Source organism: Staurois parvus, unplaced genomic scaffold, assembly GCF_062004578.1.
Source record: "Staurois parvus isolate SC_StPar_1 unplaced genomic scaffold, SC_StPar_1.0 ptg000449l, whole genome shotgun sequence".
NCBI lineage: Eukaryota > Metazoa > Chordata > Amphibia > Anura > Ranidae > Staurois > Staurois parvus.
Genome location: NW_028318245.1, coordinates 5,235,638 through 5,368,923, shown reverse-complemented (window position 1 = coordinate 5,368,923; position 133,286 = coordinate 5,235,638). Strand labels below are relative to the sequence as shown.

Below are 133,286 nucleotides of genomic sequence, written 5' to 3'. Positions count from 1 at the left end.
ACAGAGGTTACCGAGCGGCAGATGTAAACCTATACAGAACAAAACATTAATTGATGATTTAATCTCTTCTCTTCAGATGCCTGAGGCAGTTAGTGTAATAAAGGTACAAGGACACTCTACTAAACATGATCCATTAGCCAGAGGTAACAATTTAGCAGACAGAGCAGCAAAGAAAGCAGATGTGTCCTCCCCACCCACACAAAACATGACATTGTTTATGCAAGATTTCAAATCATTCAATCAATGTATACCCTTATCCTTTTTAAACCCTCAAAAAGTCAATACTTTCTCCCTAGAAAGTGCAATAATACATATACAACCTTTTTGTGAATTACAAAAATAAAATAAATAAATAAATTGATTTTAAACATATAGTATGCAACAAAGTCCCACTAATCAAAAAAGTGTCTAAAAAGAAAGTCCAAAATAGTGTCCACAAATATCCCAAAATTTATTCACTCTTTTCATCCACTGAAAGGATTGGCTCCTATTTCATCCAAAATGCACCTCAAAGTAAAAAATATAATAATATCTAGTGCATTACCTTAATAATAATAATAATAATAATAATAGCAATAATCACCCCGTGCAACCAAAATACACTTTTGTGCAAGGAAAAAAACAAAAAAAAAAAAAACAAACCCAAATTATTAAGAAAATGATTTAAAAAATAATTTGGATTTGTATATATTTTTTTTTTTCCTTGCACAAAAGGTTTTTTGAAGTGTATTTTGGTTGCACGGGGTGATTATTGCTATTATTATTAAGGTAATGCACTAGATCAGCAATGGGCAAACTACGGCCCGCGGGCCGTATACGGCCCGGCGGACCTTTTAATCCGGCCCGCGGAGCTAGGCTCCCGCTAGGCTCCTCTCACAGTCCGCCCTGAAGACTGGTGTAGCATGAAAATCTGTCTCCTATGAGGATCTGTCCCCCTCGACGTATCTGCGCATGTGCCGGAGATCGCCGATCGGCTGCTAATGCCTGAAACTGGCACATGCGCAGATACGTCAAGGGGGACAGATCCTCATAGGAGACAGATTTTCATGCTACACCTGAACGGCGCGGGAACACGGCGAGAGGAACGTGCGGAGCAAAGGTAAGTGAATTGACACAGGGGCGACTTGGGGACTTAATATGGGGGATGAATTAATATGGGGAATGAATTACTATAGGGGGGATGAATTAATATGGGGAATTAATTACTATATGGGGGATGAATTACTATATTGGGGATGAATTACTATGGGGGATGAATTACTATAGGGGGGATGAATTACTATATGGGGGATGAATTACTATGGGGGATGAATTACTATATGGGGGATGAATTACTATGGGGGATGAATTATTATAGGGGGGATGAATTACTATATGGGGGATGAATTACTATGGGGGATGAATTACTATAGGGGGGATGAATTACTATGGGGAATGAATAACTATATGGGGGATGAATTACTATATGGGGGATGAATTACTATGCTTACTATGGGGGAATATTACTATACTTACTATGGATGACACATACACATCATTCATCTACTCTTGGTCCGGCCCCCGGGTCCAATATATGAACCCATTGCGGCCCTCAAGTCAAAAAGTTTGCCCACCCCTGCACTAGATATTATTATATTTTTTACTTTGAGGTGCGTTTTGGATGAAATAGGAGCCAATCCTTTCAGTGGATGAAAAGAGTGAATACATTTTGGGATATTTGTGGACACTATTTTGGACTTTCTTTTTGGACACTTTTTTGATTAGTGGGACTTTGTTGCATATTATATGTTTAAAATCAATTTATTTAATTTATTTTATTTTTGTAATTCACAATAAGGTTGTATATGTAAGATTTCAAATCACCCAATTTTGAAACAGTGGTACGTTTAATGCAACAGCTCTCCACAGAGACAGACAGAAAACATTGGAGAGACAAAGATTTTGTAAAAATAGAGAAAGGAATATGGGTAAAGGAAGGTAGGATGGGAATCCCATCAACTTCAGCGCCCCTTCTATTCTCCTACATACATGGCCCGGGACATTTGGGACTCCCATATGTCCTAAAGCATTACAAACAACTTTTTGAAACACACGACATTACGAATATAGCTGAAATACTCATAGAGTCCTGTCTTACTTGTGCACAAAACAACATTCAAGGGAAGGCACACCGCAGACATGGCACACTTCCGCCACCTACTGGCTCATTGCAGTACATACAGATAGATTACACCCACATGCCAAAACAGAAAGGAAACTTGAAATATCTTCTAGTAATAGTAGGTAGGTTCTCAGGATGGGTTGAAGCTATACCTACTACAGGGGAAACAGCCGGAATCACTGCTAGGGCTCTAGTAAACCATTGGATTAGTCACTTTGGAATACCAAACACTGTGTTTTCGGACCAGGGACCAGCTTTCCATTCCAAACTGATACAAGAATTGACCAAGATTTTGGGTTTCCAGTGGAAGTTACACATACCTTACCACCCACAAAGTGCGGGAGTGGTAGAACGCATGAACAGGACAATAAAAGACAGACTTAAGAAAGCCACAGGAGGAACTTTAAAGAACTGGCTGCTATATCTCCCCGCAGTTCTTTACCAAATTAGGACCACCCCTAATAAAAAGACTGGACTTTCCCCATATGAAATACTGATGGGTAGACCACCTAATGACTGCCAAACCCCAGGTGACAAAACTAACTTTTCTGCTTTACAGGAGGAATACGTAAAACATCTGGTAAGTGTGTTATCTGAAAACCAAGAAAAGGTGTCTGTCACTTTTCCTCCTCTTTCCACAGATCCCACTCATCCATTCCTGCCAGTTGACAAAGTCCTGATCAAACAACTGGCTGCAAGGAAAAAGACGGGACCCATTTTTCAAGGCCCATTTGAAGTCCTTAAAGTCACCAGAACAGCTGTTCTAACTGACCAGACTCCACAATGGATCCATGCATCAAGGTTGAAGACATACCCGGAGATGAAGGACTCCCCAAGAGGTTCGCCAGAACAAGAGAACACAGTTTTTATGCCCCCGACATCCCACCCCAGAACTCTTAAAACTGGTACCCCCAGCACAACAGCACACTTTTACCCGTTGGATGAATGGATACCCCACCCCATTGCATCCCACTGACCCACAGACATTGGAGGAGTTATACATAACCGAAACTGTTAACATACATATGATCAGTATGCTAGAAGATCCATCTATTAAGACACTGAATGAACCTCATCCACTTAGTGCACATTTTCGGTTCAAAATGAGACTTACTGATGAAACATGGAAGAATCCTATAAGACATAGACAGCTTACATCCCAAAGGCCTCAAGAGAACCCAGAGGAAGATGAATCTCAGAACAAAGGGGATTCCGAGATAACAGAGGACCCCCTTCTTCTGACAACATATCAAGTAATGGAAGGTGCCAAGGTATTCGGAAGTGGTACCGGGATATTCCAAAGATTTATAAAATAATAATTGCACTTTATACACTAGCATTTCTTTTCATAATTTTTATAATGGTTATAAAAATTTTGTATGTTCCATTGGGTTCAGGTCATCCCATCCATCCAGGAGGTAGATTGAATTTTGGACGTAGCCTAGCAACCTGGGAGAAGAGAGCATTCCGTAGGGATCCCAAAATAATAGCCCGAGGATGTTGCAAAGTTACTCTGAAAAAGTTGCCTATGGACCTAGAGAAACACATGGTAGCCTACTTTGAACAACTACCACATGGACAGTGTGTTCATGCCCTTATAGTAACGGCTCAGACCACTAGGGTCAGTACCACAGGCTTATGTTTAGATCCAAACATTGACCATTCCACCAAAATGAAGATACTAGCCTTACCTACCAAAACACATAAAATACTCAAACCAAAAAAGCCTTTGGTCAGGCCACATGGCAATGTAGATCCCCAAAGTATGGCAGACAGAGATAACATACCACATCATTTCTTGCTTATGCATGAATTTGGAAAACAACAGAGTGAGGGCAAAGGGGATTGTTGGGTGTGTTCACACATGCATTCAGGTGAAAATATATTCCCAATGGCAGCCGAACCAATATCCATCACTCAACTACTCCAGGAGGATATGTTATATACTGGTAGGATATATACACAAAATAAGCCGTTCCTGATTCAGGGGTATTCAGGACCGCCTAGATTTTGTTTCCTGAATGGTTACTCCCACAGCAGAAACACAATGGGAATTCCAAATGCCGACTTCTGTTCAGAAACCAATGTCAACTTTACTTTACTAGATATAGAGAAGTACAAAGCAAATCACACAATAGATATAAAAGGGTTCAATACTGCCGATATTGCGGATGCAGATGAAAGGGCAGAAAACATGTCAATGTATAATATCTCTAGGTGTCCCACATTCAACCACATGAACAACAAGACATTGGTCCACCAATGGCTTAGGGAAACTAGCAAGACACCATGGAATGATAATATTACCTCCCCGGTTCATATAGCCCAATGGATATGTCTAATAGGTCTTCGTTCCGGGCAGGAAAAATCATCAGGACTACCCGCACCTCACATGCCAAAAGGGTGGGTGGTCTGTTGCGGCCTCTGGTGCCACACCACTATCCCATTCCCAGACGACACAGCATCCAGAGGATGGTGTACTTTTGTCAGATTATTTCCATATATGAGTAGTATTAAAGGCAGCAAGGTCTCCATGGGACCATCCCAAGGAACCCTACAGTTCAATAGACCCAAGAGGGCTTTATTTAGTTCCTGGGAAAAATTCTATATGAGTATTTTGGGGCCGTTAGGCAACGCCATGTTAATGGTACGTTTAAATGCTTTTGCTGACATCATAGAAAAATGGATCAATGTTACTAGCGGGGATATCAGACTTGTTAATGAAGAAATGAGAAAAAGTAGGATGGAACAGGAAGTCATAAGACAACGACAGGAGAGGCTTATGATGGCAGTAACTGGTATTTGTGATCAAACTAACAATAAACAAATCTGCTGTATCTATTTCAACAATTTTACTAAGGAAACTACGGATAAAGAAGTTCCAGATTGTTATGATATCATTACTGGCCATAATGAGGAGAGAGAGAGACTAACAGGGGAACTTCATAATTTGCCAAATTCCTGGAATCCTTTTGACTCGATTGGAGAGTGGTTTGGAGATTTCTTCAGCGGTATTTTTAGTTTCTTTAAGAAAGCAGGAATTGAAATCCTTATGATTATAGTGCTTCTCATATCTATATACTGTGTGATAAAATTTGCTATATGGGGGGTGGGTAAGACTATGAAGCTAGCAGTTAAGCACAAGAGCCCAGACTCCACCTCTCCAACAGACGGCTCCAGGCTTGCTTTGTTTGGACAATCCATAGAGGAGGTGTGGTATTCTGAGTGATCATGTTGAACAAAGGTTCAATATAATCAAAGAGGGGATTGTGGGGAAATATGAGCTAGGGCTATTGATTCAGGTATACCATTTTGTTTTCATTATGCTTGCATTGTTATAATAGTTAGAGTGATGTTTTAAGTAGATGAAATAATGATGTCTTAAGTAAATGAAATACGAAATGACAGCATTATTTTCAAGCTTATATGGAAAATTTTAGTATGTGTATGTAACAGGTACAACCGCAATTGTAACAGGATGAAGGGTAGACTGCAGATGTTTGCAAAATATCTTAGAAAACATAGATTGATACTCAGATAAGAGTTCTGGGGACACAGCCAAAAAGGCGGAATGTACAGACTGAGGTTTAACTGTTTAAGGAAAGTTGAACTTTGTCTGGTATCTGGGTAAAAGTGAAAGGTACGCTTTGCTATTGGATAAGTTAGGTTTACTTTACTATTGGATAATTTGGGTTTGTGGTTTTTATCTTTATAAGCTGTAATGTACGTAATAAACTTTGCAATCTTCCTGTATCCTACTTGAGTGTTGGTTACTTTGATTGCCCAATCGCGATTGAGCCCGTGCCACACCCAGACACTGCGCAGCACAAAGAAAATATAAGAATATAAGGAATCCAGGAAAGGGGGAATACCTAACAGATACTAGGAATCTTCTCCGCTAGGAAACACTGGGGGACAATAGACATCTTCTCCGCTAGGAAACACTGGGGGACACTAGGAATTTTCTCCACTAGGAAACACGGGGGGGGACACTAGGAATCTTCTCCACTTGGAAACACTGGGGGACAATAGACATCTTTTCCGCTACAAAACACTAGGTGACACTAGGGATCTTCTCCACTAAGAAACACTGGAGGACACTAGGAATCTTCTCCGTTAGGAAACACTGGGGGATAATAGACATCTTATCCACTAGGATACATTGGGGAACACTAGAAATCCTCTCCATTAGGAAAACTGGGGAACAATAGGAATCTTCTCTGATAGGAAACACTGGGGGACACTAGGAATCTTCTCCATTCGGAAACACTGGGGAACACTAGGAATCTTCACTCAGAAATACTGGGGGACACTAGGAATCTTCTCCACTCAGAAATACTGGGGGACACTAGACATCTTCTTTGCTAGGCAACACTGGGGAACATTAGGATTCCTCTCCACTAGGAAAACTGGGGAACAATAGGAATCTTCTCTGATAGGAAACACTGGGGAACAGTAGGAATCTTCTCCACGTGGAAACACTGGGGGACACTAGGAATCTTCTCCACTTGGAGACACTAGACATCTTCTTTGTTAGGCCACACTGGGGGACACTAGGAATCCTCTCCACTAGGAAACACTGGGGGACAATAGACATCTTCTCTATTAGGAAACACTGGGGGACACTAGGAATCTTCTCCACTCGGAAACACTAGGAATCTTCTTCACTCAGAAACACTGGGGGACTCTAGACATCTACTTTGCTAGGTAACATTGGGAATCTTCTCCACTAGATAGCACTGAACAACACTAGGAATATTCTCAGAAATTCAGGGTCACAGGGGGACCTGGCACTAGGAACTCTAGCTGTTGCAGAGACAATGCCTGAGGACATCAGCCCAGCTTAAATAGAAATGTAAATGACCTGGCTGGGCTGACACTGGGTGTGTTTCTATTTGAACATACCTAACTACTACTAGATATGCCATGACCTGGATAAATGAGAATTGAAGACCTTTCGTAGCTTGTCTAAGTGATTTCTTTGTCCAGGCGGTTACTTTTTGAATGGCTTGGAGAAGTTGCGAAGCGTCTTCAAAGCTACAGAACAGGTATAGTTGAACGTGACCAACTACTACTGCTGGATATATCATGACCTGAATACGTAGGAACTCAGAGGGTTAGAGTCAAAATGTGTAAAAAAAATAAAATTTTAGTGCTGAGGCAACGAACGCTCCACAGTGCAGTAAAAATGAACAGCAACTACAATGACCACCCCTTTGTTGTGATGCCCTGCAGTGTGGGGGCTTTCCAGTGCATTGCCTTAGTACGTTGGGGTGACATTTATGGCAAGGAAACGCACTGCATTGTGGTCCACACATGTTCCCTCCTGTTGTAATAACTCTGTGGGAAGAAAAGAGCAGCAGGTCCTTCTTACCTACTGTAGACTGGATCTCCACTCCTCTCTTCTGTAGTCACCAACAACAATCAGACTCATGCCTCCACCTCTATATGTGACCTGGATTAACCCTTCCCTGTCCTTCCCCTCCCATTTACTATACATTAACCCTTCAATGTCCCCTGCCCACTGTGTGTAGGTCAGGCAGCTGACCAGCCTTAATTGAACAATGGCTTCCTGTAGACACAGAGGAAGTTTGAAGACTGATCAAGGATCCTGTAGCAGCAGGCTATGGCCAGACATCTCAGCTTTGGAAACTTGGGTTCAGATCTCTGAATACTGAGCTATGCAACACCAACCTTGGAAACTCTACCCCATGGGTGGTCTGAATTACCAAATATTTCTGTATTCTTTGTATATTTTCATTTTCTTTCTTATTTGTGACTTTAATCCTGTATTCTGTTTTTTTTAAACATTGGTAAATCTTTATTAAATACTGAATATATATATATCCAGTGGGGCAAAACAGTATTTAGTCAGCTACCAATTGTGCAAGTTCTCCCACTTAAAAAGATGAGAGAGGCCTGTAATTGGCATCATAGGTAGACCTCAACTATGAGAGACAAAATGAGAAATAAAATCCAGACAATCACATTGGCTGATTTGGAAAGAATTTATTTGCAAATTATGGTGGAAAATAAGTATTTGGTCACCTACAAACAAGCATGATTTCTGGCTCTCACAGACCTGTACCTTCTTCTTTAAGAGGCTCCTCTGTCCTGCACTCATTACCTGTATCAATGGTACCTGTTTGAACTTGTTATCAGTATAAAAGACACCTGTCCACAACCTCAAACAGTCAGACTCCAAACTCCACTATGGTGAAGACCAAAGAGCTGTCAAAGGACACCAGAAACAAAATTGTAGACCTGCACCAGGCTGGGCAGACTGAATCTGCAATAGGCAAGCAGCTTGGTGTGAAAATCAACTGTGGGAGCAATAATTAGAAAATGGAAGACATACAAGACCACTGATAATCTCCCTCGATCTGGGACTCCACGCAAGATCTCACCCCGTGGGGTCAAAATGATCACAAGAACGGTGAGCAAAAATCCCAGGACCACATGGGGGGACCTAGTGAATGACCTGCAGAGAGCTGGGACCAACGTAACAAAGGCTACCATCAGTAACACACTACACCGCCAGGGACTCAGATCCTGCAGTGCCAGACGTGTCCCCCTGCTTAAGCCAGTACATATCCGGGTCCGTCTGAAGTTTGCTAGAGAGCATTTGGATGATCCAGAAGAGGATTGGGAGAATGTCATATGGTCAGATGAAACCAAAATAGAACTGTTTGGCAGAAACACAACTCGTCGTTTGGAGGAGACAGAATGCTGAGTTGCATCCAAAGAACACCATACCTACTGTGAAGCATGGGGGTGGCAACATCATGCTTTGGGGCTGTTTCTCCGCAAAGGGACCAGGACGACTGATCCATGTACAGGACAGAATGAATGGGGCCATGTATCATGCGATTTTGACTGCAAATCTCCTTCCATCAGCAAGGGCATTGAAGATGAAATGTGGCTGGGTCTTCCAACATGACAATGATCCCAAACATACCACCCGGGCAACGAAGGAGTGGCTTCGTAAGAAGCATTTCAAGGTCCTGGAGTGGCCTAGCCAGTCTCCAGATCTCAACCCCATAGAAAACCTTTGGAGGGAGTTGAAAGTCCGTGTTGCCCAGCGACAGCCCCAAAACATCACTGCTCTAGAGGCGATCTGCATGGAGGAATGGGCCAACATACCAGCAACAATGTGTGTGCCAACCTTGTGAAGACTTACAGGAAACGTTTGACCTCTGTCAATGCCAACAAAGGATATATAACAAAGTATTGAGATGAACTTTTGATATTGACCAAATACTTGTTTTACACCATAATTTGCAAATAAATTCTTTCCAAATCAGCCAATGTGATTGTCTGGATTTTTTTTTCTCAATTTGTCTCTCATAGTTGAGGTCTACCTATGATGCCAATTACAGGTCTCTCTCATCTTTTTAAGTGGGAGAACTTGCACAATTGGTGGCTGACTAAATACTTTTTTGCCCCACTGTGTATATATATACAGTTGTGACCAAAATTATTCAACCCCCAATGCTGTAAAGGGGTTTAGGGACTATAGTGTACATTTGGAATTGTATTCAGAATCAAATCCTACAAGGACGTTGTAACTACCCAAATGCAACTAAAATGACATCAATTGTTTATGTAATACAGTAGTAAATGGTTCTTATGTGGTTTCTTCATTGCCACAATTATTCAACCCCTTAAAGACTACCACTCTGAAGAACAGAGGTTCATACAGGTGCTTTCCATCAGGTATTGAAAACACCTGTGGATGTCACCGAGCAGCAATCAAGCATAATAAGCACCAATTAGGCAGCTTTAAAATGACTGTGATACTCAGCTCCTTCTAGACATTTACTGGTGTGGTTACAAACATGGTGAAGGCAAGAGAATGGTCCAGGAAGACAAGAGAAGAGGTGATTTCTCTTCACAGGAAGGGCAATGGCTATAAGAAGATTGCAAAGATGTTAAACATACCAAGAGACACCTTAGGAAGCATCATTCGCAAATTCAAGGCAAAGGGCACTGTTGAAACGCTACCTGGTCGTGGCAGAAAGAAGATGCTGACTTCGACTGCTGTGCGCTACCTGAAGCGTAGAGTGGAGAGAAGTCCCCGTGTGACTGCTGAGGAACTGAGAAAAGATTTGTCAGATGTGGGTACAGAAGTTTCAGCCCAGACAATAAGACGCACACTGCGTAATGAAGGCCTCCGTGCCAGAACTCCCAGGCGTACCCCCTTGCTGTCTCCAAAGAATAAGAAGAGTCGACTGCAGTATGCCAAAAGCCATGTGGACAAACCACAAAAGTTGTGGGATAGTGTTCTGTGGACTGATGAAACAAAATTAGAACTGTTTGGGCCCATGGATCAACGCTATGTTTGGAGGAGGAAGAACAAGGCCTATGATGAAAAGAACACCTTGCCTACTGTGAAGCATGGTGGAGGGTCAATCATGCTTTGGGGCTGTTTTGCTTCTGCAGGTACAGGGAAGCTTCAGCGTGTGCAAGGTACCATGAATTCTCTTCAGTACCAGGAGATATTGGATGGAAACGTGATGCAGTCCGTCACACACCTGAGGCTTGGGAGACGTTGGACCTTTCAACAGGACAATGATCCCAAGCATACCTCCAAGTCCACTAGAGCATGGTTGCAGAGGAAAGGCTGGAACATTTTGGAGTGGCCATCGCAGTCACCAGACTTAAATCCGATTGAGAACCTCTGGTGGGACTTAAAGAAAGCAGTTGCAGTGCGCAAGCCTAAGAATGTGACTGAACTGGAGGCCTTTGCCCATGAAGAATGGGCGAAGATACCCGTAGATCGCTGCAAGACACTTGTGTCAAGCTATGCTTCACGTTTAAAAGCTGTTATAACTGTAAAAGGATGCTGTACTAAGTACTAAGATTGAATGTCACTTGGGGGTTGAATAAAACTGATAATGCTGTGAGCACAGAAAAGACATTTGTGGTTATTTCATTATAACTGTTATGTTATATTTGTCTGACCTACAAGTGCCTCTTTAATGTAAATGTAAGCAAGATGACTGAATGATCAAAAGCAATGTCAAACTGGCCAAAACACTCAATTTCAGTGGGGGTTGAATAATTTTGGACACAACTGTATATATATATATATATATATATAAAAGCCTCGAAAAGAGTCTGTACTGAAAAGTTTTCTCCAGTGATGGGCATGGAGGAACTCATGGCTGCAGGGTCTCACTGAAACTACTCATGTACTGTTAAGGTCTGCTGGGACTAGTTCCTCCATGTTGTGTCCGGCAGAGCACTGTCAAGACTTGTAGTTCCTTATTAGCTGTGAGCTGCTGTCTGGACATTGAGACTCCCTCTCTTCTGTGACCTGAACAGACCCAAAGCTGAGGGTCCCCATAACTTTTTCTGCCCACTTTGACCCAGGAGCCTAGTCCCAGGCCACTCTGCTCTCCTCATCCTTTACTTGTTCTGTGTACTGCTTGGTGTACCTGACACTCTGGCCAGGTCACGCAGACCACAACCTGTCCCAGAACCCAGCAATAGAAGGACTCTGCAAGATCCTCACTCTGCGGAGCACCCTGCCAGTTTTGCCCTTCGCAAAGCCAACCCAACCAATGTTGGTGTCCCTGCAGTGCCCAAAACCGAAACCTGTGCCATGACCCAGCAATGCCTGTACGGAAGGACTCTGCCAAGCCAAGCAAACCCAACAAATGTTGCTGTGCCCTTGCCAACTGATGCCCCTCCAGAAGAACTCCACAAAGCCAAACCAACCAATGTTGGTTTCCCTGGCTGTGACCGAAACCTGTGCCATGACCCAGTGATGCTTGTCTGGAAGGACTCTGCCAAGCCAACCCAGCCAATGTTGTTGACCCTGGCTGTGCCCTCAGCAGTCTGCCCTTGTACCTGTGGCTCTGAACTTGCCCCTTTGATGTTTCTGCTGGTTGGCCATTGCTGTGCACAGGTTGCTGTCCCGGGACTCTGGACTGTTTGCGTGGTTCAGGATTAATTACCCTTTATTGCTTCCCTCTATCTTCATCCTGTGATTCTGCAGAGTCCTCCTAGATCAGGGGTCCTCAAACTACGGCCCGCGGGCAACATGCGGCCCGCCAAGCACATTCATCCGGCCCGCCGGCAGGAGACACTAAGTACAGGGGCGAGCAGGGGGCTGCTGTCTCTTACCTGGCTCCGGTCCCAGTCCCACGACGATCCAGTCCAGGATGTGCAGCTTCTTCACTCCGTCTCCCTCACTAGATGTCCACGCTGCCGCTCGGCTCCACCTCCTCACCGGTGATTGGGCGCCAGTACTGTAGCTCAGGAAAGGCACACAGGCAGCCAATCACCGGCGAGGAGGCGGAGCCGAGCGTTGTATGTCCGCAGTCTCTGAACAAATGTGGATACAGTACAGGAGATGACCATAGTTTTGTTTTTAAAACTATAGTCCGGCCCTCCAACGGTCTGAGGGACAGTGAACTGGCCCCCTGTTTAAAAAGTTTGAAGACCCCTGTCCTAGATGTACCATACCGTGAACTGAACCCAAAATACGGTGTCCCGAAATCCCCTCAATACAAACCCCTCAAGTCTCTATAATTCCTCTGTGTGCTCCCTCTGCATTCCAAGTTAATCATTGTTCCCCTTCCCCCCATTCACTCACTTTGCCATCACCTCCCCTGCTCCCTGCACATTAACCCTTCCCCTGCTCACTGCATACGAAAGTAGAACTAAAGGCATTTTTTTTCCTTTTTTAGTTTTGGATATTGTGGAGAGGGATTAGAACCCCTGCCAGTGTCAGGTGTTTCAATTGTGCTGTCAGTGTCTCCGTTAGGGAGATTCATCCTCTCTATTTGTCCTGTTTACCGGTTTCATCAAAAGTGAAAGTGAAAGTAAATCTCACATTTTGGGTGGTCACCAGAACAGGAACAGAGAGGGAAATCTTCCATTGGGGACACTTGTTCTGGTGATTCCCTCACTTTGGAGGTGTCTCCTCTCATTTCCCATTTTGGCATTCATTGTACATTAACCCATGACTGCCCAGGTTTATTGTGCCACCCCCATTCACCTGCAGACCTCTCGACATTTATTGTATGTTATAGGAAAAACCTTTGTTTTTATTTTGGATAGAGTAAGGGAGGGTTATAACTCCAGTCAGCTTTTATTTTGCCATCTGTGTCCCATTGGGGAGATTTACCTTCACTTCCTGTCCCATATTCTAAACAGGAAGTGGGTGGAAATCCCTGGCTGTCACCAGAACTAGTGTCCCCATTGGAAGATTTCCCCTCTTTTTTTTTCTGGTGGCAAACCAAAATTTTTTTTTCTTTAATTTCACTTTTGATGATAATTGTTAAACAGCACCAATAGAGAGGTTGCATCAGGCAGCAATAAACGTTTGACAGAGGTTATAATCCATCTCCACTCTATTCAGGGAGAGTACGGTGGGAGGAGTCATTATTCTACAGGGAGAGTACAGTTGGAGGAGTCAGCTCTGTGCAGGGAGAGGGAGGTGGGAGGAGTCATTCCTGTACAGGGAGAGTACAGTGGGAGAAGTCAGCTCTGCGCAGGGAGTGATGTGGGAGGAGTCATTCCTGTACAGGGAGAGTACGGTGGGAGGAGTCAACTCTGTGCAGGGAGAGCGGAGGTGGGAGGAGTCATTAATGCACAGGGAGAGTACAGTAGAAGGAGTCAGCTCTGTGAAGGGAGAGGGAGGTGGGAGGAGTCATTCCTGTACAGGGAGAGTAGGGTGGGAGGAGTCAGCTCTGTGCAGGGAGAGGGAGGAGTAATTCCTGTACAGGGAGAGTACGGTGGGAGGAGTCAGCTCTGTGCAGGGAGAGGGAGGTGGGAGGAGTCATTCCTGTACAGGGAGAGTATGGTGGGAGGGGTCAGCTTTATGCAGGGAGAGTGAGGTGGGAGGAGTCATTCCTGTACAATTGCACTTCCATGATATAGTGAATGCAGGGTCGGGGAGAGCGGATATAATGAATGCGGGGTCCGGGGAGAGCGGATATAGTGAATGCGGGGTTCGGGGAGAGTGGATATAATGAATGCGGGGTCCGGGGAGACTGGATATAGTGAATCCGGGGTCCGGGGAGAGCGGATATAGTGAATGCGGGATCCGGGGAGAGCGGATATAGTGAATGCGGGGTCCGGGGAGAGCGGATATAGTGAATGCGGGATCCGGGGATAGCGGATATAGTGAATGCGGGGTCCGGGGAGAGCGGATATAATGAATGCGGGGTCTGGAGAGAGCGAATATAATGAATGCGAGGTCCAGGGAGAGCGGATATAGTGAAGGCGGGGTCCGGGGAGAGCGGATATAGTGAATGCGGGGTCCGGGGAGAGCGGATATAGTGAATGCGAGGTCCAGGGAGAGCGGATATAGTGAATGCGGGGTCCGGGGAGAGCGGATATAGTGAATGCAGGGTCTGGGGAGGGCAGATATAGTGAATGCGGGGTACAGGGAGAGCGGATATAGTGAAGGCGGGGTCCGGGGAGAGCGGATATAGTGAATGCAGGGTCTGGGGAGGGCGGATATAGTGAATGCGGGGTCTGGTGTCAAGGTCCTACCTTTCCTCAGGGTTTGTGCTGCTCCATGTGCTGGCATCCATCTTAGGTGTCTGCAAAGCATTGTGGGATCCTTTATGCTTTCAGGCCTCTGTGGCTCCTCCTCCAGGAGGTGGTGGCTTATCACATTTAAGCCTGCTGTCTGCAGCTGCTCATTGCATTTGTGTCCTGTCTCTTGCACAGCAGCAAGACGGTGCAGGTACGCTCTTGCTCCCTATGTTGGTTGCCAGACTTGATCAGCAGGATCACTTGTTGGATCAGTTCGCTCAGGCATTGCAAACCCTGCTTGCACGCACATCGCACCTTGTCCCTGGTGCTATTAGGCCGGTTGTCACTCCTGTGGTCGCTTCTGATGTTGCTCCGGTTGTTGCGCCTTCCTCCGCATCTGCGGTGCCCAGAGGCATGACTGGTTCAGCCCCCCTTCCACAGCGCTTTGGGGGTGAGCCGAGTCAGTGTCGGGGTTTCCATAACCAAGTGGGCATATATTTTGAATTGATACCCCACGCTTTTCCTACGGAGAGGTCAAAGGTGGGCTTCCTAATCTCGCTGCTCTCGGACAAGGCCTTGGCATGGGCAAATCCCTTTTGGGAGAACGATAACCCTGTGATTCACGAGTTTGCCGGTTTTGTTGCCTCCTTCGGTAGGGTATTCGATGTGCCTGCTCGCTCTGCCTCTGCTGCTAAGCTGCTCATGTCCATGCATCAGGGTTCACGGTCCGTTGCCGATTACGCCATAGAATTTCGTACCCTGGAGGCAGAGGTGGGTTGGAACAATGATGCTCTGGTGGTGGTTTTCTCTCATGGGCTCTCAGATGCATTGAAGGACGAGATTGCAGCCAAAGCACTGCCTGTGGAGTTAAAGGCACTCATTTCCTTCCTAATCCTGATTGACACCAGGCTCAGAGAGAGGCCTTCATTTAAGGAGTGTCTGTGGAGGCCTCCTAACCGATTGGCACCTACGTTTTCTGTCCCACCCGTGCCTCCCTCTCCTCTTACGCCTCCTGAGGATGGCTTGTCTGGTGGTGAGCCCATGCAGCTGGGGTTTGTTCGCCTTTCCAAGGGGGAGCGGTGTGGCAGGCGCAGCACCCTTTGGTGCCTAGTGCGCTGTGGCATTAGAAAAATTATGCAATTGCTGTTTCTTTGTTTGATTAGACTGACTTTACTCTGTAATTCCTCCAATGCCGCTCTATGGATGCAGTAGGTTTAAAGAGCACACCGAATACTTTAGTTAACTTCTTTAATAACTTCAATCTTCTTCATATAACTGCTTACAATGGCTTGTTTCATTTATCATACAGTAGCTTATTTCTTTATATTACAGTGGTTTGATTTGATAGCTTGATAAATTTGTTAGATTCGGTAAATTCGTAAGTTCGATTCGATTCGTTATATTCGATAAATTCGTTTGTAAGTTTGTTCGGTGGAACTACAAGTAAAACACACACAACAGTTTCAACATACAGATCTACCTGCATTACTAAACAATAGAGGAACACACAAGTGCATTAAATACCTATTTGGCCTTCTCTGCTCCATAAAGCTTTTCTGATTGGAACTGTCTGTTTCCTCTTCTGTCTGCTGAGCATGTGTCTCTAGAAAATCCTAGCAGGGAGTTTTACACAGGCATAAATGTGAAACTGGCTGGGATTGGTCAAGGCTCTGTACAGTGTGAGGCTGTCTGTGATTGGCTCATCTTTAACTAACTCTTAAAGGCATATTTTCCTTTTCTGCTTCTGCTAACACAATGAATATATAAATGTCATATAACAATCAAAGACATAAATTACAGCAATGATTTTGCTTTTGGCTTTAACATATGCACATATACACTGTACTGAGGTTATTGGCAGGTTTGGTATACACATATATGTGAACCATATTAACAACCTAGGACTGGTCTTAGCTGGCCAGCTACACTCCCACCAAAATTGCCTATAATTCTATGTTCTCAGTAATAGGATTCGAACATGAATTTGAGGAATTTTCCATCAGTTTCTCAACTCTCCAGTGTTACTCTCAAGCAGAACAACTAACTTTTGTATTGGACGTTCCAACTTGAGTGGAGTTGTGAGACGTTTTCCCTTTTTGTCCAGTTTTGAGTCTCCCATTTGTAACAAAACTCTTCTTACTAGTCCTTCTTCGTCCTTTCGAGCTTCTAGGACTTTGGCCAATTTCCATTGACTTCTAGGTAAGTCGTCTTCCTTTACTAACACTATGTCATCAACATGAACATTTCTTCTAGGCGTTTGCCATTTACTTCTTAGTATGAGATGAGCTAAGTACTCCTTGCTCCATCTATTCCAAAACTGCTCTAATAGATATTGAACTCTTCGCCATCTTTTCCTTGCATATAAATCCTCTTTGGTGAAGTTGCCAGGTGGTGGCTGTATGTAATCAGACTTAAGGTGAAGTAGATGGTTGGGAGTTAGAGGTTCCAAACTTGTTGGGTCGTTGATGTTGACTGTAAGTGGACGACTGTTAACAATAGACATTACTTCATAGAATAGTGTCCTAAGTGAAGCAGCATCTAATCTTCCGGCGTTTTTCTTCAACACTGAACTTAGTACGTTTCTTACAGTTCTGATTTGCCTCTCCCAGACTCCGCCTGTATGGCTTGCATGTGGAGCATTCATGTGAAAATCACACTGTTTCTCTAACAAGTACTCAGTTACTTTCTCTTTATCAATATCTTTTAGAGCCTTGTTCAATTCATTCTTTGCTCCAACAAAATTAGATCCTTGGTCAGATCTAAGTTCTCTGACAGTACCTCTAATGGCTATGAAACATCTTAAGGCGTTGATAAAGGCGTCGGTTGACATATCTTCCAACATTTCCAGGTGAATTGCTCTGGAGCTTAGACATGTAAATATCAGTCCATATCTCTTGTACTCCTTGCGGTTTTGTTTGGTGATAAATGGGCCAAAGCAATCCATTCCGCTATAAAGAAATGGTGGTGATGGGTTTACACGATCAGCTGGTAGATCAGCCATTCTTTGTTCTTCTGTAGGTCTACGTGTCTTTCTACAGATTACACATTTACTTATGTATTTCGCTATAACTTTGCTTCCTTTCACTATCCAGTAACCACCTTCTCTCAAACAGCTTTGAGTAAAGCTTTTTCCTTGATGCAAGGATTTGTTGTGGTAGTGATTGATAATCAGTCTTGTGAAGGTAGAATTTTTGGGTAGAATTGCTGGATGCTTAACTCTGTTAGGTAGCGACGCATTTTCCAGCCTCCCTCCCACCTTCAGTATACCATCCTGCAGAATAAGATTAAGCTTGTACAATGTTTGGTTGTTTGGAAGTCTCTTAGGTTCTTGACTAAGTCTCTTCAATTCTTCACTGTAGAATCTTTCTTCAGCTTTCACTCTTTCCTCTACATTCAAAGATTCTTTCCTTTTTATTCCTTTTGCTAAGCGTTGAATTCGAGCTACAATGTTTATGACTGTATTCCACTTTGAACATCTGGCTAGTCGTTCAAGTATGTCATCTTGACACTTGGCGGCAGTGCTCAATGTTTGAACTACCTTTACTTCTGGATCACCCATAGACAGTTCTGTATAACCTTCATTGGGTATGATTTTCCTTTCCCAAAGGAACTCTGGACCAGTGAACCAGTTTGAATTCTTCAATTCTGTTACATTTAGGCCTCTTGAAGCATGATCTGCCGGGTTTTGCTTCGTGTCAACATAGTGCCAATGTTCTGGATTCGTTGTTTTCCGAATTTTTTGGACTCTGTTAGCGACAAAAGTGTGGAATCTTCGAGCTTCATTGTTTATGTAACCTAGGACAACTTGTGAGTCTGTCCAAAAATGCTCTTCATCTATTTTCAATTCCAATTCTTCTTTCAGAAACTGACTTACTGATGCTGAAACGACGGCTGCCGTTAGTTCGAGTCTTGGTATTGTCTGAATATTGTTGGGTGCTACTCTGGCCTTTCCCATAACTAGGGCACAGTGTATCTTTTCTTCTCCTATTGCTCTGATGTAGGAGCATTGACCATAACCATGACTACTGGCATCTGAAAAGTGATGAAGTTCTATTTTCTTGTACTTTCCGAAATCAGGAGGTACAAAACATCTGGGTATCCGAATTTCTTTCAAATTTTGCAAGTCTCTTATCCAACTCTCCCACCTTGGCCTCAAGCCTGCAGGTATGGGTTCGACCCATCCCAACTTCTGTCTGCATAATTCTTGCAGTATTTCTTTTGCTCTGAGTATTATTGGTGATAGGAATCCCAACAGATCATATATTGAGGCTACTGTGGAAAGAATGGTACGTCTAGTTGGAACTTTCTCTTCCATGGATATTTCAAAGAAAAAATTGTCGTTTTCTACATTCCATCCCAATCCGAGTACATTCTGAACTGGAAGAGGATCATAGTTAAAATCCACATTCTTTATTGTTGATGCACGTTCGGAGTCACTGATGGATTCTAGTACCTCTCTGTCGTTTGAGATGAATTTGTGAAGACGCAGGTTTGCCTTTGCGCATAACTCTTGGCTCTCTCTCACCAATTTAATTGCCGATTTTGAGGATTCTAGGCTTATAAGACCATCATCTACATAAAGGTTTTTCTTCAAAAAATTTGCTGCTGATGGACAATCCTTTTCATTCTGATTGGCCAGATACTTCATACCATAATTGGCACAACCTGGGGATGATGCTGCTCCAATCAAGTGTACTTTCATTCTGTATTCTGCTGGCTCTGTATCTGTATCTCCATCTTCCCACCATAGGAACCTCAGGAAGTCTCTATCTTCTTCCTTCACATGAAATTGGTGGAACATCTTTTCAATGTTGCACATGACTGCTATGGGATACTTTCTGAATCTACAGAGTACTCCAGGTACAGTGTTTGTAAGATCTGGTCCCTTAAGTAGATGATCGTTCAATGCAACATCATTGTACCTTGCTGAGCAATCAAAAACTACTCTGATCTTATCCGGTTTCTTTGGGTGATAGACACCTTGATGTGGGATGTACCACACTTCTCCATTTTTAGGCTGACCATCAACTTTCTCTGTGTGCCCTTCTTTGAGGATTTCTTTCATGAATTTCAAATAATCGTCTTTCAGTTTGGGATCTCTTCCCATCCTTTTCTTTAAGCTTTTCAATCTTGCCAGGGCAAGATCTCTGTTATTTGGCAGATGAGGTCGTTCTCTAAAAGGTAGGGGCATTTCAAGATGACCTTGTTGATTTTGCTGAATATTATCTTCTAGAACTTGTACAAACTTTATGTCCTCTTGGGAGACACTCTTTTCATTACAACTTACGTCTGCAAAGTCGGATTCTAGGATTTTGAGTACTTTTGCTGGACTTACAGTTGGTAACTCTTGGACAGATATTCTATGACACAATCCTGTCACCTGTCCTGAATCTGCAATCTGTCGTTTTCCTCCAACAACACCCCATCCTAGATCAGTTTGGACTGCATAGGGTTGACCCTTTCCTCCTGCGATTATCTTTCGTGGTACCAACGCCTCGGGACAGTCATAGCCTATCAACAGTCCAACACCAAATTCCTTCAGCGGGGACATTTCATGAGATATGACAGATAGGTGTTCCCATTTGTTGGCTGTTTCACAGGTAGGTATACGATCTCGATCTAGAGGTATGTCGTCTTTTGTATAAGCTGGAGGTAGATCTAATATGCAGTTTGAGTGGAGTCCTCTCTCAGTCCTCTGACTCTTTGACTGTTCACCAATGTGTCTCTTCCTGTCATTGTGGTGAGTTTGAGTTTCACTGGTTCTGTGACCACTTGTAATTTCTTGCAGATTTCTTGATCAATGAAGGTGATGTCACTCTGGGCATCCAGTAGCGCATAGGTGTAGACCTTCTTGTTCTTCCTTTTAGGATTTGAAATACACACTGGTACAACCATTGACGTGCCATTGATTTCTCTTTCTCTCACTCTGCAAGAGAATACTGTCGCTTTATTTTCTTCCTCAGTGTCCTTGGGCATTAAGGATTTCTCTTTCTTTGGCCGTTCTTCATGTAGTGGGGTAGGATGACGTCCTTTACAAACACTGCAAGTGGCCTTTTTCTTGCATTCTTTAGTAATATGGCCTTTTCTTAAACATCCAAAACACAGCTGATTATCAAACACAAACTTCTTCTTTTCGTCTGGAGACCTTTCCTTCAATCTTTGGCACTTATGTATGGAGTGATTCTCTTCACAGAACATACACTTGAAGGTAGTCTGAAGACTTGTCAGTTCTGACTCTTTACTGATCCCAGTAATGACATTGAACTTGTTCTCATGGGCATCTGCACCTTTAGTAGCTGTGTTGGTTGCAAAGCTAGTTGCTCTTGAGCGGCTTATCTCTCTTGTAGGCCTTTCTTCTAAGGGTTTTAAGACATGAGATGCTGTTATTGGATTACACGCTATTCGCGCTTCCTTATTGACAAATTCAGAGAACTCTTTGAAACTTGGGAAGTTTTTGCCATGATCTAACTGTTCAGTCACATAGCGATTCCATCCAGAAGCCACTTGTTCTGGTAGCTTGGCTAGCATCCTGTGGTTTTCTAGATAGTCGTTCAATACTTCTAGTCCTTGAACATGTGGGATAGCATTGCTGCATGCTTGCAGGAAGTCGCCATACTCTTGGAGCTTGAAGTGTTCTTTAGGACCTATTTTAGGTCAGTTTATCAACTTCTCTCTGAAAGCTCTTTGTACTAAGAAGGGATGACCATATCTTGCATTTAATTTTTCCCAAGCTTGCTTGTAGGCTTCTTCATCTTTCCTATAGAAGTTACCTTCAAGAACCCTTTTTGCTTCTCCGCCAGTATACCGCTGGAGGTAGAATAACTTGTCCACTGGACGGGAGCAATTATGTTCAATGATCATTTCAAAACTTGCCTTCCATTCTATAAACTTCAGTACGTCTCCGGAGAATATAGTAGGTTCCGGAACAGGAAGTCTAGTGGGAAAGCTTCTCTGAGGTTTCGCCAGGTCAACAGTTGCAACATTCTCGTGACCACTGCCATGACATATGGGAGTTGAATTATCTGGTTCTCTTTTTCCACTTTGTTCTGAATCAGGTGAGTCTCTCTTATTTTCTCTCTGAGCAGGGATGGAAGGACTATGACTTATTTCTTTACTACATGCTGGAGATTTCCTTCCATTTTCCTGGACGTAAGGAAGAACGTAGGAGTCGGCTTCTCCACTTAGTACTGATTTGGATCTATGACTACCATGATTCGTATCCTCTTCGTGCACTCTGAGTCTGGCTTCTATAATCTTAACTTCCTTCTGCCTTTCCAGACTTTCCATTTTATGGCACTGAGCTTCCAGTTCGGCTTCCATTTTATGGCGCTGAGCTTCCAGTTCGGCTTCCATTTTATGGCTCTGAGCTTCCATTTTATGTCGCTGAGCTTCCATTTCAGCTTCCATTTTATGGCGCTGAGCCTCTATTTCGGCTATCTGTAGACGCTGAGCCTCAATGGCAGATTCCATCTCAACTTCTGCTCTTTTGGCAGCGAGTTGTTCAGCTAATTCCTTTCTTTTGGCTGATGTACTTGAGGACTCTGTTATGTGGCTGGCACTTCTGCTAGTGATGGAAGTCATACTTGAGATTGTGGTTCCTCCTAAGGACCTAGCATAGTCTTTCATGAAGAGCTCATTCATTCCCTTTCGGGCCTTGACTTCATCATAATTTGCTGCAGATGATAGTTCTCTCATAAGCTTCACTAAATCCCTAGTGACTGTGGTACATGTATCCATGTTTCTTACAATATCCTGGGAGGGTGTCAAGGACGACCGCAAGTTGACATATGCTGTCATAAGCTCTGACTCAGAATCTTCTACCGTCTCTATTATTTCACTCAAATTCTCCTTTATGCTTTCTTGTTTTAGCTTTCTGCGAATGTCTTTGATGTATGCTTTCCACCTCTCATATATTCGGACAAACTTTTTTCCTTTCAGTCCTGCTTCTTGCTTCAAATTTTCTAGCACCTTTTGGGTCGGTTTTCTGTCCCGTGATGAACGTCTTAGTTCACCTGTTTTAGCTATATTTGTTTGGGGCGAGACTACCGTTACATTGCACCTTTCAGATTCAGACAGGTTCTCTTGCTCTTCACCTTCTACCATATCTATCATTGCATCCGCTAACAGTGGGGTGGCAATGCTAGGCTCAGCCATTTCTGAATGCTATAACAATTAATATGAATAATAAGGACCTGTCACTTTAAATGCAATACTAACAAATGCAAGAATAAATGACTTTCACTTTACATGTAATAGCATCAAACACAGGCAATAAATGACTTTCACTTTAAATACTTCAGAATCATATACTATAAATGTCTCTCTTTTATTAAAAGTCTGTATTCTCTTGAGCACAAAAATGTCTCTTGCAGAAACCTATGTGCATAAGTGAGTAATAAAGGAAAGCTCTGACCTTTACTGAAGAACAGGATACCGTGATCTGAAGGTTGCAGAAACAAATGTCAGTCTTAAAGGAGACTTTTCTTGATGCGGTGACTTTGCGATGCTCTGCGGTAACTTGCAATGCTCTGCGGTGACTTGCGATTAGTATCGTGAACTCTCTGGATGCAACACGTGGTCTCTTGATGGATAGCGGTGCGGGCACTCTAGCTCTGGACTCTGGCCCTCCCACCATGCATCTCTTTCTCTCTCTAGGGGTGCAGGAGGTTTGGCGCTCTTTCTCTGACTGTCTTGCCTTTGCCGTTATGCCACTTTAAGAGTCGGTTGCAGTCTGACTAATGCGCACGTGCTATGGCCTGTACTGTTCCGCTGAGGTGTCTCCGCGTGGCGGTATATGCTGGCGCTCTATTTCTCTAGTGTACTCTTTACTGTGCAAGTTGAGGAGCGCTGTTGCTTGACCTCTGAGGGTAATAGTTCCACTGTGGCAGGCGCAGCACCCTTTGGTGCCTTGTGCGCTGTGGCATTAGAAAAATTATGCAATTGCTGTTTCTTTGTTTAATTAGACTGACTTTACTCTGTAATTCCTCCAAAGCCGCTCAATGGATGCAGTAGGTTTAAAGAGCACACCGAATACTTTAGTTAACTTCTTTAATAACTTCAATCTTCTTCATATAACTGCTTACAATGGCTTGTTTCATTTATCATACAGTAGCTTATTTCTTTATATTACAGTGGTTTGATTTGATAGCTTGATAAATTTGTTAGATTCGGTAAATTCGTAAGTTCGATTCGATTCGTTATATTCGATAAATTCGTTTGTAAGTTTGTTCGGTGGAACTACAAGTAAAACACACACAACAGTTTCAACATACAGATCTACCTGCATTACTAAACAATGGAGGAACATACAAGTGCATTAAATACCTATTTGGCCTTCTCTGCTCCATAAAGCTTCTCTGATTGGAACTGTCTGTTTCCTCTTCTGTCTGCTGAGCATGTGTCTCTAGAAAATCCTAGCAGGGAGTTTTACACAGGCATAAATGTGAAACTGGCTGGGATTGGTCAAGGCTCTGTACAGTGTGAGGCTGTCTGTGATTGGCTCATCTTTAACTAACTCTTAAAGGCATATTTTCCTTTTCTGCTTCTGCTAACACAATGAATATATAAATGTCATATAACAATCAAAGACATAAATTACAGCAATGATTTTGCTTTTGGCTTTAACATATGCACATATATACTGTACTGAGGTTATTGGCAGGTTTGGTATACACATATATGTGAACCATATTAACAACCTAGGACTGGTCTTAGCTGGCCAGCTACAAGCGGGCCTCCCGGCGTCGGGAGTGTCGCTGCCTGTACTGTGGTCTCGGTGGGCATTTTCGGCAGTCCTGTCTGGTCCTTCCGGGAAACGCTCGCACCTGAGATCCTGTCGGGGGCAGATCATGGGTGGAGTTTCCTCGTCCCCGGTTTCCCGTAAGGATAAACCGCTAATCACCGTTGTTCTTTCTTGGGCGGAAGGCTCGGTGAAGGCCCAGGCGTTAGTAGACTCTGGGGCTGGCGGGTTGTTTATGGACAGTTCGTTTGCTGCCCAGTACTCCATTCCTCTGCAGGCTCAAGTTACTCCATTGGTCCTCGAGGAGATAGATGGCAGGCCCCTGCAACCGTCAGAGGTTACCCACGAGACCCTGCCGGTTGAAATAGCTATTGGGGCTGTTCACAGGGAGTTGGCCTGTTTCCAGGTAATTTCTTCCCCACACTACTCCGTGGTTTTGGGCTATCCCTGGCTTCAGAAGCACAATCCGACCTTTGATTGGCGGTCGGCCGAGATTCTCTCGTGGTCTCCACAGTGTGGGGCCGGTTGCATCCGTGGACCTGTTAAGGTGTTGTGTGCCTCCTCGGACTCTGTGTTACCCACTGAATATGGGGGGTACCTGGACGTGTTTGACAAGGTGCGCGCCGGTGCTCTGCCTCCTCATCGTCCATACGATTGTGCCATAACCTTACAACCCGCTGCCACTCCTCCGCGTGGCAGGGTGTATCCTCTTTCGGTTGCAGAGAATCAGGCCATGGAGGAGTACGTTGCGGATGCACTTTCCCAGGGGCAAATTTGCAAGTCTATTTCTCCAGCAGGAGCTGGCTTTTTCTTCGTGAAAAAGAAGGGCGGTGAGTTGAGGCCTTGCATTGATTTTAGGAGCCTCAATCGAATCACGATTAAGAATGCTTACCCAATTCCGTTGATTACTGAGTTGTTTGACCACCTCAAGGAAGCAACGGTCTTTACTAAACTCAACCTTAGGGCTGCGTACAACCTCGTACAGATCAAGGAGGGCGACGAGTGGAAGACCACGTTCAACACCAGAACCGGCCACTATGAATCCCTGATTATGCCCTTCGGGTTGTGTAACGCGCCCGCGGTCTTTCAGGAGTTCATTAATGATGTCTTTCGTGACTTCTTGCAGCAGTGCGTGGTGGTTTACTTGGACGACATCCTGGTTTACTCTGCGTCAATGGAGTCTCATATCCAGGATGTTATGCGGGTGCTGCAACGGTTACGGGAGAACGAGCTTTTCTGTAAGCTCGAGAAGTGTGAATTTCACTGATCCCAGGTTGCCTTTTTGGGCTACATCATTTCCGCTGTGGGTTTTTCCATGGACCCTCACAAGGTTTCGGTGGTTCTGCAGTGGCCTTGTCCCAGTGGTCTTTGGTCCATTCAGCACTTTTTGGGATTTGCCAACTATTATCGGAAGTTTATCAGGAACTTCTCCACGCTGGTCAAGCCTCTCTCAGATCTGACCAAGAAGGGCAGTAATCCTCACGAGTGGTCACCCGAGGCCATTTTAGCTTTCGAAGCTCTGAAATCCACCTTCGCTTCGGCTCCGATACTGTCTCACCCCAATCCTGGGTTGCCTTTTGTCCTCAAGGTTGATGCATCTGAGACGGGAGTAGGCGCCCTCTTGTCTCAGCGTCGGTCACCCAATGGACCCTACTTCCCTGTAGGCTCTACTCCAGGAAGCTTTCTTCCACAGAATGCAACTACCAGATTGGAGACAGGGAGTTGTTAGCCATTATTCAGGCTCTCAAGGAATAGAGGCACCTGCTCGAGGGTTCTGCGGTTCCGGTTCTCATTCTCACTGACCACAAGAACCTGACGTATCTCTCGGAGACTAAGAGGTTGACGCCCCGTAAGGCCAGATGGGCTCTGTTCTTGTCGCGCTTTAATTATGTGGTCTCCTATTTGCCTGGCTCCAAGAATGTCAGGGCTGATGCCTTGTCGCGGCAATACTCTGAGCTGTCCAGGGAGGAATCTGAGCCAACCTCGGTCATACCTCCGGACCAGATCCTGGCTGCCATTCATACCAACCTGACTTCGCCCCTTAGGGAGCAGATTTTGGCGGCTCAAACTGATGCTCCTCCTGAGAGACCGGCTGGCAGATGTTTCGTACCTGAGGAACTGCGTACCCGCTTGCTGCGTACCTACCATAATTCCAAGACTGCCGGTCATCCAGGGAGGAACCAGTTGTCCTGGGTCATTTCTCAGTTATTCTGGTGGCCATCTCTCCGTTCCGACATCGCCTCATATGTAGCGCCATGTTTGGTCTGTGCCCAGAACAAATCTCCTCGGCATCTTCCATTGGGCCTTCTGCAACCCATTCCCAATGGGGAGCGTCCTTGGTCACACCTGGGCATGGATTTTATTGTAGACCTCCCTGTGTCTCGAGGCCATACGGTCATTCTTATGGTCATTGATCGTTTTTCCAAGATGTGCCATTATGTTCAGTTCAAAAAATTGCCAACTGCACAAGAACTGGCTACGGTTTTCGCCAGGGAGATCTTTCGCTTGCATGGGTTGCCCAAGGTGATTGTCTCGGACCGTGGGAGTCAGTTTGTGTCCAGGTTCTGGCTTGCCTTCTGCTCCCAGTTGGGTATCAAGCTCTCCTTCTCTTCGGCCTACCACCCGCAGTCCAATGGGGCTGCGGAGCGTTCCAACCAAGCCCTGGAACAATTCCTTCGCTGCTATATATCAGACCATCAAGACAATTGGGTCGATCTCCTGCCATGGGCAGAGTTTGCAAGGAACTCGGCTGTCAACTCCTCCTCCAGGATGTCTCCCTACGCGGCCAACTATGGGTTCCAACCCGCTGAATTGCCTGAGTTGTTCTCGCCACAGGACATTCCGGCTGTGGATAACCATCTTGCTGCCCTGCGTTCCTCATGGAGGCAGATCCAGAGGTCCTTGAAGGACTCAGCACAGCGCCAGAAGCTCCAGGCTGATCGTAGACGGTTGCCCGCTTCTTCATACCAGGTCGGAGATCGGGTGTGGTTGTCCACTCGTAAACTCAATCTTCGGGTGCCCGCACCGAAACTGGCTCCTTGTTTTGTTGGTCCTTTCCGCATCCTCCGCAGGGTGAACCCGGTTGCCTATGCCCTTGCTCTTCCTCCTGGGATTCATATCTCCAATGTCTTCCATGTATCCCTGTTGAAGCCTCTGGTCTGTAATCGCTTTACTGCCTCCCCACCTCTGGCTCGTCCCATCTGGGTTGACTGTCATGAGGAGTATGAGGTGAGCCGCATCTTAGATTCTCAGTTGGTCCGCGGTTGGGTGCAGTTCCTGGTCCATTGGCGTGGTTATGGTCCCGAGGAGCGTTCCTGGGTTCCTTCCGCGGATGTTCATGCTCCTGCCCTCCTCCGCGCTTTTCACGCTCGCTTTCCCCAGAAGCCTTATGTTGAGTCGCGGAGGGGGAGGGGCCCTTGAGGAGGTACTGTCAAGGTCCTACCTTTCCTCAGACCTTGTGCTGTTCCATGTGCTGGCATCCATCTTAGGTGTCTGCAAAGCATTGTGGGATCCTTTATGCTTTCAGGTCTCTGTGGCTCCTCCTCCAGGAGGTGGTGGCTTATCACATTTAAGCCTGCTGTCTGCAGCTGCTCATTGCATTTGTGTCCTGTCTCTTGTACAACAGCAAGCTCCTGTTTAGCTACTCATTGCTTTCCTGGACACCGACTCGGCTTTGGCTAAGACTCCTCCTGGCTTCTGATCCCAGCTCTGGTGACGATTCTTCCTGGCTCCTGATCCCGGCTCTGGCGACAATTCTTCCTGGCTCTTGATCCCGGCTTTGGCTACGATTTCCGCTGTTGGACTTGCATAGACTCTTGTCCTATTTTGATATTAATAAACCTACCTTTAATTGCACCTCCTTGTGTGTCTGGCTCCTCGCTCCCTGACATCCGGGGAGAGCGGATATAGTGAATGCGGGGTCCGGGGAGAGCGGATATAGTGAATGCGGTTCCGGAGAGAGTGGATATAATGAATGCGGGGTCCGGGGAGAGCAGATACAGTGAATGCGGGGTCCGGGAAGAGCGGATGTAGTGAATGCGGGGTTTGGGGAGAGCGGATATAGTGAATGCGGGTTCCGGGGAGAGCGGATATAGTGAATGCGGGGTCCGGGGAGAGAGCGAATGTAGTGAATGCGGGATCCGGGGAGAGCGGATGTAGTGAATGCGGGATCCGGGGAGAGCGGATGTAGTGAATGCGGGGTCCGGGGAGAACAGATATAGTGAATGCGGGGTCCGGGGAGAACGGATGTAGTAAATGCGGGGTCCGGGGAGAGCGGATGTAGTGAATGCGGGGTCTGGGGAGAGCGGATGTAGTGAATGCGGGGTCCGGGGAGAGCGGATGTAGTGAATGCGGGGTCCGGGAAGAGCGGATGTAGTGAGTGCGGGGTCCGGGGAGAGCGGATGTAGTGAATGCGGGGTCTGGGGAGGGCGGATAAAGTGAATGCGGGATCCGGGGAGAGCGGATAGAGTGAATGTGGGGTCTGGGGAGAGCAGATATAGTGAATGCGGGATCCGGGGAGAGCGGATATAGTGAATGCGGGGTCTGGGGTTTAGTAACACTTTCATCTGCAGACACATACTCCCCTCCAGCCACCTCCTGCTGTGTTTATTTCCATCCAGCATTGTAAGTCTCAGTTTCCTTGCCATACCTCCATATAACAGCCGAGTATACTTTTATAGGGACATCTCCCTTTAGCCCCACAGACTTCTATGGGTTGGTGGGTCAGTCTAGGTCAGGGGAAAGGGGCAAAGAGGATAACGTTTTAAAGGGCACTTATCTTTTAAGGGTCTTTGTATTGACTCCAAAGAAAGCAAGAAAAAAGTAATACAATATCTTTATTCGCTAAAAAATATATACACAAATATATTTCGCAAAACCAAATCCCAACAAGCCTTCACCCGCTACAAATCTGCCTTCCACACCTACACCTCCTCCCTCCACGCAGCCAAACAAGCCTACTTCCTGACCCTCATCAAGGCCCTCTCCTCCAATCCTCGCTGACTCTTCTCCACCTTCAACTCTCTACTCTCTCCACCCCCACCTCCACCCAGCACCTCACTCACCGCTCTTGAGATTGCCAATCATTTCAAAAACAAGATTGACACAATTCGCAAGGACATCGCCGCAACTCACACTCCCTCTCAACCCGTCCCCTCTCACACAGCTACCCCCTCATCCCCCCTCTCCCTCGACATAATCCGCAGGGACTTCGTAATTGCTCAAACTACCTCCAATCCAATCCAATCAAATCCCCCTGATAAAGCCACGTGACCAGTGGCGTAACGCGTAGGGGTGGGACTGTAACGTCACTCGGAGGGAGTCAGTTTGTTTGCCGGACCACGAGTACACAGCTCCGATAATCAGCGGCGGTTTAGGATTGCATTTGTGCTACCACTATCCGCACACTTTATATGTGAGTGCCATATCATCAGCAAATAAAAGGCATACTTATATAAAAGATAAAGCACCATGTCGAGATTTTTTTTGTATGTGGAGAATCGCATGGAGATGAAAGTATAGAGGAGTTGCACCCTCTGGAGAGGAGATTCATCCTATAGCATATGTCGCATACCATGGATATCTTAAAGCAGGAGTTCTAAACAAGTAGGTTCCAAAGGAGGTGAACCGCAAGCTTATATAGCCTAATTGCAGGCTTCTTATGAGGTGAGCGCACATCTTCACTGGAGGGAGGATTCACAAGCAGTCACCGATTTATAATTATTTTAGATTGAAGATTTTCCAGCACAAAGTCACTTTTTGGGACATTATTTTTATTTTTATTTTTATATTTTATTTTTTATATTTATTTATAAAAAAATTTTTTTTAGTGATTTATTGTTATTGTTCACTTTTCATGCACATTATTTATTTGTATCAATTTAAAGTATTAGAATATTAGTATTTATGTTTATTCACACACATCATTCTGATTTATAGAGATCTAATTTAAATAACAATATATTGATTTGAGGTTTGGGAGCGCAACACTATATATTTATTTTTTACCTCCAACCCCGTTCCCCCTCACTCAGCTACCCCCTCATCACCCCTCTCCCACGGCCCCACCACTGCTCTGACCTCCACTTCCACCCCACCCTACATTCCTCATACTGAAGCCCCCTCAACACTCCACACCTTTGACCTTACTACCATCGAGGAAGTCTCCAGGGTCCTCTCTGATGCCGGCCTCACCACCTGCCCCCTCGACCCTATCTCCTCACAACTCCTACAACCTCCTTCCCCCTCCATCCTACGCTCCCTCACCCGCATCTATAATCTCTCCCTCTCCTCTGGCACTTTCCCCTCCCCTCTGAAGCATGCACACATCACCCCCATACTTAAAAAGCCCTCCCTGGACCCCAATGACCTGAACAACCTCAGATCCATCTCCCTGCTCCCATTCACATCCAAACTCCTCGAGCACCTAAGCTCTCACCTCAACGACAACAACCTCCTCGATCCCCTACAGTCCGGCTTCCGTCCCCTACACTCCACCGAAACTGCCTTACTCAAACTCTCCAACGACCTGCTAACCGCCAAAGCTAATGGCCACTATTCAGTGCTCCTACTCCTTGACACAGTTGACCACCCCCTCCTTCTCAAAATACTACACTCCCTCGGCCTCAGAGATTCTGCTCTCTCCTGGCTCTCATCCTACCTGTCACAACGCTCTTTCAGCATTACCTATAATGCTACCACCTCCCCCTCACTCCCCCTCTCTGTTGGGGTCCCTCAAGGCTCCGTCCTCGGGCCCCTTCTCTTCTCCATCTACACCTCCTCCCTTGGCCAACTCATACACTCTCACGGCTTCAACTACCACCTATATGCCGATGACACAGAAATCTATCTCTCAACCCCCCACCTAACCCCCTCAGTCTCCGCCCGAATCACACACCTACTGAGCGACATATCAGACTGGATGTCGCTCCACTTCCTTAAACTGAACCTCTCCAAAACCGAGTTTTTTGTCTTCCCCCCAGCCCAGACCCCACCCCCCATTGACTTCTCCATCATGTCCAACAACGCCACCATCAAACCCGCCCCGCAGGCCAGAGTACTTGGTGTCATTCTGGACTCAACCTATCCTTCCAGCCCCAAGTCCAATCTTTAACAAACTCATGCAGACTCCATCTCTGCAACATCGCCAAAATCCGCACGTTTCTAACCCCAGAAACCACTAAACAGCTCATCCACTCCCTCATCATATCACGACTCGATTACTGCAACTCCCTCCTTACTGGCCTGCCTCGCCGCTGGCTATCCCCGCTTCAATCGATCCTGAATACGGCTGCCAGACTCATTCACCTTTCCAACCGCTCCGTTTACGCCACCCCCCTCTGCCAATCCCTCCACTGGCTTCCGATTGTGCAACGGATCAAATTCAAAATCCTAACACTGACGTACAAAGTCGTCCACCATATTGCCCCGAACTACATCACCGACCTAATATCCAAGTACCACCCAGCACGCATACTCCGCTCCTCACAAGACCTCCTTCTCTCTAGTTCCCTGGTCTCCTCCTCCCATGACCGCCTCCAGGACTTCTCCAGGGTGTCACCCATCCTCTGGAACTCCCTGCCCCAACCCATCAGATTATCACCTACTCTCCTCTACTTTAGGCACACCCTGAAAACCCACCTCTTCAGGGAAGCCTACCCCACCCCCTGCTAACTTGCCGACCTCCTCCACTCTTCCTACCACTCCATCCCCTACAGCTTTCTCCTCCTGTGCCACCATCCCCTCCCTCCTAGATTGTAAGCTCAAAAGAGCAGGGCCCTCGATCCCCTCATGTTTTGCATTGTATTCTTATTGTTCTGTCACATGTTCTGTCCCCCTTTGTAATGTACAGCGCTGAGCGAACTATTGGCACTTTATAAATACTGTATAATAATAATACACCCAATATAATACAGATATAAAATTATTACATAATATAGCATTTATACAATAGTAAAGCATCTCTGATCTCTATCAGTGAAGATTTGCTTTGTTATAGGGAACAACCAAAAAAGATAATTATGCCTAAGAAGCACCCTAAAAATCTACCATTGGTCTTTAATTGCTCCTGAAAATAGCACGTCCTCTGACTAGGCACCCCTGTTCTATAGTCCTACGGCTGTATATCTGCGGTGTGAGATCATCTAAGGCACTGCAGCCTCTGACTATTAGTGTAGGCAATATGAAGTGAGGTTTGGTGAAGTCACTGCAAGGCTGCTCACAGTTCTTCCTACACGAGGAAGCAAAGCCCTGCCTCTACTAACATGGCCACATCCATACACAGATGATGCAGAGCAATGCATGGTAAGTCCAAGATCAGCTGAAGCGGGCAAACTGTTCCTGTAGTCATCACCTTAATATGGAGTTTTTTTGTTTTTTTTTACATGAACCCTGGCATTGCATCTGCCTCTCTACTAGCCACCACACGAGGAGTATTATAATGTGGCTTCACACATTCAGAGACGTCCGAAGAAAAATGTATAATATTTTATATACATTGTTTATACACTACTTTTTGGGGGGCCGTGGTTCAATATGGTGGCTCACTTTTAAAAAAAAACCTCATCTTTTTCATAGAAATGTAGAAAGAAAAAAAAAATGTATGCACTCCATGGAAGGTCCAGGTATTCACTGAGGGCCCACTCTCCTGTATTAAACTGCTGCAGACAAAATGAAAATAAATAAATAAATCTGTGGTTGGATAATGTACTTACCTTTCCCCAAGTTTCCGTATTGAGGGTGATGATGTTATACTCCTTCCAATACGGTCCCAGGGAATGCCGAGTACCCCAAATCTCATGGGATATCGCTCTAGAGCGTAGTGCATTCATGTGTGCTCAATAGATTCAGGCTACTCAACCTTCCCCGGGATCTTGTCTGGAAGGATGGTAACATTCCCCCCACCCAGGCACTTCAGGTGGAATCTGAGAGGTAAAAACAAGTAACTCCCATACCCAAGTTTTTATTTTTCTCATTTTTGTGCAGTATTTTGAGATGTTAAATGTGGAATTGAACACATTCCTTCATGAAACACTTCCAGCATTCTGGACAGGAAAAGGCTTTTTACAATTTATGGAGGGCCAAATGATTAGGAAGATCCCTATTGTGTGTGAAACATCTGCTCAGTACAGAATTTTAAATGGGCTTCTCACTGGTGTGAAGTCTCTGGTGGGTAATGAATTCTGATTTCTCTAGTGAATGATTTGTCACACTAGGAGCATCAATAGAGCTTTTCTCCAAAGTGAAGTCTCTGGTGGACCTCAAGTTCTGATTTCGTGGTGAATGATTTTTCAGACTAGGAACATGAATAGGGCTTTTCTCTGGTGTGAAGTCTCTGGTGGACCTCAAGTTCTGATTTTGTAATCAACTATTTGTGAAGTCTCTGGTGGACCTTACATTCTTATTCCTTAGTGAATAATTAGTCACACTAGGAATATGAATAAGGCTCCTCTCCGGTGTGAAGTCTCTGGTGGACCACAAGTTCTGAGATAAGGCTCCTCTCGGGTGTGAAGTATCTAGTGGACCTCCAAGTTCTGATTGCGTGGTAAATGATTTGTCAGACTAGGAACATGAATAGGGCTCTTCTCTGGTGTAAAATATCTGGTTGACCTTAAGTTCTGATTTTGTAATCAACTATCTGTGGTGGACCTTAAGTGAATATTCCTTAGTGAATGATTTGTGAAAATAAAAACATGAATAAGGCTCTTCTCCGATGTAAAGTCTCCGGTGGGCCTCAAGTTTTGATTGCGTAGTGAATGATCTATCACACTAGGAACACAAATAGGGTTTTTTTTTTTCCTCTGGAGTGAAGTCTCTGGTGGACCTCAAGTTCTGATTTCGTGGTGAATGATTTATCAGACTAGGAATATGAGTAGGGCTCTTCTCTGGTGTAAAATATCTGGTTGACCTTCAGTTCTGATTTTGTAATCAACTATTTGTGAAGTCTGTGGTGGACCTTAAGTGAATATTCATTAGTGAATGATTTGTCATACTGGGAACACAAAATAAGGCTTTTTGCCAGTGTGAAGTCTCTGGTGGACCTTTAGTTCTTATTCCTTAGTGAATGATTTGTGAAAATAAAAACATGAATAGGGCTCTTCTCCGATGTGAAGTCTCCGATGGGCCTCAAGTTTTGATTGCGTAGTGAATGATCTGTCACCCTAGAAACATAAATAGGGTTTCTTTTCTCTGGTGTGAAGTATCTGGTGGACCTCAAGTTTTGATTTTTTTAGTGAATGATTTGTCACACTTGGAACAAAAGTAGTGATTTTCTCCAGTGTAAAGACTCTGGTGGACCTCAAGTTCTGATTGCGTAGTCAACGATTTGTCACACAAGGACCATGAATAGGGCATTTCTCTGGTGTGAAGTATCTAGTGGACCTCAAGTTCTGATTTCATGGTGAATGATTTGTCAGACTAGGAACATGAATAGGGCTCTTCTCTGGTGTAAAATATCTGGTAGACCTTCAGTCCTGATTTTGTAATTCATTTTTGTTACTCTAGGAATAGGAGTGGGGTCTTGTTGTGTGTAAAGTCTCTGGTAGACCTCAAGTTGTCTTTTCCTTTTGAATGAATTCCTGCACTCTCCACCTGCTGTGCTTTACCTGCTGTGAACACTTTTGTGCTTAATGAGCTGTGATTGCGTAGTGAATGATTCCTTACACTTGGAACAGTCATAGGGTTTTTCACCCGTGTGAATTCTCTGGTGCTTAGAGAGAAGTGACATTTTTCTGAAGAATTTCTCACACTCGGAGCATGCAAAGGTCTCACCGGTGTGAAGTTTCTGGTGTTTAAAGAGGTAACTTTTGCAACTGAATGTTTTCTCACACTCTGAGCACTTATAAGGACACTCACCTGTGTGAATTCTCTGGTGTATAACTAGATAACCTTTAGAGGTGAACTTTTTTCCGCATTCTGAACAACAAAACTTCTCCCTGGTGTGACGTTTCAAATGAATACTAAGCACCCCTTTTTCTGCAAAGCATTTCTCACATTCAGGACATGAATAGGGCTTCTCTCCAGTGTGAACCCTTAGGTGGTTCACAAGCTTCGCTTTACTTGGAAAAAATTTCTCGCACTCTGAACATGAAAAGACCTTTTTGCTACTATATTTTCCACAGTGTTGAACTTTCCAATGTTGGTCAAGGCTGAACTTCTGCTTGAAGCGTTTTCCACACTCTGTACAGCAAAATGGTTGTTCGTCTGTGTGGGTACGCTGGTGTTTAATGAGTATACCCCTCCTCGTGAAGCCTTTCCCGCATTCTGTACAAGTATGTTTGTATGTAGCCACTGTACCCGTGTGGTTACGCAGGTGTACAGTTAGGGAGTCTCTCCTTTTAAAACACTTCCCGCACTCTGAACAAGAAAAACGCTTCTCACCTGAGTGAACAGTAAGATGACTCTTGAGATGGCTTCTCTGCTTGAAACCCTGTCCACATTCTGAGCAAGAAAATGGTCTCTCGTCAGTGTGAACTCTAAAGTGTTGGATGAGTACTGCCTTTTCGCCAAAAGATTTATCACATTCTGAACATGTATAGGGCAGCAACCCAGTGTGCACAACTTGATGTCTAATGAGATGTACCTTTCTTGTATAACATTTATCACATTCAGAACATCTAAACATCTTCTTGCCTCTGTGCTTTACAGTAGGTGATGGATCAGAAGATGATTCTTCAGAGTCAGAAGGATTTCTGGATCCACCTCGAAAACTTGGGTGGTCATCTGAGATAACACCATGTGATTTTTCAGAAATGAGGGCAGGATCAGATGAATTCACTGATCTAGGACGAAGTCTGGAGCGTATATGTGGAGAACATTGTTTGAGGTCTTCTGAGCTACGATCTGGAGAAAAATTAACTTGTCCTTCTGAAGTATTTTGAACTTTATATGCAACTATTGGAAAGAAATAGTTATTATTATTAGAAACATGTTCATTCTTTATATTTGAAAGTCAAATGTCATATACTATATGTTGAAAACATGGCCTTATATTGAGGAATGGAGATGGACCTTTCATATGGTGTACAGTATCTCCTCCTCATTTGTTGGGAACGTGACATTATATTAAGGAATGGAGATGGACCTTTCATATGGTGTACAGCATCTCCTCCTCATTTGTTGGGAATGTGACGTTATATTGAGGAAAGGCGATGTACCTTTCATATGCTGTACAGTATATCCTCCTCATTTGCTGAGCACATTTGTGTGTTTGGTCCAGTACCTTAATGACACTCTTATGGACAGAAAAGCAATTATAGATTTGCCAAGGATTGTTTTACATATGTAAAACATAACAAACTGCTGAAAAAAGGTTTTAAAATAAAATAACAATACCAATGGAATGATTTAAAACTAATGAAAACGACCATAGGCAAAGTGGTTATGATTTCAGTAAAACTGGTGTTCCTAATTTTCTGCCCACCATAAGCTATCCAGTCTCCTCTTACCTAGTAATGTTGACATCTGCTGATCCTCCATCACAACGTCCTTGTAGAGATCCTTGTGTCCTTCTAAATACTCCCACTCCTCCATGGAGAAATAGACAGTGACATCCTGACACCTTATAGGAACCTGACACACACAATGATACAGTCACCATCCAGACACATCCCTTGTCTGTTACTGGAGAATGTCCCAGAATTCCTAGAACCACTTACTTCTCCTGTTAGCAGCTCATTGATCTTCTTGGTGACCTCTTGAATTTTCTTAGCATTAGTTATCATGCAGTTGGGTGGAGGCACTGTAATGGTGGATGACTCATGGAGAAGGCTGTGGGGTCTCCACTGCTGGTTGTCATATGTGTCAGATGTCACAAAGGGAGATGACCCATTGGGACAGCTGATTGCTGTTAGCTGTTCACCAGATACTTTCTTTACCACTTCATAACTCTGCAAAAAAAGGAGATGGTAAAATAATTACTGTCTGTGTTCCCAGAATCCTCCTCACCTATCTGGTCAGGTCTGTTTTATTAATAGGGAGAAGAGTGATGTCATGTGACCTCCCAGAATCCTTCTCACCTCTTCAGTCAGCAGGCAGATGACCTCCAGGGCGAGATTCAGAATTACATCATTGAGGAGAATTTTTCTCTTTTTCAGTTGCAGATAATTCAGGATTTGGTGGTTCTCCATCATGACGTCCTTGTAGAGGTCCTTGTGTCCTTCTAAATACTCCCACTCCTCCATGGAGAAATAGACAGTGACATCCTGACACCTTATAGGAACCTGACACACACAATGATACAGTCACCATCCAGACACATCCCTTGTCTGTTACTGGAGAATGTCCCAGAATTCCCAGCACCGCTCACCTCTCCTGTCAGCAGATCAATGATCTTCTGAGTGACTTCTAGAATCTTCTCAATTTGCTCAGGTCTCAGAATGTCCAGTGAAGACACGGTGATGGGTCTCTGGGTCCGTCTCCAATATCCCAGCAAATGGGAAGAGGTTTTTGATGTGTCCTGCTCACCAGATGTTTTCTTCACTATTGCACAATCCTGTTGGGGAAATTTTTCATAAATATCAATATTGACTCAGATACTCCCAGAATCCCTCATGTGTCCATTATGTGATTTTTCTGTTTTGGTTATAGAATGAAAGCTGACCTTTCTCAACATCCTGCACTTCTATAGTCTGATAGTGTGGACCTCCTAGATTCCTCGGCAAGTCTGTGTTTTATTACTAGAGATAAGAGGGATGTCATGTGACCTCCCAGAATCCTCCTCAGCTCTCAGGTCAGGTCTGTGTTTTATTAATAGAGATAAGAGTGATGTCATATGACCTCCCAGAATCCTCCTCACCTCTCCGGTCAGGTCTGTTTTATTATTAGGGAAAAGAGTGATGTCATGTGACCTCCCAGAATCCTCCTCACCTCTCTGGTCAGCAGGCAGATGATCTCCAGTGTCAGCTCTAATATCTTCTTGGTTGCGGGACTCTTGTCCATCCTCTGAATTGTCTACACAGAAGTCCTTCCACAAATGGCCTTGTTTTTCTCCTCTTTGTTCCTGATGACAACCAATCAAAACAATAGTGAGATTTACACACTACAAGAACATCTTTATAAAACATAGAAGTCACATTGATGCCATTAACTTTCAGTTCCCAGTAGACCGTAGGGTAGAGCGGTTGGAGGAGGAGCACCAGATCAATGCTGACCTCAAAACGTGAATATATTCTCAGATTTATTTATTTTTTTTTATTTCAATCGACTTTCCATCACCAAAACAGTTTCTAGCGACATGGTTAAATGATCTCAGAAACAGTTTTGAAAGGCTGTCTTATTTTGCGATGGAAAGTTGGAGAGTGGCCTGAAAAAGATCGAAATGTAGACAACTGAAGTCAGAGTACCATAATACTCTGTACTATAATGTGTCCCTCTTTCCCATCTCAGAAAGTTGTGAAGTATGAGTATCTGCTGACAGGTCCATTGTCAACATACAGTTCCTATAGCATACCTAGAAATAGCTCATAGGTTCTGTGAGTTCTGGAAATTAAACGCAAGGTGTCCTTGACCGATAACTAAACACACCCTTTCATGTAGGTGACTATCATAAATTATTGGGGATCGTGAGCCCAATATGCAACCTGAATGCTGGATGGTAGTGTGCTCGGAGAGTAGACCCATGCAAGCTATAACTGACCTGGTACAGAGACGCACTAAAGACAAAGATTTGGAAAAGCGCGGAATAAAGTTGATCCAGGGAATATCTGATTGCTTCTCAGGAGATCAGGAAGGATTTTTTTTCCCCAGCAGGAGCTTTCCTCTGGATCAACTGGGGGTATAGGATTATAACTTTTTTTCTTATTGTTGAACTGGGTGGACTTTTGTCTTTTTTTCAGCCAGACTAACTATGTAACTATGAAATACTTGTTTCACAGGAATGGCAGGAGTACAGAACTGGGGTTTAACGCTCACGGGACTAGGAGTCTTGGGATTACTTGGATTCCTCTTGAATAGAAAGCATTGGGTACACTAAGAATCTGCTTTGCTGGGAAAAACTGGAGGAAACTAGAAATCTTCCCAACAAGTATGATTCTTCTTCATTAGGTATCTTCTCTACTGGCAAACACTAGGAATCTTCTCCACTGAAAAACATTGGGGGGGGGGGTACTTCTCCACTAGGAGACACTGGGGGACACAAGAAATCTTCTCCATTAGAAAACACCGGGGGACACTAGGAATAATCTCCACTGGGGGACACTAGGAATCTTCTCCGCTAGGAAACACTGGGGGACACTAAGAAGTTTCTCTGCTGGGAAAAACTGGAGGAAACTAGTCATCTTCCCCACAAGTAAAAACTGAGGAACACTATGAATCTTCTTCACTAGGCATCTTTACCACTGGCAAAGACCAGGAATCTTCTCCATTAGAAAACTTTGGGGCACTAGAAATCTTCACCACTCAAGAGCACTGGGGGGACACTATGAATCTTCTTAACTAGGAAACACTGGGGTACAAGAGGAATCTTCCCCATTAGGAAGCACTGAAGAACACTAGGAATCTCCTCCACTAGGAAACACTGGAGGACACTAGGAATCACCTCCACTAGGAAACACTGGAGGACACTAGGTATCACCTCCACTAGGAAACACTGGAGGACACTAGGAATCACCTCCACTAGGAAACACTGGAGGACACTAGGAATCACCTCCACTAGGAAACACTGAAGGACACTAGGATTCTCCTCCACTAGGAAACACTGAAGGACACTAGGACTCTCCTCCACTAGGAAACACTGAAGGACACTAGGACTCTCCTCCACTAGGAAACACTGAAGGACACTAGGACTCTCCTCCACTAGGAAACACTGGAGGACACTAGGAATCCCCTCCACTAGGAAACACTGGAGGACACTAGGAATCTCCTCCACTAGGAAACACTGGAGGACACTAGGAATCTCTTACACTAGGAAACACTGGAGGACACTAGGAATCACCTCCACTAGGAAACACTGGAGGACACTAGGAATCATCTCCACTAGGAAACACTGGAGGACACTAGGAATCATCTCCACTAGGAAACACTGGAGGACACTAGGAATCATCTCCACTAGGAAACACTGGAGGACACTAGGAATCTACTCCACTAGGAAACACTGGAGGACACTAGGACTCTCCTCCACTAGGAAACACTGGAGGACACTAGGAATCTCTTCCACTAGGAAACACTGGAGGACACTAGGAATCTCTTCCACTAGGAAACACTGAACAACACTAGGAATCTCCTCAGAAATTCAGGGTCACAGGGGATCTGGCACTAGGAACACTAGCTGTTGAAGAGACAATGCCTGAGGGCATCAGCCCAGCTTCAATGGAAATGCAGATGACCTTGCTGCTCTGGGCTGGGTGTGTAGCTACCTGAATCAGCATCAGGTGAATAACCAGTCTTAAACACAAATCTTGTATACCAAGGTGCCTGGTGATCTTGGGGAATAGAGAGAACAGACTAGCTGGAAAGCTGCAGATCTGCAAATTACTCACCCTACTTGATGCACATGAAAATGTTCCTGCAGTTCCAACCAACTTTCCATTACAAAGCCAATTTCTATATACATGCCCTGAAAAGATCTAAGGTGTTATTGGGGGGGTTCTCTTGTTCTGTGCTTGGAAATTACGTTAAAACAGAGGACATTGTCTGCAACTTATGTGATCGCAGCTCAGTCCATGACATATAAAGCCTAGTGGAGTCAGAATGTTCCCATCTATTAGTAGATAGTTACATTCAACTTGACTTATTCTGTAATGATGAAAACATCTGTAGCTTATCCAAGGTACTTCTTCAGTTGAAGCTACGAAATGTCTTCAACATTACAGAACAAGTCCAGTTGAATGTGACTAACTACTACTAGATACACCATGACCTGGATAAGGATGAAGATGTTCTGTAGCTTGTACAAACCGTTTCTTCAAGTATGTAGTTTAAGTTGGTCACGTTCAACAGAACTTGCTCTGTAATGTTGAAGACGCTTCCAAGTTTCTTCCAACTACTGAAGAGGTGGCCTGCACAAGCTATGAAATCCCTTTAACATTACAGAACAAGTCCAGTTGAACGTGCCTAACTACTACTGGATATACCATGACCTGGATAAATTAGAATTGAATTGTAGCTTGTCCAAGCAATTTCTTCACTTTTTCAGTGGCTTGAAGAACAACGTTGCAGAACAAGTCCAGTTGAATGTGTTTCATAGCTTGTCCAAGCGTTTTCTTTCTACAAGTTTTTTCAGTGGCTTGGAGAAGTTATGAAGTATCTTCAACAAACAAGTCCAGCTGAATATGACTAACTACTACTAGGTATACCAAGACCTGGATAAATGAGAACCTCTACAAATGTAGACTGAAAATGTTCAAATCTAGTAGAGGTTGGTTACGTTCAACAGGACCTGCTATGTAATGTTGTAAGAAGCCTGGAAGCATCTCCAACTACTGAAGAAGCGGTCTGCACAAGCTATGAAACATCTTCAAATTACCAAACAAGTCCATTTGAATGTGCCCAGCTACTATTAGATATACTATGTTCTAGACAAATGAGAATTGAAATGGAAGACGTTTCATAGCTTGCCTAATATATATATATAATGCTGAGGCAACCAACGCAACACGGTGCAATAAAAACAAATAGTAACTACAATGCTCACCCCTTTGTTGTGATGCCCTGCAGTGTGGGGACTTTCCAGTCCATTACCTTAGTGCGCTGGGGTGACATTTAGAAAATACGGCACCGCAACTCACGTCATGGTGGCCCACACATGTCCTCGTTTTGTAATAACTATGTTAATAGGAAGAAGAGAACAGCAGCTCCCTCTTACCTCCAGTAGACTTGATCCCACTCCTCTCCTCTGTAGTCACCAACACTTGCTCACAGTGAGGGTTTCCTGCTTCCTCTACATGTGACCTAGATTAACCCCTCCCTGTCCTTTCCTTCTCATTTACATTACTTTAACCCTTCAATGTCCCCCTCCATGCTCACTGTGTATAAGACGGGCAGCTGATCAGCACAATTGAACAATGGGTTTCCTGTACACACAGAGGACCTTTGGAGACTGAGCAGGGATCATGTAGTAGGATATGGCCAGACACCTCGGCTCCGGGAACTTGAGCTTAGACCTCTGAATACTGAATTCTGCAAACAATATGCCAGCCCTGAAAAGAGTCCGAGTATTTGGAGTTTACTTCAATGATGGGCATGGAGGAACATGGCTGCAGGGCTTCAGTAGTAGGTGATTAGAACTGCTGGGATTTGTGGTCCCTCCTTGTGTTCTGATAAGGTCTGTTCTTCCAAGTTGTGTCCTGTAGGGGACTACAGCTTATTTGCTGTGAGCGGCTGTCTGGCCCCCCATCTTCCTCTGTCTGTAGGCCTGTGCTGGTCCAAAGCTGAGGGCCTCCAGAACCTCTCCTTCTGTCCATTTTGACCCAGGAACCTCCATCCAGGGGCACTCTGCCCTCCTCATCTCTGCTGTGTTCTGCCTTGATGTACCTAACACTATGGCCAGGTTATGCGGACCACCACCTGTACCAGGACACAGCAATCCCCTTCCAGTAGGACTCTGTCTGGATCTCCCTCCGCCAAGCCAAGCCAACCAATGTTGGTGTCACTGGCTGTGCCCTTGCTGCACCCAAAACAGGAACCTATGACTCTGGACTTGCCCCTTTGGTGCTCCATATTGCCACCCAAAGTTTCTGCTGGTTGACCCTTGCTGTTGATGTCCCAAGACTCTGGACTGTTTGGGATCACATATCCCTTTGCTGCTACCCCCTATCTTCATCCTGTGATTCTGCGGAGTCCCCCTGGATGTACTATACCGTGAGCTGACGCCCTTATTATGGTGTACCTGTAATCCCCTCAATATACACCTATCACATCCCTATGATTCCTCTCTGTCTGCACTCCAAATTCATCATTGTTCCCCCACTCACTTTACGTTAACCCTTCACTGTCCCTTCCCCCGCTCACTGCACATCAAAGTAATACTAAAGGCATAAAGGCAAAAGGTTTTCTTTTTTAGTTTTGGATATAGTGGAGAGGGATTAGACTCGTCAGGGAGATTCACCTTCTCTATTTACCCTGTTTACCATTTTTTTATCAAAAGTGAAAGTAAGGCTGGCCATACATTACACATATTTCTCTTTAGTCTTTCCAAAAACCATATAATAGGACGTCCAACCTAAACAACGCCTTCAAGTTCTATCCAATCAGGCAGGCTCTAGCACGACATAGTTGAAGGTAAATCAAATTGTATAATGTATGGCTAGCTTGAATCCCCAATTTTGGATTGTCACCAGTACAGCAATAGTGGGGGAAATCTTCCATTGGGGACACTTGTTCTGGTGATTCCCTCACTTTGGAGGTGTCTCCTCTCACTTCCTGTTTTTGGCTATGGGACAGGAAGTGATGGGAAGTCACTCCAAGGGAACACAGATGGCAAAAAAAAAACCTGATGGGTTATATCCCTCCCTTGCTTCTAAATACAATCCAAAATGGGGAAAGAAAAGCCTTTTAGTTCTACTTTAACCCCTTACCGCCCTCCCCACCCTCATTCACTGTGCATTGGGCCTCTGCAGCCCACTCAACACTTGTTGGATGTTACAGTAGAACTGAAGGCAAAGTTTTTTTTTGTACCCCTCCCCCGCCCACTGTACATTAACCCTTCACTGCCCCCTCCTCGCTCACTGCACATTAACCCTCTACTTCCTCCCTCTATCCACTGTACACTGCCCTTGTTTTTCAACATACTTTTTAAACCTTTTATACAAAATAAACATTTAATATCTAAACTGGAGTCACAGAGCATGGCCTCTAACTGAAACTCCGCCCCCAACAAAGGCATGAAGAAGTGGGAGGAGTCACTGCAGGGAGAGTGAAGTGGGAGGAGTTACTTCTGTGCAGAGCGATGTAGGTGGGAGAAGTCCCTTATGTGTAGAGAGATAGGTAGGAGGAGTCTCTTCTGTGTGGGGATAGAGGTGGGAGGAGTCACTTCTGCACAGGGTCAGAGTTGGGAGGAGTCACTTCTGTGCAGGGAGAAAGGTGGGAGGAGCCACTTCTGTGCAGGGAGAGAGGTGGGAGGAGCCACTTCTGTGCAGAGGGAGAAGACTCTTTATGCAAGGAGAGAGGTGGGAGGAGTCTCTTTTGTGCAGGGAGAGACATGGGAGGAGTCACTTCTGTGCAGGGAGAGAGGTGGGAGGAGCCACTTCTGTGCAGGGAGAGAGGTGGGAGGAGCCACTTCTATGCAGAGGAAGAAGTGGGAGGAGACTCTTCTATTCAATGAGAGAGGTGGGAGGAGTCACTTCTGTGCAGAGATAGAGGTAGGAGGAGTCACTTCTGTGCAGGGAGGAACTTAGGAGTCACTTCTGTGCAGGGAGAGAGGTGGGAAGAGTCACTTCTGTGCAGGGAGAGGATTCACTTCTGTGCAGGGAAAGAGATGGGAGGAGTGACTTCTGTACAGGGTCAGAGTTGAGAGGAGTCACTTCTGTAAAGGGAGAGAGGTGGGAGGAGCCACTTCTGTACAGGGAGAGAGGTGGGAGGAGCCACTTATGTGCAGGGAGAGGTGGGAGGAATGACTTCTGTGCAAGGTGAGAGGAGTCATTTCTGTGCAGGGAGAGTGATGCCCAGCCAGTTTTGTGTCCCCCTGGCAGACATCACAGCCAGGTCCCTGACCTCTTTCAACAGCAGTTAGGCGATACACCTTGGTCATGGCCACACCTCCAGCCTGCTGATTGGGCAGTGAAGGAATGAGGAAATATCCGGGTGAAATGTTCTCAGTGTTAGAGTGATTGCAACGTCCAGTGCAGAGGAGCCTGCTGAGCCCCTGACCCTCCCTGGTTTTCCTGGTGTTGTATAGGGAATTTCCAGGAAGCTGCTAAGATAAAGACCCATTCAGGTAATTATACTACAAGGGTTTACGATGCAATGATTGTGTGAGGAAGCTGGTCTACATGATGACTTTAATATGAATTTAGTAAGACTGATGGTCATGTCATGATCACACCCAAGAACATGGCCAGACATCAGGAGGCACCACCTAGGCCAACACCCTGCCGGCCTTATCTTGAGGAACACATTTGTGTCCATGAAATGCTGCCGAATGGTTGCCGAGACGGAAAGTAATGAGCCGATGTAAACCAATGATAATAATGAAGTGGATCCTAATATGTGGAAAGCTATAAACCGTCTTTGACCACAAAGGAAAGGGAAGGAAGGGCAGCATGATCAGGACTCTTAAGCTGACCCCACTCATGCAGATGGAATCACGTTGACTTGGCTTGAACCTTCTCACAGACGCCTCATGAAGTCCAATGTCTTGTAATGTTCTTTGGTGTAATTAATATTATTGATAATAATTGATCTTTGTATATACATTTAATGTAGATCGTGTTTTGAAGACCCTTTTTTTGTTGGGGAAACTCTTGGTTCCAACTCTTAAAATTTCTTACATTTTATATATTTTTTAACTATTATATGAAATATTTGTTTTACACAACAAACACTGAATGCATACACAGGAGTAATGCCACAGAGCAGTGCGGATGTCCCAATGATAGGAAACAGCAGATACTGCTTTCTTTCAGACTGTCTCTCTCTAAGTGAACCCCCATATAGTGTATGAACAGAGTAGGCAGGGAACGAGAGTGTGAGCTGGGAGGAGTCCCTGCTTTGTGGTGGGAGGAGACGTTGCTCTTAAAGGAGAGTGAGACGGGAGGAGTCACTTCTGTGCAGGAAGACAGAGTGAGGTGAGAGGAATCATCCCTGTGCAGGGAGTTTGGTGGTGGGAGGAGTCACTTCTGTGCAGGAAGATAGTGGGAGGAGTCATCCCTGTGCAGGAAGTTTGGTGGTGGGAGGAGTCACTTCTGTGCAGGAAGAGTGAGGTGGGAGGCGTCATCCCTGTGCACCGAGAGTTTGGTGGTGGGAGGAGTCACATCTGTGCAGGGAGAGTGAGGTGGGAGGAGCCACCGCTCTACAGGAATAAAGAGTGAGGTGGGAGGAGTCACTTCTGTGCAGAGATAGGTAGGGGTCATCTCTGTGCAAGGAGAGATAATTTGGTGGGAGGAGTCACTTCTTTGCAGGGAGAGACAGCAATAGGTGGGAGGATCCACTGCTCTTCTGGGAAAAAGAGTGAGGTGGGAGGAGTCACTTCTGTGCAGGGAGAGTGAGGTGGGAGGAGTCATCCCTGTGCAGGGAGTTTGGTAGGAGGCGTCACATCAATGCAGGGAGAGTGAGGTGGGAAGTCAGGGAAAGTTTGATGGTGGGAGGAGTCACTTTTGCGCAGGAAGAGTGATGTGGGAGGAGCCATTGTTCTACAGGAATAAAAAGTGAGGTAGGAGGAGTCACTTCTGTGCAGGGAGAGTGAGGTGGGAGGAGTCATCCCTATGCAGGCAGAGTTTGGTGGTGGGAGGAGTCCCTTTGCAGGGAGACGAGTGATGGGAGAGATAATTTGGTGGGAGGAGTCACTTCTTTGCAGGGAGAGACAGCAATAGGTGGGAGGATCCACTGCTCTTCTGGGAAAAAGAGTGAGGTGGGAGGAGTCACTTCTGTGCAGGGAGAGTGAGGTGAGAGGAGTCATCCCTGTGCGGGGAGAGTTTAGTAGGAGGAGTCACATCTGTGCAGGGAGATGGGAGGAGTGGCTGCTCTACAGGGACAAAGAGTGAGGTGGGAGGCCGTATTGCCCTCCAGGGAAAGTGGGATTTGGGAGGAGTCACTGCTTTGCAGGGACAGAGTGAGGTGGGAGGAGTCATCCCTGTGCAGGAAGCGTGTGGTGGGAGGAGTCACTTCTGTGAATGGAGATATGATGAGGTGGGAGAAGTCACTTCTGTATGGGGAGAAACAGTGAGGAGGGAGTAGTCATCCCTATGCAGGGAGAGATTTGTAGGAGAGTGAGGCGGAAGGTGTGACTGCTCTTCAGGGACAAAAAGTGAGATGGAAGCAGGCTTTACCTTCCAGGAAAAGTGTGAGGTGGGAGGAGTCACTTCTGTGCAAGGAAAGAGAATTTGGTGGGAGAAGTCACTTCTGTGCAGGGAAATGTAGGATGATCTTAGCTGAATCACCTGGTCCCTCATCCTCTTGTAACAATGTCAGCCATCTCAGGGATGGCTCCATTATACATTTACTGTAGGTATATATCTGACACTTGGTAACCATGTCTTTGATGGAAATATTGCAGAATCACCACCTCAGGGTGACAACACTTTCTGACTGTACTGCATTTCTGAAAGAGCAGTGTTGTCACCTTAGGACAGGACTATAGAACACCTTCCTCTTCTCATAACATATGGGGGAGGTGTTCTGCAGTCCACAGAGAGCTAGGAATGGATGCTAAGAATGTAACAGGAAGTGAGCAGCGCACAGGATTTCTGGCAGGATCAATATATATATATTTTTGCTTATTATACAAAAGAACTAAGACCAAAAGGAAGGCAATGTAATATCATTGTTGACGTTCACATACACTTCAAACTGAAATTGTCAAATTGCCCATTTAATGCAACAGGACAGGTTCTCTTGAAAGCTCACCCTTCCCGAATGATGCTCACCCTCGTTGTGCCCTCTTGATGCTCTATTAGTCGGAGGATCCCAGGGTTGAAGCCTTGTGAAGGATCTATGTAGATCAGTGTTGATGACCTCATTCCCCCATGAAACTGTTGAGGCTGGCAAGTGGCTTGTTCAGGTCTGAGCACTACTTTAGGGGAGGAAGGCGAGATGGTCAAATGCACCCCCCCCCCCAATCTCCAAAAGTACTGGGCATTGTCATGGACCATGAGAGGCTAATGGACGTTCAATGGGTGATGGAGGTCTTTCAAGATATTCTGTTCCGGTTAGCCAATAAATGGTATATAAAATCAAAACTTCAAAACCGCATGCTAATAAGTTGTTGCCAACTTTGTTGTTTTGTAGTTTTCAGCAGGAAAAAACTTATAGCTGAAAGTTTGACTCAAAGCACCATTACCACTTTGTCCTGGAGACTTCTTTGGTGGAACATGGCAGATGGAGCCAACAACCATGGAATGAGCTGCAGGAGGAACATACAGGCTTTTGGCGTGATGCCCCACCCCTGAGGACTTGCTATCAGAGCATTTTTTTTCTTTATTTATAATTCTGCTACTTACAAACAGATGGTAATGATACCTAGGCGAGTTCCAAATTACAGCATATACGTATTTCTGTTTTACCACAGCAAGAACAAAGGTGGACCACGACTGACCAAGGCACGTTGTGCCAAAAAATCGAATACATCTACTGTATGTCCAGGTAGTATGATGCGGATGATTACTTATTTTGGAGGAAAAGTTTATATAGGAGTGGTATGGGAGGAAAAAGTTGTGAGGAGGTCATGGACAGGAGGAGAAATAGTATTATCAAAAGGATGGCGGGTCAGGGAGCCATGGTGTCACCCATGGTAACAGACCTTCATTTAGCAAAGCAAAAGTCTCAATCACCAGCCACAAGACCCACACACAGATCCTATAAAGCGAGGAGGACAAAATAGGAACACAACTGGATAAGCCTTAAAATTTAAGGGAGTGGGGCCTTATGGGGTATGAACTGGGGTGGAATCTACCCATTATTATGTTGCCATGGAGTTAGTAAATAGGATTACCAAAAAGATATAGGGACAGGGATCCATGGTGTCAGTTTTTGGGAACAGACCTGCATTTAGCACGGCAACAATTCCAAACACCAGCCACACCACTCATGCAAGGATCCTTACTTGGGTCCACAAAGTGGGGTCTTCACTGGGAGAGCAACAGTTGAAAGTACGACAAGGTCATTGCAGCCTGGTAAGGGTTGCTGTCTTATTATGCCTTACAAGGTGAGGAGGACGAACAGAAACACATGGACTGGATCATCCTTAAAATGTAAGAGATGGGGTCCTATGAGGTAGGAGCGGGGGGTGAAGTCTACCCATTTGTATGCTGCCATGGAGTTAGTCAAGAAATAGAATTATCAAAGGGATGGATGGAGATTTGAGGGGGACAAGGTCATTGCAGCCTGGTAAGGGTTGCTGTCTTATTAGGCCCTACAAGGTGAGGGCAGGCAGTCCTTATGGTAAGGTCACGCAGCGACTGACGACAGCCACTGCCCACAGACCAGAGTCCCTCAGGGCGCGGAGTCTAAGCCTCAGGCTGCCCTTCACCAGGGCCCCTGATGGTGGGGATGGACTTGACGCAGCCCGAGACCAGGTCGCAGCCCCTGAGTAACCCCAGCTGCGGTAATGACTGCCGCCAATGACGTTCCGCTGGTGGGAGCTAGATGGGAAAACGTTAAGGCGTGGTCAGACAGGCCCGGTCTATAACAACGGAGCAGACAGTACAAGACGGTAGGCAAAGAATACTCAGGTCACGGGCCGGGTTCAGCAACAGGAGGTCAGGTAAAGGGATAAAGCAGAGAATAGTCTTGTCCAAGCTGAGTCGGTTACCAGGGGCGCAACGAGAACAGAACAAGAGCTTGCTGCAAGGGAACATACAGGACACGAATGCAAAGAGCAAGTGCAGACAACACTCTTAAATGTGATCAACCACACCCCTCTGGAGGAGGGACCGCAGAGGCCTGAAAGCATAAAAGGCTCCCAGCATGCTTTGCAGAAACCCAAGATGGATGCCAGCACATGGAGCAGCACAACTCTGAGGAAAGGTAGGACCTTGACAGTACCTCCTCAAGGGCCCCTCCCCCTCTGTGGCTCAACAAAAGGCTTCTGAGGAAAGCGGGCATGAAAAGCGTGGAGGAGGGCAGGAGCATGAACATTTGCGGAAGGAACCCAGGAACGCTCCTTGGGACCATAACTGCGCCAATGGACCAGGAACTGCACCCGACCGCGCATCAATCGAGAGTCCAGGATGCGGCTCACCTCATACTCCTCATGACCGTCAACCCGGATGGGACGGGGCCGAGGCAGAGAGGTAGTGAAGCGATTACAGACCAGAGGCTTCAACAGGGATACATGGAAGACATTAGAGATACGCATCCCAGGAGGAATGGCAAGGGCATAGGCAACCGGATTTACCTTGCGAAGGATGTGAAAAGGACCAACAAAACGGGGGGCCAGTTTGGGTGCGGGCACCCGAAGATTGAGGTTGCGAGTAGACAACCACACCCGATCTCCGACTTGGTATGAAGGAGCAGGCAGCCGTCTGCGATCAGCCTGGAACTTCTGGCGCTGTGCTGAGTCCTTCAAGGACTTCTGGATCTGCCCCCATGAAGAACGCAGGGCAGCAAGATGGTTATCCACAGCCGGTATGTCCTGTGGTGAGAACCTCTCAGGCAATACCGCAGGTTGGAACCCATAGTTGGCCATGAATGGAGACATCCCGGAAGAGGAGTTGACAGCCGAGTTCCTGGCAAACTCCGCCCATGGCAGGAGATCGGCCCAATCGTCCTGATGGTCTGAGATATAGCAGCGAAGGAATTGTTCCAGGGCCTGGTTGGAATGATCCGCAGCCCCATTGGACTGCGGGTGGTAGGCTGAAGAGAAGGAGAGCTTGATACCCAACTGGGAGCAGAAGGCGTGCCAGAACCTGGACACAAACTGACTCTCACGGTCCGAGACAATCACCCTGGGCAACCCATGCAGGTGAAAAATCTCCCTGGCAAAAACCGTGGCCAGTTCTTGCACAGTTGGTAATTTCTTGAGCGGAACACAATGGCACATTTTGGAAAAACAATCAATGACCATGAGAATGACCGTATGGCCCCGAGACACAGGGAGGTATACAATAAAATCCATGCCCAGGTGTGACCAGGGATGCACCCCATTGGGAATGGGTTGCAGAAGGCCCAATGGAAGATGCCGAGGAGATTTATTCTGGGCACAGACCGAACATGCAGCTACATAAGAGGCAATGTCAGAACGGAGAGATGGCCACCAGAATAAACGAGAGACGACCCAAGATTACTGGTTCCTCCCCGGATGACAGGCAGTCTTGGAGTTATGGTAGGTACGCAGCAGGCGGGTGTGCAATCCCTCAGGTACGAAACATCTACCATCCGGTCTTTCGGGAGGAGCATCAGTGTGAGCCGCCAAAATCTGCTCCCCAAGGGGAGAAGTCAGGCTGGTGCGAATGGCAGCCAGGATCTGATCCGGAGGTATGACCGAGATCGGCTCAGAGTCCTCCCTGGACAACAGAGAGTATTGCCGCGACAATGCATCAGCCCTGACATTCTTGGAGCCAGGCAAATAGGAAACCACATAGTTGAAACGCGACAAGAACAAGGCCCATCTGGCCTGACGGGGCATCAATCTTTTGGCCTTCGAGAGATACGTCAGGTTCTTGTGGTCGGTAAGAATGAGGACCGGAACCGCAGAACCCTCGAGCAGGTGCCTCCATTCCTTGAGAGCCTGAAAGATGGCCAACAACTCCCTGTCTCCAATCTGATAGTTGCATTCTGCAGAGGACAGCTTCCTGGAGTAGAACCCACAGGGAAGTAGGGGTCCATCGGGCGACCGACGCTGAGACAGGAGAGCGCCTACTCCCGTCTCAGATGCATCAACCTCGAGGACAAAGGGCAACCCAGGATTGGGATGAGACAGTATCGGAGCCAAAGCGAAGGCGGATTTCAGAGCCTTGAAAGCTACGATGGCCTCGGATGGCCACTCGTAAGGATTACTGCCCTTCTTGGTTAGATCTGAGAGAGGCTTGGCCAGCGTGGAGAAGTTCCTGATGAACTTCCGATAATAGTTGGCGAAACCCAAAAAGCGCTGAATGGGCTGAAAACCATTGGGACGAGGCCACTGCAGAACCGCCGCAACCTTCTGAGGGTCCATGGAAAATCCCACCGCGGAAATGATGTAGCCCAAAAAGGCAACCTGGGATCGGTGGAATTCACACTTCTCGAGCTTATAAAAAAGTTTGTTCTCACATAACCGTTGCGGCACCCGCTTGAAATCCTGGATATGAGATTCCATGGAGACAGAGTAAACCAGGATGTCATCCAAGTAAACCACCAGTCACGAAAGACATCATTTATGAATTCCTGAAAGACCGCGGGCGCGTTACACAACCCGAAGGGCATCACCAGGGATTCATAGTGACCGGTTCTGGTGTTAAATGCGGTCTTCCACTCGTCCCCCTCCTTGATCCGTATGAGGTTGTACGCCGCCCTAAGGTCGAGTTTAGTAAAGACCGTTGCTCCCTTGAGGCGGTCGAACAACTCGGTAATCAAAGGGATTGGGTAGGCATTCTTAATGGTGATCCGATTGAGACCCCTATAATCGATGCAAGGCCTCAATTCACTACCCTTCTTCTTTACGAAGAAAAACCAGCTTCTGCTGGGGAAGTAGACTTGCGAATTTGCCCCCGGGAAAGCGCATCTGCAACATACTCCTCCATGGCCTGATTCTCCGCAACCGAAAGACGATACACCCTGCCACGCGGAGGAGTGGCACCGGGTTGCAAGGGTATGGCGCAGTCGTAAGGACGATGGGGAGGTAAGGCACCGGCGCGCACCTTGTCAAACACGTCCAGGTACTCCCCATAGTCAGTGGGCAACACAGAGTCCGAGGAGGCACACAACACCTTAACCGGCCCACGGATGCACCCGGCCGCACACTGTGGAGACTACGAGAGGATCTCGGCCGTTCGCCAATTAAAGGTCGGATTGTGCCTCTGGAGCCAGGGATACCCAGAACCACAGAATAGTGCGGGGAAGAAATTACCTGGAAACAGGCCAACTCCCTGTGAACAGCCCCAATAGCTACTTCAACCGGCAGGGTATCGTGGGTAACCTGCGGCGGTTGCAGGGGCCTGCCATCTATCGCCTTGAGAACCAATGGGGTAACTCGAGCCTGCAGGGGAATGGAGTACTGGGCAGCAAACAAGCAGTCCATAAACAACCCGCCGGCCCCAGAGTCTACTAATGCCTGGGCCGTCACCGAGCCCTCCCCCCAAGAGAGGACAACAGTGATCAGTGGTTTATTTTTGCGGGACGCCGGGGACGAGGAAACTCCACCCAAGATCTGTCGCTGACAGGATCTCAGGTGCGAGCATTTCCCGGACGGACCGGACAGGACTGCCGAAAATGCCCACCGAGACCACAGTACAGGCAGCGACCCTCCCGACGCCAAGCTGCCCGCTCCCCCTCGGAAAGGTGAGCAAACCCCAGCTGCATGGGCTCACCGCCAGACAAGCCATCCCCAGGAGGCGTGGGAGGAACGTGTGGGACAGAAAACGCAGGCGCCAGTCGGTTGGGAGGCCTCCACAGGCGCTCCTTGAGTGAAGGCCTCTCCCTGAGCCTGGTGAATATCAGGATTAGGAAGGAAATGAGTGCTTTGAGCTCCACAGGCAGTTCCTTGGCTGCAATCTCGTCCTTCAATGCATCTGAAAGACCATGAGAAAAAGCAGCCACCAGAGCCTCATTGTTCCAGCCCACCTCTGCCGCCAGGGTACGAAACTCTATGGCGTACTCGGCAACGGCGTACTCGGTCTGTGAACCCTGATGCATGGACATGAGCAGCTTGGCAGCCGAGGCGGAGCGAGCTGGCACGTCGAATACCCTACGGAAGGCGTCGACAAAACCGGCAAACTCGTGAATCTCCGGGTTATTGTTCTCCCATAAGGGATTTGCCCAGGCCAAGGCCTTGTCCGAGAGCAGCGAGATTAGGAAGCCCACCTTTGGCCTCTCAGTAGGAAAAGGGTGGGGTATTAACTCAAAATAAATGCCCACCTGGTTGAGGAACCAATGACACTGACTCGGCTCACCCCCAAAGCGCTGTGGAAAAGGGGCTGAACCAGTCATACCTCTGGGCACCGCAGGTGCAGCTGTGGCGGTAGGCGCAACAACCAGAGCAGCAGCGGGAGCGACCACCGGAGTGACAACCGGCCTAATAGCACCAGGAGCAAGGTGCGCGGTGCGTGCAAGCAGAGTCTGCAATGCCTGAGCGAACTGATCCAACAAGAGATCCTCTTGATCTCTTGACCTGGCGACTAACATGGGGAGCGAAGGCGTACCTGCAACGTCAGGATTCATGGCATTCGTGTAATGTCAGGGCAGGAGCGATTGAATGGGCAGGCAGGCCTTATGGTAAGGTCACGCAGCGACTGATGACAGCCACTACCCACAGACCAGAGTCCCTCAGGGCGCGGAGTCCAAGCCCCAGGCTGCCCTTCACCAGGGCCCCTGATGGTGGGGATGGACTTGACGCAGCCCAAGACCAGGTCGCGGCCCCCGAGTAACCCCAGCTGCGGTAATGACAACCACCAATGGCGTACCGCTGGTGGGAGCTAGATGGGAAAACGTATAGCGTGGTCAGACAGGCCGGGTCTATAACAACGGAGCGGACAGTACAAGACGGTAGGCAAAGAATACTCAGGTCACGGGCTGGGTTCAGCAATGGGAGGGTCAGGTACAGGGATAAAGCAGAGAATAGTCTTATCCAAGCCGAGTCGGTTACCAGGAGCGCAACGAGAACAGAACAAGAGCTTGCTGCAAGGGAACATACAGGGCACGAATGCAAAAATGCACGAGCAGCACAACTCTGAGGAAAGGTAGGAGCTTGACACACATGGACTGGATCATCCTTAAAATGTAAGAGATGGGGTCCTATGAGGTAGGAGCGGGGGTGAAGTCTACCCATTTGTATGCTGCCATGAAGTTTGTCAAGAAATAGAATTATCAAAGGGATGGAGGGAGATTTGAGGGGATGAAGGGAGGGAGGAGCAATGGGAAAGTAGGGAGAGGAGAGTTAGGATAGAGAAGTGAGAGGCTTCACCGCTATCCCAGGGGTCGGGAGTATGCAGAAACAGATTTTTCTTGGGCTCAAGCGGCGTGAACTCCAAGGTTCCACCATGTGATTGCATTGATTAAGGCACCCCAAGAAGGGGGTCCGAGGCATTGCTCAGGAGAATCGAGATGCATTCAAGTTGAGGATTTGTATTTAGTCCAGTAGACTAGTAGTATAATGTATTTCATGATTGGATAGTGGCCCAAGGCAGCATAACTCCTATTCGGCGTACCTGGGATTAATGGGGCACCTCAGCCTAATTCAACACTTTTTGAATCCTGGCATGGTTAATACTAGGGTGACATTGTAGCTGCTGGTGGGGCCATAGAGAAGAAGGAGAAAATTGCAGGCTACAGAGCTCCAATGGAGAAGGGAATGCAGGAGTGAAGGCATTGGAGTGTAAGGCATGGGACTTTATGGAGTTCCAGTGATTAAGGAAAGAAAGACTCAAAGCGTCAAACTGAAAAGTTAAGGCCTTATATTTATTCATAAAAACTGATACATCTGAAGAGCACATAGTCCAACCAAGAACGAATCTGAATCAAAGCTTTCAAATGGATCACACTGTAGTACTGGGGTTCATTTTAACCCTAGCAGCAGAAAGAAACCAGAGAATCTGCTTTGTAGTAACCTGATGCCCAAGTGACTCAGATCCCCAGTCACTGACCGACCGTGTGATGTCCAGTTTACAGAAAATGTCCAAATCTGGTCTGAGCCTTCTACAGACTACTGAATATTAGTGAAATGAGAGGTAGGAAACTACAACCAACTAAGGAATTTACTGTTCCTTGAGGAAGAAGAGAAGCATAGAGAACAGGCTTCCCAAAAATGGTGGCCAGATGAAGCCAATGGCAAGGGTTCCATAGGAGGACATAACATTATTCTACCTGGTGGGCTACAGACTGAAAAAATTCCAACTTTAGAGGCTGACACTTGGCATGTAGAACAAGCTTCCCACAAATGGTGGTCAGAGTTGGCCACCATTGGCCAACGAATGGCATGGGTTCCGTAAGAGGACATGCCATTATTCTACGTGGTGGGCTACAGACTGAAAAAATTCTGACTTTAGAGGCTGACACAAGGCATGTAGAAAAAGCATCCCACAAATGGTGGCCAGATGAAAACCAATGGCAAGGGTTGTGTAGGAGGACATGGCATTATGGCACCTGGTGGGCCACAGACTGAAAAAATTCTAAATTTAGAGGCTGACACTTTTCGGACAAGGTATATAGAACAAGCTTCCCACAAATGGTGGCCAGCATGGGTTCCATAGGAGGACAAGGCATTATTCTACCTGATGGGCTACAGAGTCATAAATTCTAACTTTAGTGGCTGACGCTTTTTGAACAAAGCATGTAGAAAAAGCATCCCACAAAATGGTGGCCAGATGAAGACCGATGGCAAGGGTTGTGTAGGAGGACATGACATTATTTTACCTGGTGGGCTACAGACTCAAAAGTTCTAACTTTAGAGGCTGACACTTTTTGAACAAGGCATGTAGAACAAACTTCCTACAAATGGTGGCCAGATGTAGACTGATGGCAAGGGTTGTGTAGGGGGACATGACATTATTTTACCAGGTGGGCTACAGACTCAAAACGTTCTTACTTTAGAGGTTGACACTTTTCGAACAGGGAATGTAGAACAAGCTTCCCACAAATGGTGGCCAGAAGAAGACAAATTGCATGGGTTCAGTAGGAGGACATGGCAATATTCTACCTGATGGGTTGCAGACTCATAAATTCTAACTTTAGAGGCTGACACTTTTCGAACAAGGCATGTAGAACAAGCTTCTTACAAATGGTGGCCAGCATGGGTTCCGTAGGAGGACATGGCATTATTCTACCTGATGGGCTACAGAGTCATAAATTCTAACTTTAGAGGCTGACACTTTTCGAACAAGGCATGTAGAACACGAGCGGTGTGCTCGAAACATGTTAGGGGATCCACCCTATTGACGCCTATACCACCAGGGAACCACTAACCACCAGGGATTCTTTGATTGGATCTGGATGGTCATCTTAACCCTGGGATCTGTGGGATATATATTTATATATGGTCCCTTTCTGTCACTAGCCACCAGGGTCTTTTAATTAAACCTGGATGCAAGCCTTTTATGTTGGTGGAACTACTAGCCACCAGGGAACCTAAGAATGACACCTGGATGTACCTTTCTATGCTGATGTGAGTTCCTTCCTTTTGTTTGGTTTTTTACTCTGAATAAACGTACTTCACCATTGATACCTTCTTGCCTCCTGGCTCGTTTTTAATGAGCTTTGTAAGGTGGTGATCTGGAATAAGGAGCCACTGGATGCCTGGACAACGTTGGACCCACTGGCCTTGATGTCCTTACATGACCAGATGCTGCTCATGCTGTTGACCAGACCGTGATTTCCTGTTGCTGATTTACATACAATGCCCATATTGTATGTAATTGTGGTAAGCGCATAACCGCACTATATACATTTTTCGTTCTGTCAGATTGGATTGGGGACACCATAGGATCTTATCCGTCTGCCCTCCGGATACACTTTATGGACAATATGTACTTCTGTGATGATATATGATGACATTTTATTTGTAATTTTGTAGCGCTACATACCCCCTTTTTATATTCATGTAGAACAAGCTTCCTACAAATGGTGGCCAGATGAAGAGCAATGGCAAGGGTTGTGTAGGACATGACATTATTTTACCTGGTGGGTTATAGACTCAAAAGTTCTAATTTTAGAAGTTGACACTTTTCAAACAAGGCATGTAGAACAAGCTTCCCACAAATGGTGGTCAGAAGAAGACGAATGGCATGGGTTTCGTAAAAGGACATGGCATTATTTTACCTGGTGGGCTACAGAGTCAAAAGTTCTAAGTTTAGAGGTTGACACTTTTTGAACAAGGCATGTAGAACAAGCTTCCCACAAATGGTGGCCACATGAAGAGCAAAGGCAAGGGTTCCGTAGGAGGACATGGCATTTTTTCTACCTGGTAACACGTACTGGGAATTGGAATTGTCCCGTTAGTTTGGAAAAGTTTTTCCAGTGTAGGCTGCAACCTGGAGGTCCCACGGTGATGCAGAGGGCTTAAAATGGTTGTAAACCTCAGACATGAAACACGAACAAAGAAAATCCCTCTACTTACCATGACTCCTTCGTTGGTCCATGACCAGTGTTGGATATTTCTGTGCTTACTCATGGGCACGTTACAGGGATTTGTATTTTTTTGTAACAACCAGACAAAGGGGTCCTAATGATATATATCCTCATTTATTTTCTAGAGATCTTTATGATCCACTATATCTGAAAGGAAATGCATAGTTGTTAAATATTTTTTTTTTATCTACCATAGTCAGTAGGTTGCGTTCTTCAAGTGATACCAACCATTTTCTCGAACCCGTTCTTCAGCTTGATCGTAGAACAGGACTAAAGGGTATGAAGATCAGATTACAAACACTGGAGAACGAGTCACGGAGAAGGGACTGTATAACATTTTGGGAGGCATGGGATCGTGTGGGACATCTTTAATACCCAACTTCTCCAGTGATAGAACGATACACCCTACAAAACACCACCATACTATTGTCGTTTGTCTCCAGCAGGCTTGGGGTCTTTCAAGTTGAATTAGATTCACTTCAAGTGATACCAACCATTTTCTCGAACCCGTTCTTCAGCTTGATCGTAGAACAGGACTAAAGGGTATGAAGATCAGATTACAAACACTTGAGAACGAGTCACGGAGAAGGGACTGTATAACATTTTGGGAGGCATGGGATCATGTGGGACATCTTTAATACCCGACTTCTCCAGTGATAGAACGATACACCCTACAAAATACCACCATACTTTTGTCATTTGTCTCCAGCAGGCTCGGGGTCTTTCACGTTGAATTAGATTCACTTTCTAGGTTAGCCGTCCCCTCCGGGCAGGAAAGCGACTTCTCCTCAGTGTGGACTTTCATGTGATTATTCAGGTGACCTTTTTGCGCAAAACTTTTCCTGCAGTGGGAACAGGAAAAGGGTCTCTCGCCAGTGTGACCCCTCTCGTGTACAATAAGTTGTGACTTCTTTATGAAGCATTTCCCGCAGCGCATGCAGGAGAAGATCTTCTCCCCGGTGTGGAACCTCTGGTGTTGGAGGAGTTCGTATTTTACTTTGAACGCCTTGTCGCACTCTGAGCAGGCATAAGGACGCTCTGCCGTGTGCCTCCTCTGGTGCGTAAGGAGCTGTCCCTTCTGTATGAAACATTTCCCGCATTCTGAACAGGTGAAGGGCTTCTCGCCGGTGTGGCATTTCAGATGGGTGTTGAGACTTCCTTTCTGTGAGAAGCATTTGCCGCACTCGGAGCAGGAAAAGGGCTTCTCTCCGGTGTGAACCCTCCGATGTATAAGGAGTTGCGCCTTCGTTATAAATACATAGTCGCACTCCGAGCACAAGAAGAGTTTCTCGCTGTTGGGAACGTTCCGCTGTAGCTCAAATTCTGTGGTCAATGATCGGTCGCTCTGTAAGCAGGAGAAGGCATTCTTGTCTATGTGAATTTTCCGATGTTGGTCAAGGCAGAATTTCTGGGTGAAGCATTTGCCGCACTCTGGACAGGTATACGGACGCTCCCCTGTGTGAGTTCGATGGTGTTTGAGGAGCGTTTGTTTCCGCGTGAACCCTTTCCCACACTCTGTACACGTATACGGCATTTCACCCGTGTGGGTGCGCTGGTGTGTGATCAGAGTATCTTTCCGGGTATAACTCTTCCCGCACATCGTACACGAATACGGCATTTCCCCCGTGTGGACTCGCTGGTGTATTATAAGGGCTCTCTTTTCTTTGAAACACTTCCCGCACTCGGAACACGAAAAAGGAGTCTCGCCTCTGTGTGCTTTGAGATGCGTCATGAGATAAGATTTCCATTTAAAGCTCTGGCCGCACTCCGAGCATGGGAAAGGTCTCTCGTCCTTGTGGACCCTCTCGTGTAGGACAAGGCTTGATTTGTCCCTGAAAGATTTCCCGCACTCTGGACATGGAAAGGGCCGCACTCCGGAGTGATTATTCTGATGTCTGATGAGGTGTGCCTTCCTCGTGAAGTATTTATCACACTCGGAACATGAAAATATCTTATCGCTGTGTTGAACAGTACGTGGTTTATTAGAAGGTTTTCCCAATTGGGTAACAGAATGGAATTTTCCAGAAGACTTCTCAGAATTTGAGGGATCTTTTGATCTGTTAATATGATAAGACTTGTCCTGTGAATTTAGAGGAGCAGGCATCGCTTCTCGAGATATGAAACTAGCCTCAGATTTATAATCCGAAGATAGACCATGACGGCCCTCTGAAGTATCCCAGACATAGCGTCCATCTGTTGGGAATAATTTTTTGAAGTTAGTATCAAAGCAATGTACTTTTTCATATTTCGTAATCGGGACCTCCTTCCTCCTGCCGGTGACTCCTCTAGTGATATAAAGATCTATATAGAGGAATCAGGACCTCCTTCTTCTGCTGGTGACCTCTCTAGTGATATAAAGATCTATATAGAGGAATCAGGACCTCCTTCCTCCTGCTGGTGACTCCTCTAGTGATATAAAGATCTATATAGAGGAATCAGGACCTCCTTCCTCCTGCTGGTGACCCCTCTAGTGATATAAAGATCTATATAGAAGAATCAGGACCTCCTTTCTCCTGACGGTGACCCCTCTAGTGATATAAAGATCTATATAGAGGAATCAGGACCTCCTTCCTCCTGCTGGTGACTCCTCTAGTGATATAGAGATCTATATAGAGGAATCAGGACCTCCTTCCTCCTGCTGGTGACCCCTCTAGTGATATAAAGATCTATATAGAAGAATCAGGACCTCCTTTCTCCTGACGGTGACCCCTCTAGTGATATAAAGATCTATATAGAGGAATCGAAACCTGCTTCCTTCTGCCGGTGACCCCTCTAGTGACATAAAGATCTATATAGAGGAATCAGGACCTCCTTCCTTCTGCCGGTGACCCCTCTAGTGATATAAAGATCTATATAGAGGAATTAGGACCTCCTTTCTCCTGACGGTGACCCCTCTAGTGATATAAAGATCTATATAGAGGAATCGGGACCTCCTTCCTTCTGCTGGTGACCCCTCTAGTGACATAAAGATCTATATAGAGGAATCAGGACCTCCTTCTGCTGGTGACCCCTCTAGTGAGATAAAGATCTATATAGAGGAATCAGGACCTCCTTCCTCCTGCCGGTGACCCCTCTAGTGATATAGAGATCTACATAAAGGGATCAGGACCTCCTTCCTCCTGCCGGTGACCCCTCTAGTGATATAAATATCTATATAGAGGAATCAGGACCTCCTTCCTCCTGCTGGCGATCCGTCTAGTGATATAAAGATCTATACAGAAGAATCAGGACCTCCTTCTACTTGCTGGTGACCCCTCTAGTGACATAAAAATCTATATAGAGGAATCAGGACCTCCTTCTTCTGCTAGTGATCTCTCTAGTGATATAAAGATCTATATAGAGGAATCAAGACCTCCTTTCTCCTGCCGGTGACCCCTCTAGTGGCAAAGATCTATATAGAGGGATCAGGACCTCCTTCCTCCTGCTGGTGACCTCCTTTCATGATAGAAACTTTTATATAAATAGAGTGTGAATAAGGTTCAGGAGGTCATTATTTTCAATATGAAACTAAGAACCAAGAACAAGGGGACATGACCTCAAACTAGGAAAATTAAAAAAAATATTCTCATAAAGAATTATTTTGATAAAAGTGTAGTTGATACTTCAGATAACCAAAGATCTACACTCAGACATGAAGCCTAAAAATCATAAAACAATAAAGGGGTAGACCTCGATGGACCACTTGGTCTTCTGCAGTCACCCATGGTGAAGAACAACATTATGGACATTTCCAGTCTAGAAATCACCATTCCACGAGGATAGATGATCGAAAAATTTCAACGACTACAAAGATTGAGTGCACACAAATTCAGACAAAGGGTGTTTAGTGACAGTTAAAAACCAAACCATGCTCCTATTAATGGAAGGTAAATGGTCCAGAACTGATGAGGGTTAAAACGAGAAGACCTCCTCAGCTCCATCATACGATCTGTACGGTGATCACTTCAATAGAAAATTGGTATCTCTTCCTTGCTGGACCAACATTTATCATCCACATCATCCAGGACTCACCAGTGCTGATATTTAGAGAGGGATCCTCATCTTTAATGATCACCTTCAACACCTCCTCCTCCTCTTCCTCCTCTTCTGTAGGCGGCTGATCGCCACCGATAGATGTCTCTTCTTCTTCCTCTTTGACTTCAACTTTTATGTCCATCAGGTCCTCGGCCTAGACCGATAGAGACTACTTAGCAACCAGCATGGACAGTAAACGCTATGGTCATTATTACGCAATAGCATAGCATATAGAGTGACTGTGTCAGGAGTATGTGACATACAGCACAAGGTATAAAGTACAGAGCTCAGGAGTATGCAAGTAGCCCGTAGTGTATTCAGTGCAGGGGTCGGGAGTATGTAATGTACAAAATAGCACATTTACTGCTGGGGTGAGGACTATGTAATGTACCAAACAGGCCTGGTGTCAGTAGTCTGTAACATACAGCACAAGGTATAAAGTACAGAGCTCATGAATATGCAAGTACCCCTTAGTGTATTCAGTGCAGGGGTCAGGAGTATGTAATGTACAAAATAGCATACAAATTACAGGTGTCAATATTCAGCACCATACAGCATAGGGTACGAAGTGCAGAGATCAGGAATATGAATGTGTAAACCAGTGTATACAGTGCAGGAATCAGGAGTTTCTGATGTACAACACAGCATATGGAGTACAGGTGTCCATATTATGTAACATACAGCACAAAGTACCAAAGAGAGATCTCGAAAGTATGTAATGTACTGCCTAGTGTATACTGTGCAGGGATAAGAAGTATGTCATGTACAATCTAATGTATATAGTGAGATCAGAGATTCTGCTCTCTCCTGGCTCTCATCCTACCTGTCACAACGCTCTTTCAGCGTTACCTATAATGCTACCACCTCCCCCTCACTCCCCCTCTCTGTTGGGGTCCCTCAAGGCTCCGTCCTCGGGCCCCTTCTCTTCTCCATCTACACCTCCTCCCTTGGCCAACTCATACACTCTCACGGCTTCAACTACCACCTATATGCCGACGACACACAAATCTATCTCTCAACCCCCCACCTCACCCCCTCATTCTCCGCCCGAATCACACACCTACTGAGTGACATATCTGATTGGATGTTGCTCCACTTCCTTAAACTGAACCTCTCCAAAACAGAGTTTCTTGTTTTCCCCCCAGCCCGGACACCACCCCCCATTGACTTCTCCATCATGTCCAACAACGCCACCATCGAACCCGCCCCGCAGGCCAGAGTACTTGGTGTCATTCTGGACTCCAACCTATCCTTCCAGCCCCAAGTCCAATCTTTAACAAACTCGTGCAGACTCCACCTCTGCAACATCGCCAAAATACACACGTTCCTAACCCCAGAAACCACTAAACAGCTCATCCAATCCCTCATCATATCACGACTCGACTACTGCAACTCCCTCCTTACTGGCCTGCCTCGCCGTTGGCTATCCCCGCTTCAGTCCATCCTGAATACGGCTGCCAGACTCATTCACCTTTCCAACCGCTCTGTTTCCGCCACCCCCCTCTGCCAATCCCTCCACTGGCTTCCGATTGCGCAACGGATCAAATTCAAAATCCTAACACTGACGTACAAAGCCGTCCACCATACTGCCCCGAACTACATCACCGACCTAATATCCAAGTACCGCCCAGCACGCACACTCCGCTCCTCACAAGACCTCCTTCTCTCTAGTTCCCTGGTCTCCTCCTCCCATGCCCACCTCCAGGACTTCTCCAGGGTGTCACCCATCCTCTGGAACTCCCTGCCCCAACCCATCAGATTATCACCTACTCTCCTTTAGGTGCACCCTGAAAACCCACCTCTTCAGGGAAGCCTACCCCACCCCCTGCTAACTTGCCGACCTCCTCCACTCTTCCTACCACCCCATCCCCCACAGCTATCTCCTCCTGTGCCACTATCCCCTCCCTCCTAGATTGTAAGCTCGAAAGAGCAGGGCCCTCAATCCCCTCATGTTTTGCATTGTATTGTTATTGTTCTGTCACATGTTCTGTCCCCCTTTGTAATGTACAGCGCTGAGCAAACTATCGGCGCTTTATAAATACTGTATAATAATAATAATAGTGCAGGGATCAGGAGTATGTAGTGTACAATCTAATGTATATAGTGCATGAATCAGGAGTATGTAATGTACAGCCTAGTGTATACAGTGCAGGGATCAGGAGTATGTAATGTACAGCCTAGTGTATACAGTGCAGGGATCAGGAGTATGTAATGTACAGCCTAGTGTATACAGTGCAGGGATCAGGAGCATGTAATGTACAGCCTAGTGTATACAGTGCAGGAATCAGGAGTATGTAATGTACAATCTAATGTAGATAGTGCATGAATCAGGAGTATGTAATGTACAGCCTAGTGTATACAGTGCAGGGATCAGGAGTATGTAATGTACAGCCTAGTGTATACAGTGCAGGGATCAGGAGTATGTAATGTACAGCCTAGTGTATACAGTGCAGGGATCAGAAGCATGTAAGGTACAGCCTAGTGTACACAGTGCAGGGATCAGGAGCATGTAAGGTACAGCCTAGTGTACACAGTGCAGGGATCAGGAGCATGTAATGTACAGACTAGTGTACACAGTGCAGGGATCAGGAGCATGTAATGTACAGCCTAGTGTACACAGTGCAGGGATCAGGAGTATGTAATGTACAGCCTAGTGTATACAGTGCAGGGATCAGGAGTATGTAATGTACAGCCTAGTGTATACAGTGCAGGGATCAGGAGCATGTAAGGTACAGCCTAGTGTACACAGTGCAGGGATCAGGAGCATGTAAGGTACAGCCTAGTGTACACAGTGCAGGGATCAGGAGCATGTAATGTACAGCCTAGTGTACACAGTGCAGGGATCAGGAGCATGTAATGTACAGCCTAGTGTACACAGTGCAGGGATCAGGAGCATGTAATGTACAGCCTAGTGTACACAGTGCAGGGATCAGGAGTATGTAATGTACAGCCTAGTGTACACAGTGCAGGGATCAGGAGTATGTAATGTATAGCCTAGTGTATACAGTGCAGGAATCAGGAGTATATAATGTATAGCCTAGTGCAGCAATGGGCAAACTACGGCCCGCGGGCCGTATACGGCCCGGCGGACCTTTTAATCCGGCCCGCGGAGCTAGGCTCCCGCAAGGCCAGTGGTCGGCAAGCCGCGGCTCTTTACAATAGATGCGGCTCTCCTGTGTGCCGGGCGCCCGCTCCCCTCCCTCCTCTCGGGCGGGCGGGCGGGCGACCTCCTCTCCTCCTCTCCCCTCCCCTCCTCTCGGATGGCCGCCCCCCCTCTAGGATGGCCGCCCCCTCCCTCCTCTCGGGCGTCAGGACTCTGCAGCTGTCAGGATGTAGGCGGGGCAGCCAGGATGTAGGCGGGGCAGCGTGACGAACTCTTCTCTCACAGTCCTCCCTGAAGACCAGAACGGCGCGGGAATACGAGAGGAACGCGCGGAGGAGCAAAGGTAAGTGAATTGACACAGGGGGGACTTACTATATGGGGGACTTACTATATGGGGAATGAATTACTATATGGGGGACTTACTATATGGGGAATGAATTACTATATGGAGGACTTACTATATGGGGAATGAATTACTATATGGGGGACTTACTATATGGGGGATGAATTACTATATGGGGGTCTTACTATATGGGGAATGAATTACTATATGGGGGACTTACTATATGGGGAATGAATTACTATATGGAGGACTTACTATATGGGGAATGAATTACTATATGGGGGACTTACTATATGGGGAATGAATTACTATATGGGGGACTTACTATATGGGGAATGAATTACTATATGGGGGACTTACTATATGGGGAATGAATTACTATATGGGGGACTTACTTTATGGGGAATGAATTACTATATGGGGGACTTACTTTATGGGGAATGAATTACTATATGGGGGACTTACTTTATGGGGAATGAATTACTATATGGGGGACTTACTATATGGGGAATGAATTACTATATGGGGGACTTACTATATGGGGAATGAATTACTATATGGGGGACTTACTATATGGGGGACTTACTATATGGGGGATGAATTACTATATGGGGGATGAATTAATATGGGGGATGAATTACTATGTGGGGGATGAATTACTATGTGGGGGATGAATTACTATGGGGGATGAATTACTATATGGGGGATGAATTACTATGTGGGGGATGAATTACTATGTGGGGGATGAATTACTATGGGGGATGAATTACTATATGGGGGATGAATTGCTATATGGGGGACGAATTGCTATATGGGGGACGAATTACTATATGGGGGATGAATTACTATGGGGGATGAATTACTATATGGGGGATTAATTACTATGCTTACTATGGGGGAATATTACTATACTTACTATGGATGACACATACACATCATTCATCTACTCTTGGTCCGGCCCCCGGGTCCAATATATGAACCCATTGCGGCCCTCAAGTCAAAAAGTTTGCCCACCCCTGGCCTAGTGTATACAGTGCAGGAATCAGGAGTATTACGTGGGTGGCGGTGTATTATCATATTATTACATTAGGTGTGTGTAGCAGCCTCTCCTGGAAATAAAAAGACGGAATGTGGAATATACAGAGACATGATGGAGATAAGCCGGCCATAGATCAGCTGGGACTGGCCGAATTTTGATCCATGGGCAGGCTGGTTTTACAGGATTACATCTACCGATCGACTTCTGTACAACCACCCTGTGGGGTTTATCACAGTCAGTCAGTGCCACCGGCTATGGCAGGGGGTGTCTCCCCTCTCTCAGAATACAATCACTCAGCGGGAGGATTCCCCCATCCACAGCGATTGTACGGATGGGGGAATCAAGTAATTTTGTTTTTTTTATGCAACCCTGCTGGTTGAACAAAAAAAAATTAAAAAAGCATAGAGTGCCTTGCAGAGTGTAAATATGAAATAATATCTTATTACCTCCTCTGCTGCCATGTTCAGCAATGACTCCATTCTACTTCCCTCCACTGCTCCTCTCACCTGGAACTTCCCCTCTGTGCCTGACATCACTTCCTGTCTGTGCGTTCCACCAGGCACAAGAGAGATTGCCACCTTTTGGAGGATAGAGGAGCTGCATCCTTCTATGTTTATTGTAGGAAGATTACTTTACATATATATTATATATATACATATATATAGTGCCTTGAAGAAGTCCCCCTCTCCCTGAAATGTCCCCCATGTTGTCATGTTACAATGTATTCCCCCCTCCCCCCCTGAAAGGTCCCCCATGTTGTCATGTTACAACGTATTCCCCTCCCCCCTGAAATGTCCCCCATATTGTCATGTTACAATGTATTCCCCCTCCCCCCTGAAATGTCCCCCATGTTGTCATGTTACAATGTATTCCCCCTCCCCCCTGAAATGTCCCCCATGTTGTCATGTTACAATGTATCCCCCCTGAAATGTCCCCCATGTTGTCATGTTACAATGTATTCCCCTCCCCTGAAATGCCCCCATGTTGTCATGTTACAATGTATTCCCCTCCCCCCTGAAACGTCCCCCATGTTGTCATGTTACAATGTATTCCCCCTCCCCCCCTGAAATGTCCCCCATGTTGTCATGTTACAATGTATTTCCCCCCCCCATGTTGTCATGTTACAATGTATTCCCCCCTCCCCCCCTGAAATGTCCCCCATGTTGTCATGTTACAATGTATTCCCCCTCCCCCTGAAATGTCCCCCATGTTGTCATTTTACAATGTATTCCCCCTCCCCACGAAATGTCCCCCATGTTGTCATTTTACAATGTATTCTCCCTCCCCCCTGAAATGTCCCCCATGTTGTCATGTTACAATGTATTCCCCCTCCCCCCTGAAATGTCCCCCATGTTGTCATTTTACAATGTATTCCCTCTCCCCCTGAAATGTCCCCCATGTTGTCATTTTACAATGTATTCCCCCTCCCCCCTGAAATGTCCCCCATGTTGTCATGTTACAATGTATTCCCCCTCCCCCCTGAAATGTCCCCCATGTTGTCATGTTACAATGTATTCCCCCTCCCCCCTGAAATGTCCCCCATGTTGTCATGTTACAATGTATTCCCCCCCCCCCCCGAAATGTCCCCCATGTTGTCATGTTACAATGTATCCCCCCCCCCGAAATGTCCCCCATGTTGTCATGTTACAATGTATTCCCCCTCCCCCCCTGAAATGTCCCCCATGTTGTCATGTTACAATGTATTCCTTCCCCCCTCCCCCCCTGAAATGTCCCCCATGTTGTCATGTTACAATGTATTCCCCCTCCCCCCCTGAAATGTCCCCCATGTTGTCATGTTACAATGTATTTCCCCCCCATGTTGTCATGTTACAATGTATTCCCCCCCCCCCCCCTGAAATGTCCCCCATGTTGTCATGTTACAATGTATTCCCCCCTCCCCCCCTGAAATGTCCCCCATGTTGTCATGTTACAATGTATTCCCCCTCCCCCTGAAATGTCCCCCATGTTGTCATTTTACAATGTATTCCCCCTCCCCCCTGAAATGTCCCCCATGTTGTCATGTTACAATGTATTTCCCCCCCCCCCCCGAAATGTCCCCCATGTTGTCATATTACAATGTATCCCCCCCCCCCCCGAAATGTCCCCCATGTTGTCATCTTATAATGTATCCCCCCCTCCCCCCCTGAAATGTCCCCCATGTTGTCATGTTACAATGTATTCCCCCTCCCCCCCTGAAATGTCCCCCATGTTGTCATGTTACAATGTATTTCCCCCCTCCCCCCCCAAAATGTCCCCCATGTTGTCATGTTACAATGTATTCCCCCCTCCCCCCTGAAATGTCCCCCATGTTGTCATGTTACAATGTATTCCCCCTCCCCCCTGAAATGTCCCCCATGTTGTCATGTTACAATGTATTCCCCTCCCTCCCTGAAATGTCCCCCATGTTGTCATGTTACAATGTATTCCCCCCCCCCCCCGAAATGTCCCCCATGTTGTCATGTTACAATGTACTCCCCCTCCCCCCCTGAAATGCCCCCCATGTTGTCACGTTACAATGTATTCCCCCTCCCCCCCTGAAATGTCCATGTTGTCATGTTACAATGTATCCCCCTCCCCCCTGAAATGTCCCCCATGTTGTCATGTTACAATGTATTCCCCCCCCTCCCCTGAAATGTCCCCCATGTTGTCATGTTACAATGTATTCCCCCTCTCCCCTGATATGTTCCCCATGTTGTCATTTTACAATGTATTCCCCCTCCCCCCCTGAAATGTCCCCCATGTTGTCATTTTACAATGTATTCCCCCTCCCCCCCTGAAATGTCCCCCATGTTGTCATGTTACAATGTATCCCCCCCCCTCCCCTGAAATGTCCCCCATGTTGTCATGTTACAATGTATTCCCCTCCCCCCCTGAAATGTCCCCCATGTTGTCATGTTACAATGTATTCCCCTCCCCCCTGAAATGTCCCCCATGTTGTCATGTTACAATGTATTCCCCCTCCCCCCTGAAATGTCCCCCATGTTGTCATATTACAATGTATTCCCCTCCCCCCGAAATGTCCCCCATGTTGTCATGTTACAATGTATTCCCCCCTCCCCCCCTGAAATGTTTCCCATGTTGTCATGTTACAATGTATTCCCCCCCCGAAATGTCCCCCATGTTGTCATGTTACAATGTATTCCCCCTCCCCCTGAAATGTCCCCCATGTTGTTATTTTACAATGTATTCCCCCTCCCCCCTGAAATGTCCCCCATGTTGTCATGTTACAATGTATTCCCCCCCCCCCCCGAAAAGTCCCCCATGTTGTCATGTTACAATGTATCCCCCCCCCGAAATGTCCCCCATGTTGTCATGTTACAATGTATTCCCCCCTCCCCCCCTGAAATGTCCCCCATGTTGTCATGTTACAATGTATTTCCCCCCCATGTTGTCATGTTACAATGTATTCCCCCCTCCCCCCCAAAATGTCCCCCATGTTGTCATGTTACAATGTATTCCCCCCTCCCCCCTGAAATGTCCCCCATGTTGTCATGTTACAATGTATTCCCCTCCCTCCCTGAAATGTCCCCCATGTTGTCATGTTACAATGTATTCCCCCTCCCCCCTGAAATGTCCCCCATGTTGTCATGTTACAATGTATTCCCCTCCCTCCCTGAAATGTCCCCCATGTTGTCATGTTACAATGTATTCCCCCACCCCCCCCGAAATGTCCATGTTGTCATGTTACAATGTACTCGCCCCTCCCCCCCTGAAATGCCCCCCATGTTGTCACGTTACAATGTATTCCCCCTCCCCCCCTGAAATGTCCATGTTGTCATGTTACAATGTATCCCCCTCCCCCCTGAAATGTCCCCCATGTTGTCATGTTACAATGTATTCCCCCCCCTCCCCTGAAATGTCCCCCATGTTGTCATGTTACAATGTATTCCCCCTCCCCCCTGATATGTCCCCCATGTTGTCATTTTACAATGTATTCCCCCTCCCCCCCTGAAATGTCCCCCATGTTGTCATGTTACAATGTATCCCCCCCTCCCCTGAAATGTCCCCCATGCTGTCATGTTACAATGTATTCCCCCCCCCCTGATATGTCCCCCATGTTGTCATGTTACAATGTATTCCCCTCCCCCCCTGAAATGTCCCCCATGTTGTCATGTTACAATGTATTCCCCTCCCCCCTGAAATGTCCCCCATGTTGTCATGTTACAATGTATTCCCCCTCCCCCTGAAATGTCCCCCATGTTGTCATATTACAATGTATTCCCCCCCCCCCTGAAATGTCCCCCATGTTGTCATGTTACAATGTATTCCCCTCCCCCCTGAAATGTCTTCTGCAGACTAACAGGTTTTCTTCTAAGGTTGTCTAAGATTGTCCTGTATTTGGCTCCATCCATCTTCCCATCAACTCTGACCAGCTTCCCTGTCCCTGCTAAAGAAAAGCATCCTCACCACATGATGCTGCCACCACCATGTTTCACAGTGGGGGTGGTGTGTTTAAGGTGATGTACAGTGTTAGTTTTCCCCTACACATAGAGTTTTGCTTTTAGGCCAAAAAGTTCCATTTTGGTCTCCTCTGACCAGAGCCCCTTCTTCCACGTTTGCTGTGTCCCCCACATTACTTCCTGGAAACGGGACTTCTTAGGGCTTTCTTCTTGCCACTCTTCCATAAAGGCCAGATTTGTGGAGTGCACGACTAATAGTTGCCCTGTGGACAGATTCTCCCACCTGAGCTGTGGATCTCTGCAGCTCCTCCAGAGTTCCCATGGGCCTCTTGGCTGCTTCTCTGAATGCTCTCCTTGCCCGGCCTGTCAGTTTAGGTGGACGGCCATGTCTTGGTAGGTTGGCAGTTGTGCCGTACTCTTTCCATTTCTGGATGATGGATTGAGCAGTGCTTGGTAGGATGAGGTGAGGTCAAAGCTTGGGAGATTTATTTATAACCTAACCCTGCTTTACACTTCTCCACAACTTTATCCCTGACCTGTCTGGTGTGTTCCTTGGCTGTTTGTTCACTAATGTTCTCCAACAATTCTCTGAGGACCTCACAGAACAGCTGGATTTATACTGAGATGACATGACACACAGGGGGACTCTATTTACTAATTATGAGATTTCTGAAGGCAATTGGTTCCACTAGATTTTAGTTAGGGGTATCAGAGTAAAGGAGGCTGAATACAAATGCACTCCACACTTTTCAGATATTTACTTGTAAAAAATTTTGAAAATCATTTATCAATTTCCTTCCGCTTCACAATTATGTGCCATTTTGTGTATTGCATCAAATCCCATGTTTGTGGTTGTAACATGACAAAGTGTGGGAAATTTCAAGGGGGAGGAAGACTTTTTCAAAGCACTCACTCTCTCTCTCTCTCTCTATATATATATATATATATATATATATATATACAGTGAAGGAAATGTGTATTTGATCCTCTGCTGATTTTAAAAAATCGAATGTTCGGTGTATTGTAACACTGAGAGACAGAATAGCAACAAATTCAGCAGAAATGCATGTCTAACAAATGATGACTGATCTGCATGTTCATGAGGGAAATAAGGATTTGATCCCCTTCACAAAACATGACTTAGTACTTGGTGGCAAATCCCTTGTTGGCAATCACAGACGTCAGACGTTTCCTGGAGTTGGCCCCCAGGTTTGCACACATCTCAGGAGGGATTTTGGTCCACTCCTCTTGGCAGATCCTCTCCAAGTCATTAAGGTTTGGTGGCTGACGTTTGACAACTCGAACTTTCAGCTCCCTCCACAGATTTTCAATCGGTTTAAGTCTGGAGACTAGCTAGGCCACTGCAGGACCTTAATGTGCTTCTTCTTGAGCCACTCCTTTGTTGCCTTGGCTGTGTGTTTTGGGTCATTGTCATGCTGGAACACCCATCCATGATCCATTTTCAATGCCCTGGAAGAAGGTTCTCACCCAAGATTTGAGGGTACATTGCCCCGTCCATCGTCCCTTTGATGCGGTGCAGTTGTCCTGTCCCCTTAGCAGAAAAACACCCCCAAAGCTGAATGTTTCCACCACCATGTTTCACAGTCGGGATGGTGTTCTTGGGGTCATAGGCAGCATTCCACCTCCAAACACGGCGAGTTGAGTTGATGCCAAAGAGCTGGATTTTGGTCTCATCTGACCACAACAAATTCAACCAGTCCTCCTCTGCATCATTCAGATGTTCAGTGGCAAACTTCAGAAGGGCCTGGATATGTGCTTTCTTGAGCAGAGGGACCTTGTGGGCACTGCAGGATTTCAATCCTTGTCAGCGTAGTGTGTTACCAATTGTTTTCTTGGTGACTGTGGTCCCAGCTGCCTGGAGATCATTGACAAGATCCTCATGTGTAGTTCTGGGATGATTCCTCACTGTTCTCATGATCATTGACACTCCATGAGGTGAGATCTTGTATGGTTCACTAGACCTAGGGAGACTGACACTTGTTTTGTGTTTCTTCCATTTGTGAATGATTGCACCAACTGTTGTCACCTTCTCACCAAGCTGCTTGGCCATAGTTTGGTAGCCCAGTCCAGCCTTGTGTAGGTCTACAATCTTGTCCCTGACATCCTTGCACAGCTCTTTGGTCTTTGCCATGGTGGAGAGTTTGGAATCTGATTATTTGATTGCTCCTGTGGACAGGTGTCTTTTATACAGGTAACAAAATGAGATTAGCAGCACTCCCTTTAAGAGATTGCTTCTAATCTCAGCTTGTTACCTGTATGAAAGACACCTGGTAGCCAGAAATCCTGGTGAATGATAGGGGATCAAATACTTATTTCCCTCATGAACATGCAGATCAGTCATCATTTATTAGACATGCATTTCTGCTGAATTTTTTGTTGCTATTCTGTCTCTCAGTGTTACAATACACCGAACATTCGATATTTAGACCGATCATTTCTTTGTGAGTGGGCAAACATTCAAAATCAACAGGGGAGCAAACACGCATTTCCTTCACTGTATATACCTACACACACACACACACAGTTAGGTCCATATATATTTTGACACGGCACAATTTATATACTTTTGGCTCTGTAAGCCACCAGAGTAAATTAAAACGAAACAATCCAAATGAACCTGAAGTGCAGACTTTCAGCTTTAATTCAAGAGGTTGAACATAAATATCAAGTATAAAAATTGTAGGAACTGCAACCATTTTTTTACACAGTCCCTCCATTTTCAAGAGCTCAAGTGTAATTGGACAACATGAATATAATCATAAATAAAATGTTCATTTGTAATATTTTGTTGAGAATCCTTTACTGGCAATAACTGTCTGAAGTCTGTAACCCATGGGCATGACCAAAGACTGGGTTTCCTCCTTTCTGATGCTTTGCCTGAAGTCTGCAACCCATGGATGTGACCAAAGACTGGGTTTCTTCCTTTCTGATGCTTTGTCTGAAGTCTGGAACCAATAGGCGTGACCAAAGACTGGGTTTCCTCCTTTCTGATGCTTTGCCTGAAGTCTGGAACCCATGGACGTGACCAAAGACTGTGTTTCCTCCTTTCTGAAGCTTTGCCTGAAGTCTGGAACCCATGGACGTGACCAAAGACTGTGTTTCCTCCTTTCTGATGCTTTGCCTGAAGTCTGGAACCCATGGACGTGACCAAAGACTGTGTTTCCTCCTTTCTGATGCTTTGCCTGAAGTCTGGAACCCATGGACGTGACCAAAGACTGTGTTTCCTCCTTTCTGATGCTTTGCCTGAAGTCTGGAACCCATGGAAGTGACCAAAGACTGTGTTTCCTCCTTTCTGATGCTTTGCCTGAAGTCTGGAACCCATGGACGTGACCAAAGACTGTGTTTCCTCCTTTCTGATGCTTTGCCTGAAGTCTGGAACCAATGGACGTGAACAAAGACTGTGTTTCCTCCTTTCTGATGCTTTGCCTGAAGTCTGGAACCAATGGACGTGACCAAAGACTGTGTTTCCTCCTTTCTGATGCTTTGCCTGAAGTCTGGAACCCATGGACGTAACCAAAGACTGTGTTTCCTCCTTTCTGATGCTTTGCCTGAAGTCTGGAACCCATGGACGTAACCAAAGACTGTGTTTCCTCCTTTCTGATGCTTTGCCTGAAGTCTGGAACCCATGGACGTAACCAAAGACTGTGTTTCCTCCTTTCTGATGCTTTGCCTGAAGTCTGGAACCCATGGACGTAACCAAAGACTGTGTTTCCTCCTTTCTGATGCTTTTCCTGAAGTCTGGAACCCATGGGCATGACAAAAGACTGGGTTTCCTCCTTTCTGATGCTTTGCCTGAAGTCTGGAACCATGGACATGACCAAAGACTGGGTTTCCTCCTTTCTGTTGCTTTGTCAGGCTCTAACTGCAGCTGTCTTCAGTTGTTCTTTGTGGGTCTTTCTGCCTTTAGTTTTGCCTTCAGCAAGTGAAATGCATGCTCAGTTGGGTTGAGATCAGGTGATGGACTCAGCCATTGCAGAATATTCCACTTCTTTTCCTTCAAACGCTCCTGGGTTGCTTTTGCAGTGTGTTTTGGATAATTGTCCATGTGTACTGTGAAGCACCGTCCAATCACCTTTGCTGCGTTTGGCTGACAGTAGATCTGTAAACACGGCAGAATTAATCTGCTTCTGTCACATGATCAATAACCACCAATGACCCGGTGCCATGCATGCCCATGCCATCACTCTGCTTCCACCATGTTTTACAGATGACGTTGTGTGCTTTGGATCATGAGCTGTTCCAAGCCTTCTCCACACTTTTTTCTTCCCGTCATTCTGGTACAGATTCATCTTAGCTTCATCTGTCCAAAGAATGCTTTTCCAGAACTGGTCTGGATTTTTTAGATATTTTTTTTTAGCAAAGTCTAATCTGGATTTTCTATTCTTCAGGCTTGTGAATGGTTTGCACCTGGGGGTGAACCCTCTGTATTTACTCTTGTGAAGTCTCCTCTTGATTGTAGACTTTGACAATGATACGCCCACCTCCTGAAGAGTGTCCTTCACGTGTCTGGATGTTGTTTTATGTTGCTGAGCTCACCAGTGCGTTCTTCTTTCCTCTGAATGGACCAATCTGCTGATTTGGCCACTCCTAATGTTGCTGCTAACTCTCTGATGGATTTGTTTTGTTTTTGAAGCCTTACAATGGTCTGTCATAATGGGCACAGCGAGCGTACAGACCCGGGAACTCAGCACAGGGGTGGTGGGAACCCCCTCATAAGGGGCACAGTGGGTGTACAGACCCCGGAACTCAGCACAGGGATGGTGGGAACCCCCTCATAATGGGCACAGCGGGTGTACAGACCCGGGAACTCAGCACAGGGATGGTGTGAACCCCCTCATAATGGGCACCACGGGTGTACAGACCCGGGAACTCAGCACAGGGACGCTCATAATAGGCACAGCGGGTATGCAGACCTGGGAACTCAGTACAGGGATGGTGGAAACCTCTCATAATGGGCACAGCGAGTGTACAGATCTGGGAACTCAGCACAGGGATGGTGGGAACCTCTCATAATGGGCACAGTGGGTGTATAGACAGGAATTAATCACAGGGATGGTGGGAACCCCTCATAACGGGCACAGCAGGTGTACAGACCCGGGAACTCAGCACAGGGATGATGGGAACCTCTCATAATGGGCACAGTGGGCGCAGAGACCCGGGAACTCGGCACAGGTATGGTGGGAACCCCTCATAATGGGCACAGTGGGTGTATAGACAGGAATTAATCACAGGGATGGTGGGAACCCCTCATAACGGGCACAGCAGGTGTACAGACCCGGGAACTCAGCACAGGGATGGTGGGAACCTCTCATAATGGGCACAGTGGGCGCAGAGACCCGGGAACTTGGCAAAGGGATGGTGGGAACCCCTCATAATGGGCACAGTGGGTGTATAGACAGGAATTAATCACAGGGATGGTGGGAACCCCTCATAACGGGCACAGCAGGTGTACAGACCCGGGAACTCAGCACAGGGATGGTGGGAACCTCTCATAATGGGCACAGTGGGCGCAGAGACCCGGGAACTCGGCACAGGTATGGTGGGAACCCCTCATAATGGGCACAGTGGGTGTATAGACAGGAATTAATCACAGGGATGGTGGGAACCCCTCATAACGGGCACAGCAGGTGTACAGACCCGGGAACTCAGCACAGGGATGGTGGGAACCCCTCATAACGGGCACAGCAGGTGTATAGACCCGGGAACTCAGCACAGGGACGCTCATAATAGGCACAGCGGGTATGCAGACCCAGGAACTCAGCACAGGGATGGTGGGAACCCCTCAAAGGGCACAGCGGGTGTACAGACCCAGGAACTTAGCACCGGGATGGTGGGAACCCCTCATAATGGGCACAGCGGGGGTACAGACCCAGGAACTCAGCAAAGGGATGGTGGGAACCCCTCATAATGGGCAAAGAACGTATACAGACCCGGGAACTCAGCACAGGAACGGTGGGACCCCCTCATAATGGGCACAGAAGGCGTACAGACCCGGGAACTTGGCACAGGGACGGATGAGATTCTCATCTTCATCATACAGATGTTCATGGCTGAGCCAAGGGGTAGGCAGAGGAGATGGTCACCACAGGAGCTTCAGCAGGAGGGGGGTGCATCAAGAACAGGACCTGCAACCTGTGCTGCTGAAACCATTACGGGGTGCATTTTTGCCTTCGGTGGGTGTGGTGGCAGAACCTGGTCTTGATACTGCAGCCATTACACGGATACAACAAATCACAAGACTCAAGTCCCTGTTGTCAGTGGGCGTGCCTTTGCTGGTGTTGCATAAGATTGGCTGCCTGTGTTAAACATTTTCCGCTCTTCAGGCAGGAAAATGACTTCATATGAGCATCGAGGTGTCTCTTATGCGAGAAAGATCTGCCGCACTGCGAACAGGAAAAGGGTTTCTCACCGGTGTGGCTCCTCTGGTGTCCCGTAAGCTGGGACTTCTTTAGAAAGGATTTCCCGCACTCTGAACATGAAAAGATAGTCTCGCCGGTGTGTAACCTCTGGTAACATCTGGATTTGAATGCTTTCCCACACTCCAAACAGGCGACGGGGCTCTCCGCCATGTGACTTTTCTGGTGAATAAGCAGCTGTCCCTTCTGGGTGAAACCTTTCCCGCACTCTGGGCAGGTAAAAGACTTCTCCCCGGTGTGGCATTTAAAATGGGTGCTGAGATTTCCTTTATAGGCAAAACATTTCCCGCACTCAGAACAGGAGAAGGGCTTCTCGCCGGTGTGGGCCCTCCTGTGTATAAGGAGCTGCGACTTGGTTAGGCATATGTAACCGCACTCTGAGCAGGAGAAAACCCGCTCGCCGCTGTGAACTCTCCGATGAACCCGCAGCTCGAAATTTGTTTTGAAGGACTGCGTGCACTCCAAGCACGACAGGGAATTCTCGTCTATGTGAAACTGCAGGTGCTGCTTGAGGCGAAATTTATGCGCAAAACCTTTCCCGCACTCCGGACAAGAAAACGGGTGCTCACCCGTGTGGATCCGCTGGTGACCAGTAAGCGTTCCTTTCCGTGTGAAACCCTTCCCGCACACTGTACATGTGTATGGCTTTTCGCTTGAGTGAGTTCTCTGGTGCGCCTGGAGAGTGTCCTTCCGAGTGTAACACTTCCCGCATGCCGCACACGTGTACAGCGCTCCGCCCGCGTGGGTTCGCTGGTGCACAACAAGGGCGTCCTTCCGCTTAAAGCATTTCCCGCACTCCGCGCAAGTGTACGGCTTATCGTCCGTGTGGGTCTTCTGGTGTGTCAGGAGGACAATTTTCTCCTTAAAACACTTCCCGCACACCGAGCATAAAAAGGGCCGCGCGCCAGTGTGGTGACGCAGGTGCCTAAGGAGGTGCGTCTTCCTTCGAAAATTCTTGTTGCATTTAGAACAGGGAAATCTCTCGTGGTTTTGTGGAACGGTGCGGGGATTATCGGAAGGTCCTTCAGAACTAGATGGAGCTGAAGACCACGTTGACCTGTGAAGGTCCACCAATGTTGGGTAGAGATTTGGGGTAATGGTTTCCAATTGGGTAGGAGTTGAGAGACTAGTTGACCTGTCTGGATGGCCAAGTTTGCTATGCATATTTGACACGATGGGGTCTGCTCCTGGAGAGAATGCCGCAATGATGTCATCAGGAGAACATCTCCACAACGTCTCCTCAACCTCGTGTCCACCTGGTGGGAACAGAAAGATTCAGACTTTACCCTCATGGGTTATATACAATTTTTCTGATGTTTCTCAGACGCGTTGTGTCCCAGCAACACTTGCTTGCAATCCAGAGTACTAAGTGTGATTTCTGTCTGCTGCCTCGTTCCTCTGCTCTTAGCATACTGCCAGAAACTATGGGGCCCCATACAGCCAACCTGACAGCCCCCTGCTAGAAACTATGGGGCCCCATACAGCCAACCTGACAGGCCCCCCTTCCCCAAAAACACAGTTTACTATGCACTCTGAACATGAAAAGATTATGAATGAACACAGTGAGTGATAGGCACTGATCTCTCTTTGTGTTTATTCAGGAAAGGAAGAGGCTGGTAAATGTGACATATTTAGAAACCACAGGGCTCCATACAGCCAACCTGACAGCCCCCACCCAAAAATAAAACAACTGTTTACTATGCTTCAGTTATGAATGAACACAATGATCGGTACTGATCACTCATTGTGCTCATTCAGAAAAGGAAGGGGCTGATAAATGTGACATATTTAGAACCCCCGGGACCCCATACAGCCAACCTGACAGGCCCCACCCAAAAAAGAAAAAACAGTTTACTATGCTTCAGTTATGAATGAACACAGTAAGTGATCGGTACTGATCACTCATTGTGCTTATTCAGAAAAGGAAGGGGCTGGTAAATGTGACATATTTAGAAACCTCGGAGCCCCATATAGCCAACCTGACAGCCCCCTGCTAGAAGCTATGGACAGCATGCTGCTAGAAACTTTGGGGCCCCATGCAGCCAACCTGAAAGGCCCCTGCTCCCCTAAAAACACAGTTTACTATGCACTCTGAACATGAAAAGATTATGAATGAACACTATGAGTGATAGGCACTGATCTCTCTTTGTGTTCATTCAGGAAAGGAAGAGGCTGGTAAATGTGACATATTTAACAACCACAGGGCCTCATATAGCCAACCTGACAGCCCCCACCCAAAAAAAAGAAAGGAAAAAACCCCCTGTTTACTATGCTTTAGTTATGAATGAACACAGTGAGTGATCAACACTGATTTGTGCTCATTCAGGAAAGGAAGGGGCTGGTAAATGTGACATATTCACCGCACCCTTCCCCCACACTCCATCCTGAAGGACCTTATTGTGTGCTTGCAGCTGCCAGTGGGAAGGAAAGGGGGTGGGGCCACACAAGGGGGACACTTGTGGTGCACAGAGAGGGTGATGGGAGTGGCGGAGGTGCAACTACTGGAACCGATCCCCTGTACGTCTCTCTCTGCAGCAGCTGAAAGCCAGAGGGAGGGAGAGGGGAAGAGGCCAGTTTTCAGCTGCTGTAGAGAACCATACAGGGGATTGGTTCCAGTAATTGCCCCTCCCCCCGCCATTCCGATCACCCTCCCTGCCCACATCCTATTCACGCAGCTGACAGAGCCCCCTTGCTGGCCCGAGCCCCATACAGGAGGACTGGTGGTAATAACCCTTACCATACTTATTGCTTATTACTTACCTGTGCTGATATCTCCAGAAGGTTCCTCTTTCTTAGCTTCCATCACCATCCCAACCTTCTCTGTAGACCTCTGATCACCAATCACATCCTGCTGTTCCTTTTTAACCTCAGCTTTTACATTGATTGTTGCCTTCCCCTACGCTCACAAAATGACATAAAATATCATCTTTAATCTGTCTAATAACAGAAAGTCACATAAACAAGTATAATCCTATACAGTTTAGAGTTTTAAGACCTAGGCAATCAGTCCCACCTACCTGAGAATGGTGGGGGATGGTGTGATCTTCCTGTGTGGAATCCCAGGAATACAGAGGACGGGGACATCTCTCTGGTGGGTTCCCATTACTGGATCCATCTACCTGATGATGGTGAGGAATGGTGTGATCTTCCTGTGTGGAATCCCGGGAATACAGAGGACGGGGACATCTCTCTGGTGGGTTCCCATTACTGGATTTATCTGTAGGAAACACACACACTGACTGAATCCATTGTTTCTATGTGTTTATCAGATGATGGGGGATCTAGGTGGACCCTCCGTACTGCTCTCTCCTTTACAATAAAGTCTCCTCTTACCCGGTGATGTGAGGGGCGGCTGATTGTCCATCATGACGTCCTTGTAGAGGTCCTTGTGTCCTTCTAAATACTCCCACTCCTCCATGGAGAAATAGACAGTGACATCCTGACACCTTATAGGAACCTGACACACACAATGATACAGTCACCATCCAGACACATCCCTTGTCTGTTACTGGAGAATGTCCCAGAATTCACGGCACCGCTCACCTCTCCTGTAAGCAGATCAATGATCTTCTGGGTGACCACTAGAATCTTCTTGAAGTTGTTTGTCACAGGAGTCAGGGAATGAAGTAGAGGCACTGTGATGGGAGATGATCCAAGGAGTTGGCTGCTGGGTGTCAATCGCTCTCCAGATGCCTTCATCTGCTCCTCATACACCTGCGTAAAAAGACACTGATAGTTATTAGCTACAAAACTTCCAGAATCCTCCTCACCTCTCTGGTCAGGTCTGTGTTTTATTAATAGAGATATGAGTGATGTCATGTGACCTCCCAGAATCCTCCTCACCTCTCCGGTCAGCAGGTAGATGATCTCCAGGGTGAGGTTCAATATATACTCAGTTATTTGACTTTGGTCTTTGTCCAGTCTCATTGTGCTGGTCATGTGATCTATACAGACAATAGATGGACTAAAAAAAAACTGATAATTATCTGCACTGTACTTGGATGAATAATGTCCCACAGTGATGTCCATTGTTATCATATCATGTTGTGATTTTTGCCTATTTTAGGATGTATCCAGTCTATAAACCAGAGGCTCTGGATGGACGGTTGGATAAATGGTTCTATATTTAGGACGTATCCGGTCTATAAACCAGAGGCTCTGGATGGACGGTTGGATAAATGGTTCTATATTTAGGACGTATCCGGTCTATAAACCAGAGGCTCTGGATGGACGGTTGGATAAATGGTTCTATATTTAGGATGTATCCGGTCTATAAACCAGAGGCTCCGGATGGACGGTTGGATAAATGGTTCTATATTTAGGACGTATCCGGTCTATAAACCAGAGGCTCCGGATGGACGGTTGGATAAATGGTTCTATTTTTAGGATGTATCCGGTCTTTAAACCAGAGGCTCTGGAATAAAACTTGGAGAAATTGTTCTATATTTATGATCTCATCTGTAAATGTACATTTGTATAAATGGCTGTACATATTCATTAGAAATACATATAGAGAAAAAGAAATCATCTGCTGGAGATGAAAGCCCTCACGGTGACTATGGAGGAAGAGGACGGACATGATGGGGGGGGGTTACTGGGTGTAAATCAATAAGACCTTATTACCTCCTCTGCTGCCAGTTCCAGCAATGTCTCCTCTCTACTTCCTCCCAACTCACCTCTCACCCGGAACTTTCCATCTCTACCTTACATCCCTTCCTGATTCTCTGTTACATAATTTCCTGCTTGTATGACATCACTTCCTGTCTGTGCATTTCAATGGGCAGAAGTGAGACTTCTGCTTTGTGTAGAGTAGTGAATCTACAGCCTTCAATGTTTCCCAGTTGTTGGACTTCTTCTTAATGGCCCACAAAGCTGTATTAAAGCCAAAAGCAAACATTTATGGCAGCTTACCAATCCTTGGATGGCATGGATGTATAATATTTTTTTAGACTTTCTTTTTATTTCATGGGCAGCACAGTGGCTACGTGGTTAGCACTTCTGGCTTGCAGTATTCGGGTCGTTGGTTCAAATCCCAACCATGGCACTACCTGCCTGGAGTTTGCATGTTCTCCCTGTGCCTGTGTGGGTTTCCTTCAGGTACTCCAGTTTCCTCCCACACTCCAAAGACATGCTGGTAGGTGAATTGGCTCCTGTCTAAATTGTCCTGTGTATGTATGAATGTGAGTTAGGGACCTTAGATTGTATGGCCCTTGAGGGTTAGGGATTGTTGATGTTAATGTACAACATATATGTAAAGTGCTGCGTAAATTGACATTGCTATATAAGTACCTTAAATAAATAATAGATTTTCACCTAGTGATCTGGCCAGAACATCTTTTGCTTTTCAACAGTACAAGCTCTCCTGTTAATGTAGAAGCCTGAAGGGTTGAGACAAACCATTTACTGCTGATAAGGGTGCTTAAGCTCATCAGCCCTTTTTTTTATTATTTATGTAAAACCTTTATTCCAAAATTTTGCTGTAACTGATTATAAGGTGTTTGGTGGAGTTTGGATTCAATATGTTAGTGTTATTAAATCTGCTAGTACATCTAACACTCCGCCCCCCCCCCAGACCTACAATGCTGCAGTCCAAAGGTGTCTCTGTTGCTCCTTCATCCAGAGTGGGGAGCGCTCTAATACAGGAGGTGTGTTACTGGGCCAGATCACCAGGTGAAAAAGAAAACTAATGCAGCCACCACATCTAATGATTGGTAAGCTGCAACATATATCATTTTTGCTTTTGGGTTTATTGCTGCCTTCATTTTCTATACTACACAACTATGACTATACTAAAAAAAGAAGAAGATACATTTAAAATTGTTTTAAAAAACATTATTTTATTTAAAATGACAGATATGAAATAGTAAGACAATTATAGTTGGCAAAAATACGATGAAGAAAAAAAACTTTCTCTAGTAGTGGTCAGTCACATTCTGATGGATTTATGGATTTGTTCTGGAATGTCGTAGATTCTCCAAGCCGCTTCTTTAGCAAGTGCCTTGGAGAGGCTACGAAATGTCTTTCATGTTACAAAACAGTTCCAGTTGAATGTGACTACTACAACTAGCTACACCATGACCATCACAAACTTGGATGTGGACCCAGCTCCTTGGCACAACTACCCTAGGCAGCGGCTGGTGTCCTGCCAGGGAACCCCCTATGGGAGTTTTGACCTAACTGCTGATCTCTCAAAAGATACTTTAAGCGGAGTTCCACTCACTCTGTAAAAAAATAAATGTCAGCAGCTACAAAAACTGTACCACGATCCCGCGTTGCCCCCACCGCAGCCCGTTTCACCGGCCATCCTGGATTCCAGGAGGCCGGCATCTTCAGTGTGGGCACCCGGCTGTGACAGCTTTACAGCCCGGTGTACACTGCTTATGCGCGAGTAGCGCTGTGCTTCCAGAATGGCCCCGTCATCTTCTGGGACCTGTCACGCGTCCCACAAGACTTCGGAGAGGGAGGGTAGGAGGACAACTTCCGATTCCGATCGCCTAGGCGATCGCAGCGGAAGTGGGAGCGGGTACCTGTCAAATTCGGGTACCCGTTCCCCCCCCCCTGCTCTCCAAAGGTGCCAATCCTTAATGGGGAGCGGGGGAACCAATCTTTAAAGCGGAACTTTCCTTTTTAGGTGGAACTCCACTTTAAGGTGGCTCTTCGGAGGGTGATTTAGTGGGGACTGCGGGGGCTGAGATGATGCAGCTGGAACTCTGGGCATTGTGAGGCCTGAGGTTTCAGCTTTGCAAGCTGTAAAAGGTGCCACTGACAACGTCACCATATGACAAAACGTGTAGGGAGGAGTTACGGGATGTGTGACATCATCACGCTAGGGCGCCTGGGCCATGGCCATTTGTTGGTGATTTGTTTGGACTTCATTGAATTCAGTATATTTTATTCATATGCCAGTGCTGTTATGTTTGCCTTCTATGTGAGCAATGTGTTTGGAAACTGGACACTTTGGAATTGCTGATGTGGAGTGCGTGCCAGGAAGTGAAGTGAGCAGCCCTGCTGACTATGTGGGGATTATATCCCATGGAAGCTGTATAATCTTGGATGTATTCATAAGCGCTAGTTGACCACTCTATGGGTTGAGGGTCAATATGCTCCGGTAAGAACCTCTGTATACTCCCGAGTGATGATGTGGACAGCTAACACTCACGTCTGTCTTTTTGGGTACATTTGAGATGTTCATTATCTCTCTTTGGACTTTATGTCGGGACTTTTTGCACTTAAAGTGTTCAATTAATAATTTTTTTTAAGCGCTATGCTTTTTTTTATGCAAGGGAAGCAGAGACTGCGGATGCTGTGAAGGCTGTGGGTGCAGCCGAGGAGGAACAGAGGCTATGGGTGCAGCAGAGGTGAGGTAAAGACTGCGGATGAAGCTGAAGAGCCGCAGAGGCTGTGAGTGCAGAGGATAGAAGATCTTGCAGAGAAAGACGTTTTATAGCTGCTCCAAGTCACTTACTAAAGAAGTGGCTCAAGCCATGGGTTCGAAGGTTGGTAGCGGAGACAGTAGCAGCTCAGTTCCGCCTGAGGACATTGTGATGGATGAAACGCGTTGTAGTATGTTTTAACCATCAGTGATGTCACATCTGGCACTAGGCTTCCAGCTTTCGAATGGAACACATGCGTCTCCCTAAAGATCAAGGTGCAGCAGTGGCACTTACCCTAGAAGGGAAAACGATAACACTTGTGCCGGTTTATTTAAGGCACTTTTCAATGTGAGTGCACCATTTTTTTTTTTACATAAATACTGATGGTGTGAAGAACAAAAGGGCAAAGCAGAATTAAGTGTTGTTGTAGACATCCCCGGTAAAGGGTGGTCCAAGAATCCGATTCAGCTGCAGCTTTAGTGGCTAATTGTCAAGTGGCGATCTTGGACCTGAGAATGGAGCCAGACACTGCCTATTAACCAAGGACTCCTGAGGATGTTGTGATGGACGAAACGCATTGGAGCGTGGTTCAATCATTGGTGATGACACTTCGGAGCTTCCAGCTTTGTACTGGAATACACGCCGTCTCCCTGAAGATTGAAGTGGAGCAGTGGCACTCCCTTAGGACGGGAAATCAATACTAGTGCCGGTTTATGTAAGGCACTTTTAAATGTGAGTGCACCATGTTTGTTTTTTAAAGCAGAACCCCGGGCAAAAACTTCTTTACATATCCTTGTTGCTGATTTCCTACCTTCACTGAATATGTCATCCATCTTCTGCTTCACTCAGTAGTTACTCATTCATTTTCATATCAAAGCTTTCATTCTCTTTGGTTTCCTGTTTGTAAGACCGGTGGCTGCTATGCCTCCTATTCCTCCAGCCACCGGTCTTGGCACATCCCTTCTGTAGTTCTTCCTCAATCAGCCCAACTTGCAGTGGTGGGCGGACTGAGACTCTCAGACACATTCAGCATGTACAGGCCTAGTGTACCCACCCACATTCACTACGATGATGGGAACTGTAGTTTCCTTTTACTGCAGAGAGACAAGAGAGGATATGATGCCATCCTTGCTGTTACACCTTCTCCTTGGCAGAGCAGATGAAGTACAGGGATGAGGTCATGAAAATTCAATTAGACTTTTCTCCTAAATGTTAAGGATTTTCAAAATTTAATTGTTTTGTGTAGGGCGTGTACTAATGGGTGATTTATTTATTTATTTTTTTGCCTATCCCGGAGTTCTTCTTTAACCACTTCCCGTCTGGCCCATGTATATAAATGGCCTCCGCATTCCCTGCCTGTGCACGCTCCCTGGGAGTGCGCAGCACCGCGATCCAGTGCCTGCTGTGTCCGGAGGAACATCGATCGCTGTATGGGACCTCCTGTGTGGCCAATCAGTGATCATATGAATAGTAATAAGCAAGATGTCACTTCTGACATCATTGCTTACTACATGTGAAATCTGTGAATGATCACAGAGATCACATGGTACAGAGCCATTCGCAGCAGCCTTGTACCATGTGACAAACTATGACCAATCACAGCTCTCACATTATTTCTCAATGGCTGCAGGAATGCAGCCAGAGAGAAGGAGAAATTATTGCTTTTAAAGCCTTTATTGGTGTAAAAGCAATCAGTGTAAAAAAAAAAAAAAAAAAAAGAAAACAAAAATCTTCATCACCCCCCACAAGTAGTACGGTGTCACTATGTATAAATAATAAATCCTCTTTAGTGTCAGTGAATCTTCCTATGGTGACACTGTACTGCTAGGGTGACAACATGTAAAAAAAAAACATAAATAATAATATTAAAAAAGAAAATGTAAAAAACATTTTTGAAAAATTATAATTTTTGTTTATAAACTAATTTGGTTTTTTTTTTTACTAAAAAGATAGCTGAATACATTTTGACCAAGATTCATGAATAAATATTATTTATTTGCAACATTTTATAAAAAAAATCACTTTTTTTTTTTTTTTTTTTAAATGTTTGGACTTTTTCATTTATATGGGAAAAAAAGTAAAATCCCAGTGGTAAATGAATACCACCAAAATAAAGTTTTATTTGTCTCAAAAAAAGCTAAAAAAATTGATATGGGTAGTGTTGCATGACCACGCAATTGTCATTCAAAGTGTGATAGCGCTGAAATCTGAAAATTGGCCTGGACTGGAAGGGGGAGAAAGTGTCCAGACTGGAAGTGATTAAATAAATATTGATGGTTTTATGCAATTAGTCCTTTCTTTGTTATTTGATCCTGTACATGGTCTGATCCTATCTGGCGGTGCTGAGTGGAGAGTGGGTGTTATTTGGAAGCTTTATATTGTACCCAGAGACTGCTTCGTTTTGCAAGTTGCACTTTATTTATGAATTTTCTGAAGAAATTTCCGTGAAGTGATGTCAATTTTATTGTTTTATTTTATGGTAATATTCGGTTTGTATCACAACATAAGTAGCGCTGCTGATCTTCAATATTTATATTTATTCTATATTATTTATATTTCATATTATTTATTTATTCCATATTTATTTGTTATTATCCAGTGTTGTGAATGGCCATCTCATTGAATAAGCTGATTTGCTTCACTGAGGCTACGCCTGTTTACCAGCACCAGCATGGTAGAGGGGGTCCAAATATGCGAGAAGTAGTATAGGCACCACATCAATGGTCATAGATTCCAAAAACGTTTTCCATTGCATAGTTAGGGAAATAACAGAGTCAATACGTTTCAGGGGATTGAACACTCCCTTCCATCAGGGCTTATATATTATGTATCCTCAAAAGTGCCTGGAGTTGGTGGAATTTGAGTAATGGGTAGTAACACCAGAAGGTTTTGCACCATGGCCACTAGCAAGTCTGAGGCGTGGCCACCAGCAAGTCTCAGGCGTGGCCACCGGCAAGTCTGCAGCGTATTTGAACCTCTGAAAGGTGCTTGTTTGCTTGATTCCCTAATTATTCAATAAAAGTCATTTTTGGACTGTGACCATCAGTGTGGCGCCCTTACTCTCACATATTACGTCTCTGTGTCCCCGTTAGGGAGATTTTTCCTAGTGACCACTGTCTATCCAAAATGTTAAGCTACCACCAGGGGTGGACTGACAACTTATGGGGCCCCTGTATCCTTGCCCACAGTCAAACCACACCCAAAAAAGCCTATGAAAGGTAACAGGGGCATCTCATGGGGCCCCGTACTGATCCTGGGCCCTCAGGCAGTGCCGGAGTTCCCAAATGGTCAGTCCGCCCCTGGCTACCACTAGAACAAGGGAAATCTTCCAGTGGGGATACTTTTTCCGGTGACAGGTGTCTACAATTTTCCTCACTTTGTAGAGATTTCCTTTCACTTCCTGTAGCATCTAGATCCTTGAAAACTTACCCACTTAGATCCTTGGAAATCCACTTATCTAGATCCTATGGAATCCACTTATCTAGATTCTATGGAATCCACTTATCTAGACCTTTGGGAATCCACTTATCTAGACCCTTGGGAATCCACTTATATAGATCATTAGAAATCCACTTTCCTAGATCCTTGGGAACCTACTCACCTAGATCCTCAGGAATCCACCTATCTAAATCTTCAGCAAACCACTTATCTAGACCCTTGGGAATCCATGTAACTAGATACTTGAGAACCTACCCACTTATATCCTTGGAAATCCACTTATCTAGATCCTATGGAATCCACTTATCTAGACCCTTGGGAATCCACTTATATAGATTGTTGGAAATCCACTTTTCTAGATCCTTGAGAACCTCCCCACCTAGATCCTCAGGAATCCACTTATCTAAATCTTCAGCAATCCACTTATCTAGACCCTTGGGAATCCACTTATCTAGATCCTTGGGAATCCATGTAACTAGATACTTGAGAACCTACCCACTTAGATCCTTGGAAATCCACTTATCTAGATCCTATGGAATCCACTTATCTAGACCCTTGGGAATCCACTTATCTAGACCCTTGGGAATCCACTTATATAGGTTGTTGGAAATCCACTTTTCTAGATCCTTGAGAACCTACCTGTCAGGGATCGCGGCGTCCCGTCGGCCGGCGCATGCGCGCTGGCGACGGCTCACGCCGGGACACAGGCACCAGGCACCGGGGATGACAGGACGCCGCGCATGCACAGTGGAAGCCGCGGGCGCGCCTCGGGCGGCCAATGACAGCCCGGGGGCGCGTCCTGGGCGGCCAATGACAGTGCAGGGCGCACTATTTAAAGATGCCCTGCACTGTCAGTAATTGCCGCAAGGTCTTTCTGTGATTCAGAATTCCTGCACCCGTCTAGTGACCCTGTTTGACCCTGACTACGCTGCCTGCCCCTGTGATTGACCCGGATTGCCCTGACTACGCTGCCTGCTCCTGTGATTGACCCGGATTGCCCTGACTACTCTGCCTGCTCCTGTGATTGACCCGGATTGCCCTGACCATTCTACGGACTGACTTACCCTGCTGACCCTGCGTGTGACCCGACTACTCTTTGCCCGCCGATTCTGTACCTAGCTTACCCCCACGGGACCACGATCCGTTACTAACCTGCTGGGGCCGCCATCCGCTTCACATCTGGCTCTCTGGTACCTGCATACGTCCCCGGAGGTCTCCTCAGCCACTGGTGGGCCTGCTCAGAGGTCGTGACCTGGTCCGGGACTGTTTCAAGTCCATCCCCACCATCAGGGGCCCTGGTGAAAGCACAGCCCGGGCTTAGACCCCATGCTCTGGGTAGGTCTGTCAGTTGGCAGCCTGAGGCACCACCTGGCGGATCATAACAGTACCTTGCAGCCATGACAGAGCCAGGAAGTGGACCGGCGTCCCTAGAGGATATTTGCCAGCACCTGGCAACTTTGACCCAGGCTTTCCAGAATTTCCACAGTCGCTGCGCCCGACTGGAGGACCGCATGGAGTCGTTAGCCCCCCTGACTCCCCCTGCTCAGAGTCCTCCATCTGCAGAACCTCCCGCTGCCCCGGCATCTGGAGCGGTTGCCACATCCCTAGCTCCTGAACCCCGTGTTCCCCTGCCGGAGCGATTCCGTGGTGACCGGAGCCGCTTCCGAGCCTTCCGGAATGCTTGCACCCTGTATTTCGACTTGCAGCCCCGCACGTTCACCACCGAGACCGTAAAGGTGGGGTTTATAGTCTCTCTCCTTCAGGATGAGCCCCAGGATTGGGCTCACCGCCTGATGGAGAAGCACGACCCCCATCTTGACTCCGTGACCGAGTTCTTTCAGGCCATGGCTGTTTTGATATGACGACCCTCAGCGGGCTGCTTCCGCAGAGGCTACCCTATACTCTCTACGGCAAGGGCGCCGGACAGCCGAAGAATACGCGTCCGATTTTAGGTGTTGCATGGGAGACACCAGATGGAACGATGCGGCCTTATGTCACCAGTTCCGCATCGGGCTATCTGAGTCTCTCAAAGACGAACTGGCACGAGTAGGCCTACCTGACTCCCTGGAAAAACTGATTGAGTTAGCCATTCAAATTGACCGAAGACTAAGGGAACGTTGGCTGGAAAGGAGCAGCCAGGGTCAAAGGGTGGCATGGATTCCACCAAGGGACACAGCTCCAGCCCCAGGGAGCCATCTGCGAAGCACGGAATCAGGGGACAACCCGGAACCAATGCAACTGGGACTGGCCCGTTCCCACTTATCGGTCGAGGAACGTCAGAGGAGACGATCACAGAACCTATGTCTGTACTGCGGGGAAGCTGGTCACCAGGTGCGCTCCTGTCCTGCAAAAATGAGTAAGTCCACGTCCTTTTCTTTTACTTTACCTGCAGGAAGGGATGATCAGTCAAGTTACCTGGCCATACCTGTGTCTTTACAGCTCCCCGGAGGAACATTGTCGGTGACCGCAATCGTTGACTCAGGAGCCTGTAGTTGTTTTATCGATCTGACTTTTGCCCACCGGCAAAAAATCCCTCTCCAGACCAAAGAAAGGGGGTTCAACATCTTCTTGGCAGATGGGTCCAGTATAAAATCAGGGGTGGTGGACCAGGAGACACCACCCATTTTCACCACAATGGCAGACCATCACCAGGAGTTCCTCCGTTTGGATGCCATCGCATCTCCCCTTTTTCCAGTCATTCTGGGGCTCCCTTGGCTGCGGGCCCATAACCCCCAGATTGACTGGGAAAAGGGAACCATTCAATTTCGGTCGCCTTACTGTTTGAGTCACTGCCACGTCACAGGATCCGTGGTTCCCCGGTTCCTCCTGTGCTTGGATGGCGACACCAATCTATCCCAGGTTATTCCTCCGGCCTACCATGACTTCTTAGACGTGTTCAGTAAGTGAGGAGCTGACATTCTTCCTCCGCACCGTTCCTACGATTGCCCCATAGACCTCCTACCCGGGTCTGAGATCTTGTTCGGCCGTATCTTTCCTTTGTCTGAAACGGAATCGGGAGTACTAAGGGAATATATTGACGAAAACCTTCGGAAGGGATTTATTCGTCCATCCTCATCCCCAGCCGGCGCCGGGCTGTTCTTCGTAGAGAAGAAGGACAAGTCATTACGGCCCTGCATAGACTACCGTGATCTGAACAAAATAATGGTAAAGAATCGTTATCCCTTACCCCTAGTCCCCGAGCTCCTCCAGAGATTGAGTTCAGCAATGATATTTACTAAATTAGACCTGCGGGGGACCTATAACCTTGTTCGTATCAGGGAGGGGGATGAGTGGAAGACGGCTTTCCGCACGAGATTCGGCCACTATGAGTATTTGGTGATGCCATTTGGGCTCTGTAACGCACCGGCAACCTTCCAGCACTTTATCAACGATGTTTTTCGTGATTTCCTCGATGTTTTCGTTGTGGTTTATTTGGATGACATCCTAATTTTTTCCCCCTCACTGGAGGTTCATCGAGGTCACGTGTCACGGGTATTAGAACGGCTGCGTCAACACGGGCTATACGCTAAGGCAGAAAAGTGCTGTTTTGAACAGCGTGAAATCACGTTCTTGGGACTGGTTCTCTCTTCCGCGGGGGTCGCGATGGATCCCCAGAAAGTCACGGCGATCTTAGATTGGCCAATTCCCGCCGACAAAAAGGGGGTACAGCGTTTCATCGGCTTTTCTAACTTTTATAGAAAGTTTGTTAGGAACTTCTCCGGTCTGGTCTCCCCCATCACGCAACTGACGAAACAAGGGGTCCGCTTTAAGTGGACTCCCGAAGTTCAAACGGCATTCGAAAAGCTCAAGAAATTGTTCACCTCACCTCCCATTCTCTGCCATCTGGATTCTTCTCTCCCGTATGTTTTGGAAGTGGACGCCTCCGAAAACGCGGTAGGAGCGGTGCTGTCCCAAAGGAATGGTACCAAGGAACTACTGCACCCTGTGGCGTTCTTCTCCAGGAAGTTGACACCGGCGGAACGTAACTATGACATTGGAGATCGGGAGCTCCTGGCCATTAAATCTGCTCTAGAAGAATTGAGGTATTTACTGGAAGGAGCCACACACCCAATCCTAATATTCACAGATCACAAAAACCTTGAATATTTAAGAACGGCAAAACGACTGAGACCTCGCCAGGCAAGATGGGCTCTTTTCTTTTCGCGATTTACATTCCATATAACGTACCGACCCGGTACTAAGAATACAAAACCAGACGCTCTGTCCCGCATGTTTGAGGACCCTGACGACGCAGTGGTACCTGACGCCATCTTACCTTCTGGAAGCTTCCTCGCTCTACAAACGGAGCTTCGCTCCCGACTTCTCGACGCTTCTGTAGGACTACCAGTTCCGTCTGGGTCGCCCCTCCAGAACCACGGTGGGCTATTTTGGAAGGAAGACCGGATCATGGTCCCGGAAGAAGTGCGAACCTTGGTCCTAGGGCACTGCCACGACCATCCAATGGCGGGTCACTTCGGGGTTACGAAAACTCTGGAACTACTACGGCGCTCGTTCTGGTGGCCGGATATGATCCAGGATTGCGAGCGATACGTCCAGACCTGTCCCACCTGTCAAAGGAACAAGCCCTCCAGGAGTAGGGCATGGGGATTGTTACGTCCTTTACCTATACCCAAACGGGCCTGGCAGATGATTGCCATGGATTTCGTGGTCGAACTTCCACCATCCCAAGGCTACACAGCAATAATGGTGATCGTCGACCGCTTCTCAAAGATGGCACATTTTGTACCCCTGGAGAAGACCCCATCAGCACCAGAAACGGCACAGATCTTCATTAAGGAAGTAGTGAGGCTTCATGGGGTTCCCGAAGATATAGTGTCGGATCGGGGAGTCCAATTCACCTCCAGGTTCTGGAACGCCTTGTGTAAAGCGCTGGGAATCAAGCTGTCGCTTTCATCCGCCTACCATCCACAGACCAATGGCCAAACCGAGAGGACCAACCAAACGCTGGAACAGTACTTACGATGCTACACATCCTACCTTCAGGATGACTGGCTGACGTTGTTGCCGCAGAATTCTCGTACAACAACTCGAATCACTCAGCTACGGGTCAATCCCCGTTCTTTTCCAATTACGGGTATCATCCCACATTCCTCCCTGATCTGATGCCTGAAAATCCGGTACCGGCGTCTCAAGACATCTTGACCTTCTTTTCTGTCAATAACAAAACGATTCAGGAAGCCATCGCTAAAGCCCAAGAGGACAGTAAAAGGGCGTTTGACAGGAAAAGAAGAGGAGAGTTACTGCTTCAACCAGGGGATCAGGTCTGGCTGGCAACGACCAACTTGAAGATGCTGTGCCCTTCAAGGAAGCTGGGACCCAAGTACATCGGCCCATTTCCGGTAAAACGAGTAGTCAACGAGGTGGCCTACGAACTCGAGCTTCCGCGAACCTTCAAGATACATCCTGTGTTCCATGTGTCTCTCCTGAAGCCATCCAGACCGGACCCCTTCCCGGATCGTGAATCCAGACCTCCCGAGGCAGTCGCCATAGGTGACCAGGAGGAATGTGAAGTGGAGACTATCCTCAGTTGTCGAAAGAGGGGGGGCCAGACGCAGTTCCTGATAAAATGGAAGGGTTATGGCCCTGAGGAGAACTCTTGGGAACCCATCCAGAATGTTCACGCCCCCAGGCTCATCCGGGAATTTTTTCGTGGTCACCCGCGGTGGAGAGATCAGTGGGGCTCCCGGAGGGTGCCCGTAGGGGGGGGGGGCAATGTCAGGGATCGCGGCGTCCCGTCGGCCAGCGCATGCGCGCTGGCGACGGCTCACGCCGGGACACAGGCACCAGGTCCCGGCGAGCCGGGGATGACAGGACGCCGCGCATGCGCAGTGGAAGCCGCGGGTGCGCCTCGGGCGGCCAATGACAGCCCGGGGGCGCATCCTGGGCGGCCAATGACAGTGCAGGGCGCACTATTTAAAGATGCCCTGCACTGTCAGTAATTGCCGCAAGGTCTTTCTGTGATTCAGAATTCCTGCACCCGTCTAGTGACCCTGTTTGACCCTGACTACGCTGCCTGCCCCTGTGATTGACCCGGATTGCCCTGACTACGCTGCCTGCTCCTGTGATTGACCCGGATTGCCCTGACTACTCTGCCTGCTCCTGTGATTGACCCGGATTGCCCTGACCATTCTACGGACTGACTTACCCTGCTGACCCTGCGTGTGACCCGACTACTCTTTGCCCGCCGATTCTGTACCTCGCTTACCCCCACGGGACCACGATCCGTTACTACCCTGCTGGGGCCGCCATCCGCTTCACATCTGGCTCTCTGGTACCTGCATACGTCCCCGGAGGTCTCCTCAGCCACTGGTGGGCCTGCTCAGAGGTCGAGACCTGGTCCGGGACTGTTTCAAGTCCATCCCCACCATCAGGGGCCCTGGTGAAAGCACAGCCCGGGCTTAGACCCCACGCTCTGGGTAGGTCTGTCAGTTGGCAGCCTGAGGCACCACCTGGCGGATCATAACACTACCCACCTAGATCCTCAGGAGTCCACTTATCTAAATCTTCAGGAATCCACTTATCGAAATCCTCAGGAATCCGCTAATCTAGTTTCTTAAGTGTCCACTTATCTAGATTCTTGGGTATCCACTTATCTAGATCCTTGGGAATCCATATCAAGATCCTACAGACTTGAGCTGGAGACTGCAAACCACTTTTTGGTTAACCCTTTGTGAAGGTCACTCTGCCACTACATCACTACCTGTAATAAGGCAGCCAGTAGCTTTGTTGGGATAGAAAACAGACTCAATGAAAGACTGACTGACTTTATTTCAAAGGAGCATGGCAGGGAAAACATGCAGAATATGACACAGCAAACATGCTGTTGAGGGTGCACTCCCAGGGTCATCATCCTATCTTCCCTATTTTGGAGTCATTGATTTGGAACAAGATTGTTGGGGAACCCCATATAAGTATGCTTGTTTCAAGGCGCTGACTCACTGGAAAGAAGGATGATCAGTCCAAAGACATTGTGAGAAATGGCCATTCCCATATGGATGTCTCCATATAAGCCTAAACCATAACTTAAAGCAAAACCTTTTTTAGATCTGTGTCCCATAGGGGAGATTTCCCTTCATTTCCTGGCCCATTGCCACAACAGGTAGTGGGAGGAAATCCCTCCAAAGCGAGGAAATTCCTGATTGTCATCAGAAGTAGTGTCTCCATTGGATGATTTCCTCTCTATCCTTGTTCTGGTGCCCACTCAAAATTTGGTGTTTTCTTTCACTTTCAGTGATAATGGTCACCAGGACAAATGAAAAGGGCAAATAAAACCTGACAGGGGTTTTAATCTCTCCACTCTGCCCAAAATATAAAAAAAATGTTGCCTTTAGTTATACTTTAATATTCACATACACTATTCGGTCAAAAGTAGGTGGGCACTCCTACCAAATTATTCAGAGCTCAGGTACTTCCAGTGAAGGGTTCTACTAAAACGACAACATACAAAGACATTTTAGACAATTGTGCGCTTCCAACCTTGTGAAAACAGTTTGGGTAAGGCCCTTTTCTTTTCCCTGGCACCATAAAGACGTGGTTTGTCAAGTTTGGTGGGACAAAACTTGAGTGGCCTTCAAAAAGCCCTGACCTCAACCCTACTGAACCTACCTGGGTGATTTAGGAGAAGCCATGACTCTTCCTTTCTACATCAGTACCCGACCTTGAAAATGCCCTGTTGGCTGATTGAAAATAGATTTCCACAAACACACCCCAAAATATGGTGGAAAGCCTTCCCTGAAAAGTGGAGGATGTTGTAGGTGCAAAAGGGACAACTTCATAATAATGCCCATAGTTTTGGAATGGGATGTCATATAGGTGTGACGGTCATGGGCCTACAAACATTTGGCCATATAGTATACTATACATATAAAAAATGCATTGGCAGTTTGAAGATTATTATTATTAAGTTCATAGTGATTGCATGTATATAAAAAATGTGATAAAAAACTTTTACGTGATCCATAATGGAGGCAACTCTTGACTCAAAGTTCCCTTCTGGATCACAGTAAGCTCAACCGTGTCTTTCTACATTTAGTAAAAGTCGATCACAAAAGATCTTCTTCTCGTATCTTGGAATACCGTGTCATAAAATGTCCAAATACCTAAAGGGGTGCTTAGGGTTTGATAGAAGATAACTCGCTAAGCCACAATTTCATCCCAGTGATGAGATCTTTGGACTCCATGTTCACAATACATGACAATTCAAAGGTTGTTCTGACCATAAAATGTGCCTCAAAGACGTTTGTATGGACAAATGTGTACTTTTTTGTCTTTTTTTGTACCTTTCCCAAAATCTGAACTCTTCACCAGTGAAGATTCTCCAAAAACGCTATAGTGTTCTTCTTTTCCAAGAAGCATATGGCACAAATGGACAACAAAAAAGTGCTATTGGTCAGTACAGGGTCTTTGGTGTGAAAAGAGATCTGATTCTTGGTGTAAATGGTTTTATCTAACCAGGGAATGAAAAAGGAGGTCCCGAAGCTTGATCTTACTGGTGTGTCAAACTTGTAGTAAACTAAAGATGTCATCCATTATGAAATGCAAATCCTTATTGGCTACGTGTAAAACGCAACTGTATCATGCCAACGTGTTTCGGCATTGTGTTACGAAGAAGGCTGCTACAGCCGAAACGCGTTAGCCTGATACAGTTGTGTTTTACATGTAGCCAAAAATAGATGTGCATTTCTATGGATGACACCGAGTGGCCAGCTTAAGTTTATTACAAGTTTGCCATGTGAGTGTGGAGACACTCCAACCAGATCACCGGTTCTCAGCCATAAGAAGCAGAATTTTGTGGTTGAGCGTGGGTATTGTTGGTTTTTTCCATGTTCCACTGGTGTGTCAGGCCTTCAGCAGAACACACAGCTCTTCTTCAGCATGGACTTTAAAGGAGGCCTCCATTTTGTAGGCATCATCCACATCACAGCACGACCTCCACCCCTGCCATGAAAAGATCTCAAGCATCTAATGTTTGCTGTATATGCAATTCAGATGTAATCTGCAAAGATTGGTCATATGCCGAATAATCCAACATGTGGTCATCTTTGTGAATTTTGAGATGTCGTACGAGACAGAATTTCTGGGTGAAGCATTTGCCACACTCTGGACACGGAAATGGCCGCTCGCCCGTGTGGGTTCTCTGGTGTTTGACGAGCTTGTCTTTCCGCGTGAAACCTTTCTCGCAGTCCATACACTTAAAGGGCATTTCACCGGTGTGAGTCCTCTGGTGGATGACCAGCCCGCTCTTCTGCGTAAAACCCTTATTGCACTCTGTACACCTGAATAACTTTTCCCCTGTGTGGATTTGCTGGTGTCTGACGAGGGAACCCTTCACGGCAAAACCTTTCCCGCACTCTGAGCAGGAAAATGGAGTCTCGCCCGTGTGCACTCGAAGATGCCTCTGCAGGTGAGTGGTCCTTTTAAAACACTGGCCGCACTCCGAGCACAAATAGGGCCTCTCGCCTGTGTGGTTTCTCAGGTGCTTGACAAGGTCTGAATTGTCCTTGAATGCTATCCCGCACTCCGAACAGGTATAGGGCCGCACGCCGGTGTGAAGCCTCTGATGCTTGACGAGATCTGATCCGGATGTAAAAGATTTGTCGCACTCCGTACAGGAGTAGGGCCGCACCCCTGTGTGGTGTCTTTGATGCTTGGCAAGATCAGAAGTTGATATGAAACACTTCCCACACTCCGAACATAAATACGGACGTTCCCCTGTGTGCGACCTTTGATGGAGGGTTAGATGGGACTTCGATGGAAAACATCTAGAGCACTCTGTGCAGGGATACGGTCGTACTCCTGCGTGGTACCCTTGATGCCTAGCAAGATGGGATCTCCATTTAAAGCATTTTCCGCACTCGGGACATGGAAACAAACGTCCTCCAGACCCTGGGGGTGCTCTCTCACATGCAAAAAGATCTGACCTCTTTTTGGAACTTTTTCTGGTCTTAGGACATGGAATTGCCTTGCCTCCTCCATGTCCAGATGTATGTGGTTTATCCAAAGAGAATCCCTCTGGATTAGATAGATCTGGTGATCTGTCTGGACTGTAAAATTGTAGATTGATATTAGGAGTGACAATATGTGATAAATCAGAAGATTCCTTAGGATCACATAGAGCTGTAGAGCTGTAAAGCATGCAATGCAAATTTTCAGCAATGGGAATACTGTGGGCATGTTGTAAGATGGCATTATCTTCCGCAGTATATTCTGCAGATGAATAAAGATCTCCCACTGAGGCATTCCAGGATTCATGATCATCTGTTGGAAAAAAATGTATTCATAAATGCTAAAAGTACATTAATTTCCTATGATTTGCTCAAAGGTTCATGTATATTTGTCTAGTAGTCAACAGCTTCATATGGAATTGGGTACAACCCTCAAATTAGAACATATATCAGATAATGTAAATACAGTAATGCAGACAATCCAAACACTGAGTAACGGTGTACATACAGTATATAACATCGTCTAACCAAGGAATGGAGATGGACCTTTATTATGTCATGTATCTCCTCCTCATTTGTTGGGAACGACGTTATATTGAGGAATGGAGATGAACCTTCCATATGGTGTCCAGTATCTCCTCCTCATTTGTTGGGAACATGTCGTTATATTGAGGAATGGAGATGGACCTTCCATATGGTGTCCAGTATCTCCTCCTCATTTGTTGGGAACATGTCGTTATATTGAGGAATGGAGATGGACCATTCATATGGTGTACAGTATCTCCTCCTCATTTGTTGGGAACATGATGTTATATTGAGGAATGGAGATTGACCTTTCATATGGTTTCCAATATCTCCTCATTTGTTGGTAACATGTCGTTATATTGAGGAATGGAGATGGACCTTTCATATGGCGTACAGTATCTCCTCCTCATTTGTTGGGAACATGACGTTATATTGAGGAATAGAGATGGACCTTTCATATGGCGTACAGTATCTCCTCCTCATTTGTTGGGAATGTGACGTTGTATTGAGGAATGGAGATGGCCCTTTCATATGGTGAACAGTATCTCCTCCTCACTTGTTGGGAACGTGAGATTGTATTGAGGAATGGAGATGGACCTTTCCAATGGTATAAAATATCTCTACCTCTTTTTTTTCAACACATATGGCGTACAGTATCTCCTCCTCATTTGTTGGGAACATGATGTTATATTGAGGAACGGAGATGGACCTTCCATATGGTGTACAGTATCTCCTCCTCATTTGTTGGCAACATGATGTTATATTGAGGAATGGAGATGGACCTTTCATATGGTGTCCAGTATCTCCTCCTCATTTGTTGGGAACATGACGTTATATTGAGGAATGGAGATGGCCCTTTCATATGGTGTACAGTATTTCCTCCTCATTTGTTGGGAACGTGACGTTATATTGAGGAATGGAGATGGACCTTTCATATGGCGTACAGTATTTCCTCCTCATTTGTTGGGAACGTGACGTTGTATTGAGGAATGGAGATGGCCCTTTCATATGGTGAACAGTATCTCCTCCTCACTTGTTGGGAACATGAGATTGTATTGAGGAATGGAGATGGACCTTTCCTATGGTATAAAATATCTCTAACTCTTTTTTTTCAACACATATGGCGTACAGTATCTCCTCATTTGTTGGGAACATGATGTTATATTGAGGAACGGAGATGGACCTTCCATATGGTGTACAGTATCTCCTCCTCATTTGTTGGGAACATGATGTTATATTGAGGAATGGAGATGGACCTTTCATATGGTGTCCAGTATCTCCTCCTCATTTGTTGGTAACATGTCGTTATATTGAGGAATGGAGATGGACCTTTCATATGGCGTACAGTATCTCCTCCTCATTTGTTGGGAACATGACGTTATATTGAGGAATAGAGATGGACCTTTCATATGGCGTACAGTATCTCCTCCTCATTTGTTGGGAACATGATGTTATATTGAGGAATGGAGATGGCCCTTTCATATGGCGTACAGTATCTCCTCCTCATTTGTTGGGAACATGATGTTATATTGAGGAATGGAGATGGCCCTTTCATATGGCGTACAGTATTTCCTCCTCATTTGTTGGGAATGTGACGTTGTATTGAGGAATGGAGATGGCCCTTTCATATGGTGAACAGTATCTCCTCCTCACTTGTTGGGAACGTGAGATTGTATTGAGGAATGGAGATGGACCTTTCCTATGGTATAAAATATCTCTACCTCTTTTTTTTCAACACATATGGCGTACAGTATCTCCTCCTCATTTGTTGGGAACATGATGTTATATTGAGGAACGGAGATGGACCTTCCATATGGTGTACAGTATCTCCTCCTCATTTATTGGCAACATGATGTTATATTGAGGAATGGAGATGGACCTTTCATATGGTGTCCAGTATCTCCTCCTCATTTGTTGGGAACATGACGTTATATTGAGGAATGGAGATGGCCCTTTCATATGGTGTACAGTATTTCCTCCTCATTTGTTGGGAACGTGACGTTATATTGAGGAATGGAGATGGTCCTTTCATATGGTGTACAGTATTTCCTCCTCATTTGTTGGGAACATGACGTTATATTGAGGAATGGAGATGGACCTTTCATATGGCGTACAGTATTTCCTCCTCATTTGTTGGGAACGTGACGTTGTATTGAGGAATGGAGATGGCCCTTTCATATGGTGAACAGTATCTCCTCCTCACTTGTTGGGAACATGAGATTGTATTGAGGAATGGAGATGGACCTTTCCTATGGTATAAAATATCTCTAACTCTTTTTTTTCAACACATATGGCGTACAGTATCTCCTCATTTGTTGGGAACATGATGTTATATTGAGGAATGGAGATGGACCTTTCATATGGCGTACAGTATCTCCTCCTCATTTGTTGGGAACATGATGTTATATTGAGGAATGGAGATGGCCCTTTCATATGGCGTACAGTATCTCCTCCTCATTTGTTGGGAACATGATGTTATATTGAGGAATGGAGATGGCCCTTTCATATGGCGTACAGTATTTCCTCCTCATTTGTTGGGAACGTGACGTTGTATTGAGGAATGGAGATGGCCCTTTCATATGGTGAACAGTATCTCCTCCTCACTTGTTGGGAACATGAGATTGTATTGAGGAATGGAGATGGACCTTTCCTATGGTATAAAATATCTCTAACTCTTTTTTTTCAACACATATGGCGTACAGTATCTCCTCCTCATTTGTTGGGAACGTGACGTTATATTGAGGAATGGAGATGGACCTTTCATATGGTGTCCAGTATCTCCTCCTCATTTGTAGGGAACATGATGTTATATTGAGGAACGGAGATGGACCTTCTATATGGTGTACAGTATCTCCTCCTCATTTGTTGGGAACATGATGTTATATTGAGGAATGGAGATGGACCTCTCATATGGTGTCCAGTATCTCCTCCTCATTTGTTGGGAACATGATGTTATATTGAGGAATGGAGATGGCCCTTTCATATGGCGTACAGTATTTCCTCCTCATTTGTTGGGAACGTGACGTTGTATTGAGGAATGGAGATGGACCTTTCATATGGCGTACAGTATTTCCTCCTCATTTGTTGGGAACGTGACGTTGTATTGAGGAATGGAGATGGCCCTTTCATATGGTGAACAGTATCTCCTCCTCACTTGTTGGGAACATGAGATTGTATTGAGGAATGGAGATGGACCTTTCCTATGGTATAAAATATCTCTAACTCTTTTTTTTCAACACATATGGTGTACAGTATCTCCTCATTTGTTGGGAACATGATGTTATATTGAGGAACGGAGATGGACCTTTCATATGGTGTCCAGTATCTCCTCCTCATTTGTTGGTAACATGTCGTTATATTGAGGAATGGAGATGGACCTTTCATATGGCGTACAGTATCTCCTCCTCATTTGTTGGGAACATGACGTTATATTGAGGAATAGAGATGGACCTTTCATATGGCGTACAGTATCTCCTCCTCATTTGTTGGGAACATGATGTTATATTGAGGAATGGAGATGGCCCTTTCATATGGCGTACAGTATTTCCTCCTCATTTGTTGGGAACGTGACGTTGTATTGAGGAATGGAGATGGCCCTTTCATATGGCGTACAGTATCTCCTCCTCATTTGTTGGGAACATGATGTTATATTGAGGAATGGAGATGGCCCTTTCATATGGCGTACAGTATTTCATCCTCATTTGTTGGGAACATGAGATTGTATTGAGGAATGGAGATGGACCTTTCCTATGGTATAAAATATCTCTAACTCTTTTTTTTCAACACATATGGTGTACAGTATCTCCTCATTTGTTGGGAACATGATGTTATATTGAGGAACGGAGATGGACCTTCCATATGGTGTACAGTATCTCCTCCTCATTTGTTGGGAACATGATGTTATATTGAGGAATGGAGATGGACCTTTCATATGGTGTCCAGTATCTCCTCCTCATTTGTTGGTAACCTGTCGTTATATTGAGGAATGGAGATGGACCTTTCATATGGCGTACAGTATCTCCTCCTCATTTGTTGGGAACATGACGTTATATTGAGGAATAGAGATGGACCTTTCATATGACGTACAGTATCTCCTCCTCATTTGTTGGGAACATGATGTTATATTGAGGAATGGAGATGGCCCTTTCATATGGCGTACAGTATCTCCTCCTCATTTGTTGGGAACATGATGTTATATTGAGGAATGGAGATGGCCCTTTCATATGGCGTACAGTATTTCCTCCTCATTTGTTGGGAATGTGACGTTGTATTGAGGAATGGAGATGGCCCTTTCATATGGTGAACAGTATCTCCTCCTCACTTGTTGGGAACGTGAGATTGTATTGAGGAATAGAGATGGACCTTTCCTATGGTATAAAATATCTCTACCTCTTTTTTTTCAACACATATGGCGTACAGTATCTCCTCCTCATTTGTTGGGAACATGATGTTATATTGAGGAACGGAGATGGACCTTCCATATGGTGTACAGTATCTCCTCCTCATTTGTTGGCAACATGATGTTATATTGAGGAATGGAGATGGACCTTTCATATGGTGTCCAGTATCTCCTCCTCATTTGTTGGGAACATGACGTTATATTGAGGAATGGAGATGGCCCTTTCATATGGTGTACAGTATTTCCTCCTCATTTGTTGGGAACGTGACGTTATATTGAGGAATGGAGATGGACCTTTCATATGGCGTACAGTATTTCCTCCTCATTTGTTGGGAACGTGACGTTGTATTGAGGAATGGAGATGGCCCTTTCATATGGTGAACAGTATCTCCTCCTCACTTGTTGGGAACATGAGATTGTATTGAGGAATGGAGATGGACCTTTCCTATGGTATAAAATATCTCTAACTCTTTTTTTTCAACACATATGGCGTACAGTATCTCCTCCTCATTTGTTGGGAACGTGACGTTATATTGAGGAATGGAGATGGACCTTTCATATGGTGTCCAGTATCTCCTCCTCATTTGTAGGGAACATGATGTTATATTGAGGAACGGAGATGGACCTTCTATATGGTGTACAGTATCTCCTCCTCATTTGTTGGGAACATGATGTTATATTGAGGAATGGAGATGGACCTCTCATATGGTGTCCAGTATCTCCTCCTCATTTGTTGGGAACATGATGTTATATTGAGGAATGGAGATGGCCCTTTCATATGGCGTACAGTATTTCCTCCTCATTTGTTGGGAACGTGACGTTGTATTGAGGAATGGAGATGGACCTTTCATATGGCGTACAGTATTTCCTCCTCATTTGTTGGGAACGTGACGTTGTATTGAGGAATGGAGATGGCCCTTTCATATGGTGAACAGTATCTCCTCCTCACTTGTTGGGAACATGAGATTGTATTGAGGAATGGAGATGGACCTTTCCTATGGTATAAAATATCTCTAACTCTTTTTTTTCAACACATATGGCGTACAGTATCTCCTCATTTGTTGGGAACATGATGTTATATTGAGGAACGGAGATGGACCTTTCATATGGTGTACAGTATCTCCTCCTCATTTGTTGGGAACATGATGTTATATTGAGGAATGGAGATGGACCTTTCATATGGTGTCCAGTATCTCCTCCTCATTTGTTGGGAACATGTCGTTATATTGAGGAATGGAGATGGACCATTCATATGGTGTACAGTATCTCCTCCTCATTTGTTGGGAACATGATGTTATATTGAGGAATGGAGATGGACCTTTCATATGGTTTCCAGTATCTCCTCCTCATTTGTTGGGAACATGTCGTTATATTGAGGAATGGAGATGGACCTTTCATATGGCGTACAGTATCTCCTCCTCATTTGTTGGGAACATGATGTTATATTGAGGAATGGAGATGGCCCTTTCATATGGCGTACAGTATTTCCTCCTCATTTGTTGGGAACGTGACGTTGTATTGAGGAATGGAGATGGCCCTTTCATATGGTGAACAGTATCTCCTCCTCACTTGTTGGGAACATGAGATTGTATTGAGGAATGGAGATGGACCTTTCCTATGGTATAAAATATCTCTAACTCTTTTTTTTCAACACATATGGCGTACAGTATCTCCTCCTCATTTGTTGGGAACGTGACGTTATATTGAGGAATGGAGATGGACCTTTCATATGGTGTCCAGTATCTCCTCCTCATTTGTAGGGAACATGATGTTATATTGAGGAACGGAGATGGACCTTCTATATGGTGTACAGTATCTCCTCCTCATTTGTTGGGAACATGATGTTATTTTGAGGAATGGAGATGGACCTTTCATATGGTGTCCAGTATCTCCTCCTCATTTGTTGGGAACATGATGTTATATTGAGGAATGGAGATGGCCCTTTCATATGGCGTACAGTATTTCCTCCTCATTTGTTGGGAACGTGACGTTGTATTGAGGAATGGAGATTGCCCTTTCATATGGTAAACAGTATCTCCTCCTCACTTGTTGGGAACATGTGATTGTATTGAGGAATGGAGATGGGCCTTTCCTATGGTATAAAATATCTCTACCTCCTTTTTTTTCAACACATTAGGTGATGAGGTAGAAACATTGATGATGTTCCCATGGACAGCAATAGGTTCTTTTTGTTTGGTAGAACACATTGGACTCAATGTACTTAAGTTATTATAGTTTGAAAGAATTCTGTCACAAGACTACCCCTTTTTTTTTTGTATTCATTTACTGTAAATGTTAAGGGTTTTTTTTTATTTGAACAGAAAAACTCTATCATGCCATTCCATGGAAAAATTGAGAAAGTAGAAGATGCTTTTTCAGACAATAACATTATTACTTGTATACTGTCTTTTACAATTAAAGATTAATTGTTCTACAGATATTACTCATCTACTGTTTATAACCCCAGTCGCAGCTGAAGTTGTGAAGGTCTGCCAAGTCCTGGAACATATAAAATGTGGATGGTGTCACCTTAAGGCTACGTTCACACTAGCGTTGTGTGCAGGCGGCAGAGAGGCGTTTGGGAAGCGTTTTTACCGCTTCCCAAATGGCTCAGGTAATTCTGCACATTGCAGCACATGGTGCTGTTCTAACGGGGGCGGTAGCGTCGTGGCAAAACGGACGCCTGTGGACGAGTCAGGAGGCGTTGAAGCCTCCTATTCTTGTCTATGGTGCCGCTCCGCAAACGCCCGTCCGGAGTTTGCGGGGCGTTTGCAGAGTGGTAACACCATTCAAACTTTATTCTAGGCATTTGTGGGGCGTTTTTAATGTTCAGCAAATGCCTAGCAACCGGCGCTAAACCGCGCATGCGGCGTTTGCAGAGCGTTTGTCGAGCGTTAAAAAACAAAGGGCGTTTGGCAAGCGTTGGTAAAACAGCCAAGTGTGAACGAGCCCTTAGTGTTTATTACTAACCTGTGCTGCCATCCACAGAAGATTCCTCTTCTTTGATTGTCACCATTATCCCGACTTCCTCTGAAGACAGCTGATCATCCTTCACAAACATCTCTTCTTCTTCTTGTTTAATCTTGACTTTCATATCTCTCAATTCTTCACTCTACAAGCACAAAAAGTCATCGTACAAACAAGAACTCTAACAAAAAGAGACTATGTGGAAGAATATAATAAGTCATACCTACCTTATGATGGTGGGGGATGGTGTGACCTTCCTGTGTGGAATCCCGCGAATACAGAGGATGGGAACATCTCTCTGGTGGGTTCCCATTACTGGATCCATCTACCTGATGATGGTGAGGGATGGTGTGACCTTCCTGTGTGGAATCCCGCAAATACAGAGGATGGGGACATCTCTCTGGTGGGTTCCCATTACTGGATTCATCTACCTGATGATGGTGAGGGATGATGTGATCTTCTTTTGTGGAATCCCGGGAATACAGAGGACGGGGACATCTCTCTGGTGGGTTCCCATGACTGGATCCATCTGTAGGAAACACACACACTGACTGAATCCATTGTTTCTATGTGTTTATCAGATGATGGGGGATCTAGGTGGATCCTCCGTACTGCTCTCTCCTTTACAATAAATTCTCCTCTTACCCGGTGATGTGAGGGGCGGCTGATTGTCCATCATGACGTCCTTGTAGAGGTCCTTGTGTCCTTCTAAATACTCCCACTCCTCCATGGAGAAATAGATAGTGACATCCTGACACCTTATAGGAACCTGACACACACAATGATACAGTCACCATCCAGACACATCCCTTGTCTGTTACTGGAGAATGTCCCAGAATTCCCAGCACCGCTCACCTCTCCTGTCAGCAGATCAATGATCTTGTTAGCGACTTCTAGAATCTTCTTATTGTTGGCATTCATTGTCAGAGAGGAAGGTCGGGGATCACTGGACTTCTTTTTGGGTCCATAATCCTACATAATGAGATAATCAACATTGTATATCCTCCTCACCTCTCCGGTCAGGTCTGTGTTTTATTAATAGAGAGAAGAGTGATGTCATGTGACCTCCCAGAATCCTCCTCACCTCTCCGGTCAGGTCTGTGTTTTATTAATAGAGAGAAGAGTGATGTCATGTGACCTCCCAGAATCCTCCTCACCTCTCAGGTCAGCTCTGTGTTTTATTAATAGAAATGAGAGTGATGTCATGTGACCTCCCAGAATCCTCCTCACTTCTCCGGTCAGGTCTGTGTTTTATTAAAAGAGGTAATAGTGATGTCATGTGACCTCCCAGAATCCTCCTCACCTCTCCGGTCAGCAGGTAGATGATCTCCAGGGTGAGGTTTAGTATCTTCTCGGTCAGGTGACTCTGGTTGTCATCCATCTTGGATCATGTGATTTGCCCAGGATGTTTCTCTCTGCAGATAGATAATAAAAGTCATCTGGACTGTAGGACTGGGAATAGGTATATATAATGTGAGGATGGCAGGTTTTTTCTGCTCTTGCCATGGCATGATTGGTAAGTTTGGTAGATGTTGCTTTAGGAACGGCCCCCAGTTGGATACACTGGGGTTGATTTGATTTACAACCTGGAGCACCCACATCTGGTGCAGCTACACATGAGAGCCAATCAGCTTCTGACTTCAGCTTGCTCATGTAAGCTGGATAAACCTGGACACTGATTGGTTTCCATGCAGAGCTGCACCAGATTTTGCACCCTCCAGTTTTTGTAAATAACTCTCATTCAGTCCAGCCTATTTCATGTTTAATGTTTTCTTGGGACATGGGTTTCTTCTGCGTGATGGTCGGAAAAATAATTTTTTTTTTCTGTTATGCTCACTTTAGATCTGCTGGCAACGACGGCTGAGAATGATTCCCTTCAGCCCTAGTTTATCGATCGGTTTTCAGGGATTTTAACGGGCTCAGTTGAGTGATGTGTAGAGTAAGTTTACTATGTACCTGGTGTAGTTCCCCTCTCTGGACAAAAGATGGAGCTGGAGGCAACGATAAGAAGGGCCACTTAGAGACTGCTTACACTTTCAGTTTGGGGGACAGGACGTTGAGCTACATTTTTACCGCCCTTGCAGTACTGCTGTCATTTTCAACCTATTTAGGTAAATGGGGCCACTCTACAACCACTCTGCAACTGAAGTGCGGTGGTGTTCACAGTGTTAAAACAAGGGACATATCACCTCCTCATTACCTCTCAAACACCTCTGAAAAGGGATCCACCATGGATCCAATGTTAGCCCCAAGTCTAGAGGTAGCCTTAGAGTTAATGTCTACCCTGCTCCTGCCAGTAGTTGGGCTTCTTCGGTAGAGATTTAGATTATGAATAATTTTGGTGGAGAGCTGCCAGGGGTTCAACATGGGAAGTGTCTGAGGACTAGGCTACATCTAGAACAGGGGTCTCCAAATCTTCTGAACAAAGGATCAGTTTACCATCTTTGGGGCTTTACAGGAGCCAGACTGTGACCAGTGGGATTATAAAGTGCCCCATCATTGGTTTTAGTGGAAGGAATAGTTCCCCATCATTGGTATTTCTGGGAGGAATGGTGCAACATCATTGGTGTTTGTAGGAGGAATGGTCCCCCATCATTGGTGTCAGTGAGAGGAATGGTGCCCCATCATTGGCGTTTGTAGGAGGAATGGTCCCTCATCATTGGTGTCAGTGGATGGCATGGTGCTCTAAGGACCAGATAATGGCAAGCAAAAGGCCACATTCAGCCCATGGGCAGCATTTTGGAGACCACGGATCTAGGATATCTACTAAAAGACTTAATCTCCGAGATACTCCCCATAAGGGTGAAGCATCAGAGGGAAGAATGGTGCCCCATTGTTGGTTTTCAAGGTAGGAATGGTGCCTCATGATTGGTATTTGTGGGAGGAATGGTGCCCCATCATTGGTGTTTGTAGGAGGAATGGTCCCCCCATCATTGGTGTCAGTGGATGGCATGGTGCTCTAAGGACCAGATAAAGGCAAGCAAAAGGCCACATTCAACCCAGGGGCAGCAGTTTGGAGACCACTGATCTAGGATATCAACTGAAAGACTTCATCTCCAAGAGACTCCCCATAAGGGTGATGCATGGGAATTAAGTTACAGAACTTTTGGTATTACTTGCATCCCCCGTGTAGGAATGCAGGATTCTGGCCAACCACGGTGAAGGTACAGACTACTCCGCAACTCACTCTCTCCCCATTTATCAAATGTTCTGTTTATAACTATGTTTTGGCCCGTCACCTGGGATCAGGTTGAATGAGGTACTTAAATATGTAATTGACTAATTGGTGAAGTAAAGCTTCAAAAATGCCTTTTGCTTCTGGACTCTTCCTTCGCCTAACCACTATTGGGAATGTTTCCTGGTAATGGGCCCCTGTGGGACTCATCACTGTAAGCCCCGTATTGGGTATTTAAAAGTACAGTTGAAGAATACTGGTCAGACAAGACCTGGTGTCTCTAAAGGAGTGAACTCACCAAAAGGGGTGAGCTATGGAGGCTTCCAGTTTCCCAGGTACCCTGAGGAGCCTCGGATCCAGAGGATCTAAGTGTGCTTAGTGGAACCACTGGTATCGACTATCTTGTTTTGCACTGTCTGATTGCATTGATATATTTTGCCCATTGGCCCACCTATACTTTTCTCCACTTCCTCTTCATTGCCTAGGCATGAATGGGTTAGAGTACATGCGGTGACCATGCAGCCCAGCACATAGCACCCCAACAATGGTATGGAGCTGGTACGGGATTCTTTGGCTTTTGGTTGCTGGAGCTCCACAGAGAAGCTCTGACATTTGGAGGAACCCCGGACTGTGACACATACAGAACATGAATCAGGTGGACCCCGACGCTGTCTGAGAGCTGAGGCCATGCTGATAACAGGTTTGCCGAAGAGTGCCATTTTTTTCTGACCACCGATGTTGGATACCTGCCCAAAGGCAAATGTCCTACTTCAGAAGCTATTAAGAATGCCGTCATTGCTGGCTATCTTCTGAAAAAACTTGATTTCTGGCTGTTAGTACTGAGTTCCTGATCTGAAACAAATGGTTAGATCAGCGTAGGAAGATGCCCTTCTTTGGAATAGTAGAGTGTTCTCTGTATGTGTCAGAGCTATAGAGAGGAATGATAGAATGTCACATATTGCTGGAGATAAAAGATGTCACAGTGACTATGGAGGAAGAGGACGGACATCAGTGACTATGGAGGAAGAGGACGGACATCACGGTGACTATGGAGGAACAGGATGGACATCACGGTGACTATGGAGGAAGAGGATGGACATGACGGGGGGGGGGGTTACTGGGTGTAAATATAAAATAATATCTTATTACCTCCTCTTCTGCCACTTCCAGCAATTTCCCCTCTCTACTTCCTCCCAACTCACCTCTCACCTGGAACTCCTTGTTTGTATCTACCATCACTTCCCGTGCGTGCGTCCCATCCATTTTTGTGTTTGCGTGTCATCGCTTTCCGTGTTCCCATTTCAGTAGGTATAAGTGTGATCGCCATCTTGTGGAGAAATTCAGAACTGTGATTATTGTCATATGGCCAGACCTATGAGGACACCTCTACCAATCATGGGCTTCAGGTGTTTCCAGTGAAGGGTCTCGGTAATGCTATAGTACATTGTACAAAGATGTTTTGGCCAAATGTGCTCTTCCAACCTTGTAATAAATTGAGGAAGGGCCTTTTCTGGTCCAGCATGACTGTGCCCGTTTACAAACCGGTTCCAAAAAGACATGGCTTGACCATATTGGTGTGAAGGAAGTTGGGTGGCCTACACGATGCCCTGGCTTGAACCTTACTGAGCAACTTTGGTATGATTCACAACTCTGATTATAAGCCAGGTCTTCTCCTCCAACATCCTTGACAAATTGCCACATATTCCCCCAGATACAATCTTGATTGACACATATCTACTCAACCAGGCAAATTTATAAGGTATACCTTGCCAGTACTGGGTTGTACTCCCTTTTGCCTTCAGAACTGCCTTAATTCTTCATGACATAGATTCAACAAGGTGTTGGAAACATTCCTCAGAGATTTTGTTCCATATTGACATGAGTTACAGTTGCCTTTCTATCAACTCCAACCAGTCTGACCATTCTCCTCTGTTCTCTGACATCAACAAGGCATTTTCCTCCACACAACTGCCGTTCCCTGGATATTTTCTCTTTTTTGGACCATTCTCTGTAAACCCTAGAGATGGTTGTGCGTGAAAATCCCAGTAGATCAGCAGTTTTTGAAATACTCAGACCAGCCCATCTGGCACCAACAACCATGCCACGTTCAAAGGCACTTAAATCCTCTTTCTTTCCCATTCTGATGCTCGGTTTGAACTTCAGCAAGTCGTCTAGATGCCTAAATGCATTGAGTTGCTGATTAGCAATTTGTGTTACCAAGCCATTGAACAGGTGGACCTAATAAAGTGGCCGGTGAGGGTATATATATATATACACACACTATATTGCCAAAAGTATTGCCTTTCCACGCACATGACCTTTAATGGCCTCCCAGTCTTAGTCCGTAGGGTTCAATATTGAGTTGGCACCACCCAATCCACAAACATGACCTTTAATGTCCTCCCAGTCTTAGTCCGTAGAGTTCAATAATGAGTTGGCTCCACCCTTTGCAGCTATAACAGCTTCAACTCTTCTGGGAAGGCTGTCCACAAGGTTTAGGAGGGTGTCTATGGGAAGGTTGGACCATTCTTCCAGAAGCACATTTGTCAGGTCAGGCACTGATGTCGGGGGAGGAGGCCTGGCCCACAGTCTCCGCTCTAATTCATCCCAAAGGTGTTCTATGGGGTTGAGGTCAGCACTCTGTGCAGGCCAGTCAAGTTCCTCCACCCCAAACTGGCTCCTCCATGTCTTTATGGACCTTGCTTTGTGCACTGGTGGGTAGTCATGTTGGAACAGGAAGGGGCCATCCCCAAACTCTTCCCACAAAGTTGGGAGCATGAAATTGTCCAAAATGTCGCCTTAAGAGTTCCCTTCACTGGAACTAGGGGGCCAAGCCCAACCCCTGAGGAACAACCCCACACAACAATCCCCCCTCCACCAAACTTTACACTTGGCACAATGCAGTCAGGCAAGTACCATTCTCCTGGCAACTGCAAAACCCAGACACATCCATCGGATTGCCAGACAGAGAAGTGTGATTGGTCACTCCAGAGAACATGTCTCCTCTGCTCTAGAGTCCAGTGGCGGCGTGCTTTACACCACGACATCCGACGCTTTGCATTGCACTTGGTGATGGAAGGATTGGATGCAGCTGCTCGGCCATGGAAACCCATTCCATGAAGCTCTCTACACACTGTTGTTGGGCTCATCTGAAGGCCACAACAAGTTTGGAAGTCTTTAGCTATTGACTCTGCAGACAGTTGGCGACTTCTGCGCACTGTGCACTTCAGCATGCGCTGACCTCGCTCTGTCATGTGACGTGGCCTACCACTTGGTGGCTGAGTGGCTGTTGTTCCCAGTTGCTTCCACTTTGTTATAATCCCACTAACAGTTGAGCGTGGAATATTTAGTAGCCAGGAAATGTCACGGATGGACTTATTGCCCAGGTGGCCACCTGTCACGAGACCACACTTGGAGTCACTGAGCTCCTGAGAGTGACCCATTCTTTCACCAATGTTTGTAGAAGCAGTCTGCATGCCTAGGGGCTTGATTGTATACACCTGTGTCCATGGAGGAGATTGGACCACCTGAATCACATGATTTAGAGGGCGGGGCTATTACTTTTGGCAATATAGTGTATGAGTATATATGTAACATGTATACATCCGTATCCCTAAACAAAAAGCCATGGCACATCGGGCCGCAACGCACTCGGGAGGGTGGCTCCAGGGGACCCTGCATGGGAAAAGAGCACCCCTAAAAAAAAGAAATTCCTCATGGAAATTGCAGAGATGATAGGCAGGAAGACCTCAAACATACGTGAAGTATTCTGCCTGACAACAGATTCTCTAGCGGGTTTAATAACACTCACAGTCACTGGCTGAGATATAGGCAGACAAAGTTATGTGCAGATCTTTAACTTTCTGTAAAAGGTACATTTGCCCCCTCCCATCCTGTAACTTCAATTTGGCACTTTATCCGGATGGGCAGCCTCCTTGGATATAGGGGACTAGGGGGCGGGGTCAAGCTGGCTGGGGTGGGGTTTGAATTCCATTCTTGCACAGGTGTACTGGCTCCTCCCCTTCAGTCGTTCATGATTGTACCGGCTCCTCCCCTTTAGCCTTGCACAGGTGTACCTGCACCTACCCTTAAGTCTTGCACAGGTGTACCGGCACCTACCCTTCAGTCTTGCACAAGTGTACCGGCTCCTCCCCTTCAGTCTTGCGCATATGTACCGGCTCCTCCCCTTCAGTCTTGCACAGGTGTACTGGCTCCTCCCCTTCAGTCTTGTACAGGTGTACCGGCTCCTCCCGTTCAGTCTTGCACTGTTTTTTCCAGCTCCTCCCCTTCAGTCTTTCATGATTGTACTGACTCCTCCCCTTCAGACTTGCACAGGCGTACCGGCTCCTCCCCTTCAGTCTTGCACAGGCGTACCGGGTCCTCCCCTTCAGTCTTGCACGGTTGTACCAGCTCCTCCCCTTCAGACTTGCACAGGCGTACCGGGTCCTCCCCTTCAGTCTTGCACAGGTGTACCGGGTCCTCCCCTTCAGTCTTGCACAGGTGTACCGGCTCCTCCCGTTCAGTCTTGCACTGTTTTTTCCAGCTCCTCCCCTTCAGTCTTTCATGATTGTACTGACTCCTCCCCTTCAGACTTGCACAGGCGTACCGGCTCCTCCCCTTCAGTCTTGCACAGGCGTACCGGGTCCTCCCCTTCAGTCTTGCACGGTTGTATCGGCTCCTCCTCTTCAGACTTGCACAGGCGTACCGGGTCCTCCCCTTCAGTCTTGCACAGGTGTACGGGCTCCTCCCCTCCAGTATTGCACAGGTGTACAGGCTCCTCCCCTTCAGTCTTGCACAGGTGTACGGGCTCCTCCCCTCCAGTATTGCACAGGTGTACGGGCTCCTCCCCTTCAGTCTTGCACAGGTGTACGGGCTCCTCCCCTCCAGTATTGCACAGGTGTACGGGCTCCTCCCCTTCAGTCTTGCACAGGTGTACGGGCTCCTCCCCTCCAGTATTGCACAGGTGTACCGGCTCCTCCCCTCCAGTATTGTACAGGTGTACCGGCTCCTCTCCTGGACTGAAACGCCTTCCTCTGATGTCACTGCACACTGTGAGCTTCTCACAATGTGCATTAGAAGCTGCAAGTCAAATAGAGCTCCGCCTCATTTCTTGGTTGGAGGATGTCCAGTACCATCTAGCTCTTTCCTCCCCAGCCTGACTGTCCCTGGCCCCGCCCTTTTCATTCATTGGATTTCAGTTCTTTCAATCGTGAAAGGCTTAGCATCCAGTTTAGGCATTACCTGCATGCAGTAGGCCTCCCTAGGAACACACACTCCTCTAGACTGACCCCCCCATCAAAGCATTTTGATATTTGCATAACTCCTCCCAAGTGCCATCCCACTGCTTCCATCAGGACTCTTAAGGGGAGTATTGAGGAAGGGTGCTGTCCAAAAGCTACACACAGCTTTCCACTGGTCATGATCTGCTTGCATTGCATAAAGAAGCACAGAGACCCAGTGATGACATCAGTAGGTCCGAAATAAGGTGCGTACTGTAAATCTTCCTGCATTGCATATAGAAGCACAGAGACCCAGTGATGACATCAGTAGGTCCAAAATAAGGTGCATACAGTAAATCTGCCTGCATTGCATATAAAAGCACAGAGACCCAGTAATGACATCAGTAGGTCCAAAATGAGACATGTATAGTAAATCTTCCTGCATTGCATATAGAACCATAGAGACACATTCGATTCTCTAAACGAATCTGTCACATTGGTTTTCTGTAAATCAGGAAATGCCATTCTTGAAGTTAAACTGGGCAAAACAAAGATGGCTGCTCCCGTGTTTATATACAATCACAGATTTTACACTCAGTCATACGATTACAGACACCAAGCTGATGGTTTCCGCTCATATTTATTACAAAAAATATATAATGTAAAACGTAAAAAAGATTTTGTTTTCCGTTTATAAAATGCAGAATAAAATGTTTGCACTTCTGTTCAGGTAGATTTCCCCTCCACAACCACCGCTGTGTCCCCTCATCTCCTCTTCTTAGATTGGAATCTCTTGTTGGGAGGTAATAGTAAGGTCTCAGTCCATACAATGGTTTCCTTGTATCTATTAGGCCCCATTCACACCTGAGCGATTTGTGTACTGGAAGCTCCAAAACGTTTAAGGAGAAACCAAATCAATTATTCTCAATAGAGGTCGATTCACATCTCCACTCCAAGTCACCTCAAACAAGTTCTGGAGCTTTCTTTGTCGCTCAAATCAGGCAGATTTGCACGCTTTTATTTCCATAGTAATGAATTCGTCGCACTTTTTTTGCACATTTTTCTGCTCAAATTAAAAAAAAAAAGTAATCTACAAATAAATAAATGTAAAATAAGTACAATAAATAAAATAATCAAATAATGAAAAAAAAAATTAATGATATGTAATAATAAATAAATATTAATTAACGCCTAACCCTAAAAAAAAATATATTAAATAAATTATGAAGGATAATAAAATAATAACAAACACCCAAACCAGAAAAAGAATTATTATCATTATTAATAATAATAATACAAAATATCATTATTAATAATAATAAATAATAATAATAATTATTATTATTATTATTATTATTATTATTATTATTAATAATATTTTTTCTTATTATTTGTTTATTTTGTGTTAAGGTTAGGGTGTTTATTATTTTTACTCATAATAATTTATTTAAATAATTTTTAAACGGTTAAGGGTTAATTATTATTTATTTATCATTATATATTATTAAAGTGTTACTAGACCCCAGACCCTGTATTGATTATATCCCCTCTCCCCGGACCCCGCATCCACTATATCCCCTCTCCCCGGACCCCGCATCCACTATATCCCCTCTCCCCGGACCCCGCATTCCCTATATCCGCTCTCCCCGGACCCCGCATTCGCTATATTCTCACTCCCCAGACCCTGCATTCACTATATCCACTCTCCCCAGACCCCGCATTCACTATATCCACTCTCCCCAGACCCCGCATTCACTATATCCGCTCTCCCCGGACCCCGCATTCACTATATCCACTCTCCCCAGACCCCGCATTCACTATATCCGCTCTCCCCGGACCCCGCATTCACTATATCCTATATCTCCTAGATTGTAAGCTCGAAAGAGCAGGGCCCTCGAACCCCTCGTGTATCACATTGTATTGGTATTGTTCTGTCACATGTTCTGTCCCCCTTTGTAATGTACAGCGCTGAGCAAACTATTGGCGCTTTATAAATACTCTATAATAATAATAATAATATATCCACTCTCCCCAGACCCCGCATTCGCTATATCCGCTCTCCCCGGACCCCGCATTTGCTATATCCGCTGTCCCCGGACCCAACATTTACTATATCCCCTCTCCCCGGACCCCACATTCACTATATTCCCTCTCCCTGGACCCCGCATTCACTATATCCGCTCTCCCTGGACCCTGCATTCACTATATCCGCTCTCCCCGGACCCCGCATTCACTATATCTGCTCTCCTCGGACCCCACATTCACTATATGTGCTCTCCCCGAACCCCACATTCACTATATTCCCTCTCCCTGGACCCCGCATTCACTATATCCGCTCTCCCTGGACCCTGCATTCACTATATCCGCTCTCCCCGGACCCCGCATTCACTATATCTGCTCTCCTCGGACCCCGCATTCACTATATGTGCTCTCCCCGAACCCCACATTCACTATATGTGCTCTCCCCGGACCCCGCATTCACTATATCCGCTCTCCCCAGACCCTGCATTCACCATATCTGGTCTCCCACAGTACACAGAACATGGAAATTATTTTTGTAAATATAAACTGCTAAATACCTTTTCTCATCAGCAGTTTATAGCAGTCTTGTGACTTTTATCAGTGTTCAGCAGAGCACTGTTTAAAGCTTGTAGGAGTTTTCTCTAGGAGGATGCAGAACCCCTGACCCTCTGTCTGGACAGTGCCGATTGGCCCTGTGCTGATCACATGCACTCTCCCAAGAAGAAAAAAAAAAAGAAGATAACAGGGGGACACTGGAAGAAGGGGAGGAACAGAGAAGACAGGATCAAACAGCCTTTTTACACAATGCGGAGGCTTAACCCCTTAGGTTCCACAGTTTGTATAACAAGCATGCTTTACTACATCTACAGACTGATTGTACTGTTGAGGGTTTAGTAACACTTTATTTTATTTATTTATGACTGTTTTTTATTAATTTGTGTATTTATTTTACATTTATTCATTTATTATTATTCATTTATTATTATTATCACCCTAACAAAAAAAAGAATGAATAATAATAATAATAATAATAATAATGAATGAATAATAATAATAAAAGAAATAATAGCCGATGGAAATACTAAAAAAGCTAAAAAAAACCTAGCAACAAATGATGCAACAGAAGATATTTTTCTCTATTGGCTAATAAAAAAAATGGCAAAGCTAAAAACACCTGAAAAACGCATAAATGTGCAAACATTGTGTGACAAAAGGAGGAAAAAACACCTAAAGACACTACGCTCAAGTGTGAATCCAGCCTTAGGGACTTCGTTGGCGAAACCTTGGCTCTTGAGCTCTCGAAGAACATCCCAAGGTCAGATAACCGTGCGGGCACCCCAAGGAAAAAGCACGCAGGCAATAAAAAAAAGGTGGGAGCACTTGGCAATGGTTGAAAAAACATGAGTTCATAACATGGGACTCGCAAAAGCGTAGGAGCTCCCAGAAATCGGTGAAAACAGTTATGAGGAACTCCAAGAGAAATGAAAAAAAGTTGGAGCACCTTAAGGTGGATGGCAAAACATGAGTTCGTCCCGGATGGCTTGGAAAAACATAAAAGCACTCCAAGGTGGGTAGAAAAAAACATGGGAGCACCTTATGGTGGTTTGAAAAACATCGTCCTAGGTGGCTTGGAGAACCATAGGAGCACCTGAAGGAGGGCAGAAAAATGTGGGAACCATCCCTAGGGTGACAGAAAAGTGGAGGCCCCTCACAAGTGGGTTGAAAAACGCGGGATCCAAGATTAGTAAAGAAAAAAATCAGAGCTAAAAGATGGGAAGTAACAAGACAAGAAACTTCGGTGGGAAATAGTCAACATAGTGATTATTTTATATCTCTTGTGGTGGAACCTTTTCTCCTGAGCTCTCGAAGACCTTTCTAAGGTCAGAAAAAATGTGTGTGGTTGGAAATAACGTGGGAACACTTTAAAGTGTTTTGAAAAACGTGGTGCACTCCAGGGGGGTTGGAAAGTATAGAAGCACTCCAAGGTGGACGCAAAAAAACATGGGACCACCCTCAAGTGGGTGAGAGAACAATGGGGGCACCCCATAGTGGGTTGAAAATGTGGAAACACTCCAAGGTTGGTGGAAAAAAGAGCTAAAATACAGGAAAAAAAACTTCGGTGGAGGGAGACACCCTCTCCACTGGAGGCTCCAAGGTGAGATGCCAGTGGAGGACTCAGTCCCTCAGAGTCCATCCGTAGCTGAATTTTCAATGTTGGATGTACTATCAAAGGTTGAAGGCCGAATCAATGGTGTCCAGGGACAACCATATGAGCATAAGGAGTCCTTCTCTGATGTCAAGTTGGACTCTTGTCTGTTGGATTTCTTTTGTGACAAACCGTCCTTCGCATTCAAAATTCAAACAGCACTCTTCGTTGGCATGATCTCTCAGATATATAACCAGTTCTTGATTTGTTTTGAGTCATCTTGAGCCTCCAGATCACTGAAGGACCATCTTGAGCCTCCAGATCACTGAAGGACCTCCTCACGCACTAATTCTTCTAACTCTATAAAGTCCTGATCCTGAACCTCTGACCGAACTCTAAACCTTAAAATGAGCTGACGTCCATGTGAACTCTGCGGTGTCGGTCAAGACCGAACCTCTGCGCGAACCTCTTGCCGCACTCTGTACAGGAAAACGGACGCTCGCCTGTATGCGTCAGAAGGTGTCTATTTAGTTTGTTTTTCTCGGTGAAGCCTTTCCCGCACTGTGCACAGAGATATGGCATTTCACCCGTGTGGGTCATTTGGTGTAAGATATACTTGTCTTTCCGCGTGAAGCCTTTCCCGCACTCCTTACACATAAATAACTTTTCACCGGTGTGCATCCACTGGTGCGAGACGAGCGCCCCTTTCACCGGAAAACCTTTACCGCACTCTGAGCACGAGAATGGAGTCTCACCCGTGTGGACCTTGATATGCCTCTGCAGATGGGTGTTCTGTTTAAAACACTTACCGCATTCCAAGCACAGGAAGGGCCTCTCCTTCGCGTGGCTCCTGAAATGTTTGACCAGATCCGGACCGTGTTTGAATGATATCCCGCACTCTGTACATGAAAAGCCCAGGTCCCTGGAATGAAACGTTTGGTGCCTAATGAGGTCTGACTTCCACTTGACACATTTCTTGCAGTCCAGGCATGAAAAAGGACACTCATCGGAGTGCGCACACTGATGCAAAAGAGGGTCTTCGTTGTTTCTAAAACACTTATTACATTCTGAACATGGAAATATCTTCTCACCTCCATGTCTAACAGTGCAAGACTTATCAGAAGAGGGTTCCTCAGAATCAGATGGACCTAGGACTCTCTGTGCGCCATGAGATCTTGAAGTCATAATTGAGGTAAACAGTTGTGATGTATCACAAGAGGGTTCCTCAGGACCAAATGGAATTAAGGGTCTCTGTGTAACGTGAGATCCTGAAGACATCATTGAGGTAAACATTTGTGATGTGTCACAAGAGGGTTCCTCAGGACCAAATGGACCTAACGGTCTCTGTGTAACGTGGGATTTTGAAGACACAATTGAGGTAAATGTTTGTGATGCATCACAAAAGGGTTCCTCAGGACCAAATGGACCTAGGGGTCTCTGTGTACCATGAGATCTTGAAGTCATCATTGAGGCAACCATTTGTGATGTATCACAAGAGGGTTCCTCAGGATCAGATGAACCTAGGGGTCTCTGTGTAACGTGCATAATTGAGGTAAACATTTGTGATGTATCACAAGAGGGTTCCTCAGGACCAAATGGAATTAAGGGTCTCTGTGTAACGTGAGATCTTGAAGTCATCATTGCTGTAAATGTTTGTGATGTATCACAAGAGGGTTCCTCAGGACCAAATGGAATTAAGGGTCTCTGTGTAATGTGAGATCTTGAAGACATCATTGAGGAACCCAGTTGTGATGTATCACAAGAGGGTTCCTCAAGACCAGATGGACCCAGGGGTTTCCGTGTAACGTGAGATCTTGAGGGCATCATTGAGGCAACCAGTTGTGGTGTATCACAAGAGGGTTCCTCAGGACCAAATGGAATTAAGGGTCTCTGTGTAACGTGAGATCTTGAAGACATCATTGAGGCACCCAGTTGTGATGTATCACAAGAGGGTTCCTCAAGACCAGATGGACCCAGGGGTTTCTGTGTAACGTGAGATCTTGAAGACATCATTGAGGCAACCAGTTGTGATGTATCACAAGAGTGTTCCTCAAGACCAGATGGACCTAGAGGTTTCTGTGTAACGTGAAATCTTGAAGTCATCATTGAGGTAAATGTTTGTGATGTATCACAAGGGCGTTCCTCAAGACCAAATAGACCTAGCGATCCTTCTGTATGGTAAGATCTTTGAGGCATAATTGCAAGAATAGTTTGTGAACTGTCAGAAGGTTCCTCAGGATTAGAAAAATCTATTGATCTAGCCACACCATGGGGTTTGTCTTGAACACAGTGGATTGCCCAAGGAGAACAGTGGGCATTACTGTTATCTTCTGTATCATGCTCCGGAGACAAAAAAAGAAGTCCCTCCGAGGTCATCTGGGAATTACGTCCATCTGTTGGAAAAAAAAAATGTTTTTTAATTAAGCTAATCTGCTCAGTTTTTTATAATTCACAAGACCCCACTCATACTAAGGCACTCCTACATCCCCACCCCTCACTCTGGTGTCCTCACAACCCCCTTAGGTGTCCTTCATCCTATCCTCATTTCTGCCATGCTTGCTGACATCCTCCAGCAGATGCTGTCCTCATTCTGTGGGCAAGTTACTTGAGCCAGGTCACCATTAGGTCACAATGTGCCTTCCCTTGGCAATGGACAGCAAGCATCACCACTGTAGCATGTCTTCTGCTGTAATGTGGGTATCTCCCCAGGAAGTCTTACCCAGGAGATGGAATCTTTCATGACCCTCTACCATAAACATCCTACTAGGTCAGGAGTCTCCAAACTTTGTAAACGAAAAGGCCTGTTTACTGTCCCTCAAACTTTAGGGGGGGCCGGCTGTGCCCATTGGTAGTAAACAATACCAGATCTTTGGTATTAGGGGGAGAAATAGTTGGAGCCCGTAGGAAGAATAGTGCCCCACTGTTGGTGTCGGTGGAAGGAATTATGCCCCATCGTTGTTGTCAGTGGAAGGAATTAGGCCCTATTGTTTTTGTCAGTGGAAGGAATTAGGCCCTATCATTGTTGTCAGTGGAAGGAATTAGACCCCATCATTGGTGTCAGTGGCAGAAATAATGCCTCAAGGGCTGGACAAAGGCTAGCAAAGGTCCACATCCAGCCCCAGGGCCGCAGTTTGAAGATCACTGTACCAGGTAAACCTGCTTCTCTGGTCTTAAGGGTAGTGACAGCAGATGGCCCATCGATAACCGGAAAAACATCATTGCCATATCAGACAGCTATACACTTCTATCACATCACTTTTTCAAAACTGATATATAGAATGTTGCACACTACAGCTGGTACATTTTTTTTTTTCGTGTTGTGCAGTCAAGGACTATGTATGGTGGTGTAGTAGCTGGTCTAATAGCCAACAGTTTCAGAGAGCTCTTTAGAATACACAACAGACAAAGTGTACAGTGCAACAAAACCAAGCATGCAACGTGAGGCAATGGTGTCCACCACATCACACTGTCATGAGATGGACCTACCTTCAAAACCAAGCATTGCACGTGAGGCAATGGTGTACAAACACCACATCACAATGTCATGAGAAGGACCTACCTTCAAAACCAAGCATGGCATGCGAAGCAATGGTGTCCACCACATCACACTGTCATGAGAAGGACCTACCTTCAAAATCAAGCATGGCACACGAGGCAATGGTGTCCACACACCGCATCACATTGTCATGAGTTGGACCTACCTTCAAAACCAAGCATGGCACGTGAGGCAATGGTGTCCACCACATCACACTGTCATGAGATGGACCTACCTTCATCTCACTATGGAGTCTCATCTTAACGGACAAGGAGAAGCTGTACTGAGTCTCCAACACATTTAATTGGCCTGCATGCCTTGTAGAAGGAAAATGAAAATGTGAATCGTCTTTTCTTTTGGGGTTTATTACCTGTGTTGATATGTTGAGAAGTTTCCTCCTCTTTTATTATCACCTCCATTCTATCCTCTTCGGTAGATGTCTGATCAGCCCTCACGTGTTTCTCTACTTTCTTTTTAAAATCAGATTTCTCTTCAATCTGTTCTTCAGCCTCAACCTATAAAATGATAGGATATTATTAAACAGCTGAGATTTCATAGAAAAATATTATCATCCACTTTTGAGTTATTTTTGTACTCTATAGTTTTGTTTCCTTATACCTGATTATGGTGAGGGATCTCATGATCTTCCTGTGTGGAATCCTGGGAATACAAAGGATGGGGACATCTCTCTGGTGGGTTTGTGTCACTGAATGGCTCCATTATGACCTCCTTGAAGGATTCTCTGTGTTCTTCTAAAAACTCCTCCATCACATCAACCTCATCCTCCTCCTCCTTTATCTCTTCTTTAACCTTATGTGAGATGGTGTGATCATCCTGTGTGGAATCCCGGGAATACAGAGGACAGGGACATCTCTCTTGTGGGTTCCCATTACTGTATTCATCTATCTGATGATGGTGAGGGATGGTGTGACCTTCCTGTGTGGAATCCCGGGAATACAAAGGATGGGGACATCTGTCTGGTGGGTTCTCATTACTGGATCCATCTACCTGATGATGATGAGGGTTGGTATGACCTTCCTGTGTTGAATCCCGGGAATACTGAGGACGGGGATATCTCTCTGGTGGTTTCCCATTACTGGATTCATCTACCTGATGATGGTGAGGGATGGTGTGACCTTCCTGTGTGGAATCCCGGGAATACTGAGGACGGGGACATCTTTCTGGTGGGTTCCAGTTACTGGATCCATCTACCTGATGATGGTGGGGGATGGTGTGACCTTCCTGTGTGGAATCCCGGGAATACTGAAGACGGGGACATCTCTCTGGTGGGTTCCCATTACTGGATCCATCTACCTGATGAATGTTAGGGATGGTGTGACCTTCTTGTGTGGAATCCCAGGAATACAGAGGACGGGGACATCTCTCTGGTGGGTTCCCATTACTGGATCCATCTGTAGGAAACACACACACTGAATGAATCCATTGTTTCTATGTGATTATCAGATGATGGGGGATCTAGGTGGACCCTCCGTACTGCTCTCTCCTTTACAATAAAGTCTCCTCTTACCCGGTGATGTGAGGGGCGGCTGATTGTCCATCATGACGTCCTTGTAGAGGTCCTTGTGTCCTTCTAAATACTCCCACTCCTCCATGGAGAAATAGACAGTGACATCCTGACACCTTATAGGAACCTGACACACACAATGATACAGTCACCATCCAGACACATTCATTGTCTGTTACTGGAGAATGTCCCAGAATTCCCGGCACCGCTCACCTCTCCCATCAGTAGCCCAAAGATCTTGTTGGTGACTTCTAGAATCTTCTTCTGTTTTTTCTCAGGTGGCAGGTCAAAAGGCGGAGGAACCAATTGGTCTCCAGACTACATAGGGGAAAAAGTCTGTATTAAAAGACTAACAATGATGTTGTATGACCCTCCCAGAATCCCTCTCACCTCTACGGTCAGGTCTGTGTTTTATTAATAGAGATGAGTGATGTCATGTGACCTCCCAGAATCCTCCTCACCTCTCAGGTCAGGTCTGTGTTTTATTAATAGAGATGAGAGTGATGTCATGTGACCTCCCAGAATCCTCCTCACCTCTCCGGTCAGGTCTGTGTTTTATTAATAGAGATGAGAGTGATGTCATGTGACCTCACAGAATCCTCCTCACCTCTCCGGTCAGGTCTGTGTTTTATTAATAGAGATAAGTGATGTCATGTGACCTCCCAGAATCCTCCTCACCTCTCCGGTCAGCTCTGTGTTTTATTAATAGAGATGAGAGTGATGTCATGTGACCTCCCAGAATCCTCCTCACCTCTCCAATCAGCACACAGATAATCTCCAGAGTGAGGTTTAATAATCTCTTGATCATGTGATCCCGGTCCTTGTCCATCGTCTTTGATGTGGTCATGTGATCTGTAAATGGCACTCCTCTCTGTAGAGGGATAATGAACCGATAATTATCTGGACTTTGTCGGAAAGAATAATATCGCCATCCTCTTACACAATCATGCTGCTATCGCCGGCTTCCGGTCATGATCACAGGAACTCGTCATACAACCCTCCTCCAGAAGCCATATTCCTGAAGCCTGGAAAATGGTCTTCATAAAAAATAGTTGCAGCCATCTAGAGATGTCACTAAAATTGGAGACATCTCAACATCAAGGCTCCATTCGCACTTGTACGACTCCAGAGTTGCGTGACTTTGGTGTGCAACTTTGGCGCAACTTTGAATGGGTGCGACTTGGATGTGACTTGTTGTCCCTCTGCAAAGTCACCCCCAAACATTCAGATAGGACTTTCAAGTAACTCTTGAGGGTTAACATTGAAGTCTACGGCCCTCAAGTTCCATGAAAGCTATACCAAAGCAGTGCATGAACTACTTTGAAGCCTTCAACTTTAAGTCGCACATACAGTTGCAAGAAAAAGTATGTGAACCCCTTGGGATTACGTGGAGTTTTGCATGAATTGGGCATAAAATGTGCTCTGAATGTCATCTAAGTCACAACAATAGAAGAACACAGTCTGCTGAACATAATACTACACAAACATTGGATGTTGCCATGGTCTAATTGCACATAACATGTAAACATTCACAGTGCAGGGAGGAAAAAGTATGTGAGGCCCTAGCTTAATGACTTCTCCCAGAGCTAATTGGAGCCAGGAGTGAGCCAACCTTGACTCCAATCAGTGTGATGATATTGGATGTGTTGCTGACAGCTGTCCTGCCCTTAAAAAACACACACCTGTTTTGGGTTTACTGGTTTCAAGAAGCACTGTCTGCTGTGAACCATGCCTCGCAGAAAAGAGCTCTCAGAAGACCTACGATCAAGAATTGTTGACTTGCATGAAGCTGGAAAGGGTTACAAAAGTATCTCCAAAAGACTTGATGTTCATGTGTCCACGGTAAGACAGACTGTCTACAAATGGAGAAAGTTTAGCACTGTTGCTACTCTCCCTAGGCGTGGTCGTCCTGTAAAAATGACTGCAAGAGCACAGCGCAGAATGCTGCATGAGGTAAAGAAGAATCCCAGAGTGTCAGCTAAAGACCTACAGAAATCTCTGGCACATGCTAACATTTTTGTTGACACATCTACAATAAGGAAAACATTAAACAAGAATGGAGTACATGGGAGGGCACCACGGAGGAAGCCATTGCTGTCCAAAAAGAATATTGCAGCACGTTTGAAGTTTGCAAAAGAGCACCTGGATGTTCCACAGCACTACTGGCAAAATATGCTGTGGACAGATGAAACCAAGATTGAGTTGTTTGGGAAGAACACACAACACTATGTGTGGAGAAAAAAGGCACAGCACACCAACATCAAAACCTCATCCCCACTGTGAAACATGGCGGAGGGAGCATCATGGTTTGGGGCTGCTTTGCTGCCTCAGGGCCTGGACGGATTGTTGTCATTGATGGGAAAATGAATTCCAGAGTTTATCAAGACATTTTGCAGGAAAATGTACGACCATCTGTCCACCAACTGAAGCTCCGCAGAGGAAGGGTGATGCAACAGGACAATGACCCAAAGCATACAAGTAATTCAACAAAACAATGGCTGCAACAGCACAGAATACGCCTTCTGGAGTGGCCCAGTCAGAGTCCTGACCTCAACCCGATTGAAATGCTGTGGCATGACCTTAAGAGAGCGATTCACACCAGACATCCCAAGAATATTGCTACACTGAAACAGTTTTGTGAAGAGGAGTGGTCCAAAATGACTCCAGATCGTTGTGCAGGTCTGATCTGCAACTACAGGAAACGTTTGGTTGAGGTTATTGCTGCCAAAGGAGGGTCAACCAGTTATTAAGTCCAAAGGTTCACATACTTTTTCCTCCATGCACTGTGAATGTTTACATGTTATGTGCAATTAAACCACGGCAACATCTAACGTTTGTGTAGTATTATGTTCAGCAGACTGTGTTCTTCTATTGTTGTGACTTAGATGACGTTCAGAGCACATTTTATGCCCAATTCATGCAAAACTCCACGTAATCCCAAGGGGTTCACATACTTTTTCTTGCAACTGTATATGAATGGTTATCATTGGAAAACATGGGGTACGACTTGTCGCGCAACTTTGATGTCCAAAGTCACATGACAAATCATGCAAGTGTGAAGGGGTCTAACAGAGTGCCAACGGGAAGTCCTTATCCAACCTACGAGAGGGTCTCACACAATGAAAATCCCACCTGAAAGCCATATATGTTAATTCACAGGTTGCCCATCCCAACGCCATGTCTGCTTTTCTACTTTGTGTTTTATCTGGTGTGGGTTGACTGTACCACACTGTCCAAGAAAAGTCTTCTGGATGGTGGGACCTCAAAGCTTTGCACTTCAATGACATATACCACTGTGAGTGGTACAGCGGGTTTATGCCAGAGTTACTATTGAAGTCCCGAATATATATCAGGTGAGCCAATTCCTGGTGGATCAAGTTCGGTGGGTCTGGATGTACTGCCATTAAAGCAGAACTAAACTCGCCAACTTTCCCGTTCACAAACCCAACCTACGTAAGGACCATCAGAAATGAGCAATTCAGGGGAACATATTGTATTGCTTCAGGTAGGCCAGCGGCACATGCTCAGTCACTGCTAAATTCTTGGCTTCCGTCAAGTGCCAGGATTTGATGTATGCTGTGCTGGGGTCACATCAGTCCTTCCTCTCACTTCCTGGCAGAAGCTCTCGCTAGTTCCTCTCTATCTATTCCATGGAGAATGGTTTGCCTACCATGTTAATTCTAGCAGGCTATGCCACCGTTGTGCCCACCAAAGATGGAGCCATCTTGGCTCAGTTTCAACACTCCCCTTCCTTGTTGTTAGGAACCTCTAATTGCCGGTAATGGTTGGCGTGTCTTGCATCACCAACACTATGGCAACTAGTCTTCCCAAACATGGCTAGGATTTGGTGGGGACACTGGCAGTAAGAGGTTCCTAACAACGAGGAAGGGGAGTGCTGAAACTGAGCCAGGATGGCTCCATCTTTGGTGGGCACAACGGTGGCATAGCCTGCTAGAGTTAACATGGTAGGCAAATTCGAGGAATTTTAGCAATCTGGGATACTTTATGGGACTTTTAATGGGGAAAGTTAGAGCGTTTAGTTCCCCTGTTGAATATTTGGAAGTCTGGGCACATGGACAGGTTGAAGCTATGTGGAGAGCACCAGTCCAGATGCCCAACTTGGACCCAGGTAGGGGAATGGTGACACTTTGAGAATATTTCGAGACATCTAAAGCCTGAAATTCCTCCTGGTGCAGAGAAAACACAGGAACCTCCAATTTTGTACCTCCCAAGCTGTGGATGAGCAATGAAGACGTCTGCCATCCTAGAACCCCTCTCTATTTTACGTTCTTGAAGCTTGGGACTTTTAATGGAGAAATTTAGGGAGTTTAGTTCTCCTGTTGAATATTTTGAAGTCTGGGCACATGCACAGGTTGAAGCTATGTGGAGAGCACCAGTCCAGCTGCCCAACTTGGACCCAGGTAGGGGAATGGTGACACTTTGAGAATATTTCGGGACATCTAAAGCCTGAAATTCCTCCTGGTGCAGAGAAAACACAGGAACCTCCAATTTTGGACCTCCCAAGCTGTGGATGAGCAATGAAGACAACGTCTACCATCCTTGAATCCCTCACTATGTTACGCTCTTTCCGCGCACGCCCGCACTGCATCCCGACTTGCGGTAACATTGCGTGCCGCATGTATCAAACTTCTTTCTAAATTTGATCTTTTTTTTTTTATAATTGTATGTATCCTCTTCACCATCAATTGTGACACCAGATTCACTCCCTTCTTCGTGTCTACAGAGTTTAGATTACTCGGAATATTCTCATCCCTCTTGTACCCAGTCACGGTGACTATGGAGGAAGAGGATGGACAAGACGGGGGGGGGGGGATTACTATAAAATAATATCTTATTACCTTCTCTGCTACCAGTTCCAGCAATGTCTTCGTTCTACCTCCTCCCAACTCTCATTTCACCAACTTCCTTTTTATACCTGACATCACTTCCTGTCAACCCCTTACATCATTTCCTGTGTTGGTCCAGCCTTTGTACGCTACATCACCAACTTGTAGAGAAAACTGGAACTGTAGCCCACGTAGTCGTTCAGTTCCTTGTCCTACGTTGTACATCTTCTCTTATGTTACCTACACATTTTTGAAAACATGAAAAAAGAGAAGAACCTGAAGGAAAAAAGATTTTGGAATTTTGGATAGCATAAGGGAGGGTTATAACCTCTGTCAGTTTTTGTTTTTTTTTGCCATCTGTGTCCCCATCGGATGACTTATTTTTATTTATTATGGATGGACGAGTCACGTTTGACTCCTGATTTATAATAGACTAGGACGGCCTGTCGTAGAGAAGGCAAAGGATCAAATGTATTGATGTTGTTTATTATTGCTTTGTGAGGTAAAAAATAAAAATAAAATCTAAATAATTAATAAAAAAAAAATGTTTCTTGTGTCTGCTCATCATATAATATATAATGTGATTTTTGTTTGACTGTTTCTCTACGTCTTTTATTGTTTTTGTGGTTTCTTTTTTTTTTTGCTGCTTGTCATATAAGATTTTAAAAATAAAATCTGAATAATAATTTTAAAAAAAATTAGGCTTTTTTTCACTTTCGCGTGTATTGCTTTTTGAGGCAATGTAATTTTTGTTTGACTTTTTCGCTACCTATTTTATTGTTTTTGTGTTTTCTTTTTTTTCTTTTTTCTTGTGTCTGCTTATCATATAAGATTTTAAAAATAAAATCTGAAAAAAAAAAAAATAGGCTTTTCTTTAACTTTTGTGCGTATTGCTTTGCGAGACAATGTGATTTTTGTTTGACTGTTTCTCTACGTCTTTTATTGCATTTGTGTTTTCTTTTTTTTTCTTGTGCCTGCTCGTCATATAAGATTTTAAAAATAAAATCTGATTAATTACAAAAAAAAATTAGGCTTTTTTTTCACTTTCGCGCGTATTGCTTTGTGAGGCAATGTCATTTTCGTTTGACTGTTTCTCTACGTCTTTTATTGTTTTTGTGTTTTCTTTTTTTTTCTTTTGTCTGCTCATCATATAAGATTTTAAAAATAAAATCTGAATAATTAAAAAATATTAGTCTTTTCTTTCACTTTTGCGCGTATTGCTTTATGAGGCAATGTGATTTTTGTCTTATGTTTCTCTACATCTTTTATTGTTTTTGTGTTTTCTTTTTTTTTTTCTTTTGTCTGCTCGTCATATAAAATTTTAAAATAAAAATCTGAATAATAAAACAAATTAGGCTTTTCCATCACTTTTGCGCGTATTGCTTTTTGAGGCAATGTAATTTTTGTTTGACTTTTTTGCTACGTCTTTTATTGTTTTTGTGTTTTTCTTTTTTTTTTCTTATCTGCTCGTCATATAAGATTTGAAAAATAAAATCTGAATTATAATTTTTTTTTAAATTAGGCTTTTCTTTTACTTTTGCGCATATTGCTTTGTGAGGCAATGTGATTTTTGTTTGACTGTTTCTGTACGTCTTTTATTGTTTTTGTGTTTTCTTTTTTTTTCTTTTGTCTACTTGTCATATAAGATTTAAAAAATAAAATCTGATCAATTTAAAAAAAAAAAACAGGCTTTTCTTTCACTTTCGTACGTATTGCTTTGTGAGGCAATGTAATTTTTGTTTGACTTTTTCGCTACGTCTTTTATTGTTTTTGTGTTTTCTTTTTTTTTTCTTTTGTCTGCTCATCATATAAAATTTTAAAAATAAATAGAAAAATAAAAAATGAGGCTTTTCTTTCACTTTCGATGATGATGATAAACAGGACAAATAGAGAAGGTGAATCTCCCTAATGGTGACACAGAAACACTTCCGCCCCCTCACCACTTACAGACACCCAGCTGCTTCCTGGCTGTCACAGTGATAGGGCCAGAGAAAGGTTTATTCCAGAGCCACCACTAGAGGGAAACAGTCTGATATGTGAGAGGAGGAAATGTCCCCAGTACAGGAGGGTGGCAGCCATTTTGTTGTAGACCACAAATGGGGTAAGAAGGAAGGATTTTAGGTCAGGAATCCTCTTGGAGGGGTTGTTTGGCTGGAGAGTGTGCGCGCAGTGAGGAGGAGGTAATAATGTGTTATTATTATGAGAGAAGGGGGCCCAGCACTCACTGTGGATTGGATAGAGGGGTTCATGTGAGTGGGGTCACTCTGTAGATACAGTGAATATAAAAAGTCTACACACCCCTGTTAAAATGTCAGGTTTCTGTGATGTAAAAAAAAAAATGAGACAAAGATAAATAATTTCAGAACTTTTTCCACCTTTAATGTGACCTATAAACTGTACAACTCAATTGAAAAACAAACTGAAATCTTTTAGTGGGGGGAGTGAACATAAAAAACTAAAATAATGCGGTTGCATAAGTGTGCACACCCTCTTATAACTAAGGATGTATCTGTGTTCAGAATGAAGCAATCACATACCAAATCATGTTAAATAGGAGTCAATACACACCCGTCAACATTTAAAGTGCCTTTGATTAACCCCAAATAAAGTCCAGCTGTTCTAGTAGGTCTTTCCTGACATTTCCTTAGTCGCATCCTATAGCAAAAGCCATGGTCCGCAGAGAACTTCCAAAGCATCAGAGGGATCTCATTGTTAAAAGGTATCAGTCAGGAGAAGGGTACAAAAGAATTTCCAAGGCATTAGATATCCCACGGAACACAGTGAAGACAGTCATCATCAAGTGGAGGAAATATGGCGCAACAGTTACCTCACCAACAGTGATATCACCAAGAACTGGATGTCCCTCCAAAATGGATGAAAAGACGAGAAGAAAACTGGTCTGGGAGGCAGCCAAGAGGCCTACAGCAACATGAAAGGAGTTGCAAGAATATCTGGCAAGTCCTGGCTGTGTGGTCCATGTGACAACAATCTCCCATATTCTTCATATGTCTGGGATATGGGGTAGAGTGACAAGACGGAAGCCTTTTCTACAAAGAAAAACATCCAAGCCCGGCTAAATTTTGCAAAATCACATTTGAAATTTCCCAAAAGCTTGAGGGAAAATGTGTTCTGGTCTGATGAAACCAAGGGTGAACTTTATGGCTGTAATTCCAAAAGATATGTTTGGTGCAAAAACAACACCGCACATCACTAAAAGCACACCATACCCACCGTGAAGCATGGTGGTGGCAGCATCATGCTTTGGGGCTGTTTTTCTTCAGCTGGAACTGGGGCCTTAGTAAAGTTAGAGGGAATTATGAACAGTTCCAAATACCAGTCAATATCGACACAAAACCTTCAGACGTCTGCTAGAAAGCTGAACATGAAGAGGAACTTCATCTTTCAGCATGACAACGACCCAAAGCTTCCATCCAAATCAACAGAGGAATGGCTTCACCAGAAGAAGAGGAAAGTTTTGGAATGGCCCAGCCAGAGCCCAGACCTGAATCTGATGGGAAATCTGTGAGGTGATCTAAAGAGGGCTGTGCAGAGGAGATGGTCTTGCAATCTGACAGATTTGGGGTGTTTTTGCAAGGAAGAGCACTCAAATATCCAGATGTGCCATACCCAAAAAGACAGCGTGCTGGAATAACATCAAAAGGGGCTTCAACAAAGGATTAGTTCAAGGGTGTGAACACTTCTGCAACCAAATTATTATTTTTTTGTTTATTTTCCCTTCCCTAAAAGATTTCAATTTGTTGTTCAATTGAGTTGTACAGTTTATAAGTCACATTAAAGGTGGAAAAGGTTCTGTGATGGAAGTGCATGACACATGACATTACTCTTCTTACAGGTTTTTTTATACCGCAGTAGGGGTTCATATCTATGACTTCTCTTTCTAGGGTTGTGCAGTAAGGGAGAAGACCTCTGGGGAGTATTTGACCTCCAGTAGACATCATCATAGGTCAAAAGGACCAAGAGGGACTCAGAGACACATCGCTGTCCCTACATCTATGTGCCTTATATCTGAGAGAAGAAATTATGAGAAGATTCTAGAAGTCACCCAGAAGATGATGGAGCTGCTGACAGGAAAGGTGAGCGGTGCCGGGAATTCTGGGACATTCTCCAGTAACAGACAAGGGATGTGTCTGGATGGTGAATGTATCATTGTGTGTGTCAGGTTCCTATAAGGTGTCAGGGTGTCACTGTCTATTTCTCCATGGAGGAGTGGGAGTATTTAAGAGGACACAAGGATCTCTACAAGGACGTCATGGTGGAGGATCAGCCGCCCCTCACACCACCGGGTAAGAGGAGACATGGTAGACCAGCAATGTTGAGATGCCAGTATGAGTGGAAGAAGGCTTTCAGTTTTCTTTCTGTTTGCAGATTTTTCACCAATGGAGAAAAAAAAATTAGTAGGACAAGCAATGCACTCCCCTACAGCCAAGGGCTCTTCACCGACCTTTCTAAGCTGCTGCCCCTCCATCTGACACTGCTGTCTGGATGTCCCGGGTCCTTCTTCCCCAAACCTTCCCACCAGGTACAGCACCCCTCTGCCTCCCTTTCATCCACCTCCCTT

The 133,286-nt window shown here is 45.7% G+C and overlaps 3 protein-coding genes across 3 annotated transcripts; all 3 read right to left on the bottom strand.

The window, feature by feature from the left end:
• Positions 1 to 33,338: 33,338 nt before the first annotated feature.
• On the bottom strand, positions 33,339 to 42,455 carry LOC149453435 (uncharacterized). Its single transcript, XM_089688346.1, has 7 exons — positions 42,193 to 42,455; positions 38,259 to 38,391; positions 37,699 to 37,884; positions 37,409 to 37,612; positions 37,049 to 37,279; positions 36,839 to 36,962; positions 33,339 to 36,284 (listed from the first exon to the last, which is right to left on the bottom strand). Exons 2-7 carry the CDS (start codon positions 38,328 to 38,330, stop codon positions 34,993 to 34,995), a joined length of 2,109 nt encoding a protein of 702 aa, XP_089544472.1. The 5' UTR covers positions 38,331 to 38,391; positions 42,193 to 42,455; the 3' UTR covers positions 33,339 to 34,992.
• A 15,878-nt stretch (positions 42,456 to 58,333) lies between these two features.
• Positions 58,334 to 110,611, bottom strand: LOC149453434 (uncharacterized). Its single transcript, XM_089688645.1, has 12 exons — positions 110,563 to 110,611; positions 107,542 to 107,653; positions 107,094 to 107,210; positions 106,884 to 107,007; positions 106,466 to 106,767; positions 106,242 to 106,383; positions 80,589 to 80,788; positions 80,332 to 80,467; positions 77,413 to 78,827; positions 67,181 to 67,312; positions 62,247 to 62,403; positions 58,334 to 60,428 (listed from the first exon to the last, which is right to left on the bottom strand). The coding sequence occupies exons 2-12, from the start codon at positions 107,617 to 107,619 to the stop codon at positions 58,960 to 58,962; spliced, it is 4,272 nt and encodes a 1,423-aa protein (XP_089544771.1). The 5' UTR covers positions 107,620 to 107,653; positions 110,563 to 110,611; the 3' UTR covers positions 58,334 to 58,959.
• Positions 110,612 to 116,383: 5,772 nt separating this feature from the next.
• LOC149453433 (uncharacterized) lies at positions 116,384 to 128,781 on the bottom strand. Its single transcript, XM_089688197.1, has 7 exons — positions 128,720 to 128,781; positions 124,612 to 124,731; positions 124,074 to 124,178; positions 123,864 to 123,987; positions 122,954 to 123,747; positions 122,706 to 122,850; positions 116,384 to 121,193 (listed from the first exon to the last, which is right to left on the bottom strand). The coding sequence occupies exons 2-7, from the start codon at positions 124,705 to 124,707 to the stop codon at positions 119,203 to 119,205; spliced, it is 3,255 nt and encodes a 1,084-aa protein (XP_089544323.1). The 5' UTR covers positions 124,708 to 124,731; positions 128,720 to 128,781; the 3' UTR covers positions 116,384 to 119,202.
• Between the last annotated feature and the right edge of the window lie 4,505 nt (positions 128,782 to 133,286).

Excerpts from the sequence above, each read along its gene's own strand:
- LOC149453435 (XM_089688346.1), bottom strand. The coding sequence starts at position 38,330 with ATGGACAAGAGTCCCGCAACCAAGAAGATATTAGAGCTGACACTGGAG. Across the intron at positions 37,613-37,698 it reads TTGATCTGCTGACAGGAGAG|GTTCCTATAAGGTGTCAGGA; the intron begins GTGAGCGGTGCT and ends TGTGTGTGTCAG. Across the intron at positions 36,963-37,048 it reads ATGAGCTGCTAACAGGAGAA|GTTCCTATAAGGTGTCAGGA; the intron begins GTAAGTGGTTCT and ends TGTGTGTGTCAG.
- LOC149453434 (XM_089688645.1), bottom strand. The coding sequence starts at position 107,619 with ATGGATGACAACCAGAGTCACCTGACCGAGAAGATACTAAACCTCACC. Across the intron at positions 106,384-106,465 it reads CCATCCCCCACCATCATAAG|AGTGAAGAATTGAGAGATAT; the intron begins GTAGGTATGACT and ends TTGTGCTTGTAG. Across the intron at positions 80,468-80,588 it reads CCATCCCCCACCATTCTCAG|GGGAAGGCAACAATCAATGT; the intron begins GTAGGTGGGACT and ends TTGTGAGCGTAG.
- LOC149453433 (XM_089688197.1), bottom strand. The coding sequence starts at position 124,707 with ATGACCACATCAAAGACGATGGACAAGGACCGGGATCACATGATCAAG. Across the intron at positions 123,748-123,863 it reads GCCGCCCCTCACATCACCGG|ATGGATCCAGTAATGGGAAC; the intron begins GTAAGAGGAGAC and ends TGTTTCCTACAG. Across the intron at positions 122,851-122,953 it reads AGATCCCTCACCATAATCAG|GTTGAGGCTGAAGAACAGAT; the intron begins GTATAAGGAAAC and ends ATCATTTTATAG.